Source organism: Solea solea, chromosome 18 (genome assembly GCF_958295425.1).
Source record: "Solea solea chromosome 18, fSolSol10.1, whole genome shotgun sequence".
NCBI classification, from domain to species: domain Eukaryota; kingdom Metazoa; phylum Chordata; class Actinopteri; order Pleuronectiformes; family Soleidae; genus Solea; species Solea solea.
The window spans coordinates 4,705,203-4,849,381 of record NC_081151.1 but is presented as its reverse complement, the minus strand read 5'-3'; the positions used below and the strand labels follow the sequence as shown (position 1 = coordinate 4,849,381).

Sequence of the window (144,179 nt, the reverse complement as noted above, 5' to 3'; positions counted from 1 at the left end):
GAGACAGAGAGCAAACATGGGAACAAAGGAGAGCACTTAGCCAATCATCAGTGGTCATTAACCTCCAGGTCTTTCTTCAGCCATTCGTACTGCTTGAAGAGGAGCTCCAAGCCAAACTCAAGATAGAAATAAACCTCAGTGGAGAAGGAGATTATGTGTGCTGCCCCCAGGTTCCAGCTGTGGACACACATTATTTAAAATTATACACAGCCTTGATGTAGTACATGAAGCATGAGAGCAAGAACAGGTGGCTTGTTAACCTACAGATTGTGTAACAAATACAGAATACAGGTGTTTTGTCACTGGCATACATACAGACAATGTACATTACTGAGATAACATACAGTACATTTGTGTCTCTCAAGCTTTTCCTCACACATTGAACTTGAGACCTAAGGGTTAGACTCATAGAGTGTCTGTGAGTGCTTGCAACGATGCTTCACTGAAAGGCGGGTGTTCTGTACATGTGTGATGTCTGTTTCCAGTACATTTGCTGTTCTTCTTTGCCTCCCCTTCTTCTTAACTGTGCACAGGCCTATTTGAATGTAGGGTCAAGGATTGAGGAAGGGACAGCAAGGCCCGTGCGTTCGTAGGGTATCATCATGCTGTCTGAGTAAAGGAGGTCTGAAGTGGTCTATGAGTCACACAGTGATTTGTGTAGCTGTTATGTCCCTGAGATAAGTTGTATATGTAAGGGCTGACCAAACTCTGCTTCCACCCTCACTATGCTGACTCTTACAGATACTTCATAAATGGACTCTATATGCAAATAACTTATTTCTCCTTTCTCTCTTTGTACACACAGCTGCGTAGATTGTCTTCTATTGATCACCACCAGGTTGTAGTAAGGTCACCTGCTTCAGCCTAAGTCAGTCTGAGCCAGATTGGCAACACGTTCTTATATCCTGTCCTGTTCCCTTACCTGTACCATAAGCCCTCAGTCTGGCCGGGCATACTGAAGCGATTCCTGTAGTTGGAGAAGTTGCTGAGAACAAAACAAGATCGTGAGAAATGCAATCAGATGGACAGATCATATAATCTGCATTCCTTGAATATATAAAAAAAACAGCAATTAACGCCACAAACTGCTGCTCTCTCTTACTCTGCGGTGCGTACACTAAAAAACGGCAACGCATTCAGAACACACCGTGGATAATACCAAGCTTCGCTATACAATGAGACGGCAATTCTTTCAATAACAGTGTTTAATGTTCGTTGGCAGCGATCGCAGAGTGGTATATCATCAGATAAAGATGACCCTTTAACTGCGGTGGTGACATCTGCTTCTCGCCGTTCTCGGATATTCTGAGAAACCATGCACTTTACTGGAGCCAAGCTATCAATGACTGTCCCACCAAATTAAAGGCTGCAGAAAAACATGGATGTACTGCAGCCTCCGTGACATCATCCTATAGGTTTTTAAGGGGATGTTTTAAAGCTTAGAATCATAGCCAGCCTCTGAAGGCAGATAATCAAAATTTGGACTACGCCGGACTAAGCCTGGGTGGAGCTGAGATGGGATGAGCAAGCAGGAGCCACCATGGCTGAGTGTACTACACCTGTGAATCAAGAAAAAGGGCCTCTAAATATACCCATTTAAAACCATGACAACTTGTTAAAAGAGGACTATAATTTGAGATGTAGATGTCCTTACAGAAATTGAATCTTTAGGCTCTTCCGCAGTGATTTTACCATCAAGTCATGGTGGTTCCCTCCTTGATCCCAATATAGTCGTGTGCTTGCGCTGATAAATCCACTTCGACATTTACTGTACGTACCACTGCTACCACGGTCACCAGCACTTACGTCTAAGCGTATTAGGACTGCACCAAAGAAACACACCTCAAAAACGTTGGAGCGTCAAGCGAGCAGCATCGTGCACATTAAACGTGTCGCATCCAAATAGTACAATGGAGGCATTACGCAAAAGGGAAAAAACTCTTCCACAGAAAGCTCTCCGTGATGCCAATCGGCCAAACCTCTTTTCATGTATTTTTTTCATTTCAGCATGAAAGCAGAAGCCAGTCTTTTCAACAGGCCATTAACTAAGTGAGGTGATTTGAATGACTGTTCATTGTTTTTCTTACGTAAGTAAGAGGGGGAGAAAGTCAACGGACGGGTTGAGACAGTTCAGATCTCTACACTGACTGGGTTAATGTAACTACATGATGGCTGCATCAGAGATCATCACACAAACCTGGATCAATTCAACACCTGACATTTCTATAGTCAGGTTTAAATAGCTAAGGCCACTATGTCTCATCACATTATATATTTACAATGAAATGTCTTAAACACAGCACACATGTCACTCCAGTTAAAATACAGCCAAAAGGCTGAGATGTGGGTCCTGTGAGAATCAACTAAGCTCTGGAGTTCTCAGTCATGGCACTGAACCAGGAACAGTCAGAAGTGGGTTTGTACTTCCATCTTGTGGCTACTATGGGAACCAGCAGACATCGTCAAGCATCTAGGAAGGCATTTGGAACAATAAACAATCAATTTGTTGATTTAGTGGAATAATACCGTCTGTCTGAACCAAACAATACGATAGAAGCAGACGTGCACAAGGGAAAAGATTAGGCAAGAGAAATCAACCTCACCACAGGCTTTACAGTATTTTTGCTTTGGGGCAAAGCTGTGGAAAATCTGATTCAGAGCAAATATGATAAGCTTATATTTGTGTCATTAATCTGGACTGTGACAGTGCAATGTAACACATGAGTCATCCACTGAAACCCAAAGTATGGTTCCACTAAAATACAAATCAAGATCGAAATCTAGTGAATGTCAAATTCAATGTGAAAAATCTGACTTTAAAGTGACCCAACAAGATTTTCCCTCCTCATCAGATCTTCCTTTCCATCATCTGAGGAGCTTAACCCAGGCAGTTATAGAAATAGAAGAGAGTGAGCGGTAGCCGTACGGGAAGCATATCACTGACTGGCATCACAGGACCCCGTTTCAAACACTGACCGTAGACCCAAATCCCCCCGAGGGCCTGATGAACCTTACATTGTGCTGGGTGAACAAAGACAGTCTTGATTGGGGCCTTAGCATCTTCTGTGGACCCGCTGTTCTCATCCTGTCGGAATGCTGACTGAAAACTTCTGTGGTCAGCACAATTTAAATTGCCTTTTACCCATTAGGTTTTTGAGGTTGGAAAGAGAGACGAACGGAGGAGTGTAGTGAAAAGGGAGCACAACAGAGTGAGGAAGAAATGCAAGCGGCCAGCAGCTGGAATATTTGGACGCTTAACAGCGCCGCGGAAACAAAGCGCGCATTTACGCATATAGGAGCGGGTGAGAAGAGCTGGATTTGAAGTTATGTAATGCAGGGAGCTGGTTTTTGATTATCAGTTTCTTATGTCAAGATGCGGCGCCAAGAAAAAGAGACTACTGTGAGCGGCTCTTTAATAAAGAGCAGGCAGTAGTAGTCACATGCCACAGGCAAGGCCAAGAGAAAGCAGCACTGGATAAATAGTACGGTACTGGATCAGACATCTAGAAGCACACGCGGCTAACTAACTCGAAGCACTTGTAATGCATTTTTATTTTGCAATATATAAAATTAAAGAAAAGAACATACTGTAACATTATACTGTACAGTATAGTTATTTAGTACATACAGTTTTTTTTATTTGCAAAACCTGCGACTACACTCTAGAGTTATAATGTCAAGCTTATAGGAGCAAGACACGATGATGATGTCATCATGTCTGTGCACATCTCCTGCATGTATATGGTTGGACTACATGCTACTATGTTTTTTTGGGATTAACTTAACTTTTTTTTGCAAACTATCATCGAACAAACAGAGAAAAACAGCAAAGTTCTTCTCTGCTCACTGCTTAGTTCATTTGTCAAACACTTCCCATCAGGTCAGACCTGGAATCAATTAATAGATAACAAACTAACAAACATACGACTCCTAGTCACATAAATGTTTCTTTGGGAGAGCAGCGTCTTGTTTAGATGTTGGCGGTTCCTGACGCTGCTCCAAGCCTCGCAGACCAAAATAGCTCCCATCTGTTCAAATGGTACAGGAGGAGTTTTTCGGCAGACCAAAGTGTTTCCTATAGCGGAAAAACTGTGGCTTTCTTGGGGTGGGGTGGAAGGTAGCGGCAGGAACATGTACGTGTAGTTTGAAAAACAAAGCAAGAAAACACTGACCGACTGAATGCAGAAGAGAGACTAAAGACAGTCTGGGAACATTTGGACTTCCTCATCTCTGAATGTGTCATGACACTTTCTTGTCACAAAGTAAGTTCCACTTACTATGAAGCTTCATGGTTGCCTGGGCAGGTCATGTAAGGCACGTAGGCGGCTATGGACTGGATCTGCCTCATGAACTCGTCCCCGATCCTGGCGTTATCCTGGAACAGTGTACATTCAAACATTACATATGACTCCACAGATTTAGCCGCAGAAAAAAAGGTTTCATTTTTCTCATTTGCTAATATCTAACCAAATTAGTTTTTTTCAAAAAGTGACTGAATCCATTTTCCAGATGAATGGAGGAATGTTTCCTCAAGTCTGACACACAAACCTCACTGAAACCATGATATTCTGATACTGGCTTGCACAACGTCTAAAACACACTGTGGTTCATGGCTGTTCTGACGGCATTCACCAGCCATTAATGACCTGTTTTTGTGTTTATAATATCAATGAAGCCACAGGATGTGCTTGTATATTCAAGCTGAAAACACACATTGGGATGAATCAAAGGTATTCATTTTTTGCATCTGGAGTCTGCTGATTACCATTCCCTCTGAAGTAAGACCAAAAAAAATGCATTAATAATGCAGGAACTCTGAAATCTTTGATTAAAACAAAATACTACCAATCGAGGCAAGGCTATATCTGCTAAATATCAAAGATTACAGCTGCTAGGTTTTCTGATGAGCAAATAATCATATGTGACTGGGACTAAAGATCAGCGGGTTTTGAATGGCATTATTTTATATTCATTAAATACGCGGGTGACATTACCCAAACTCTCATCTTTCACCACAGGCTTATGGCATTTCACATTAATGCTAATCATACGCTGCATGTCTCCACCACAGCCGGGTGCGTTTATATGCAATGATAATAAACAGTGGTGGGGGTTGGAGGGGGGCGGTCGGGGGAAAGGTGGAGTGGTGGTTATCTCAGCTTTCATTGTAGGAATTAGTGGAATATTAGAGCAGTTTTAAGAGAATAAGCTGCCGATGAAAGATTGCGGTCAGCGATTTAAACGGAGCTCAGGTGTCGTCACAGTGTATGATATTCGAAAAACAGAGTGAAACATACCTCATGCATATCATAGGCAAAGTCCCCTGTAAAACAAACAAAGAAAATATATTAGAATGCGACTTTTATCATCACAGTACAGTGAGACAACACTTTATCCTTATTAATTATACAGTGCTGTTCTATTTTATCTAAAAAAAGATAAAAATTCTGTTCTTTTAATCTCCGGCATGAAACCGAGACAGTGGACAAAAGCAAATAAATAGTGACACAGTGCAGAACTGGCACAAGCAAGTATCATCTGGTTCGATGCAGCATAATACTGATTATAGTAATTACAATCATGATATGTAGTATTCATGAGACTATTTCTGTTAGATCTCAGCTGGCTTACTAAATTCGCCTTGGGCTCCCACTAAAAATGACTCTACTACTATTACTACTGCTACTACAGAGTATGGATCGTACCTATGTGCAGGATGACATCATACATGCCAAGCTGCGTTTCCTTTTGAAGTCGAGCCAGAGACTGAGGGTTCTCGTTGCCCATGTCACCGTACAGAGCAAACCTGGGACTGAAACTAGTGCTGTCATTCAGGGCGATGAAGGAGAACACATCACTCCAGCCCTCGTCACCTCCACAGTGGTACACTGAAATTAAATTGAAAAATATCACTCTTCATGGTCTATAGTAGAGTTAGAGTCTGGAACAGTAAAAGTCTACCCACCATAGACAGCAGCAGGTTTGAGGCCTGTGAGAGTGACTCTGTGGATGTACATCTTTCTCTTCTCCTCTCCTGAGTCAACAAACAGAGTGCTGTTGCCTCCGACTGTCATCTCAAAGAGCCGACCCCCCAGAAGGCCGTACTCCACCTTGCTCTCCGTCTTATTGAAGGTGGTCCAGGTCACCACCATGGAACCTGGCGCTCCTGCGAATCAAGGTTTCGACTTGTTTGAAATCGGATACAGACGGATCTGACAGAACCACTGGATTCACTTACGGGTGCTTTGATAAAAGCCAAGCCAAGACGTGCTTATGAAAAAGGCTGACTTTGTACATGAGTGGCACTTTTGATCTAGCCGCTGGCAAGATACAGCTGAGTTGAGCCGAGGACTGGTCAGGTACTCAATTCATCAACTGATTAAATGACTACCATATGTTTCACCTTCACGAGGAATGAACAAAAACATCGCACTGACTGTATAAATTATAAGTTGGCCTATCCAGCTCTATATCTTTTTTGGGGGTGTCTTCAGTGTAGTCACTTTGTATGATTATATGATAATTATTAAAAATAAAAAAATAAAAGAGACCTAAAAAATCTTCTTTCTTCTGATTGGTCAAAATCCTGTCAAGGGGTCAAATGCCCTGTGCTTGTGACCAATGCTTTATAATATTATACTGTAGGCATGCAGGTTCTGAAATTGAATAAATAAACTGAACAACTTATTGAGAAAGTATCTGATGAGCCCTATACACAGTTTACAGCCAAAGTGTGGCTGGCTTGAGCAATGACTAGTGCATTACATGGGACACATAAGCTTTTTGATAAAAGGAGAAGAGAAAATTAATGTTTTACTTTCAGTGAACTTGTGGCAGTGCTCCAGAAAAGAATCAACAAGTTAGATTTTCTGTTTTTTGGTCATCATGTTGTTGAGATATATATACAAAACATCTGCAATCCATATGACCTGTGCTTGTGCCCATAAAAGGAAAATAGCATCCCTTGATGAAAACACATGACAGGGATAAAAATAGCTCAAGCACTTACCTGGATAAGAAAGGTGCACCTGCTCCGGCTGAGTCCCGATGGGCGGAACACCAAGCACCAACAAGGGTGCAAGGCTTAACACAGCATAGGCAGCATGGACCATTTTAACACTGAACCTGAGAAACAGAACGCTTGCTACTGAAGCGACACACAAAGTGAAAAAAAAACTGATTTGCTCTCTGCAGTCACATGATTTTAAGAGCTTTTTCACTTCTGGCTTACCTGACTTTGTTTACTCAGTGCTCTTTGGCAGCGACACACAAAGGCATGCCCACACACACAGTCTCCAATCTTTGATTGGAGGTCAACATCAGTCAACCTGAATGATGAAACTGCAAGAAAACAGCAAAACAGCGGCGTCAGCGAGGATGGTGTAGAAAGAGATGATGAGTCAATACAAGCAGCTGATGTTGTTTTTCACTGTGCATTCAGGGGAGGTGCTGCACTGAAAGTGAGCTCAAGTGCACAGACAAGCTAATGATACAACTCACTGATCAGGATAAAACACCATGAGTGGCTCATTAAGGCTGCAGCTGTGCAAACTCAAACGATTTATACTAAATAATCATTTCATTTCTGTGCAATGGTTTTTTTGTTAATGTAAAACACATTTTGAATTGATTACATTATATTTTATTTGATGCTCTATAAAAGGCTGTGTGTATTGTTTAGGTGGAGGGGACATGGGTGTGAGTGCTGCATTTAATTTTTGCATCAGATCTGTGGAACTGTGGTTTTGACAATGTAGTCGAGATTACTCTTTTCATTTTGTGTTTAGAGTGTTGAGAAAACGACACTTGTCTCGGTAAATATGATTGAATGTGTGAGTTCTGACGCTAGAGGGCGCAAATCACCTAAACGGCATTATGAATAGAATGCTTTATGCTCTAATAAAGGGCAGTAGTTCAAGTCAGAATGAGCCGGCGGAGTATGATAGCTGAGTCACTTTGCTCTGCAACAATCCAATAGTCCATCTATGAATAGTCTCTGCCTAGAATAAGAACAGCGAGGTGAGTACATTTGAGACACTCTTTCGCTTGCAGTTATATCACGTAAAGTGCTGTGACGTCGCTGAATAATCACAATGTTATCAACTATCCGGTTAAACCATAGCGTGTGACAATATTAGTCCGACTTGTTGACATCCGGTAAGCTAGCTGGCTCACTCAGTCACTAATTATTAACCGCTAAGTAACAGCACGTTACGCATTTCAAAACTTTTCGTTTTGTCTTTGAGCAACACTTACAGTTAAATGTCAGGGAATAAGTTAACCTAAAAGCACAAACTCTTTCCAAGTCAAGTTAGCCCGATAATGTTAAATTAATAAAACCGCAGAACACTCACAACACAACTCAGCTGTTAGCGATGACAGCAGTTCCGGACTACGACGTCATTGTGTAGGAACAATAATGCCGCAATGAATCATGGGAAATTGAGTTTTACTTCCAGGAAACCGTTGTAAATATCTATGCTACGGACATAGCTTACTTGCACTCATACTGTTGAGTTAAGGTAGAACAATTAATCGAGACAATTTTTCTTCCAGTTTACTTTTTAATAATTTAATGACGTGGCCAAGTATTACTTTACTAATTTTTGTTGTTATAAACTTGATAAATGCTGCTAAATGCACTCATTTTTTTACATCCACCTTTATTTGGCAAAACCTGTTCATGTCATGTTTATGTGAAATATACAAGGCAAATTATGTAGATTGTAGTCCACACAGTGTTGTTCAATTCATTTTTATTAAGTTAAGCAAGTTTGTGTATCATTCATATAAGAGCTAAAATTAAATATGCAGTTTGTGATCTGTTTTCAAATGGCCTCTCTCTCTGTAGATATGATGGACTCCAACAGTGAGGATGGAGACTATGAAAATCTCGAGCAGGTCTTCCATCAGGATTCAGCTCAGTATAAAGTGACCTATCATCATGAGATGATGAGAAACACAAACGAGGTGAGCTGAGTTCCTCAATACAAAAACACAAATCAAATTTTCCAAGATAACCAACCTCTTCAGCTGTATATCATCTCAGTGTAAATTGTATTCTTCTGTGCAGGTGGATTATGATAAGAAAGAGGAATTATTTAAGAAGAGGTGGGTTGTGCGTAGTTTGTGTTTTGCACCAGCACATTCAGTCACATACGTTCTGTATTTTTCCTTCACCCAGACTAGTATGTACGTTTTACTCCACCCAGGTATTCAGTGAGCCGCTCTGGTAACAACCCGGGCAGAGTGAAGCGAGTAGTGTCATGTAAAAGGAAGACTCATCACCTGACGATGGCTCGTAGGAAGCAGCTTGGGTCTGGACGGACGTGCAATGCCGTGAACAAGGAGAATGAGATGAGTCGCCGACAGGATGTGCAGCAGGAAATATTTGACACGGATCGACTGGATTTCCCACTGAATGTCTGCCATAATGACAGGGCTGGTCGAGCTGGTTCTGAAAAAGCTGAGTTCTCTACACTGACTGAGGTCAGAAACAGTAGTTGGTTATTATATTGTTGGTTCTTTTCTCGAAATGCATCATTTATTTTGTTTTTCAGCTCACAAAGGATCATAGTACAATGACTGACGTGCTCTTTGGAAGAAACCTAAAGCTGAAAGTAGCTCTAACACTGTGGCAGAGAAACGTTGGAGAGTTATTGACATACTTTCTCAGGTATGTTGTGTGCTGTTGGTTCTAAGCACAAATTGACATGCACTCTGTTTGAATGTCAAATATATCACTCTGAATCCTTTTGTGCAGAATCCAAGACACGGGTGTGTTTGTCGATTTTCTCCCCCTAATAAGCAAAAGGTAAACATCACATTTAACATCACAAGTCGCACAGTTTGCAAGTCAAATATGTATCATTTACTTTGGAATGAATGAATATAAATAAAAATCCCACAGCATTGACAAGGAGTCCTCGGGGATTACCATCGGCTGCTGTGTTGACCTCTTTCCTTTAGTTAGAAAAGTCCTCAACAACCCATATGAAGAGTGAGTGGATAATTACTGCAATTTTAACAGAACAATTACAAAATAAATAACAAAGTGCACATAGAATCCGTGTCCTTTTATACTCACAGGTACCTTGTAGTTGGCTTAAACTGGCTAAATGCAGTTTTGAAAAAATGGTGGAAGGAGCTAAGAGAAAGTGGTTGTACTGGATCATCGCCTCGGTTAGAGAAGTAAGTGCCCGTGCAGTGTCACAACAACGTGTGGATCCAAAACCATTGTAATCGTGTATTTGTACGTTGTCACAGGAATTTCCAAGTCTTTAATCAGCAGTTGTTGGAGTTCTGGCTGGAGGAACCTTTTTTGAAATGTGTTCCGGGAGCTGCGGGAGACATGGTGAAGGTCAGTGCTGAGTATACACAACACAACATTACCGTTGTTATTGTTGACTTTGAGAGTTCTAACGCCTGTACACACTGTACAAGAAATGTGTCACGCTTACGTAATCTTCTCTCCCGTAGGTCGTTGACTCTTTCCTGTCTCAACTTACCTGGCAGCAGTGAAGAGCCAGATCACAGAGGTTTCTTTGGAAATCTTAGACAGGAGCTGCTTTTTTTGTATTGTCTTATTACTGTGCCTTGTTTGTATAGAGTTGTGCCTTTTCTTGTATACTGTAGGCTTTGACGATTGTAAGAATTCAAATTTGTACTTAATGTATTGTATTAAGCTTATTTTTGATCAATAAAATAAAAAAATGTTTTAGTACAGTCAATTCCCAGCAGCAAATTGCAGTTGTTTCAGTCCGGCCTGGACTTCAGTCTCACTCAATCTTGAAGTGATTTAAACAGGGACAGAGATACGGGTTTACCCTGTTCACGACTCTCTGTGATTTGCATGCAGCTTTATCTCACTTGACACAGATAAGTGGAGGCTTGGTGTCTGTCATTGTGATGTGAACCCGAGGCTGAAGTCCAGCCGTGACTGGACAGGAGAGGCTGTGTGAGAAGACCTGCCATTCATTGAACTCTGAATCTGTCTGCAGCAGCAGACGGCCTTAGTTTGTTTGCATTCTGGACTAATACTCTAGTAGGAGAAGATTCACTTCACAACATATTTCTGCCACCTTTAGTAAGGGTTCCTAAGTGAAGGTAAGCACCCTCAATTTCTTTAAATTAGCACGTCTTGGACTGTTCATTGAACTGAATAAGACACTTGTAATATCAATCACCTAAACACAGGGAAAGTGAAGGATGAGGCGTTTGAGATGCCGGCTGCAGGCAGCCGCCCTGCTACTGCTGTGTGTCGCTGGAGTCACTGCGGAGCATCTGCAAGCTGAGAACCTGCATCTGCTTCCCCCGGATGAACATAACCTGGTGCGAAACCGTCAAATGAGAGGTATTCACTCCGTTTTAGGGTAGACCCGTATATGTCACTGATGTGAATGAACATGTGCTTGTATGAAACAGCCTCATGCATGCTTTTTTCCTTGTGGGTGTTGGTCAAATTCCAGAATGTAGATCTTAATTGCTCAGTGACTCACTACTGTACAGTATGTGCCGTGTGAGGTCATTTGTTTACCTCAGTAAGATAGACAGACAATAGGAAGAGTTTGGCAATTGATCAAGGTTCTTTTTTTACATTTCCCGTGGAAGTCATGGAGCAACATTGTCGCTGTTCTATTACTTTCTGGACCCACTAAATGGGACGTTAAAGCCCGGTGCAGCTACATGAAGCTGATTTCACTCAGTTGGACGACAGAAAACCTTTTTAAAGACTGTTAACATCACTATGCCATCATGGGGATTACAGAATGGCCATATATCAGTGGTATTATGGATCATATTCCAACAGGAAGGTCGTGATCACACACTCTGCTAGTCTACATGCTGATGTTTTCCTGGGCAATACACTTATGCCCCAAGTTGTGGCAAAACTGTAGGGTAAAGCGCTTTGAGTGGTGATCAGATCTAATCTGATCTAATCAGATCTAATCTGATCTAATCACCTCCCCGTCTTTCCATTTTTTAAACCTTTCCCTGTTATTGATTCAAAGTCGTGGCTGATTTGTTTCTTTGCTCACCAGTGCCGCCCAGGGACTGCCATGAAATGTTGATGATGTCTTCAGGCCAGGCCCATGACGGGCTGTACCTAATCCAGCCTGGCGACTCCCCCATCGTGGCTTACTGCGCCATGCGGGAGGGAGGATGGACCGTCGTGCAGCACATCACCGTTAACAGCAGCGTAGATTTCGATCGCACCTGGGCTGAGTACAAGCTTGGCTTTGGCCGTGTCTCTGGGGATCACTGGCTTGGGAATGGATATCTTCATCAGCTCACCCGAGGCCCTGCACGCTACAAACTGGGAGTAAAACTAGTGGACCCAGATGCCATCACCAAGATGGGTGAATATGACCCGTTTCTAGTGGAGGATGAGGCCTCGGCATACAGGCTAAGGCTGGGGCTGTTCCAGGGCAACTCTGTGGACGCTTTGACCCTGGACACGGAGAACTATCTACACGACAACCAGAAATTCACCACGAAAGACCGAGACAACGATAACTACTTTCAAAACTGTGCCAAGTTGGAGTTTCAGGGCGTGCCTGGCGGAGGGTGGTGGTACGACGCCTGTGCCGGTGCTAACCTAAACCGCAGGAACGTCATCTACTGGCAGAAGGACTGCAACAAGGAGCGACTGTGCAAGTACGCGTGGATGATGGTGAGACCTTCAGACACACTGAAACTGATTCAGAGCAAAGACTGCAAGAAGGATGAGCTGTGAGGTTCTTAAGGGACTAATTCTTAAGAAATTAGTTTTTTTATGTTGCTGTTTTTTAAGGACATCTCTCCACACACTGACTTCAGCACATTTTATTCAGAAATTCCATGAACATAATCGCGAAATACCAAAGAACGAAGAGTTGAACACAAACAAAGTTATAAAAAAAAAAAATGCATCAAGTCTTTTTCCAGCATATCAATACAAGCAGCAAAACAGTGCCTTTCATTCCTCAAGTAAGTGCAGAGTTCTGTTTTTTTTTTTTTTTACAGCAGCAAGAAAGTGTTTCGTTTATGACACATGTAAAATATCTTTTGGTTACTCTTCCTACCAAGAAAAAAAAAAAAGTTTTGTTTTGCCACAGGACATTACAAGTTTACCAGAAATACAACAAAGATATGATGAGAAATTGATTCGGTTACTGTACAAATACTGTATTTAAATACTCAAAAGGAAAAAAAATTCAATAAATAAAAAAACCTGAGGATAATAAAAAAATAAAATTAAATACTCGTTATATGTGCTCTTAATCCTCCGTGAACTGTTGTAAACAGTGATACTCTTCGGCGAGTTTGTAACGTATTTTAACGTCAACTTTATGAAAATGTTGTTTTTGTTGTTCGGGTAGGCTTTCATTTAATATTATTTATTATTTTTGTAAATTCAATTCATGGAATAATTACACTTTACGGGACAGAACGTGTCAAATGAGAACCACAGATATTCATTTATATTCACTCCTCTTACAAACGACAACAGCACATTGATTCGATTTGATTTTGACTTTGCAAGCAGATTCCAACATCAAGAAGACATGACACGTATTAGCCCTTAAAATATATAAACCAACTCCTCAGTACGAACACAGCCCCGACAATTTTGAACCTATATAGCAAGTCAGTTATTAGACAGTGCAACTTGAATACAAATACACTAAAATAGGAAATAATACATGTGTTATAATTGATGGCATTTTTTGTATGAAAGCACCAATCTTTCCTTTTTAAAACTATGTACACTGTCATTGATTAAAGCATATTCAGACCAGTTTAACATGTGCTTCCATTTTCATAGTCTGAGCAGAAATAACTGCTGACCAACACATATAAGTATATATATATATATATATATATATATATATATATATATATACATATACATATATATATATATATATATATATATATATATATATATATATATATATATATATATGAATTCCAGACAATTTACTGCTGTCACCGTTCATCTCAGAAAGCATTAATTCATGTGAGTTTGGAGCTGACCACGGGATTCTGTCCGTACCAGTACAGTTTCTCCTCAATCCTTTTCTTCTTCCACTGACAGAGCAAGAGCATGCGAAAGGTCTTCTGAAAGGTCTTGTTGCACAGGGCGTAGCACATGGGATTAACCGTGCTGTTGACGTAGCACAGCCAGTAGCCGAGATGCCACAGGGAGAGGGGGATGCAGTCCGAGCAGAAGGTCGAAATGAGCACCATGATGTTGTAGGGCGTCCACGTCAGGATGAACGCCAGCAAGATGGCGCTCAGAGTCTGAGCTGCCTTTCGCTCCTTGATCAGCACCATCCTCTTCCGCTTGGTGATCTGGCTTTTCAGGATGGCGTCTATGGGTTTAGACGCGGAGGACGTGGACGGAGCGCTCATGGACTCGGCCGAGGAGAACGTCGACGACGTCATTTTGGCGTCCCCGTTCTTGCCCTGGTGCTCGCCGTGAGCGTCTTTGGCCGTGGCTTTGAACTTGTACGACACGCACTTGCCGCTCCTCTGAGAGTTGCTTTTTGGCAGCATCTGGAAGAAGTTGTCTTCGTCGAAGCTGCCGAGCTGCTTGCTCTCACTGCCCACTCCGCTCTTGCTCGTGTCGCAGGCCTGGTCCCTGTCTGGGGCTTGGAAGCCTCCTGGTGAAACGGGCTTGTCCTCGTCATCCGAGGAGGCATAACTGTTGAAGGTGGTCAGCTGACCAGCTCTGGACCACTCGTCATTTGTGCTGGCCGCTGATTTGGTGGCATTGCTCCTGTTGGAAGATGACCAGGAGGCTTGGTTTCTGTCTTGGGAAGTTTTTTTATAGCTAAAACAGGATCGGATAATGGTCTTCTGAGGCTGACTGACCCCAGAGTCTTTGCTATGGTTAATCCCCTGAAGTTCAGCCAGGTCCTTGGTCCTCTTCTCCGTCTCCTTGTAGATTCGACAGTAGAGGATTGTCATGACTGACACAGGGATGTAAAAGGCTGCAATTGCTGTCCCAAAGGTTATTACGGGCTCTGAGAAAAACTGGATCTGGCACTGCTTCTCCGGGACTGTCCGTTTCCCCACAAAGTACTGCCAGCAGAGTATCGGCGGAGCCCACAGGATGAGAGACACCAGCCAGGCTAAGCCTATCATAATCCCCGCTCGTTTAGGAGTCCTTTTGGCCCTGTATGTCAGAGGCCTGGTGATGGAGAAATATCTGTCGAAACTGATCACCAACAAGTTCATGACGGACGCATTACTGGCTACGTAGTCTACAGCCAACCACAGGTCACAGGCGAGGTTTCCCAAGGCCCAGTAGCCCATCAGTATATAAGAGGTATATAGATTCATGGAGAAAACACCTATGATGAGGTCCGCAGCTGCCAGACTCAGCAGGTAGTAATTGTTCACCGTCTTCAGCTGGCTGTTGACTTTAAACGAGAGCATCACCAAGACATTGCCCACGATGGTGATGAGGCTGACTATCGCCGACACGGTCGCGATGGTGATCACCTCCCAGAGGTTGTGAGTCCCTGGGTGGATGTCCATCGCGGTGCTATTCACGGTGGAGTTCAGTAGATTCTCTCCCTCCATGGTTGTGCGATTTATTGGCGTCCAAGCATGACAAGTGTGTTGGGATTTCTCATCCCCCCGTGATGGTCTCTTCTGGATAGAAGAGAGAGAAAAGGTCAACATTTTATCCAAAAAAAACACTTATATTCATTTAAACATCAAGTTTAAGTTTAAAATACTTCCGCTCCCTGATTTTTATTAATTAATTTATCCTTTTTTTTTGTTTGCAACGTCACAGAGTGTTCAATTGACCCCTGGCGATTGGGGGGGGGGGGGGGGGCACATTCAGAGGTTTTGCATGTGTTGTATCTGATGGAATTCCTCCTGGAGTTTCACTGTGATCAACTTCAAATTTGTCCATATGTCTTGGTCTCGGGTGTATTATATACTGTCAGCAATTAAAATGAGATTATGTCGTGAAATTGTTTTTTCACTCAGCCAAATGTGACCACATCATTTCTAAAGTTGCAAATAGTGCACTAAAACTAGTACTGCTCATTCAGTTGTGTAATTCGTTTTTGCGTTATGACAAATCGCCCAAATGTCCAAATCTCTGCCTACTCACTTAACTAATTTGTCAGCCATGCATCAAATTAAGTTCTACTGTGTGTTCCTCATTTCTGAATGTAAAGGGGAAACGAGCTGATTGGTGAGTTTCGGGAAAATATCACAGCCTTGCAATAATAGAAACCTTTTTATCTTAGCAGAAGTTTGGTGTGACCGTCTTTATGACCGCTTTATTTCCAGATTACCTTCTGTCTCTACGACCACACACAAAACGACACGTATGAGGTTATGATTTGCAGTTTTCAAAGTGTTTTTCCATCATAAGTTAATAAGTATTATTGATATTTAGGCATGAAAATATATCACATCCCTGTTCAGTGCAATTGTACAAGCCACTGATGGAGTGGGGGACTCCCATAGTACCTTCCTCTACCAGTAGAGGGCAGTAAACACCATCCACCAACAAAAGTCTCGCACCTCATATGATCTCTTCACTGTGAAGCGCAGTGGTGCACACACACACACACACACATTTCATCTGCTCGGTGCTGGACACTACAATTAACAGTGGATGAGGGGATATTAATGCCAACGTGGACCTTTGTTTTCAAAATAAAGCCCACGCTTTGTTCTTTTATGACACTTGCACATGTTCACGCCATGTGGAATCCATTCAAGACTGAGTGGACACCCTTCTGTCTCAGGAAACACCTCCAACGATTGGTTCTGTGGCTTTCACATATTCAGCCGTGGCACTTAGCATTAGTGGATTTCAGTTACAGTTACCCCCAACAATCTGTGTGCTGTGTATGACCCTCCCTCTTGGAATCACAACCAGAGCACCAGCAGTTCAAATCCATGATTATAGGGAGGCACGGGCTGTCCACAGAAGCAACAATTAACTCAAGGGTTCATCAACTCTGCTGAGAAAATCCTCAATGTGCATGTGTGTGTGTGTGTGTGTGTGATATCAGTTGAGCTGTGCAGCCAAAGTTGCTGTGCTGTACTATGACAAAAGAGGGCAGTAAATCAGTCAAACGGCACAATTTGGTTCAGATTGCTGGCTGACCAACACTAACTGAAACTGTCCAGGAAGTATAGTGAAGTAGTATTCACTACACTGCAGTGGGACACTTTATGACTCAGACCACCACAGTGGTAGGAAATTAAATTCAATAAAATTGTTTAAATCTTCTCTGAGGTTGAGCTACAGAGCAGAGAACCATACGCTGCTTAATGTAGGTTATTTATTTCCCCAAAGTAATAAATACACGTCTCTTTCTTTTTTTTTTTTACCTTTAGATAGTTATTATATTCTGAGCTCGAGCAAAAAGAAATCCCTGTCATAATCTGGGCCAACAATAGAAGAATGCTGCACGTATTTTTAACTTGTGCTTTATTTCATTATTTGCTAGCGTTCCTTTGACAGAGCCAGGTTAGCAGGATTGTCGAAAACCACCCAAATAAAGTCCCAGTCACTGTGGGGACACTCCTGCAGGACTTGGCTTGTACTATGGGATGTCACATAACTCAAATCCTTACACTGTGTGTAAGGGGGTGGCCATGAATCTGCCCACAGAATTCTCCACTATGTTGTGGTATGCAAGCGACTGTACCTTAGAAGTGTTATTCCTATTTTGTTATACCTATTTTTTGTATTTGAATATATACAGTGGGATTTCACATCAGCTTATATATGAAAGTCAAATTACATTGTTTTATTTTCTTATGAACAAAAAATGGATGGCCCAAACCAGCATGATAATGTATGATACGTCAAATTATGAATTAGGCTTACATATGTATATATATATATTTATATATATATATATACACACACACACATATATATATATATATATATATATATATATATATATGTGTGTGTATATATATATATATACACACACACACACACACACCAATTGTGCAGCTATTCTTCTTAGATCACAACACTGTCTTCCATTCACCTGGACAGCTAAAAACATAAAGCATCCTCCCTTCACTTTAACTTTAATCAGGCCACAATTCTTCAAATCTTAGCCCTAAACTTAAACTAAACTCAGAAATGACGTTCTGCCTCATTGGACCAGGTGATGGTTTCCATGAGGACTACTGATCAAAGAAATACACACACACACACACACACACAAACTGAACAACAAGTCAGGATTGCTAATAGCTTCTAAATCGAAGCAGGAAATATTTTACTGGTACACTCAGAGCTCAGTGAGTTGGGTGAACTGTGAATCACCATTAATAGTTGAATTATGGTCTATTCTGCCTTGTTTTTTGTGACTTTTTAATCGCAGCAGATGGTTATTGAAATGATATTATAGCGTAGAAGAGCGCTGTAACACTGTCTGGTCAAGCTGTGAGATATTAAAGACGCTACGGCAAAAAATGTTACCTCCTGTCTTTGTGACTTTGTCCTGTGGGGTATGAGCTCAATACAATACCCAGAGGTCATTGCTGTGAACTAGTGCCAAAGAGCAGTGCGTGGAAATCTGTCTCTTGCCCAGAAAACAGAAGACTTTCCTTTGTTCATTCCACTGTCAGACTGCCGTCCGAATGCAGAAATAATGGCAATTGATCCAGCGATTAACAAACAACGGCCAGGATGGGAGTGAGTATACGAACTAGGTGGCACAAATCCGCCCCCATGCCGCCTCCATACTGATTTCAGAGGCAGGAACATTGAGCGGCGGATCCCTGCACGTCCTCCTGGCACCTGACCATGACTGTGCTGTTGCTCCAAACACTGGCCCCCACACCACGGCTCCCAGACGTCCCTATAACCCTTTTTTTTTCTCTGCTCTCAAGAAAGCGAGTAAAGTGTGTGTGTGTGTGTGTGTGTGTGTGTGTGTGTGTGAAGATAAGAGACAAAGAAGAAAGAGAATTGTTGCATGGTCACGATTCCCGCATAAGAAATCATAAATGTAGAATTACACATGTTTACATGAACAGCTGCTCCCAGGACACAGCCTAACTATTGAGTCGTGTAGATTCATGTGAGCGGGGGAAAGATGAACACATGCACACTGTCTTTGTCTCACCTTTGGAATTCTAATACGTCTAATCTCTGCACTAATGACAAATTATGAAGTGGGTTTTGGCAGCTGCTGACAGGAACAGAGTGACAACACTTAAAGCCATTAGAACGCCTATTTTATGAGTGAGTGCAACACTTCATTAATGCCCCATCATCCGGATTACCATCTGGCTATAAACTATTTAGAGTTTTTTTCATGAAGTATGAGTGTGTCTGTCACTGTCCTTAACACAGAAAACACAGCCTCTCTTCAACCTGAGGCTATGCTGTTAAAATAAAAAGGTCTTCTCCTGCTTTATCCTCCACGTGTGGGTCACGGGGGTCACAAGCGCTGGTGCCAATCCCAGCAGACGTAGGACAAAAGGCGACTCCAAATCCTTGGACAATGAAGCATAATCTGTGCTTCTCCCAGTCAGAACCAGCCACACCACCAGAACTGCTGTGCGTCAACCGTTTCCAGGATTTGTTGAAGTTTCACCACCGACACCTTTCTACCTTTACACCTCACAAGATCTGTGCGGACTGGAGGGACTCGTTAAAATCATGCTTCGCTGCCTAATCCTCCCCCGTTTTGTTATTTCCCCTTAATAATAAAAAAAAGGGGGCGGAGGTGTAGACACCTGCAGAGCTTTAGACTTTTAAATGAAGGATTGATTGTTGTTGGTTTTTTTTAATTGGGAAAGGAATATTTAAAAAGTGTTCTATCAACACGAGATATCGGGATACAGGATGTAGAAAACACAGGGTTGAGCTTTAAACGGCACCACAAATGAAATATAGCACACCTTCCCCTCTGTTGCTGACATTATGGTAAGAAGGCTACATTAAAAATACATGCTCAGACCTCTCAGACATGCACTTGTGCACACATGATGCTATTTCCTCCTAAATCCGGGTCATGCATTAATCAGAGGGTGAATTTTTAACGAGTCAAGACGCAGCATGCAGACTGTGGTCATTGGAAGTAAAGACAAAAACAAATAAAGTATAGACATTTATTGACTTTTATCAGCACTCACCTATTAGTCGTTAAAGGACAGATTATTTTCCCTCTGGTCGGAGCAGGAGTTCAGAGTAAATCCCTCTGTTTTGCCTGGGAAGCCGTCGGGTCAAGTGTGGCTCTGAGGCACAGGGTCACAGAACAGCTGGAGAGAGGACCGAGGTGGTCGAGGAAGCCTGAGAACTTGACCTCATATGCCAGGGACGATCGAGGGGGAGAAGTGTGAGCAGAGGCGGAGGAAGAGGGGTGGTGGACACCATGAGGCGTGAGGTGCAGAGATCAGCATCCAAAACGGCACATGAGAATCGAGATGAGAAAGGTATCCGTACATGGTAGAGCATCCTTCTTCTGTCATTTAGAAAAGGAGTAGAATTCTCAAGGAGTGGAAGGAACTTTTCCTCCCGAGTCAGAGCTGCGCTGAATCAGCTGTGTTGCCTCTTAGTCAAGAATGTCACAGAGATGCTGACACTTGAGAGGAGTCACTGCTGCTGCTGCTGCTGCTGCTGCTGCTGCTGCATCTACTCTGGCTGACAGACACAGATGGAGCTGACGCTAGCTCGCTGGGAGGAGAAATTCCCATAGGGCTGAATGGTTCATCGTGTTTCGGGGCAGTGAGCATGAGTCTCAGAACAGAGAGGGAGGGAGGGAGGGAGGGAGGGGGAGAAAATAAAGGAGGTGTTTTTTAAGAGGGGGTTCATTTTAGAAGGGAAAAGTGTGGGAGTGAAAAGCATGCAGGGGGTGGAAGGGGAGGTTGATATTTGAGGCAGCAAGAACTGTCTGTGACGTGTGTCACCGTCACTGTCACACTAACTGTTAATTACTGCCGTGAGCCGTGTCTTTTTGTCTGTCATTCACAGAAGAAGGAAAAGAAAAAGAAGAGAGAGAGTGAGAGAGAGAGGGAAGGAGAGAGTGACCCCTTTGCCATCGCCCCTCTCAGCTCTCTTGTTTGTTTGAACAATGCTGAGGTTTTAGCGGCTCAGTTATCGGCGAACTCATCTGCGGAGCATAAAACACCACCACTGATGCCTCTGTGCTCACATGACAGAGCACCGACATGCCTGCGTCAGATAAGCAGACGACTGCAGTGACAGATGTTTTACACCATGACCTTTGTGCGCGCTCGTGTGTGTGTGTGTGTGTGTGTGTGTGTGCAATTGTGCATGTGTTAATATGTCGTGATTGGGGAAGTATTTGTTTGGCATTAGGGTGGCTGCCCTGGATGTGTGTCAGGTCCTAATCCGGATGATGAGGGCTGATCTTTTTTTCATGGGAGCACCCGTCAGTTTCCCAGAGGGATGCACTAATAAATCCGGTTGCTGCCAATAGAATACTTTGTATTGTGAAGATATACGGCGCACTATAGGGCAGAGGTGTCAAACTCAAATGACCTCGGGGCCATTGAGCGTCTGTAGACTGGTCCATAGGAGACAAAAAAGTGTGGGGGGGGGGGGGGGGGGGGGGGGACAATAGGAGCTTAAAATTATAGCACGATATTGTGTCGTGATGTTTCAAAGTAAAAGTGTTTGTTTTGATGTGGAACGACACATAATTCACAATAATAGCATTTAATAATTCTAGTTAAAACTAAGTGGACAACTGTAATTAAGAACAACAACAACAACAAGCTTTAATTTGTATATATATGTAATTTAATGTTAAATATGTGATAATTACAACCAAATATCCTATTATAACTAGTGTATTTCAGAATTATATTCTGTCTATTTTCTTTCGCGGGCCATGTTTTCATTGTGACATGATACTAAGTGGTGGGCCGCATGTGGCCCACAAGCCGCCAGTTTGACACCTCTGCACTGTAGGGTATTATCTATTTCATTACATATATAGCGCTTGATCAAATTACCGCCAATGTTGTACGGTTGCACTGTACTAAATGAAAATGGTTGCCATATTTATACTTTATATAATAATTAATACTAAATCAATTGGTGGCACTCAAATGAATGAAGTTTATTCAAAACCAAAGTCGTGTGAAGACAATTTCATGCAACTTTAGCTGGTATCTCAAGTCATTTAAGTGTCATTAATTTCATTTTATTTATCTTTTTTCTTTTACATTTGCCATTTGTGTGTGTGTGTGTGTTTTTAGGTCTTAGGTGTGTGGGAACACTGCAAAGACAACTAAGTGGATAAATGTATAGACTTAACTGATCAAACTCATTTAAATGTGACGATACTGTGATAATAATTTAGTCAACTGAACACAGATAACACACACTCTTACACAGATATTCCATCATAATGCACCAATTCACTATTATACTGCTCCTGGGTCAGAGCGTTCCAAATGCTTAAGCCACGATTGATGCGTATCATGAAAATCCCTCCATGTCTGCTCCACACGTCGCCGTACATCACCCCCATAAGCAGCCGCTCACTTCCCATCCTGCCTGACAGAATCGCTGACCTGCACCGCGTTAACGTCGCAGTCATATTTTTTAAAACTATCCGTTACGACCACACATTAACACATTTAAAAGCACATGCACACAAAAGTGTGTCACATTTAAAAACCCATTCCTATTGATTCGGTTAGTGTGACGTGCCTGTGATTGATTAGACCGTAAAAAAAAATCATCCCTAACTGATTTATAATTAAACGTGTGACGGAAAATTGATAAAAAGATAAACTGAAATGAAGCCGTTGACCTTAAACATTAAAAAGCTACGAAATAACACATTTGAACGATATCTTGTTGATTTTGATCATCCCTGCCTCATCCTCTCAAAAAAAAAACTACTGAAATGTGATGCCATCATTTTGGGCTTTCTCCTCTCTGCTTCTCTGCTCCCTGAAGACATGGCTGTGTTTCCACAGGCCGGCGTGCCTGTGTGTGTGTGTGTGTGTGTGTGTGTGAGAGAGACAAGATGGGGGAGGACATTAACACAGTCGGAGATGCTTTGCATCTGTCCACAGTCCACAGAGGCTCGCTTATCTCCTGACCCAATTGTGCACCCATATGCTAGTTAAAAAAAATAAAACAACTGCACGGTGCAATTGCAGTGTCTTTCATGTTCAGTTTCAGAATCTCTTCCTGTTTGTTGGGTTTATTTTTCTTAGTCAAACGAAGGATTAGCCTCCATCACTGTGGACGATAAAGATCCGGCCGACACAATCAATTCCTCATTTAATGTACTGCACTTGATCCCTGGCATATGTCTCTCTCTGTCCATGCTGTTAGAATGAAGCGTCTCCTCAGCTGTCCTTCTCCCTTCAAGGCTTTGCTGTGCAAGACAATGTTGCTATTGTGCCATTTTCTGTCTCTCACTGGTCCCCCTTTTTTTTTTTTGGTCTTAATGATTTGTCAATACCTCGTTCTATGTCAGTGGATTTACGAGTCCCTCCTGCTGTGGAGTTCGCTTTTATCCCTGAGTTTAAAGGACAGGTTTGTCAGGAGCTCTACACAGTATTTCAGTCAAAGCTACAGAATGACAGCTGTCTCGTCTCCTAAACATGAGACTGAAATGTATCTAAATCTAAAAGGCAGAATATGTGTCTTGAGATTTAGGACAAAAGTACTTTTCAACTCTTCATTTTAACTGGATATATACTGTATATAATCTCAGGTGTAAGCCAACAAACCATGTAAGGGAACAGGCTTATCATTAAAACGCTTTTTAATCCAACTCCGTCTGACAAAACTAACAAAAAGTATGTTAATTTAATTTAACAGTTTTCCATACAAGAATTATGTTATAAAATGTGATTATATACACAAGTTTAATCATTTTACACTATTTTGGATCATCCCATTTCAAAATAAATCAAATGTTCCTACTTAATTTTTAATATTAGGTATATATATATATATATACTGTATATATACACATATACATATACATATACACATATATATATATAGATATAGATGTATTCTGTCTTCAAAATGGAAATAACTATTGCATGTAGTTCAACTGCTGTTCTGATGTATAAACCCCTCATACTGACAGGACCAAAAGAGCATGAAATTAACTTAATTAGAATCTGAATAAAAGCTAAAAAAAAAAAAAAAGGAAACGAAAGGACACTTAGATGTGATGGGGGAGAGAGCCCAGGTGTTGTTTCCTGTTTTCTGCAGCACTGGAGAACCAACAAACATGGCGCCATTGTCAAATTCGTTATCACACATTGGGAATTTATGTTCAAAAATGTTCAAAAAGGAGCAATGAACGATTGTGATCAGATTTGTTGGCTTTTTACTTTACGGTTTCCAAAATAGGGCAAAATAACATGTGAAATGAAAGTGATGATGTTAGACAGGCTATAAAATGTGTGGTTATGGGAAAACAGGGCAGAGAAAAAACTCTGTCCGAACTGATACTGGATGCAACAATAACTTTCTCTTTGTTCCTTGTGTCTGCAGAATCTTTCCTACACACCATGAACTCGTCGTCTGTTGTTTTAAGAAGAAGAAGAAGAAAAAGAAGAAGAAGGAGGAGGAGGAGACCTGATTAAACGACAAATGCAACTTTAATGTTGCCTTGACAGCGGAGATTAGCTCAGGTAGGCAGGCTCTGATTGAGCTGTTGTTGTGAGCCGATGCTTTGTAGCCTTTTTAAGGACATCCAACACCGACTCCTCAGACAGTCCTACGTCAAAAACAATGACCTTGTCTGGACAAAACAAGGCCACCACTGCCCACCGTCTGTGTGTGTGTGTGTGTGTTCATGTTGTCTAATAAGAGTGGAGGTTTTAAAGGGACTTATTTAAATACAACTTATTTAAAATTCCACCCCTTTTCAATAAAGTATAAACAGCCATGATTAACTCCCTCTTCCTCTTACATAACTGTTTCCTTGTTTGTTACTTTCTGAATTGTGCTGGCAAAAAGTATAATAATAGACAACAGTGAACACCTTCATCCCTATTATCTTGTGAAAATAGACAAATTCCTGCTTGTTTTTGAACTGTTTTATATTTAAGCATCCTTCATCAAACTGCTCCACAGTTTCACACAGTAGTGTCCGATGTTCTGAATGTTTCCTGCTAGTTTAACCTTTAGTAACTTTGACTGTTTAAGTAACTTTGCAGTGAAAGTAGTTATCAGGCTGATCAGACACTGGACGTGGACTCAAAAGCACAACAGTCTCGGTTTGTAGAGAAAAAAAAAAAACACCTTTTACTGGTCTTTGAAACAAAACAGGTTTCCCCTAAAAAAAAATTAAAATAAAAGCACAAGCAACAAAAGATACAAAAAGAGGTCAAAGGGCTAAAGGAAGTGATCTTAAATGCAGACAAGGACGAGACAAACTGGCAAAACCTGCTAAATACACAGGTGCAGGGCTAACGATACACAGGTGAAACACATCAGCTCATCACAGAGGAGGGAAACTCTACAGGAAGCAGACACTGAAACGAGAGGCAGCGGTGATTATTTCAAAATAAAACAGGAAACGGAACATAATATTAGAGTAGTGGGTGTATTGGTACTGTGTCGTTTCATTATTGCCCCAAACCTCTGCACAGTAACTCAGATATGGAACAGTAAAGTGATTTGTGATCCTGTTCATGCAGTTGTGTGGCGTGAACACGCTCGTGTGCGTCCTCGTGTGCGTCCTGAGACACGTTGTGTACAAAATGTTCCCCGTCTATCAGGTCGTCCAGTCGCCTTCCGTCTGAATTACTTAAGGGTGTCAAGGCTCAAATGAGCTGAGCCCATGTCACAGCCTTATCAGCGGCCACCAAATTTCCACGGTGAGGAGACAAAATCGAATACCTTTCACAGCACAGCTCGCCCCCGTCTGACCCCACAGAGAAAAAGTAGGAGACATTCATTGATAAAGAGGGTGCTCAATATCTGATCTCTGTCTGTGTGACCTCGCTTGTCTTGTCTGGACACAGCCACGCACTCGTGTTACACGGGACTCTCCGTGTCCTTTTAATGAGCGTAATAAGAATAATAAACCGACCCGTCTGTGAGGTGAGAGGTGGGAAAAGGCAGAGCTGCCATTTCAACTCAATAATGACATGTCTTCATTGTTCGGTTCATTCCAGGCGCCCTGCTCAGTGTTTCTAATGCATGTAATAATCCACTTATAGCTGTATATTTGTAACCATTAATTGCAAACCAGTAGATAACTGTCTCTATGGTAACTCGCTGTCAACCTTTACTCTGTAACTGTGTCGTGTCCATGGACGATGAAAAATGTGGCGTGGTCAGATTTGGAAGCATAATTCCTTTCAAAAGTATTTATTAAATCCATTAAATACAAAAAAAAAAGGGTGATCCAAAGGTCGATGTAAATTAGAACAAAAAAAAAATATATAATATATATCAGCACAGAAATAAAGAGTAAAAGCCCCATTACCAAAACCTAACCCGTCCTATGACCTTTGACCCCTCTCAGCCAAACAGCCGGGCTGATGACGAATGTGTACAAAACACATAACCAAAAAAAAAAAAATGTATAAATTATATATAAGAATTACAGATTCATTCGATACCTTTACCATTGTTAAACCATATTTTTGAGTCAAAAATATACAAATTTGGAATTACGTCACAGGTCAAAGTTCACTTGGCTTGTTTTTATGAACAAAAAGAAAAGAAAAAACAGTCAATTGTGTGATAATAAGATAATAAACAAGCATCATCAACATCAATAACATCTAAGACTATAAAAAAAATTGTTATAATATTATGTAGGAATATGCATAGTATGGACTTGATATTTACAGTATAAATAAATAAATAAATAAATAAATAAATAAATAAAGGTTGAACATGGGAATCATATCTTTGACTCAACAAGTCTGAATATGTGACCTATAAACACGCCCCCCCCCCCCCCCAGGATGTCCATATAAGGAGTTGTGTATTATTCCCATGGCAAATTAAGCATGGGTGCACCTGCGGCACAGATCACTAAGGGTTAAAAAGAACAAAGATCATCCACCAGAGTCCTTAAAAACATTATGTGAACATAAGAGGACGCTCTTCACATGAAAGCACTGTTTGCTAAATCAATGACTTCTGTCTAAGAAACCAGAGAGAACATGTCACACGACAAAGTCTTTGGTCTGAACATTGACCCTTAAAATTGTGCATGCGGTCCAAAAGACACTATTAGATCCTGCTACAAAAAAACAGCCTGACCCAGTTTGGGTATGTGGGTTTTGAGCAAGTGACACCAGTCGTCTGCCTCAACTGTGGTAATGAGAACACTTTCCAAACCTAGGCCTAGTTCTGTATCAGAACTAAAACAATTCAATCGCAGTCTAACTGTTCTGTTCCGTGAGCAGCGAGCGAGCGAAACCTGGCGGCGTTACGTTTGGGTCGAGTGTCAGACACAGAGAAAGGGAGATGATTCGGCTTCACAGATGAGCAGGCGCTGCTCCATTAACCTGTTATTATTCTCGTTTCGGAATAAAAGAGCAACGCTCGGAGGGTTTACCCCACACACACACACACACACACAAATTCACAGCAGACACCAAATGGCTGCACGAGAAAATGACAAATACACCCACAGAATTCTAGAAATGTCTAGATAATAATCCTTGGGTTCTTTTTTTCTCCAATGCACTTTGAGCGTATAACACACGGCATTTCAACCCCCAAAAGACACTTTTTATAGAGGTATAGATTACACCTCATGCACAAAATGAGTTATGGTGATAAGATGTGGGTCGAGGTGGTGGAGGGACTAATAAATGACACAGCGGAGTTTAGCAACGTGAAGCTGAAGCATTAACGACAACGAGAGCTTGTGAAAACCTAATGATCTTGAATTTGACGCGATGGGTGATGAAAGAATATACTGTAAGAGCCAAGAATCTGACATTTTTAAGAGAGTTTTGTTCCCTTTGGTTCGTTTGTGAGCGTGGACTCGTCACTGCAGCTCATGCATAAACATCCCAAAACAAGAATGCAAGGCGGATTTAAAATGGAGAACCTCTCCCGGTGAAATGCATCCGTACGAAGGGGAAATTTATTTCAAATCACTGCAAAGGATATGAGCCAGGATTGCTTTTGCAGAGAGCACGGCGGGCGAATAAGTTCCACCGGTTTGAAATAGACTGCCAAACGATAAGAGGTCACTCGGCAGTTAAGTATTTTTCCCGGCTAAACTAATGCATATCGATCACGGGAGACGAGTCGGTGTATTTACTTAGAACACTGAGCATTTTGGGCAGCTTTTTTTTCCATCACTATGTTTAAACGTACAGTATATACAAAGTCAGAAATGTCCTTAGAAACAAAAGAGTGCTGAGTTGATATAATGAGCTTCAGCAGTGGACTTTCTTGCTTATTTTAACCATAAAAAGAGTGAGTTAAGTGCTTTTGCCCATTTTTCCAGCATAACTTTCAATATCTGGCAGTTATTTTACAATTTACTGCACGCTAATATAGTATATTAACAATTTAAAATGAAGAAAGACATTCTGTTGTACATGAACACCAGATTTTGCATGTTAAAGTTGAAATTTGAACGACCAAAGGAGCATTTTAACGTCTCAAACAGTCAAAGCCTCGATTCGTCTTTTCAAGTCAACGGCTCCAAATGTGCTTTTAAAACAGATCGGACCCATAGAGCCTCAGAGATGATAGGGACATATGACCAAAAAAAGGAGGGGAAACAACATCAAAAACAGCATTGTGCATTATTCCTCTGTGACTCATCTGCACAAGAACAAAAGAAAATGCTTTGTGTACAGAACGGTGATTCATTCAGTTTTTCCGCTCCCCTGTTTCTGTCACTTTGGCTCTCCGTCGCTCTCCCCTTCATCGTATCGTTCTCTGAAAGGACGTTTTCCACGCCTGAACATCCGTTAAACTCATACCTGACTGCCTTCTGACAAGCTCTGAATCTGCCCGGTAACAGAGCCACTAAGGCTCACCTCAGGTCAGCTAATGCACCTGGGGACCATGTCGTGCCGGCGGCTTAAAGTAAAATAGAAAGAAGGTAACATCCAGCCTCTGCTTTGATGTTCCACAGAGCTCCAAACATACATCTGCCACTTAAAGCCACAGAGCGATGAAAGTCTAAACCCAGGAAACTCTGCTTCTCACTGTCTCGCTCTTATCTGTACATGGTGCAGTGTCTGGATCCTGACATTTGCAGTCCCGCGGTGGTGAAGCGAAGCTGTCACAGCACATCTCTTCTGATTCCTGTCACACACACACACACACCATCAATCCCCTGTGCCTCCATACACCTCATGGCCTGCAGAGGAGGCGACAATTATTTAATGGCTCACACACACACACACACACACTCAGTGTAATATTGATTTGATCAAACAAACGAAGAAGATAACACACAAGTTAAGTGGTGATGTTTTATCTCGGGATCATTCATGGTAACCTTGGCTGTTTCATAAAGTGTTTGAAAGGTTCTGTTACCGTCATCTTCTGTATTCATGCAGAAATATGACTGATGTTCTCGTACTATATCCACCTCCGTTGAACTAAAGTGATTATAAAGCTGCAATTCAACATTTAATACACGTTGGGATTAAAGGGGAAAAAAACCCCTGCAGCAGGATTGAGGGAAAGTTGCATCGATGGTCTCTAAACAAACAACAATTATGTGCACAGCTGTAGGCTGAAAGCGATGTTTTATCATTTTATAACTTGTGGGGACGATGCAGCTATAGCAATAATCCGTCTTGTCAAACTCAAAGCTATTCGCTGGTGGCTGAGCCGCGCCGCTCCACACTAATCACCGTCTTATAAAGGGAGATACTCCCGGCAGGTGCGACTGCAGTTCGGTGGGGAAAGTGACGACGACATAACAGGGCGTGGAGATCAGTAACACGAGCCATTGTTGCAAGGGCCGGATCGGGACTGAAACTATCCCCCAGTCTTTAGACGACATTTTGAAAATATGACAGTCATTTGGTATTTTCATTCCACATATTGCAGTTATTGGTCTCAAATGATTCCGCGTCATATCTGCTGCCATGTTTGGTCGTAAACTAAATGACTGGGTAACTATAGGCCTCTATAATGTTCACGATAACAGCCTAGATGAAGAGACTATGCATGTCTTTACCAAAGGACATGATAATCCAACCAATAATTCAATCTGCCCCTAGAGGCATGCAATGGAGGCGGTAGACTATACTAGACATATTTGCACCCCCCCAAATGTTATGATCTCACACAACCAATAATCAACCTTTGTTCTCTTCTTTGTGGAACATGACAGAATCATTATTTCTTGATGTAAAACAAGAAGGGAGCGTGCAGCAGCAGCAGCAGCAGCGGAGAAATCCTTTGTTTGACTTAAATATTGTGGCAGCATTCATTCATTCATTCATTCATTCATTCCGTGGTCAAAAGCCTCTGTGCAGAGTTATACTCAAGGCTGCGTGGAGGCGTCTGATGTCCTGGTGCTTTCGTGTGCAAGCCTCGTTTTGCTTTTAACGAAGCAAAAGTTGCCTCATTATTGGAGCTCCGCGAGGCCCCTGACATGAGCCGCATGGTGGGACTGTTCTGAAGCCAGAGATTACAGCAGCTGAGCGCCTCACTGGGTTCCAGAGGCTGAAGTAGCTGCCCTTTCTAATGGCACCCGAGGGGACACAGATTTGTACGTATGTTTGGTGGAATTTCAGGACACTGTTCTGACCTGGTGGAAATATCCAATAAGTCGTGACAGTCTCTACTCCGACGGTCTCTTTTTTTTCGTTTTGTTTGGCACATTTAACTAAAAATAAAGGTTTTCTCCAGGAATGTTGATGTCACCTGGGGACAGCCCGTTCGCGGGATGGAAATATCACCAGCAGTCAAACGGATGCGTCGCACTCCTCGCTGAAGGTAAATGAACAGCGTTTTCATTAGCCGTTCTTCTGCTCTCCTCGCGTCGCTTTACCTGACCTTTTCAAATTAGAATGAACTTTAATATGTAAATACCGGTTTGTTTTCCCCCCCCCGAGCTCGTTTCACTCAGATCCCCCACTGATATTCTGCTGCTGACCAGGAGTGCATTCTTTCTTTTCCTCTGTCCTTATTTCTTCCAAACCAGCTTGTGTCGCTTTCTGTCACCATGAAAACAAACAGTGTTATAATCTATATAGATTTCACTGTGGGAAATACTTACACACAGTATATGTATGCTATTACTTCAGAGATGGATAACACAAAGTTACAAGATTCAGCGCGTCCCAGAGTTCTCGTGTGGGTTTCATTTTTGTCGGTAAGCGGTAAACCAAAAATATTACACGCTGTCATCTCAGACGTGGTTGATGTTAAAATAAACACGAGAGCATTTCTTTCTTTTTAAAAACACCACAATGTCACTGTCAAACTGTACCAACAACACACATTTCACAGCGGCTTCACTTGCGCGTGCTTTATAATTACACAGCCTGTCTATATGCATTCTGTGTAATGCTGTCAGTACTGTCAGGCTGCTGGAAGTGAAGTGAGGGCACGACAGGTGTGTCTTTTCACACTGAACTGATACCAGGAACTCCTGATGAGATCTTCCCCCCCCCGACACTGTGCCTTGTGTGTGTCTTCAGCTTTCATGCCCCCTGTAAACCAAATGAGGATTTTGCAACTTTGAATTTCAATCCATCATAAATTCAACAATACTAGAAAATTGACAATTTAACCTTTAGTTGTTTGCAAAATTGATGGTTTGGGGGTTTAGGCCTGGTTTAAGGGTTAGGGTTACAAGTGGGAATAGGTTACGGTTAAGGTTAGGCACTTAGTTGGGATGGTTAAAGGCGACATAGACTGGAAGCTCCAATTAACGCTGCGTATGTGTGTGTATCTGCGTCATTACCTCGTTTATGAAACCCTAAAGTTTCAGAACAAACAGTTCAGCCACTGCTGAGAAAATAGGGTTGTATTGTTTTCCTGGGCTCTGCGAAGCGGATCGGCACTTCCCTATGCTGATGATGTCATCAGAAATCCTCAGCACTAGTCCGGGCACATCCGGTTGCGTACGTTCAACTACTCTCGTTGTAGCTGCTGAGATGCAGAGCATCCACCGTGCCAGAGGGGGAGCTGTGTATCTGAGAGCTGGCCTACCAATTACGTCACTTCCAGGTACCTGGCCAATCACAGGACAGTGGGAAAGCTCTCGTTGGCTGGCCAATCACAGCACAGTCCACGTTCTGGGGGTGTGGTTTTGGTCTGAAACAGCGCGGCTGACGAGAGCGTCAGTGAGGAGATATTTTGATCGGCTTGTTTGCAGCGACTAGGAGGTTTTTAACCGTGAAAACAAGTTAATATATGTAAGTAGACCTCCATAACTAACATATATGTGCGATACAAGCATTCGATGTCACCTTTAAGGTTAGGATAAGGGTTTTTTGGGGGGAAAGTGAGGTAATTTTGACTGGTCCTCAAGTTCTGACACCCCTTAAAAGGGCCTTTTGAGGGTGAAGACCTGGTTTTAGGGTTAGGGTAAGGGGCTAGGGTCAGCAACCTGATCTTTCCAACTCTTATTTTGTCTGGGAATGTTATTACTCACACTCTTTTCTCATAACACATCCATGATTTCGGTCGGGTCTGTGTGTGACGACCGATTCACAGCATGGATGTCCTGACTCTGTTTGCTTTCTAAAGTCTTATTTTTCCCTCTCTGAAACAATCCATCTGCCTCTTTTAAACTTCTGATCTAGTTGTTGAGCAGTGTCTCCGACTGTTCGGCGTATGCGCGCCTGGACTTGCCTGAACTTCCTTCTATACTTAGCACCAAACAACAGTCGCCCTGTTTACTCTTGATGAAAATGTGTGCTACATTAAAATAGAAAACGTTTGCCCGGAGCAGTCGGCAAGGTGCTGAATTCTAATTAGGTGAGATGACTGTCAGGAGTCCTCAGTGGGCTGATGACTGTGGGCCATTTACCCAGCACCACCCCTCTGATAAGGTGTTTATTTTGGGCATACAGCCAGTACCCATCATGTGGTCCCATCTCCTCCACACAAACAATCACGCCATAATTACTTATGCACTCACATGTACATGAAGTTGACATTAAATAGGAAAAGCTCAGCTGAAGTCCCTATTTGGATGAACCTCGCTGCGTTTTTGCCCTAAAGCAAGTATTTCCATGTTGTTTCAGCTTTATCGGTTTGTGGATATTTTAAAGATGTCAAAGTCAAAAACACTGCTGGTAAATATCTCTCGGGCCGGTGTGCTTGGAAAGATGAGTCAGTAAGTAAGGTTCCTTGTTGCTCATCAGTGCAATCATCCCGTTTCCATGTCTCTGAATTATTAATTAATACATATATAGCAGAGATTACCCATAATGAAGAAAGATGAGAGAGTCACATTTAATGAAAAATAAACACAGATGGTGTCCATGACTGCCGAGTACCACGGGTTCGGCCTCATGCAGCACAGATTATGAGTGACATCTCTCTGGAAGTTTGAGGGGGAAAAAAAAAGAGCTAAAGATAATTCATAAAGTGCACCTTTGACGGTTGGAAGTGGCGTACTTGTCTTTTTAAGATCCTCGAGCATGAATCTTTCATTTCCATTCTAAATAATGTGCCATGGATTATTGATGAGACGCACTTTCCTGCACTGCCGTGTGCTAATTGTTCGAAATTGCACTAAGCTTCACAGATGAGTGATGAAGGAATGAAGCGAAGACGTTTATACGGGCTGTGCCTCAAAAGTTTTTACCTGAACTCTTATTTAGGGTTAACCCTAAATGTTACCCTAACCCTAACCCTAAGCTAACCCTAAACCCATTCATTTGTACAGCCTAACCAAAGCGCTATCCCAAACCTTAACCATAACAGTCATATAATACCTAACCTTAACCGCAATTCAAATCCTAAGGAGACACACTAACCTCTCCAACTCCAGGCTCCTATTAGATTGATTAATGATAAGGTTGAACCCTGAACCAGGTAAGGTGTCAGTTCTGGTCTCAGTGCTGCATTTGATACTGTGGATCACACTGTACTGTTAAAGAGGATGGACACATGGGCACGACTCAACGGAACAGTGCTATAACTGTTCAGGTCCTACTTGGAGGAGCAGAGTTATTTTGTGAACATTGGAAGTTATGGATCGGATCAAATGGCTTTGACAGGTGGAGTACCTCAGGGGTCGATTCTTGGACCCCTTCTGTTTAGGTTATAGATGCTGCCTTTGAGTCAAATTCTGCAGAAATCCAACATTGGCTATCATACTTATGCAGATGACACGCATATATATATCTGACACTGTCCCCAGAGTCATTGTGTCATTGTTTAGAGCAAGTAAATAATTTTCTTCAATTAAATCAGGAGAAAACAGTAATGCTGCTCCATTTTAGTCTAACTTTTTGTTTTCCCTCATTCTTTTTATTACTCTGTACTCTGTTTTCTTTATGTGATGTATGTATTTCCACGTGCAGTGGCTGAGAGGAAACTCTCTCAGGTCAAAATCAAAAGCGGCGGACACACTATAGCGGTTATTACATTTGAAAATCACCGCAGGTACATTATCAGCGGCTGTGGAGTGATTGCAGCTTCACGCTTGCTTTTGTGTTACAGTCCCGAGGGTTTAAAGCAGAATTATAATATTCACAGAGGTGGCTCAGCCACAATTGGGCCTCTGATCAATAACATATTGTTCCATTCATCTCGGAGCGAGATAACAGTGGCAACTTAAGACCCGTAACAGATAACGCTGTAGCTTTGGACTCTGGTGACAACCATCTGCTTTGTTTTTATGTGCACAATAACCTAAAGCTGTCTAAGATAACGGCCAAGTCCTGGGACCCGAAATTTAATAAAGCTGAGTGAAAAACAACAGTAAATTGCCTTTATAAGCTCGTGTCACGTCGAGATTACCTGTGGAGCGCACTCAAGGATTCCACACAGGGTGAAAATGGCGTTATTATTTCTGTTTTCCCTTTTCAGTGCCATCTAGAGAAAAATTACATAATTGCATGCCTCTTTATTAACCTCAGGGCAACGCTGAGATATAGAGACCTGCCATGTGCAATGTGCTGGAGCGGCTCCTCTCGTCCTGGGTGCCCACATTTCGCTGGAACAGCTCCGTGAACATCCCTCACCAGTCGCGCCTCGGGAGATATCGTTTAGAAAATCATGTTTGCACAAAAACAGGTTTGAAACCTATTAAACTGTACAGAGCGATGCTACGCGGCGATGGTGAGCGAGAGCAGGTGCTACGACGGTTAAATGTCTCCCTAGAGGTTTTTATTTCTTTTTTTTATCAGCTCCTGGGATGAAAGAAAATGTCAATTATTGAAAAGATTGCCATGAAGTTTTATACAGACATTCATTTTCCCCCATTAGGATGATTACAGGTAAAATCTTCATTTAAATTTTTTAACAGCTACTGCAATCGACAAGCGATCATAAAGAAAAAGAGATATAATAAAAGTGTTTTAAAACATTAAAATATCACTGTAGACACTGGATAATTTGGCCAATAACGTTCACAAGTGCACTTACAGTTTAGTGCAAATTAGCAGTGTGAACGTGTGTGTGTGTGTCTGCTGAAAAACCTAAGGGAGTGAGGACCGTCTGGATGTTTTTGTTTATATTTTTTGCTTATTTTAACCATAAAAGTTAGTAGTAAGTGCTTTTGCCCATTTTTCAAGGATAACTTTCAATATCTGGCAGTTATTTACAATTTACTGCATGTTACAATAGCGTATTAACAATTTAACAGTGAGAAAAAACACTATAGTTGTACATGAACACCAGATTTTGTGTTCAATTTGAAATTTGATGTCCAAAAACAGGGCAAAAAATAAATGGAAACTTTGTGTACAGGTGTTTTTTCCAACTCTCTCCTCTCTGGTGACAAAGATGCTGATTCGCCAGCTTCCTGTGACCGTAATAACCATGACGTTAGCTTTGAAGTGCAATTTCTCAGCTTTTTTTGCACAAACCGTCGCGTACTTACGGTAATGCAAAGTGCGCCAATGTGTCGACTGTTATACGCCCGCTGTTAAAGGGCTTTTTCAAGGTTAAGACCTGGTTTTAGGGTCTATACTCCATTATATAAATAAACCTCTGTTATAGCAAGTTATTAAAAAGGACTTAATGTGTCTTTTTACACACTGCTGCTGTGGCCTTGTGACAGTCCACTGGACTCCTGAGCACCTCTGATGCCCCGGGTGACACGAGCACATCCTGGCAATCATCCAGGGAGGAACTAATGAGCCGTGAAGTGGAAATCCAAAACGGCTCAGAAAGAATGAGGGGAGGAGGGGGGGAGATCTTGAAAAGCTTCCACGTCCTTCCTTGACTTCACATGAGTCAGCCTCGGTCGGCCCATTCATGCGTGCGTGCCGTGTTCTTAATGACATGTATTATTCACACACGGGATTAAATCACACGACCGCCGACCTCACGGTTGTTGTCAGTCGTCCTGAATGATGTCGCAGCCTGTTTTTCTCTCTTTTCCTCCGAGTTCTCTTTACTATGAATGAGCGACATAAAGTGATCGAGAAAGGTGGCGTCGTGTTGTGAGGAAGCGTGCGGCTCAGTCAATGACTGAGTCGGTGACGGGGAACACAAGCGGCTAATTACCGCGTGTGTTTGACAACCTCGGTGACTACGACCTCGTCATCGCACTCGGTGTGCGACTGAAACACGTTTTTGCGTTGGCGTTAAAGACAAACAAAGCGTGGTTAATTGAGTGCACACAGTGCTGGTTAACCCTGCTAACCCTCGCTGGAGCTTTAGAAAGGATTTCTATTTCATTTTAATTAGCTTTTAAAGCGGGTTTGCTTGTTCTTATTTGATGTAGTTTTAGTTGAGTTTTTATTAGTTCTCGTGTTAAGATAAGATAAAATAAGATAAGATAAGCCTTTATTGTCTCCAGAGGGGAGAGATTTGGTAGCATGGGTACATTGAAATCTAGTCTCTAGTCTGTAATCTGGATTTAAGTGTAGTTTTAAAAAGTTCTTGTGCCGCTCAAGTGACGGATTTCCGGTTCCCTCAGGGCGCACAAATCTTTACCATAGACTCTCTCGCACACAGACACGCCCCTGCAATGCAAAAGGTAGGAAAACTCTTGGGCACACAACCGAGCGGGGGCCGGCCCAGATAACCGCATATAAGCATGTTACCCCGGTAACTACCGAGAGCTTCAGTGTGGACACACAGCTTCTCCACAGCAGGTGAGACACGCGTGACGACTGAGTCCGTCATGTCAGCAAGAGGCAACACTGTCTCCGTCTCTCAGCTCAGAACAGAGCGTCGTGTCATCGTCGAGTCAAAATACAAATACTCCATAATAAATACTCAAGTTGCACACAGACCACAAATCTGCTTCACTTTGAAAATGTACTCAAACACATGCACACTCCTGTGAAGGGATTATTCAGCTGCAACGTCACAGATACCACACACACTGAGCCTTTAATATCAAAAAGGAAGGGAAATTTCCCTTTTCAATTTAGAGCGACAGCACTCAAGTGGGTTAACAGACTCCTTCATAAAATGTTGGACCGTGTCTGCAAAGTCACCTCGTCCTCTCCAGCAGGTTCGTTTGGCTTCGTGTCAGAAGTGGATCAGTACTTGACTCGTCCCCCTGCTGCCTTATCAGCGCAATAGAACACCCGCCGAGCATCAAGCGGCCTGTTTAAAGCTCACTCACTTCAACCCTCGCCCAGCGCCGGTCATCTCAAATCACTGCATCTGCATCTGCACCTGCACCAATGACCCACATTCACCACGCAGCATTCATTCAGGTATATATGACCTGGTTCTGACACTGGACATGTTACGCACCTGAAATCCAAGTTCATTTGATGAAAGCAGAGATGATGTTTAAGTATTTAGTGCAAGGAATTTAAGGGGATTGTTGTTGCAACACAAACTAAACCATACTGATGACATTACTGCAGACAAATCGAATAATTAACTCACAAATTTTTTTACGGTACAGTATTAGGGCCACATGTAAAAAAAAAAACAAAAAAAAACCAGCATGAATTCTGAGATTAAAGTCAGAATTCTGAGAAAAAAATCAGATTAAAGTCAGAATTCTGAGAAAAAATTCAGATTAAAGTCAGAATTTTGGATTAAAGACAGATTAAAGTCAGAATTAAGGATTAAAGTCAGAATTCTGAGTACAATCAGGATTCAAGTCAGAATTCTGAGATTTAAATCAGATTAAAAGTCAGAAGTCTGAGCATTATAGTCAGAATTCTGAGCATTAAAGTCAGATTAAAGTCAGAATTCTGAGATTAAAGTCAGAATTCTGAGCATTAAAGTCAGAATTCTATGATTAAAGTCAGAATTCTGAGCATTAAAGTCAGAATTCTGAGATTAAAGTCAGATTAAACAATGAATCACATGTTGGTATCAAAGCTTCCCTGAGGCTGCAATTCAGTTTCATTAGAAGCACAAAGGCACAAACACGGCCGAAAGGTTAAAGGCCATGAATTTACTGCATCTTAAGACGTGGAGTTACATTTAGTAAAAGATACAGTTTTTAATCATTTACAAAAGAAGGGACACTTAAATAACTCTCCTTTACCTCTGGTAAATTTTATAAAATTCACCTTTGTTCTTAATCTCCATCCAATTTTCACACTTCACGCACATAAACTGAATTGACGTGGACCCTCAGGGAAGAGCACATCTGCCAGTACTGCGGCATATGCATGCAAACTGAGGACAGCACACATAAAAGTACTTAGTCTGTTTAATTTTTGGGAGTAAATCTCAACTTTGTGTTTCCATCTGTTCGACTCGTTCCACTTTAGCCTCCAGTGTGTACTTTTCCTCTCAAATAATGCTGAGTCAGTATCCATTTGACTGTGTGACGACATCAGGGGAGCTTTACTTTCTGAACACAAGCTCGTGGAACTCACTTTATCCAAGTAAAGCAAAGACCGAAGAGCAGAGACCGCAGAGACCACAGAGACCGCAGACAGCACAGGTGACACTTTTAAAAGTGATTTATTTGAAATTCAGAGTGTTGTCTTGACCACCTGATTAGTTAACTGGACTCAGCTGAGTTAATCAACTCACCTGGTGCTGCTCCTGCTCAGCTGGCTCCGCCCTCTCGAGAGTTTCCCTCTCTCGTCCTTTATTTTGTTAGACACAGTCCTGACAGCAGTTGGGGATAGCATTTGGTTATTATTTCTAGATTAAAGTCAGAATTATGAGAAAAAAAATCATATTAAAGTCATAATTCTGAGAATAAAGTCATAATTCTGAGAAAAAAGTCAGATTAAAGTCATAATTTTGAGGAAAAAAGGCAGTTTAAAGTCATAATTTTGAGAATCAGATTAAAGTCAGAATTCTCAGATTAAAGTCAGAAATCTCAGATTAAAGTCAGAATTCTGAGATTAATGTACTGAGAATAAAGTACTCAGATTTAAATCAGATTAAAGTCAGAATTCTGAGGTTTAAGTAAGAATTCTAAGATTAAAGTCAGATTAAAGTAAGAATTCTCAGATTAAAGTCAGAATTCTCAGATTAAAGTCAGAATTCTGAACGCAGAGAAGTTGCAAATCATAAACCAATATGTGGGTATTACGGTAATTTCACTCACGCTTTTGCAGGAAGCCGACAAATCAGCATCTTTGTCACCACCAGAGAAGAGAGAGTTGGAAAAACGTGGCTTCATTTTAAATGCACTGTTACACTATTTTAAGAGATTGGGCAAATGCATTAAACTCTAAAGGACATTTTCTGGCCCTTTTATGATTAAAATAAGCAAAAAAAAAGAGCCATTGTGAGGCTTAGGTGTTAAAGTGTTAATAGATGATACTGAAACTGATGAACCTAACCCTAACCCTCGCTCCACACAAGTGTTCAGGTGTTGTTTGTTGTTTGTCGCTGCATAAAAACAGTCAGACACTGACAGGATGCGTCGCCGCGACCATATGCAGCAGTCTCGACTCAGGTCGGAGGTTTCACTGCAGGTCGTCAGCCACAGGTGACAGCACTGATCCGCGACTCAAGCTGCTCAATGTTTTCTCCCTGTCACTTCATGGCACTGTGCGCCGCGGGGGGGGCGCGGATGCCTGTTGTCGTTTAAATCAGACTTCCTTCTCTGTAAGAACAACAGGTGATGAGTCAATGGTGTATTTTGGGTAATCCATCTCCGATACCGAAGCCACTCGAGAACCCAAAGTTATTCTCTCATTGAGATATAATTAAAAGATCCATACTAGATAAATTATGGGAATGTTGTGGGTTAAATACAGAAAAAAATAAAAAAAATGAAAGACCTCACCTCATTTGCTGACACAGTGCCACCAAATATTCCTCTCTCCTTTCATAACGGCTCCCCACAGCTTCCAATATGTCAGACGACGGCGTCCTCCTGTTGCCGTAATGGCCACATAATAACGTAATATCTCATTTACTTGTTGGAATATAAAATATAAGATCTTGAAACTTTAGATTGACTTCCTACATTTACTAGTTAAAGTTACTGCTTTTCACGTGGAACATTTATTTTTTATTTATTTATTTATTTACTTAAAAACAAAACCCTCCTGCTTGGACCACAGAAACCAGTCAGCGCACTAACGGGCATAAGTTGAGGAGCGGAGGAGGAAGAGTTGCTCTCAGCGGCAGGCCGCAGCGCCGTGTGGCGCCACCGGTGCCTGAGGTGTGCTGACGTGATGCGAGCTGACAGGTGGCACCATGGGTAATCGGGCTAAAAACTCCCATCATACAGCCTGCTGCTGAGGTCCTGTCCCCACCGTTCTGTGTCCAACTAGAATTGCAAATCTGCTCAGCCACTGCTAATTAAACACTAATTAAAACCCGCAGGAAGGTCACAGTTATGACATGGCGCCTTTTTTTTGTCGACGTCAAATTAACGATGTGACTTTTAAATGCTATTTGCACACAGTAGGTGTCAGATTATTTTATTTTTTTGATCTGGATCTGGCTGCAGAGACAAGATTGCATCTTCCTGATTTAGGATTGAAAAGATGGACATTTTGACCTTGTGAGGACATGATGGTTCAGAGGGGACGTCCGACACAAGAATCAAGCCGAACAAAGCCGAACTGTAGATCAGTAAAAAAGACTTAACAATCCCGAAAAGCGTGGCTTCATCTCCAACAATTACCAGGGAAATGTCTAAAATCTCAATATTTAACATAGGAGTCTGGTGTATTTAGTGAGTACTGAACAAATAGTTTTAATAAACTGATTCTAATGATTCAGTTACACTGAAAACAACTGCTTTACAAGTTTACAAGTGTGTGTGGCAGTTTCATGCAGCTGTGCAGCGATGACTCCGCCCACCTTGAGTAGGTTCTATTTTGGAAAAACTAAACCGTGCAGAGAAGTCATAGAGAGTCATTTAGCTCTGAATATGTGTTTAAAGATCACCGAGCAGACCATTTCACATTTGTTGCATCGATTTCTTTATTTTTCCCATCAAAAGAAATGCACAGGTCAGCAAAGCTACTACATACAAATGGCCATACAATAGCAATTTAATGTTTGTTCTTGTTCGAAGGCGCTTCCTCAAATTCTGATGTGTCGTCTTTTACACGTCATACTTTGAACACTTGCACTTATTCTGCATTCGGCAAAATAAATCAAATAAATAAATAAATAAATAAATAAATAAATAAATAGAAAATCAAATAAATCAAATCTTCTTCCATGTTCGAATGAAAACTCTCAGCCACAAAATCTGTGTCTGGACAGCGACGTGTTACTGCTCCAGTAAAACGACTGCACTTACATACAATAAAGAAAAAACTAAAAGTCTTGCATAGCTTCATTGTAATGTAGACACAGTACAGTAAGGCACTTCATGAGGACAATTTAGGCATTTTTATAATCCTACATAAACCTTTTTTTTTTCCTCTTTCTAAAACTTCATCTTCTCAATATGCATGGTTTACGACATCTGAAATAAAAACTTTTTCCACAAGACATTTGTTTTTTGTTTTTTTTTGCACACTATACAACTCTACTGCACGCCACTGCATTTCTCTTTTGGCATTAAGTCTCAAGTTCAACATTCTCAAAGTACTGGAGTAAGGTTCTTTGTGCATAATGTGACCCAACAATTATTATTATTGTCCCATTGACTCAATAAAGACAACAAAAAAATAAACAAATCAAGAATAAGAATTGTGCAATGAGTTGGGGTTATGTGGAGTAAAAAAGGCAACACACTTTCCCAAATAAAACAAAAACAATCAAAATCTAACATCTGAGCAAGTTACAGGTCATTTCTTCACAGACTGCATCTGTCCCGACGTGACGTGGGTAGAAGACTTTTCTCTTACTGTAGATAAAAAGTACGTTTGCCTTGCCTCTCTCTTCTCAGCCCGGTCCAATGCATTGGGGTGTGATGACTTGTGTACTGTTGTAGTCCAGAAGCTGCATGTAGGACTACACATCCCAGCAGCCCACTCCATGTGGACAGAGGTAAAGAGGATCGCGTCAGCTCTATCCCAGCTGATCTTCGTATTGTTTGCGGAAGCAGTCGCCGGCTGGGAAGAAGTCCCAGCAGCGCTCCTGGTACATCTTCCACACATATGACTCCTGCAAACACACACACACACACACACACGTTTATATATGTATATCATGATGATTGACAGCTGTCAAGTTAGCCTGCAGTATGTCTTTATTACCACAGCTATGCCACATGAATGTTTATTAAAACTGATAAAGAGAGAAAGAGAACGATAGAACGAACGAACAAACGATAGAACGAACAATAGATAGAACGAACGATAGATAGAACAAACAAACTATAGAATGAACGAGCGACAATAGAACGAACAAACAAATGAACGATAGAACAAACAATAGATAGAACGAACGATAGATAGAATGAACGAGCGAACAATAGAACGAACAAACGACTGAACGATAGAACAAACAATAGATAGAACGAGCCATAGATAGAACAAACGATAGAGCGGACAATAGATAGAACGAACAAACTTTAGAATGAACGAGCGAACAATAGAACGAATGAACGATAGAACGAACAGTAGATAGAATGAACGATAAACGATAGATAGAACGAACGATAGAATAAACGATGGAACGATAGAACGAGCAATAGATAGAACGAACGACCGATGGAACGATCGATAGGACGATGGAACGATAGATAGAATGAACTATAGACAGAACAAACAAACGATAGATAGAATGAATGATAGAACGATCGATAGAAAGAACGATATAACGAGATAGAACAAACGATGTAACGATAGAATGATATAATGATAGATAGAACGAACAAACGATAGAGCGAACGAACGAACGATACAACAAACGATAGAACGAGCGAACGATAGACAGAATGAACGATAGAACGAGATAGAACAATAGACCGAAAGATAGATGGATAGATGTGGCGGTTGTACTTCATTTAGGTGTTTTTGTGTATTACTGTGTGTATTTATGTGTTAATCATGAAACATAAAATAGAAATTAGCCAATGGCTGCAGTTCGGCTGTTCCTATTCACGTAAAATAAATAAAATACTATGAATAAATCCAATCCTATCGTATGTAACGCTATGCAATTACCACCCAATTTAAATTCTACAGTACCACAATATAACTCACTATAATTACATATTCATCTGCAACCATCCCTACAGTATATTGTCTTCTCCAGCATTGGCAGGACGTTAACTGAGTCACTGTTTGTGTCACTGGTTGAAGATCAGATCAGCGATGGCTCATGAGTGTCGCCGTTATACTGTACCTGGCCTGTGTGCTCTGTCTCGTCTTTGTTGATAAGGTACATCAGGAAAAACCTGACGAGACAAAACAAAAATGTCACATTAAGAGTCATAGAATCACCTGTTGTAATTGGCAGCGGCCGCTGTGTATCTGTGGGCGTCACAGCGCGCCGTAATCGTGATGAATACTGCATGAGAGCGCGCCATCCCCAAACCTATTTTCCAATAAAGATCACGGCATTAAATAGTAATGAAGCGACATAATGAGGCCGGTCTCGTATCCCTCTGGTCAGCTGACAGCGAGTGCAAACGACTCCGTTGTTCTATTGTCACAGGCATTTGAGAGAGGACACTGGATAAGAGGAAACGTGGCGACAGGTGGAAAAGAACCCTGAGGGGATGAAGCGTTCTGGATCACTGCGGCTATTAGTGGCCTCGGCTTTAACGCTGTGGAAAAGTGCTGAGGCCACTGTGGTTCAATTACAGAAGGATTTGATCGATATATTATATTATATATATATATATATATATATATATATATATATATATATAAAAAAGTGAGATACTTACAGGTAGTTGGCCAAATTGTGCTCTTGTAAGGTGTGAGTCTCGAAGCCGTGTGGCGTCGTGTCGAAATAATCATTACCGATGCCACAGATGAAACACTTGGTCTGCGGGACAGAAGATGAAAAGGATGATTATGGCACAGGAGACATTGATACAGTATTAACCCTGCAACGCATCGCATTGCTGTGATCACGCGACGGTTTGTGCTATCGGAAAAAAGTCAGACGATTTCTGTGCAGTGGAGAAGTTGCACGCCAAAGCCGACGTGCGGTTATTACGGTAATTTCACTCACGCCGTTGCAGGAAGCCGACGAATCGGCGTCTTTGTCGCCAGAAAGGGGGACTGTTTTAGGACATTGAGACAACAACATTGTCCCTATTGTTTTTCTCCATTTTAAATGGTTAATACACCATTTTAACATGCAGTAAATTGTAAATACCTGCCAGATATTAAACGTTATTCTGGAAAAATGGGCAAAATCACTTACTCACAGGACATTTTCTGACTCTTTTATGGTTAGGTTTCAGTGTTAAAGAGTTAAACATAGTATATGAATTAAAAGGGGTCAAAGTCTGACCATTTAATGATGTCATTTATTATATAATAGAGAGAAGAATCAAACACTTCTCTCCAACTGATTCTCTGCACTAGAAAGTCAGTAAAAGACGTTCTCTCTCCTCTTCCCCTGAACCTGCTGCGTCTGCGCTCAGGGACATAATGGGTGAAAATGAAATATCCTTTCACCTCCATGTCCTCTTTGACTTGCTCCTGCTGGTCTCTCAGCTCTCCGAAGGCATCGATGATCAAACCTACGATCACAGAAAGAAGCGCCGTGAGCATATATATCATATACTGCGCTGTGTAGAGCAGCCACAATCTCACACCTACTCTCCTCTCAGACATCGGGAAATTGAGTGTGATACAGACGACCTTCATTTGACCTGCAGGGAAAAAGAGCGCTCAATCAGTCTGCGCTCACCCTGAATAATGGCCAGGAGGATGACAATGACAAAGAAGAAGAAGGTGATGTCAAAAAGGATCCGGTAGAGCTCGTACGGGTCGCCGGCTGGATCCTCGATCTCATCGCCGATGCCGCCTCCCGCTCTCACGCCAACATACATGTGGAACAGGTAGCACTGGTGGGCAAACAGAGAGGGACAGTCAGGTCCATGACGTGTCGCGTTGAATTTGAATCTAGCGGGAATTTTTCTGTACAATATCTTACCGTCATCATGTCGTCACACTTCATGTCCGGCTCGTCGTCGTCCTCGCTCTTGTTGTAGAACTTCCGGAAGAAGTTGAAGGCCACCACAGTGTAGAGGTAGACCACCACCGCCAGCAGGCCCACCGTCAACACCAGCTACGGAGAAGAACACAGGAAGATGTCAAGAGGAGATCTTGAGTCGAGAGAAGAGCACGTGAAAAGAATGGAGAAGCAAAGCGAGGCGAATCCTACAGATGAGATGGATGACTAAAGGGAAAAAAAAAAAATGATGAATTGACCTCTATTGATTGGATCATTTTGGGACTTTTGGGAAGTTGAACATGCCAGGCAACAAGTCGAGACTGTCACTCACGACAGAATATTATGGACACATGTACAGACACACATGGAGTCTGATTTGACTGTCTAGAGCTAGACTACATCTCTGAGTGCTACCTGATGCTGAAACATGTTTTTGTCAAATGTCATAAGAAAAGAATAATTATGTATTGTATGATGATAATTGGGGCGGGACTAGATAAGCTTTTGCTTCTCCCGCTTTCCCTTTCGGTTATGTGTATTGTGTGAACTACACTGATGTGTGATGAGTGATCTAAATGTCATGACCGAAATAAACATATAAATAAATAAATAAATAAAAGAGGTTGTGACAAGGAAAATTCCAATTACATACAGTAAATTAATGAATTGAGACTGCAGCCTTTACATCTCACATCTGACGTAAATTCACAAACATCTCTCACATTGATTTACTCGTGATCCTAAACAGCAACAATGGCGGGAGCAGCAGCAGCAGCAGCACACTGAATTTGGATTGACAGCTTGATTGATCTGCCCACAGGCGGCTGAATGTGGCAATTTCTTGCAGCCTAAAGCACTCAGGTGTGCATCCACCCTTTAGAGATTGAGGTGACATAAACACACCACAGATGCTTTGTTTCGTGCCTCGGGTCGGACGACTTAACGGCCGCCGCAAAGGAGCAAAGACTTTCGGGGCATTGCAACTCAAATTGAATCCATCGCACGGCAAAGTCTTTGATTCCTTCACTGACATCTATTTAGTTTTCCATTCCTGTCCAGGCATATTTAATAAAGATGACCCTCAGTCTGGTCGGATAGTATTACTTGACTACTCGTTTTCAGATGAGGCCGACAATTTACAACAACAATCACCACATTATGTCCTTTACAAGGGGTTGTACATGTGTCACAAACTAGTATGGTGATACCTGCAGAGTGGAAACACACCTGGACAGTTTTAGTTCATATAAGTGTTAAAAACTGTAGTAAAATTACACTGGTTACTAGACATTCATGTCACACTATCACAGTGTAGCTACAACCGCCAGAGTGAACCAAGGTCAAATGGACTTGCAGTTGTGCGTCAGGGGAATACAGAGGCAGTTTACAGCCCAGAAGCCCGGTGCTCTCCTCGCGCCTCACCTGTTTGCCGTTGTGTGTGACAGAGGAGAGGATGGTGCGGAGCGTCTTGAAGCCCATGGCGATGTCCAGAAGATGGGCAGCGAAGAAGAAGTTGTTGTAGTGGCCCAGGATGGACATGGTGGTGTACCACACAAGATACAGGAAAGACTGGCAAGACGGAACGAGCATCAGTTAAACTCACTGCATGAAACACTATTCACTCGGTCAGTGACAAAAAAAGCACAACTCACATTGTCCGTAAACACCACTCCCAGTTTCCAGACATGGTACTTTGTGTCAATTGAGCTTAACCTGGGCAACAGACAGAGATATTGATGTGAGAGGTTCCACATTTTTTCTGGGACTTCCTATTTTTGGTCCAGACACGTCTTCAATCTAATCTCTCACCACAGCACCAGCGAAGCTTCCTTGGTGACGGTTTCTTCTGTGGGGTTGAAGTCCAGGGCGCTTTTATCCAGGCCCAGCAGCTCTGCTATCCTCTCTGCTCCATACAGGTCTCCGTACTTTTTGATGACCTGCAAACGGCAGGAGGCGACAGAGGAGAGGACAACGCTGTAATATTGTCACTTTAATGAAAAGAATCACCAGATTTGATTTATAGCTATTACACAAGAATGACACTTACTTTCCGTTTGACAAATTTATCCCAGTAGTTGTTTGGGAAGGAACTGATTAAAAAAAAGAAAGAAACACAATAAACTATAAACAACAAGAACTCATATTAAAACATATTATAAACAACCTGAAATTCATCCTGCGGGCCGGATTGGACCCTCTGGTGTGCCGGTCCCATATGTTTGACACCCGTGCATTAGAGTCAAGGAGGCAGCCGCTTATTCAGCCTACTGTTTTCATCATTAGTCTTTGCCGATATCCGATAATACATTTTAAATCCAATATCTGCCCATGCTGATATGGCGCCGATAGCATCCCTAGTGTTTTTTTAAAACAATATACAATAAGTGAGCGTTTGATAACTCACGGTGTATTGATGACCAGTCTGTCCCACTGTCCTTTGATGTCGTCGTCCGACGGCTGCTCGGTGATGTAGAGGCCGGCAAACTCCAACTTTCTCGCTATCTCCTTCTCGCGCTTGAAAACCACCAGTGGCACCTGCGACACACAGAAGTCAGAATTCAGCTGCGTCATTTTGTGTCACAACAAGCTTACTTAGAATTAGAGGACATTGTGTGTGTGTGTGTGTGCAAATGTCTGCTCACAAAACTTCAATCCAATTTGAGGTAAAACTATTTTAAGAAACGTGTTTACATTCATATGCGTTCAAATTCTGTCTGTTTTTGGGTGTTTTTGGCTGCACCTTCAGGTAGTAGTATCCCACCACACACAAGAAAGATATGATCGTGTGCAGTATTGCAAGACAGCGAAGCGTTGGAGCCATGTAGCCTGTGCTCTCCTGCAGGACAAAGTACTCAAGCGCCCCTTCTTCCTCCTCTTCGCCAGCTTTGCCTCTACCGTTCCAGGGGTCTTCATCATCCGAGTTATCACCAGTTACCTGAAAGAATGGGGTGACATTTTTAATAGTGATGAAAGCACTTAATCTATGTGTTTAAATAGTAGCTAAACTCACTTTGTAAAAGAGCAAAATGAAGTTGATGGCAAAGGCAACAAAAAGGGCCAGAAAACGGAGGTTGTAGAAGTTTCTGGCAAGGTAGTTCTGAGAAGACAACATTATGGATTTCAGCTGTATATACTTAATATGGATTCATTCAGACAAATGGGAGGTAAAAAATATCTCACCAGCATCTTAGTCTGGTAAACTTCCAAGCCAGCGAGGAAGCTGGCCATGAAGGCCTCGGGTGGTTCTTTCCTCTGGCCGAGCCTCTTCTTCGGGGCTTTCTTCTCCACTGAGCGCTCCGGAGGGGCTTCATCTTTGGCCTTGTCGGGATCCTTCTTCTCACCATCATCTGAGCTGTAGCAGTAAACCTTCTGTTAGTGACACGTAACAAATGCCACAACAGGATGAACAAAGTACAGTTTCAGAACACTCACTCTCCTTTCTCTGAGTCTGATTTGTATTCTCCATTCGAAGCCCTCTTCTTTGCAGCCAACTGTAAAAAGAATAATTTTTTTTTTTTTATCTATATTGACCAGAGAAGGTTTATGGATGCTATGAAGGAGGAGGACACGAGGACAGGGTTAGGACTGCAGGAACAGCGGCGTGGAGGCAAGAAACTTTAGTTCTGTCAAACTAGTGAACAACTGGGTTTTATGAGCAGTAGAGTTCAAGATTTTTGTGGCCAATTTCTTTGTGTTTTCAAACATACGTGACCTGTTTACAGGCACATCAATTTACTGATGGAATACTGTTGTTGCCGCCAAAAAAGGATTATTTAGCCTCGTTAATATTGTACACACTCCAGCTCTAAAGTACACGATGAAGACCAATAGAGCCATCGTGTTTCCTTCTGATTTCACATGATTACTGACCTGTGCCTTCTTCTGCTTGACAGCACTGGCAATAGATGGAGCATCTCCCACCACCACCTCAGACACGTCCCCCAGCCCTGGCTCAGCCCCATGCTTTCCCTCCTTCTTGGGCTGCATGATCAGCAGCTCGGCCATCAGGTCGGCCTCTGCCGCTTCCCCCTGAGCCATCTGACCCAACTCTGCCAACGCAGCCGCCTCACTCGCCTCCAGCTTCTCTGCCTCCAACACGTCCCCATGAATGCCAAACTGAGTGGGGTCGGGCATGTTCCCCAAAATATCGGTCACCTTCATGTTCTTAGCCCCTTCAACGAAGCCGCCGCCGAACATGGTGGTCCACAAGATATGGAAGAAGCCCCAAATTAGGCTGTAGATGAAATAGAAGAGTCCTGTGATGAGCATCCAGAAGAAGGAGAAGAAGCTTCGCACCATCTCCTTCACACTCATCTTCTTGAATTTCCTGTACTGTCGCCTCATGCTCTTGAGAGTAAGCATTTGGCGGAACTGGCACAGGTTTTTCCTCATGGAAATGCAGGCGAATGTGAAGGCAGAGGAGGACTCCATCATCATGTTTTCCTCGTCTTCCTCCTCCTCCTGGTTCTCTACGACACTCTGCTTGTCGTCTTCGTCTTCCTCGGAGCGCTCCACTGGGTCCGGCTCTGAAATCTGAGAGGCCAGCTGCATCTCAAAGATGGTGTCCTCACAGAAGTTGACAAAGAGCTCCATTTTCTCACTCTCTCCACCCTCGTTGACAACGTCAAAGATGAACTGCCTCTTCGATTCCTTCACCTGAGGCTTCTCCCACTGGGTACGACTGGACTCGCTGATCTCAAAGTAGACTCTCTCAATGCGCTTGGCTCCGCCCATTATCTCAATACGCCCCAAATAAGGCTCAAAATAGCTGAGGACACTTTCAGCCAGGTCGAGGAAGGTCGAGAGGCGAGCGTCGTGGGGCATGTGCTCAGAGAGATTCATCAGCAACACAGCAACGTTAAATCCGATGTCCTTGGCAGGCTCGTGAAACCGCTCCACGAACTGCGTGTAGTTGAACATGTCGTTCTCATCAGCTTCGGCACAAGAGAGGAGGAACTCAATCTCGGACTGGGAGTATTGCTTCTGGTTCTCCATGGACTTCTGAAAATCCTTCTTGGAGATGATCCCCTTGCTCTCGCGGTCGTACTCCCTGAAGCTGTCGGACGTGGTTAAATCCTTCAACTTGAGGAACATGTCAAAGAATTTCAGGATCATCTCCACGTTGCTGGAAGATTCCACCAACGTGTCGACCATTTGCTTGCCAATGGTGCCGTTGACAACGTTACCTGTGAGGGTGGGGAAAAACCAAATGTGTGTCAGCAAACACAGGCAACACAACGCTCTCTCTACAAATTACGCAAAGCTGCTGCTGCTGCTGTAAATATTTGATCACAACCCGTGAATCTGTTTGATGAAAGTCATAAATGGGGAGATTATCCTTGTAACTAATGCTGATGAAACGACACACAGTGGTGTCACTGATGAGATATCAAAAAAAAGCCAACCTTCGAGAAGAGAGAGCATCATAACGATCATGTCCTTGTGTAGGTCCAGCAGCTCCTTCAGTACTTCAATCTGACTGGAGTCCTGTTAGAGGAAGACAGAAAAGAGAAAACCCTGGCAATCAGACGACACTACATCACACAGATTACCCTCCAAAGACACCGTGGCCCCGTCTCATAAGCACCAAGTTGAATTTGGAGAGATCATCGCTGTGTTTGATTGTGAGGAGCCTCGGTGGCCCTGCTGGGGCCCGGAAGGCACTGCTACGAAACATCCATCCATCAGCACCAGGGTTAATGTTATTTTACCACCTAGAAGCAGATGGCTGGGTCAGTCTGACTCATTTATTGTATCGGTGGAGACCGTATTTAGCAAATGCCATAAATCTGAGGCACAAGTCCATGATTTCAATTTTAAAACTCCACCTGTGCTCTACTCCATCCTGGCTCCGACTGTCAAATTAAGATAAGGTTAGATGGTTGGATTTCAACCACTCTTGCCTTATGGGGCATGGGGGGGGGGGGGGGGGGGGGGGGGATATCACACATGAAGTCATGTATCATACAGCTGATTTGGAGACACTGCAGTGAGTGTGCAGGTGTCATTCTTTAGTCTGGAGAGCCCTCTAGTGGTAAGATAATATTTTAAGGACAAATACAGATGCACTATAGATGGATAGATAGATGTATAGATGTATACATGATAGATATTTGTATAGATAGATAGATAGATACCTGGGATAATTTCATCTGCATGTTGGCAAAAACATGGAGGAACCCCACCACAGCATCCCACAGCCTGCTATGAGCCAGACTCTGCTGGTTCCCAATACACGGACCCTGGAGCAAGTGCAGAGCAGAGTGCAGGATCAGAGATTATTCCTACACTGTAATTAAAAGTAATATTTCTTTGGACATGTATTGCGATGTCATACCTGTATATACTCTGTTAAAGAGTTGAAGACCTGCTTGGCCACTGACAGAGCTTTGGAGAAGTTCCTTTGACCGGCCTCGTCGATTACATCCTTACCAGAGTAGTACCAGTAGAAATCACTGATGGATTCCTAACAGACAAAAAATATTAAAATAAAAATATATCTGGCATGCCAAGGACAATGAGGTTTATATATGAAATGCAAATACATAATTATACATATTATTCACACCTGGAGTCTTAGCAAGTAGTCGACGGTACTTATGATGATGTTGACTGTTGTTGTGTTCCCTGTCTGAGTCCTCAGAAAATTCTGAAAATCTAAAAACAAAATCATAGGTCGCAGAGGAGTGCGTTCACACGTGTTGGGTTGTTTTGCTGTTGCCGGATAAAGAGTCCACCTACCATTGTTGTGGCCCTCGCAGAGAAGCTGCAGGAACCTAAAGAGGTCCTTGGTGAACTCATCGTTCTGCAGCACCTTGGAACCTGAGGACAGGAAATGAGTTGAACTCTTCTCTTTAACTTGAACTCTTAACTCTATCTCTTTTGTGAGAAGAAAGCCAGAGGCGCGTCGCTGTGATGTCAGTACGGGCATCAGAGCTTGCATGGCTTTCACTTCCTTATAAAGCTGCAGTCTACTTACATGAGACAGCACTACGTTACAGTGTCACGACAAACAAATAAGGTATAGTGCATCACTGTACAAAGGAAAATAAGGTTTGTAGCAGGAATAAAACTTAGCTAACATTTTTTTTGTGTCTTTGGTAGATTATTAAATATAAAGAAATGTAAAAAAAAAAATCCTGTACAAATTTAAAGCACCAACATCTTACAAAAGAAGATTTGAGTCAGTTTAAGGCACCAGACCATGGACTGAACAATTCAAATGTAAAAGAAGCATGCATGTGTTCTTTCAGTCCATGGTACACAGAAGGTGGCTTTGCATTCAGGACAAAGGAGGAGGAGGAGGAGGAGGAGGAGGAGGAAGGAGGAGGGAGCAGGAGGAAGGAGGGAATTTGAACGGGGAGCAATCACGATGTCAGCATTGCACTGAATGAGTAAAATCTAAACCATGTATTTACCCCGCTCACTCACGTTGACTGCGACCGATGACATAAAAAATATGACCAGAGGAAAACAAAACAAACAAAAACAAAAGCAGACATAAGCAAAGGAGAAGACATTGAGAGTCATTTAGAAGGAGTTGGAACAGGAGAGAATGACAAACACTATAGATATATCTTTACATACTCACACTGATTTGCAACACTAGACATATGATACGACTACAGATAAACCAAGTGTTACATCAAAGTCTGCTCACTCGGCAGGTGTTTGGACTACAGGTTAGGCAGTTTAGCAGTTACCATCACTTATGCCTGAGCTTATGTGGTGACAATGAGTTGGAAAAAGGCATGAGAGCAAATTTATTCATGTACTGTATGTGACCCATCGGATTAAACAGAGGCATCTGATTATGAGTGGGATTTTGTGTGCATTTTGTGTGTGACTGTGATCGTTTTTAACGTGTTGGACACCCGTGGCCCCAGACAGGACTTAAACATACAGTAGCACAGGTTTACATGCAATGATGACACACAACGTGACATGGCGATGGGGGTTATTATGTCAAATGAAATTATAGATCAAATATTAATGCCGAGGCCAATTACAGGCCCAAACGGACGCACAGTAACACCACGAGCCCAAATGAGACACATCATGTCAAGACAATGATATATATCATTATATAATTAATGTGGGATTCACATTAAGCGAGTCTGAGTTGCCATTGTGGTCTGGACCACATTCTGTAAAACTGAAAGGCTGAAAACTCAAGACTGCTGCAGAGGAGAAAGATCAATTTGCTGCACAGATAAAGGCGTATAAACAGTAAACGGTTTCAGTTTACATGCGGTGTAGGCTCTGTTTATATTTTCTTCAATGGTACATGCTGTGTCGCACAATGTATCCGTATGAGCAAAGTCTCTATACATCTAGTTGTTTTTTTTTACCACGTTTATCAACCTCACTTACTTGATCCTTCTTCAGTAACCATTCCCAGACCTTCCGCTTTGTTTTGCCTTTCAAAAGCGTTCAAGTCCAGAACGCTGAAAGGGATCGGGGACAAAAGCTGAGCTGTGATTTACTGCATTTATGTTTTACTGTGTACAATTAAGACATTTGTGAGTAATGGAATTTCCCCCCTAATCCTTAATATAGGTCAAACTGCAAAACCACAGGACATACACTCACCAAAGTGCATTCAATATTTAATTAAATTGCAGCTGAGACATGGAAAAATAGTGAGTACGTTAATAGTTTAATGTTCCGTTACCTGCACGACATCATCAATCTAGATAAGCTTTTGAAAAAGCCGACATCTCTTTTCTCCTTCAGATAGTCGAGCATTTTCTGCATCAAAATACAAGATTCAGTTCATAAAGAGTTTGAGTTTTTTGAATTGTAAAATGTCTAGGTGACGCGGTTTGCGTACCTGCTGGACCACCGTGTTGCCCCCGTTCAGAATGGAGATGCCCAGTTTGAGGGTGAACGTCACGGGAGCGCCGAGTCGACCTGACGATCGCAAATCAAACACCACAGTCACAGCAAAGAAGGCAGTGACGGGCAGACACAGAGAGAGGCAAGAGTGTGTGTGTGTGTTGTATTTGCCTTTGCTGGCACTGATCATCTGGAGCACCATCTCTGCAGCCCCTCGGTCGTGAAGCCTGGCCTGCTGATAAAGCATCTTTTGCTTCTCCATTTCCTTTTCCTGTAGTAGAGAACAGCAGTGTGAATGTGTTTAACCCTTAGAACAAAATACACAGATGAAAAGCAGAAAAAGACTCTCTCGAGAAATCAGTAGCACCTCAAATGTTTTCTCTTTTCCTTCCTCCTCCTCCTCTTCTTCACCTTCAGCACAACTCTGACAGCGAAAAGAAGAGTGTCAAGCCTGAAATACAGGGTCGCTGAGCCTTGTACGTCAATGCAGTGAAGAGAACGGAATACCTTTGCCATCATATCTGCATATGCAATATACAAAGGATCCTCTTCCAAAGAACTAAAAAGAAATACAAGTATTAGGTTGATTAAATCTTACAAACTGTGATGTGACAGAAGTAAAAATCTACTGGCACCAGGTTCCCATGTCAGCGTGTGCTCACCTGCACTCAGTCAGAGCGTTGTGGCTGAAATGCAGAATGAGCTGGTGGAGCGGGTCCGGTTGTTTTCTGACCTCCTCCTCTTCCTCCTCTTCCATTTTGAGCTGCGTTTTCTGGGCAAGGCCATGAAACACTTAAACTCATCGTCTCAACATCGACAGTAAGAAGCTACTGAACAGAGACATCTGCAGTACAGTATGACATCTTGTATGAACACTAGGTAAGTAATAGTTGACAATGATACCCTGCTTAACGTAGGACAATGAAGTAGTATGAGGAAAAAAGACATGCCAACTGCATGCACAATCAGAGGCGCGTGCACATACATGCATAAAGAGGATGACACTGTGTTTTCTATCACAAATGTCCTGTTGTTTAGTCCTAAAGCAGAGATTATATCAGACACATTGGAACTAGTTTTGCTGCAAAACTGGGTCATGCAGTTCTTCATCTCTTAACTTTAAGCTTTAATTCGAAGTACTGTGGGGAGATTAGAATCAAAAAAAGGTGTATTTCGTTATGGAAACACAAATTCCAATGTGCCCTCGCGATTATCTCCTGTTTCAGATGAGATAGGTGTTGGTAGTTCATGAACCTTGAACGTGTAAGCAGCTAGTGTTCCGGTAAATGCTGTGTTTCTTTCTGCTTACAACAAATTCAATCCATGACTGTGACAGGTCATGTCATTCAAAGCATTGTGCCTCGACTGCTCGCTTACCTCGGCCCGAATGACACAGGCTACACACCATTTCACGAGAGCTGGCTCTGACATCAGCGGTGATGTCATGCTTGCCAACTATGAAGAGTGACACGTGAAAAAAAAAAAACACTCGATGGATGACTGAGCATGACTCAGCGGGTACACAGTGGAACTGGCACTTTTGAAAATGGCACAAGTGGAGGAGAGTGGTTGTGGGGGGGGGGGGGACGAGGCTCGGCTCTCAAGCCAACAAGACGGCGCCGGGGACGACACAAAGTACTTACTGCAAGGTCCTGCACTATCTTCTCCTCAAAGGAGTACTCCTCTGTTTCTATCCATATTCTCTGATAGGCCAGGAGGAAGAGGTTAATAGAACGATGCCTGAGGAAGGGTGAGAGGAGATTAGCTTGAGTTAGATTGCAAAAGGATGGGAGAAGATGCTTGTAGGAAGGGGTTAATAGAGGTTAATTTAGGGTATGGGCACATCCAACTGGTCACCTCAGAGTGGACCATCACTTTGATATCAAAGGTCAGTGCTGTTCATGCTCGCTGCCACACGGTTGCTCGAGAAACACGCAAATCCAACACTCTCATGTGCAAGCAGAGAGTGGAGAAATGTCCACCAAAAATGATATTTTAAATTTGAATCAACCTCTGCTTATCGTTATTATAAAATGTGAAAAATTAATTTTAATAAGTCCAAATCCTTTTTTTCACAAACGTATATCTTAATGAAAAACAAATGAAAATCATAATGCTTTTTTATGACCTCTCCCAGCCCAACTGCAGTACCTGCATCTCCCACAGGGGGGCCGTGGCCCCAAACCAAGGGAATCTCTGTGCTACAAGATTAGGTTTCTGCACAGTGAGTACAAAAAGCAGCCAAGTAGTAGTTCCTGCTCTTTCTGAACTCATGAGAGTGGTGTTACTTTCATATGTAGAGTAAATAAATAAAAGTGGGATTGATCTTCTCATCTGATTCTGAGCAAAAAAAAAAGAAGCAAACTGTTATACTTTTGTTTTAAAGCATTCGTTTGAGATGCATTACTCTACAGATGTGGACCAGTGGAAATATCAGATGCGAGTTAAATTCTATGGCATAAACCGTGCCAGGAGGAAAGCGAAGGGTGGTAGAGAAAGGTGTGCCGGGTCAAACAGTAGCAACTTCGGACGAGGACTACGTTACCGTCAGCATGGAGAGCAGACTGTCATAGTCTGTGTTCTCATGCATTTTCCCCAGCCAAATATGTCGATAGGCTTTCAGGAAGTAAATATTGTTTTTATGCCTGAGGGGATGAGGTACAATAGAGAGTGACACACAAGAGAAACAAAAGGCTGAGCAGAGACACACAAAAGGAGAAAAAAGATGCATCGATATCATCCAGAGGCTTCACATCCGTTCCTTAAACACAAATATTTACTACGCCTAATAAAAAGCCGCTGTGTCTGCATTGTAAATACTGACTGATAATTATATAGCTTTGTTATGTCCTGTTTCACTGTCATCAAGCCTGAATAAATGAGTCATGCTGTCAGGCAGCGTTGTCTGAGCACATATTGAAGATGACCACCCTCAGGTTGGGCCTCATAATTGTTTTCCTCCCAACTGTAGCTCTCCGTCTGACTCCTGGTGATTGAGTTACAGAGCAGCAGGGCATGAAATTGCTAGTGTCCCCTTTTTTTTTTCTTTCTAGTCCTTGATAACAGCTGTGGGCCAGACATTTGTCCAACAAATGGAAGTAGGGGGGGAGCTGTGCATTAATACAGGGTCAAAAACCATGAAGGAGAGAAATTAGATTCACGATTCAAGAAAAAGAAAGTGTGGCAGTATTTGGCCAGCAAACATGAAAGATAATGCTACGGCACCTGCGTGGTAAATTAAAAATCTGCTAGAATAACCACAAGGCGTGTCCTGGATCTGTGATGATGTGTTTATCGACATTTGAAACCATAAACAGAAGAGGTGTCAACGTACCTTGGTAGATTATAAAGTGGAGCCATGCGGAAGCACGCTACGACCGCTCTCTTCCTCTGCTTGGACAACAACTTCTGCCAAACACATTTTTTGGATCTCAGAGGCTGCTCCACCTAATAGGAGCAGAAGAAGATCAGTGTTATCCGCCAAACCAGAGGAAACAAGTTCAGCGCTGAAAACTGAGAACTGGCATTTTCACCGTGATCTGCTGCACAAAACGATGTTGCACCAAATTGGATCGGACACTTTACAGTTTTTAAGTTGGTAGAGAACAAGCCTGATGTCTGTAACAGAGTAGGATATCTTGGACATATTGTCAATGATAAAATCACTGCTGATGAAGATATATATACAGTATTCAGACAGTGTTGCAAGTTGTATGTCCAAGCTAACATCATTGCATATAGGTTTAATAAACTATTCTTATGAGAAGCTTTTAAGCATATTAAACACCAAATCTAGTACGCCAAGAGTACAGGGTGGCATATAATGATGCTTTAAGTGGTTTTAAATGACAACATGCATCAGATAATGACTTCATTTTGGTCCTGTCCAGTATCAGATTCAGCACTGTTTATCATCAGGCCCAGCTGTGCTGACAACGGTACAAATCCCTCCTTTTAAGAGTATAGATATTTATATTAATATACCTTTTTTAGACACTGTATTATTATGAATTATTTTGTGCTTTAGGGTTAGGGCATATACTGTTTTTTCCTCCCCAGTTCTGTTCCATTTTATGGTTGCTCATCTTCAGTCTGCATGCTTAGAGATCTTTTAAATGTATGCATCTTGTAACGTTTTTCAACTGTTTCTATATTTCAACCTTATATTACCATGAATAGGTAAACCTACCATTTCTAAGAGATATATAAACCACAAATGAATCTCCCCTGACCCGTCTGTGGGTCCCAGACATCTGTAATGTATTTCGCTTGATGAAGAATATCTCCTTCACACACACACACAGGATTCTATAACTTTTGAAGAAGACTGACCTGCTCCAGGTTGAAGACGGCTGCAGAGATCCTCTGAATGCGGTCCACCACCCGCTCTGGGTCCGGAGGCCCCTCGCTCCTCATCACTATGTCCTTGTAGAGGTTCAGCTGCCACCTGACTGCAGGATCCTCTGACTGGGGAGTGTGTGACAGAGGAGGACGTCAAATACAGCAGCCGTTACCCAATTTCTGCAATACTAACTCAACCTGTTCACCTTTTCTCGGAGATGCAGATTCTGATAAATGTGGTCTTTAACCTCGTCGTCTGTGTCTTTCTGTGGGACAGCAGGAGCCAAAATAGAATGAACGCCAAGCACGAAACAAATCTCAAGCACTCTCATTTAGAGATGCGGCGAGTTACTTATTATGTTGTATATTTGACATCAGTTAACATAATTTCTTTCTCTCACCAGGAGGTAGCGACTCTTGGCTAGAGATATCAGCTCCTGATCCCCTGGTGTGCACATGTTGAGGCCAATTGGCAGCATCTTCTTCAAAGCAGCAACGATCAGCGAGGTCTGGATGGAGTAGAACTCACCACGCCGTTTCTTGTGCTTCCGTTCCTGGTCTTGTCCTCCAGACTACAAATAAATAAGAAACTAATTATATGTGCTCAAACAATGTCCCTGATAGACTATAGTAACCGAGTAAAACATTCAACCAGAGAAATTGAAAAAAAAAAATCATTAGGAAAAACTGAAACCCGGCAGGTAGATAAAATCAGATAAAATCAGAAAAGGCTTTTGAGTAAATTTGTGTTTTTTTAGATATAACTTTAATGAAGACACTGACTCAGATAGCCTTATTCCCTAGGGCTGGTGATTACAGAGCCTCGGGGGTGTGATAGCAAACGATTTGTTAGTTTTCCACCTGTACTCTGCAATAGAAAGACGGCCAGTGCCAGAGGATCTGAAGATCTAAATACGATCTCAAAATCAATTCTAAAACAAACTTGAAATCAGCAAGGAAAGGCTAAAACAGGACAGACGTGATCAAGCCGATAACTCACAATGGTGACTAAACCCCTCTTTCAGGTGTCATGAGGTAATACATAATACATTTTTTAATTTTTGCAGTGATTAATGTTCCCCTAAAGCATGTTATACCCCTTTAACATTTAAACAGATTATCTTATTTTACATGAGCACTTGAACAAAAGCCAGAGGCAACTGCAGCATTTCTGTTACGGCAAGGCACAAACTGAGACCACACTAAATCGGTGCCACTGAAGCAATCCGGAGTCTCACAGCTCAGCTGAGAAGCAGAACGGGCGCGTTGCATCTGTTTGAACAGCATGGTGTTTGCAGTTAAGGACAAAACTCCCCTTGTGAGCATGAGTGAAGCAGCTAGCTCACAGAAAACACGAACATAATATGTATGTTACACGTCAATTATAATATAAAATACACAGCGTGCGGCAACTACTGGCCAAACACCATGCCAGGTTACCATGCCTCACATTATCAGGGTGGTATGATATATAACTACGCAGTAGATTACATTATACAGCATAGCTATATGGCAACTATTGGATTTTCTGCATGGCAACAAGCGCATTTAAGCCAATAAGCTGATAGGTAAACATGTCATGCACCGCATCACCTTAAAGGACTATTAAGAGAGAGAGAGGGAGATCAGGAAGAGAAGGCATTTAATGGAGGTTCACAGTCCTCACAGCATGGATGTGCACTGCAGTGAAAACCACTTGCCTTCTAAACACTTGGATAGATATCAGTAAAAACGGAACTCTCTAGCATTCACCCAATAGAATAGTCACATGTGTGCATAATTCTCAACTGTTGGAATTTTATATGTTCATCATACAGTACAGAGAAAATGCTACCATGTACAAAGCTGTGTATATTCAGATTTTGATACACTCACACATAAATACATGGCGAGACAATCTGCCACCTGAGACAGCTCATTAAAGCTCCATAATAAGGAAATTAGGCTGACGGTGATGAGACCTGATGTGAAGGCATAAAACCTACCTTTGACATCTTGGTTTTATTATCTCCAGTCAAGAAGGACAGGTTGTTAATTTCGTTCTGAACCACAAAGTTCTGCTCCTCGCGTTTGAAATTCTGAAGAGAGATAAAGTGTCAAAAGAAAATCCACGGCACATATATCGAGGTCTAATTAACACAATCCTGCTTTCCTTACGTGTCGCACAACACGTACTATATCACATTTAAAATATCGGACAGGGAGTGAGAGAACTCACATGTGACTTGCACCAGAGGATGAAAATCTCTGCGACCATTCTGAAGAGGTCGTTCGAATCAGCATCCGGTTCTTTGAGCCACCTGGACCTGCAGCAGCAGAAACGATTAAAACAGAGGGATTTGTATGTTTTTTTTTCTGTAAACACTAGAAATGAAGAGAATTCCATCATCTGCTGTTTGAAGTGCTGACCTGTTATTGTCCACATAGCGGATTAGCATGGGGTAAAAGGCATAGAGGTCCCTGCAGAGGACAGCAAACTCGTCCAGGATGAGCAGCTCAGCCTCCTGGGTGTCTCCCTTACTGTCTGCCTTCAGCAGCTCCTCCTCAGCCACCACCTTTACCGTCTTCTTCTTGAGCTTTTCCAATGTGGGCAGGAAGTGGCTCTTCAGTAGGTCGGCAAGCGCCTTGCTGATGATGGGTTGCACATACACTGAGCGATGAAAGAGAGACAAAAGTTTGTTCAAGTCTGCTTAAAATGTTCAGAATCAAGAATGTATCAAGGATTTGCTTGTATTTCATTAATATTTTCACTCTAACGCTGCTTAAAGCTCCAGTGCATAACTTTTATTCTGCCTATGTTTGATCTTCTTGCAATATTAGTTGTATGCTGCATCCTTCATCTGAAAGCAGGCTCTGTCAAGCATTACGAAACGTGTTTATCCCATTAAGCTGCTGAACAACAAGGTAATTAGTATGTGTGATTGTCTTTCTCATTATGAAGAAAATATTAACAGTTGTCCTCACAATGCTAAATTGCCAACACAGGCTGAAATTGGATCTGTAATTGTACAGGACCTGTGAGGACTGACTGCTAAGGTGTTGTGTCAATGTATAACTAAAAAACAAAGTGGTAAAATAGAGAAACTGATGAGCTGTTATAACAAGTGATGCCCACCTGCGATCCTCTTCATCCACGAAGCCTCGTCGATGCCCAGATTGTTGTTGAGGATCTTGAGGATGTTGCCCAGAATGAGGCTGAGGTTCTCCGAGGTGACGGTGGTGCAGCAGACACTTCCCCCGCTGGCCGGCTGGTTCTCCGGCCCCCTCTCCCACCAGTAGGACAGATAGTTGCACAGCATGGGCAGCACCACCTCGATAACGTGAGGCATCTCTGTGTACCGTGCCCCAGACTCAGCCATGTCATTGATGTCCTTCATCAATCCATCTAGCCGCGGCATCCCGGGACATATCTCCTCAACTGAGTCGGGTATGCCTAAGACTAAAAAAAAAACACCACAGAGGATTAGAGTTTAGTCAGCATGCTGAGTGCTCATCCTCCATGAAAACAAAACTCACTGGCTCGTTCTCGGGCACTCTTGGTGTTAAAAACCGAGCAGGGGTTGTATGTGTTGAGCAACGGCTCCAAGAAGGCCACAGGCAAGGCACCAGCCAGGGTGGCCAGACACTGTCCGAGAGCTGGCAGCTGTCTGAGGGACACACAGAAGGGTGAGAGTTGATAAGAACTGCACTGCATATCAGCGAGCTTCTCCACTATCAAGGACAACATACACAGGAAACTTTGGGTGAGGATACCTTTCCACGTAGATGTTTTTCCCAGTGCCCAGTGCATAGAGGCTGGTCAGGATTCGATAGCAGGACACTTGGACATCATCCACTGGAAAACAATAAAAAAGATCTAAACTCAACAAACTGAGCTTTGTGTTGTACCATAAAGTACCTTCAAGTTAAAAAAATGTCAACCTTTTTTAAGGAAAAATCATATTTGGTAGAGGTGAGCGATATTATGATATGACAATATGAAAATAAAGAAATGTGTTAGAATATTTCACAGGATTTCAAAATAAAAGTGCTCATTTTGAAATGGAACTGTATATAGTTCACAGTAAACAAGGTATTTATGATGCAAAATTAATCTGTAAATAAAAAACAGACAGGATACTTCATGATATAATATATTTAAAGCTGCAGTATGCAACCTCTGATGATTGTTAATGGTGACGTTATTATTCTGCCTCGGTCTGATGTATGCTACATCCAAACTATCAGACCTGACTGAGGGACAAGAAGCATTTAAGCAGTTAAAAACTTTGTCAGCACTTTGTTTTCATTCATACTCCAAACTTAACAATTGTTTGAATCACATTGACATTTGGATATATTTAAAAGATACTCCCACCGATTTAAAATGCACCGTTACGTAATATAGTGAGGATGCAACATGAGATTCCAATTGACTCATCCCTTGACACAACAAAGAGGCGGTCTGGACTCACGCAGCAGGTCCACCCCGAAGTGGTGCTGAGTGATGTGCTCGAACAGAGCAGTTAGGATGGGGAGCAGAGCCACGGTGGTGTAGTTGATATTCTGTGACACCCCTTTCATCTGCGAGCGGGAGTGTGTGAACTTCCCCAGCTTCAGGTTCTCAAACGTCTTCTCCAGGTCCTCTGCTGCGTTCTCAAAGAACGTCCTCAGTCCCACGCGCACCATCTCCGAGCCGGACTTCATCACCGTCCTATTGGTGTAAAGGAGAGCGTAATAAATGACGGAGACCAAATGAAGAGACATGAAGGACAATCCTTGGTATGCGAAAGACAATACAGTCTACCAACGGCACGACATGTGCAATTACTTTACTCTCGCAGTCTCTTAAGGTTTTTGTCATGAAATATGAGACACAAGTGTCACCCTGACTCCTCTGTCATTGATTCAGTACTGTATGACTCTACACCAGCACAATGCATTAATATGATTAGTCTGAGAACAGAGTCTGTGAGAATCAGCTGGAACATCTCAGCACAAATAAGAGACAGAAGCAAGTTACTGATTTTGCCTCATCAGGTGGTTTGCCTCAACAGTACATTGTCCCTTAAGACCACTAGAAACTTTGGACAAAGTATGCCACATAAAATGTATTTTTGGCTTATCTAAATGCCACCGGAGACATTGGAGCATTAAGTGTTGAAAGGAAAATGTTTGGGACACATTTGCACACACAAGGGTTTAATTCAGTGCTTTGCACAAACAGAACACACGGAATTACCATTATCAAACCAAGGGTTTATGTTAACATTAATTATTTTCCATTCGACATTTTATTTCAAGAAGGATAAAATAAACAGGACGTCTGGTAGCCGTGCAGGTTTCGAGCTCAGACCAAAATTTGCACCCACCTTGTGTCCAGGGTGTGAGCCAGGATGTGCAGACAGCTCACCATGGTGGTGGAGTCACTCCCTACAAAACGCCATCAAACACAAACGTTTTTTTTATCTGAATTGAGTGATAACGCAATGATGACTCATGGTTATGTGCAATCTGGAGTCAAAAATATTCAATGGTCCTTTCAGTGAAGTTGAAATAGACAGAATATGTGTTGTGGACTTACCACATACAAGCAAACTTCACACATATATCTACATTTACACACACACACACATTTCTGTAGTGATCAGCTTACCAAAAAGTGAAATCCTATGTCTGACAAGAGCTGCCAGTTTACAAAACAGGCTGCAAGTGTGAAGGTTAGAAAAGGGGAGGAAATCAGAAAATCAGTCAATTCTTGGAGAGAAGATTACAAACGAAGACAGTTAGGGATTAAGATGTTTAGTCGAGAGTGGTATAGATTTACGGTCACATGTTTGTTTTTTTTAGTGAATAGCTACCTGGTGACCATCTCCTTCTCCTTGTTGGAGGCATAACCACTGCTGCTCAGGTTCTTACTGGGAGAGGAGAGGAAGTAGAGAGAGTGGTTCTTGAAGTACTGGTCAATGAGAGGGAGAAGAACCTAAAAGAAGACACATATATTGGTATGACAGAATCGGGGGTTGATGGTTTTACTGTCATGCATACATGTTGAGGAGTTGATGTTTTGTTCTTACTTTGGCAAAAAACTTAATTTCTTGCTCATGAGGGGACCTGTCAGTTTTTCCGCTGGCAGCCATGGCCTCTGGATTGAAAACAATTTATAATTTCGAGAAATAAGACGATCACATCATGTGCGTTGTAGTGACGAGTCATGTGGTCATACCTAGATGGGCGATGAACTCCTGAGCTGAGTCAACATACTTGAGGAGTTTCTTGAGGAACCTATACGCAAACCTCTTCTCCATGGAAGAAGAATCCTGCTCCAAGTCCTTCAAACCCCTGCAGCACAAGAACATATTTTAATTAAAGACTCCCTTCAACCCTTGATAGTTACTGAAAAGGTTGTGAAAAAGGTTTCTTCAACACTTGAAAATGATTGTATATTCAGTGGCATCCTGATTGTGTTGACCTTGTGATGCTATAGCCATTGATTTGCAGGAAGCGGAAAAGGTCCTGGGCCTTTTCTCGATCCCGGGCCTTCTCCTTGGCTGTCAGCGTTTCATAGGGCACTAACAGAGGGTGTGTTCCCCCGCCTGAAAGCACACACACAACCGAGTGTTCAGCAAAAACAGACTCAAAAATACCATCTGCCTAGGCTAGTTAGGGTGAAAGAAAAAATAGGGGACAGAGGAGTGGCAGGGGACAGATCACCTCTACTTCCAAGGTCACTTTTCTTCTTCTTGGCCCAGATGTTGTGGTAATTTTCAGACACTACCTCCACCATTCCCTGTGACAGAAGATAAAAAGACAGTAGATCTCACGTGGGGCCAGATTCCACCAACATTACTCATCCAATCCACACTTCAGAAATATTGCTATTTGGACTGAAATCAGCAATAAAGCAATCTAGGAAGACTCACCTGTAGTTCCCTGGACAGAACCACACTGCTGGTGTCTATTGGGCTCGGGTTAAATCCATTTGCCTGGATTGTGGATTGAGAGATACGCTGCGGTTATTAGCATTCGTTATCACACAACACGTTTTTAGATTAGCGACCAAGTCAACTTTATGCCCATGATTAATACTCGCATGATGACAACTGCAAAAGTGTTTGATGTTGGCATTTGTCTGAGCTCTTTTTATTACTACCTGTGAGACTTGAGATATCTTCCTCATTTTCTCGTTCTCTCGCTGCAGAGACATGCTCTCTCCATCTTTAGTCCTGTCGATGCTCCAGCCCATTGCCAGCATACTCTTTAGGGACTCTCTAATTGGCCATTTGTAAATCTCCTTCTCCTGAAGCGCAGACAAAGAAATGGGAGAATAAGGACTAAGCCAAGAAGCTTTACGTTCACCTCCATCACAGACGTCTCATCGGACATACTGCACCTTCTCTGTTAGAGCTTTATAAGTCCTGAGCTGAGGGTGAATCTTGGCCTTCTCATCAACACAATCTCCATATTTCCATCCAAGCAGCACCTGAGGCACATGGGATGCACACAAGGGTGAACACAAACCTCATTGCCTTCTGAGATGCCTGAGGGCATGATTTATTATTTGAAAAACTGGGTAAAAGACTCAGGAAGCTTAACACATTTATGAGCCAAAGTGCATTCAATTCTTGCTGTTGTCAGCTGTTATGATGTGTTTTGTTTTGTTTTGTTTTTTTATATACAAATACAACAAAAAAAAAAAAACGTTGCAAGGGGCTTTTACATCGAGGCTAGCACAGTTATTGGCGGCATGCCCAGAATATGCTTTTCTTTCGAAAGGAGAGATAGCTATGATACTAGGGGGAAAGAACAGTGTCAAGATGTTTTTTTAACGTAATTTAAGAATCTAAAAAAGAAAAAAAGGTCAGTTATATTCCAATTTTTTCCAGCAGCATTTGGATCTTGTTTCGCCTGGAGACATCGCCCACAGGAAGTTATTTGCTTTATGTCAAGACAGACAAAGGCAACAGCAACGTTTTACTCGTAAAGCAAGACAAGCAGTTTGGAGTATGACTGAAAACACAGAGAAATGCTCACAAATACTTTCAAGAGAATCCTACTGCTCAAAAAAACATATTCATTCAGCAGTTTGATGAGATAAATGCTTCATGTCCAGACCACAACTTTATACACAGATAGTATAAAGTATATTGCTTAAATACTAATATTATTACCAATACTACTACTGCCCCATTTCTCCAGGTGGACACTAATGTTTGGCCTTACCTTCTCTGCAGACCACTTCTCATGGGAATGCTCAGCATATTTGTTGGCAAAGTGCTCAAGCTTTTCTGGCAGAGCAATGCTGGAGAGAGGGAGAGAGGGAGAGAGAGCGAGAGAGAGTGTGCGACAGTTGGTTAGCATATGCAAATGGAAGTTACTCAAGTCATCTACAGTCATGTAGTCCGTGCAAAGCTCTGCATGTTGCATCTCACTGACATACGGTCACAACAGAAGCTTACTTCGCAGTATTGATTGGTTTGGGGTCAAAGTTGCCCTGAGCATCGACAGAAACAGGCTTCTCCACAGTCGTACTAATAGAGGCGTCCACGTAGTCCGGTGGCAAAGCTCCAGCTATGGCACTGAGGCAAGGCATGGCCATCTTGAATAGCTCTGCGTCATATTTCTGCTTAGGATAAAAAAAAAAAGGCAAGTTATAAAGTTAAATCCAAACTCTTTTTCTACATAAGGTGGGAGTTAAGAAAAAGAAGCAACACAGCCACACTAGTATGACAGTGTGGCTGGATCGATTATTGGCTGGCTTCTTGGCCTCAACTCATGAGTGTTCATTTAGAGTCCACCCATCCGTATGACTAACAGACATTTGGGCAAATGAGTTCCTTACTCGGTAAGAAATTAATGAAAAAAAACGCGCTATATGACTGATTTCTCACCCTCTGGGACAGAGAATCAAACACTCCCCAGAAGATCTTCTTGGTGAGCAGTAGTTCATCCTCAGACGCCGTCCCATAGCTGCCCCATCCCGACGGGAGGCAGTAGTACTTCCAGTTCTGCTCATAGTGGTTGGTTAGCAGCTGGAGGACACACAGAGGACAAAGTTTAGTACATGTACAGAACTGAATGGACGGGACAATTAACAGTGTTTTCAGTGACAGGCAGCCAGCTGCACCTTGGGTATGTTCTCGCAGCACGGTGGCACTGAGCCATGAATACATACATGAATGTAAAGAGCAACCGTTTCACAGGCCAATCGCAATCTATTACACTTCCATTATTTCTCTGCTGAGGCCAGATGGATGGAGAGCAGCAGTGGAGCCAACAAGCATGAAATCACACAGTCCAATACTTCATCTCCTTGTTTTCCTTCATCTCTCTACAGTACTTATTCTACCCCAGATGATTAAGCCCACACTGGTACAAATGTGTCCCTGTGTTTGTGTGTGTGTGTGTGCGTCTGAAAGAAAAAAAAAAAAATACTAGTAATGCATGACTACACAGTAACCACATAGACATAGCTCAGGGTAGGTTATGTAAAAAAGAAGAACAAAAAGAAAAGATTAAAAGTAAACAGCGGATAATGAGGCACGCTGGCCACAATGACTGTGAGATAAAGGTGTGATAAGAGAGAGCTTTAAAAAAAAAAAAAAAAAAAGATAAAGAAATTGTTGCCCACCCTGAGAGGCATCTTGCAGTATTCGGTCAACAAGGGCACATCAAAGACAAGGCGGTGCAGGAGCTGCTGCAGCATGGAGGGACGGAGGTGTCTGCAAAATAAGGTGTGAAAGAGATAAGAGTGTCGCCCTTAACTGGAACATCTTGAGGCTCTGACCTGTTTAGTTGGCATTTTGCCTCTGAAGGATGTTTAGAAAAGTTAAGGTGAGTAAAGTTTGCAAGAAAGCTGGTGACTGTACATTAAAATGGACTAAATATGTAAGTGAATAGTGAAGCCGAGGAAGTACAATGAAAGTAGTCGTTAGTGATAAATCGACTACAAGTTAATGGTCTCAATTGTTCATTTCAGGTCTTCTTCAATCGCTGTCCATTTTGTAAATTATGTTCCCATTCAGAGAAAAATAAGACACTAATGTACAGTACATATGAGTGGACAACAGTGTGACTGACAGCTGGATATTAAGCTGGAGTTAAAGCATTCATTTTCTTTTAGCCCCTCACTTGCAGACAGCCAGGAGACACTCCTCTATGGCGTCTCGCTGGGCCTTGGTGAGTGACCGGCCCTTGGAAAGGCGGTAGATGGTGTGGAGAGTGGAGTCGATGAGGCTGGCGTAGTGTTCGGTGCCAGCAAACAGAGGAGCGCAGCGGGTGAGGAGGGGGAGCATGGCGGAGCCGATGTAGCGGTTCATCGCCAGCGCTGTCTCTGTGGTACAGAGACACTCCTGGAAACAAAATGGAGACACGGGTCAACAGGTGTCCTTCATCAGTGTCGGCTGCGCTGTCTTTTATCTCGTCTCACCTTTAATAGTGTTTCTCCATTGTAAAGAACATAAACACACCTAAATACACACATTTAAAGATATAATGTAACCTTATGTAATGGCTTAGCACCATTGGATTTAAAAGTTTTGTTTCATTGACAAATGAAAAAAGAAAATAAACCTAAACACGCCTGTACCTGGAAACTCCTCATTAGCATCAAGAGCTTGCTCAGTGTAATTGATTTTGTAATGACCCGATGAAGTTCATGTTACAGAGAACAGGCCATTCATCACTTCTCCGCTGTGTTTGTTAAAAGCTTCACCCACCGTATCCAGAGAGGTAGCAGCCTTCAGGTCAGGCAGGAAGCCAACTTCGAGCAGGTGCAGCAGAAAGCTCTGGTCCTCAACGCCATATACTCTGTCCAGAAATAGGACCATGGGGGCTTTGTGGTCTGGACAAAAGCAGGCTGACATGTCCGGTTCTGTCATTGACCCATCTGGATGAGATTAAGGCAGAGAGAGGAAGGCGTGACATTCTGAAGTGGGTAATCCATGTAGTGAAATACACAGAGAACAGGCCACAGCACCTAATGGCAAAGGTTTTTTATTTTTAATTAGAGGAGTTGTGTGTGTGTTCATTAGGCAGATTGCAGCAGCAGCAGCATGTGAATGAGAGGCTGGTGCGGTCTTCACTCTGGGCCTGCTGACAGAGCTTGTGTGGTGGTGCGCCCAGCAGCAAACCTAAGAGGCGAGTCTTTCCTAGCTTATGCAGATCAATCAATAGAGCAAGACAGCTTGCTATTGAAATGATCTGGCTTACTCAGAGCTATGGGAGTGTGCAGTAAAATGTTGCTGATTAAAAGGGCATGAGCGGTGAAATGTAATGAATATCCTTCTGCTTTGGACCCAACGTGCAAAGCAGGAGGATAGATAGTATAGTCTGCCTTTTATATGTGATGTACCTGCATTTAAAGGTTAGACCTTCTGTTATGACACGACCACTGATGGTTGAAAGCTGTTGGGAGCAAATATCAACACCAGTACCTTTGTTGATGATGGGCATTTTGAGTGGTATACTGATAATGCCCACAAGGTCTTCAGTTGGTACCAAAGAACGCAGGATGGCACGGATGCGTAGAGCTTCACCTTTTCCCTTGTTGATGAGCTGGAGGAGGAAAAAAAGAAGTGAAAACAGGGAAAACTAATATAAAAATGTACAATATAAAATCACAGAAAAAAAACCAAACAAAATACATACATGCATTTCTGGTGCGCAACGTCCTAAAAGGTCTATGAGCGCAGAGTAGAAGGACATAATGGCATTGCCCATGTGAACCACCTCCTCTTCATCATCGCCATCAGCAGACCTAACAGTGGGAAATTAGCATAGAGAAAGTTGAGGAACATCTATGAAGGACAACACAGGGAATGAAGGAAGCTAATCTTCCAGCTAATTCCTCAGCATTGATTTGATCTTTGCCTTTGTGGCTTACACGTCAGAGCTGAATCCTTGGACAGAGCCCGGCAGGTCCAGAGCGGGCGTCTCAGAGATCTTGATAGCTTCTTTCATGGCAGCTAACAGGCCGTTCCCACCCTCTCCCCTCAACGCAGGTCCAAAACACTCTGGACGACGGATTAGCAGCTTGACCACAACGCTTGAGTTCTCCTCTACACTTTCACCTTGTACACAAACAATATGAACGGACACAAGTAAATACAGACCAGCATGGGAATAGATAATTATGCACATAGCTCAAAGTCACAGGCAAAATGCCAAGTGGACTTTGCCTTGAGCAACCTGAAAGAAGTTGTAACTCTGTTACAAGAAGTCAAAGACAAGAGTGGGAGATAGTAACAGCAGTCCTACCATTGACGAAGACAGCAAACCGCAAGAAGGAAAGGTATCGTTCTCCTTCAATGGGGTTCCAACCAATGTCTGGATAACCTTTAGCCAGAAGCATTGGACAACTCTGGAGACCACATCCTGCTAGGTAGGTGACCACCTATTGATACAACACATACATAGCATCTATTCATTCTTTCTAATGTGTTTATCCATCACAGTTTTATTTTTAGTATGTCCTCATTTATACAGTTGGTATGCAGCTCCCTGAGTTTCTAATAGACTTTTTGTCTATGAAGATCGAAATCTCATGACAAGAAAGACAACACACCTTGTCCAGATCTGGCTCCTCCAGCGCTAGAGCCAGGCCGTTGTTGTCCATCACTGAGGAAGCGGCCACATCTAATGGAGTGGATCCCCTCATAGAGGGTGAGGCTGCACAATAAAGAACACACAAGCTGCTTATTGTCCACTCTGCCTTATGTAATATATCTGGACAACTAGCCTGTATATGTCTTCTTGTATGGACAAAAATGCTTTGCAAACAGCGGAGAGTGGTGTTTCAAATCGTTGTATTAGCATTTGACTGTGAGCGGAAAGAATGGAGTTGATTAGATTTTGGTTGTGATCGTATGATGCATATTACATGTAGTGACACTACTTATACTGTCACAAAGCGTGTCACCAGTTTAATGAACAATCTGTGAAGTGTGTTCATGTGTGTGTATGAGCGAGTGCATTGCGTGGCCTATGTGCCTTCCTGAGTGGGTGCATGTGTGTGTGTGTGTGTGCATCCAGGGGAATCGCTCTCTCTTGGCACAGCAGGGTGCTCACTAAGACTGTGGCATTGCCATCTTCTAACAGAATGTGAGATGAGTCGCTCCCCTTGCTAAGAAGCTCTCAGTGCACTGACTTACAATTACACACACATCTTCTGAGGTGTGAGTCTGATGTATGTTAGCTCAGAGACGCAGAGCAAGCCCTATGATGGTAAAAGTGTCAACCATTTTAATGAGGATGCTGGGGTTTGTTTTCCGTTCATACTGAAGGTGATTTTACAGACACGTTTGTCCTTTCCTTCACAGTTTCACATACAACATCCTACTAACCTTTATTTGTGTCTCGTGTCTTCAATCCGTAAATTGATGAAGAACATTAGGATCACTGCTTCAATCACACAGCTAATAATCTTTATGATAACATGGTTTATACCCACCTAGTCCCACACTGCTGTTCTCCAGCAGGTAACTGAGGTGGTCAAACATGGCTTTCTGGTTCTGACGGCTGATCCTGCAGAAGTAGCAAAGGAAGCGACAACAGCTGGCCACCATCTTGGGGAAGGCAATTTCCTGTAGGGTAGCACATACAGACTAAGAAGGGTCAAACATCTGGCCTGGTTATGTTTTAATTAAGAAATTGCAGTAAGTTTTTAAGTCTCAGCAAATGCAAATTGTGCAAAAAATATTGTAATATGCCCAACAGCAGGTTTTGGGGGGTACTGAGTTCAATGTAGAGGCTTCCTCCAGCCTTGATACTATAAATTCTGCTGCATATCTTTGTATCTAATTAAACTCTAAAAGGTCTGACACCTTCACACGCTGCCTGCCACAGTCTACCCTTTGTGGCCTCAGCCTGAGGAAAAAAGTCCACCTACTGGGACCAAGTCTTCATTAACCACACATTCACCATGTGAAAAATAACACACATGACAACTGGTCTTTCTTTTAGCAAGGTGCATCATTTCCAGCGATGGTGGTGCAGTGTGGAGGCGAGTGGAAGGGGAGCTAAATATAGAGGTAGATGTTGTTAAACCTGGGATTTGTCTCCTCCGAGCACATTGACCATGACCTCCATGACAGTCTCATGCATGCCCAGTATTCTCATTAGGTTCGGGTGCTGGTAGAACACTTTGTTGTTCATGATGTCGCTAAAGGGAAAAAAAAGAGACAGAGATATTGAATATTAAACAGTATTAACCTGACAAAAATAGATGGGCAATTTCAGGTGGACTCAAGAAAAGTTGGCCAACTGACCCAAGTCCATCAATCATGAGCTTCTCCTCTTCTTTTCCCATGCGGACAGACAGCAGCGACCTGATCTGACCCAGCGAGGCCAAGAGGTTGATGGTGTCTTGCACAGAGGCAGCGCTTATGGTGTACGCCTTCCTCATGGCGCGAAGCAGTTCGCCAATGCTGTCGTACTGTCTCCTCAGCAGGCTGAACATCTTGCGTACGAGCTCTGGGTCCTGTATGTGACATTCCTGGGCCCAGCTGACCATGGTCTGAGAGATCAGCTCCTTCAGATTGGCTGGGGATAAAAGAGTTGGATTAACAGGATATTTGTTATTCTGTTATAATGGATGGCAAACGGTTTAAAATTAAGCACACGTGGAACACAAGCCTTTATTAATTTAGAGTCCTATTTACGGTCACCTGACAATGGTGCTTACTCTTCTTCAACTCAAGTTATTTTCCAGTCTGTTACATTCAAACCATTTAAACAAAGCTGATTAACCCTTAGAACAAAGAGCATTTTGGCTGCTTTTTTCTATAGGCAAAAAAATTTATTTTCACCAACTATAAAAACACACATGAAGAAAAAAGAAAAGAAAAACGGTCTAATTTTGTGACTTCTGCACAATTATTGCCACTTTACATCACTACTAAAAATGCGATATAAAATGAGTAATAACTTTGACTGAATATGTGACCTATAAACCCCCCCCCAACCCCCCCGGATGTCCATATTATAAGGAGTTGTGTAATATTCCCACTGCAATTTACCGTGGGTGCACCTGCGGCACAGTGCACTTAGGGTTAAACCTATAACCTCTCTGTATTTCACAGTACAGCAGTGTTTCGATCACGTGTCACTCAGCGACATTCCTAAGCTGCACACAGGAAGTGATTTGTTTTATGTCAAGACAGACAGAGAGGCAACAGCAGCATTGTGATAGTAAACCCAATTGGCTCTAAACAGGTTGAAGTATGAATCAAAACATAAAGCGGCACCCATGGGAGTGAATTCTACTGCTCAAAAAAAACCTGGTGGCTCAGCAAACAAAGGCTCCTTCAGTCAGGTCTGATATTATTGCACAACAGAGCCCGTTTTCAGATGAAATTATGTTGTTTCTGTTCACCAAGACCAAACACAGGCAGAATGAAGTGTGGTGACAGATATTTATCAACACAAATGAGTCTCCCATAATATCTCCAAATCCTCTTAAGATCTACCCATCAGTGCAACAGCTGTTGACAAAGATTTGGTTCAGACTTATGGTTAAGTGTTAGGTTCTACTTTATATTTTCCCACTTTTTATTCAATAAAAAGTGAGGACAACATAAAATTGCTTTACCTTTGGGTCAGTATTTGTTTGCATAATCAGGGATGTTTTTCCCTCTTAAAATTAAACAAGGACGCTTTCAAATGAGCCCGGGGATTTGGTTGTAATCACAGGGGCTGAAGAACAGAGGCATTCAAAATGAAATAAAATTATATTATTGCCCTAAACCTATAGTGTAGATGTGACTGGACGATTCAGGCTTCTCTCATTTTAAACAATACAATAAAAGTGATTATTTATTGAAGAAATTACAGCAAAGTCTCCTAATCCTTACTGCATAGTATTGGCTTTGGAGGAAAACATACTCAGAACAAGACACAACAATTGTCCTCAAGACACTTCCTCCTTGAGTAGATCCATACAACGATAGACACACTGAGTCATCCTTTATATCCAAACACATATCTATCTATATAATCTATAAGGCTGATGTTAAAAGAGCCTTCACTTGACTACATGCTTAAATTTTTACTCAGAAGACCACTTCTGCGACACAATTACGACCATGAGCACAAACAGCAAAAAAAACAAGAGGCCTGTGGTATGTGCATGTGCGCAAAAGCCTACGCCTTTAAAGCAGAGGTAATCAGTTCAACAATGTCATAATTATTTTCTTCTATTCTACGGAAAAGAGAACAGATTGTGATCTCAGTGGAGCGGAAAAAGACCGATGTGTTACGTAAAGAGCAGCGGAGGGGAGGTGGAGGATGTATTAATAGTGTTGCACGTTGTGACGTTCCACTCCTGTGGTTAAACTGAGACATTTGTTTGGACAGCTCAAATGTGGGCTACCCTTAAGGCTTCATTAAAACTGGATCAATAGGTTTTGTGTGGGTGTACGTATGTGTGTGTGTGTGTGAGTGAGGGCGTACGAGTGAATGTGCCTGTTCATGAAATATGAATACACAAAGGACAGAAAGGCATCAATTTAACAACTCGGAAACCATAAAAGATGGCGCAATTTACACACAATTGATTTCTTTAAAAGTATTGCAATTAGGTGATTGTATTTTTAAGGCCCCTGCGTCAATTTGGTTGATTGGTTTACCAAAACTACCTGACACCAGGCTGTCAATCAATGTACACGTGTGTGCATGTTTGTGTGTGATGGGGGGGAGGGGGGGCAGAATGTAACACAGTCAGCAGTAACCGATCCTTTCGCCGTCGAGAGGTGCGTGGGTGTCGGAGACAGGGCAGACGCACCATACTGCACCGAAATAAGAAGCAACAGTTCTTCCCCCGAGCCAACATGCACCACTACACCTGCCTCTCGTTCTGTCACATGATCAAACACGTTTGCTCGTGCCCCTCCTGTCTGTTCCCCTCACTACACACCTGCATACAAATCTGACCGGTCTAGAGTTGCACTAATAAAAGCCAGTGGGCTTGAGAGCTCTCTCTCTCACAGACACACACACACACACACACACATAGTGGAGCGAGAGATTTCTTCAAGGCACATGATAAAATTGGTGTAAAAACCAATTTGTTAAATTAGGGAAATTATTAATTTTGTCCTATTACTGCACTCTAGTGAAACAATGGCAAAGATGATGATAGTGCCTCTTTTTTCACCACAGACTCATCGAGCAACATGAAAGTGACAGAAGGAGGTTAACATACAGTAACCGTTCAGAATGCATCATGTCTTCTTCACTCGCATTCTGAAAATGATATAAAACGAGCAAAACAAAAAGTGCATTATGCGACTACATAATGTTTGAGCTCATGCATTGTTTACGTGTTCGCTTTTGTGCCGCGTTCCTCTTCGCTGACTTTCTGTTTGTTGGTGGCGCCGCAACCAAGAGTCTATGATCTTAACACTAATTTACCGAAGTGACGTGATGGTCCTGAACTACAGCTGCAACCATAAACAAATCTACACCAAAATCCCAGTGCACAGACAGTATATCTAATTGGACTTGCAAGCATCTTAAATTTTTACTTCAAAAGTAGACAGGGATTTGTCAAAGGGTTTTCAGCAGTAAGAGAAACATCTCTAGTCTCTTTGTAAGCAATAAAAGGAAGCTATGTTTCTTGCTTTACTGCCGTAACAATGTAAATCTTGGGAAAGGTCACATATAAGAGAAAAAGATTGTGCCACAAATGGAGACATGGGCTGGTAAAAACTTATATAGTGTCAAAAAACACAGAAAAATTTACCATGTGATTTTTGCTTACCATTTAGGTAGTCATTTGCAGTTAGAGATTGATTGATTGGTCGACTTCTGCATACAATTTCTTCTGCATTCATATTGTCTGCAGTCGCGATTGTGTCGTTTTTTTTCCCCCTCACGTGTACATTGACATAATCAGGTGAAGGATTCAGTTTTATCACTTGTTTTTTTCCCTCATCTCTTATCTCTTTTAGAGAGGCTGACAATAAAATTGAAGCCGCTTCTCCACCCGGCTCCCCCATTACCATAATGAAAATGAAAAAGAAATTGAAAAGGAAATGACTGCCACCCAGCGAGTCGGTCCACGTGAAATTGGCAGACAGATTGAGGCGAGATTTAAAGGGTGCCCGTGTCGCTTTGCAATTCGCCACGTGCTTTGAGTGAGGAACAGAGAGAGAGCCCGAGCAGAAAGACATGAAAAGGAAATGTAAACAAGTAGAGTGCCGTTGGTTTGGAAAGGATAACCTGAGTTCATACATCTTTGTAGTAGAGAGACATGTGTTGTAGAAGCAGTTTAAAAAAAAAAAAAAAAACAGGGCACAACAACATCAATGCCTTGCTCAAAGGACTGTTGAAGAGTTTCCTAGATATTCATCATTTGTTTCATAATGTTGCTATGGTTACAAGATTTGCACTTCTCTCTCTGACTAGAATATGAATATACAAATTGAATGAAAGTCGTTGTATTCCCTCAGGTTCAAGGACAATTATCCAACAGCTTTAGTAATAATTTTAATAACATAAGGGAAATAAAAGGGAAATCTGAGATTTGCTTACATGGTGCAGCTTGTTCCTTCTCCGTGGGCTTCTCTGCTTTGAGAGACTGGCCTTTAATCTTGTTCACCAACATTAGGAGGCGAGCTTTAATGGACGTAACTTGGTCATGTTCGTCTTCCTCCATAGGGATTCCTATACGACACAGACAGACAGACAGACGCACCATATACGAGGAGCATATATGAAGCAATGTCTCATCTCAGCTTGTATTTCTGTGGGTTAAGTAATGCCATGTGTGTGATGAGTTGTATGGGATGCACAGCAGTTCCTATGCCATGACAATCTGTGTGCAGTTTAATTATTTATCAAGGCACTGAATTGAGAGGGATGCAGAGGAGGGACTGGTACTGGTGGAGATGAACACAATGGAGCAATATAAAAACAGTGTGACATGTTGGATATAATAATACATGCTTCATGATCAAACCAATGAAAGGTGCTTCCTCACCACAGTGGAGCTGCAGCTGATTGTGAAAGTCGTAGAGTTCCTCCTGGATGTCAAATGGACACGGACAGTCCTCGCCCGTGCTGAAGTTAAGCAGCATGTTGATCTTAAAATATGAAACACATATGACGTGATAGTTTACCTTTTCTTTATTTCTTTCAAGCAATCTGGAAATGGTTTTGTCTTACAGTCGGATTCACAGAACAAAAAAACCCAGCTCTCACTCACAGCCGCAGTCACAGACCGAGGGACACCACGAGTCATTAAAGTGGCTGTGAAGCACAGAGTTCTATCCCTGGCTGTGACCCTAATGGGTCACTGTTATGTGTGTGTGTGTGTGTGTGTGTGTGTGCACTCTCACTGGAGCATTGACACATCACAAAATGATGAATTTGCCTTGAGGCTTTGTTCAATAGACCATACACACTAAGCGAGAGCTTTCAGTCACATTTGGAGGACCAGCTCTCGGTCTTGAGGCAAAACGAAGGGAAGTCGGGACATAAAAGCCATAATGGGATGTAAAGACGGGGAAATAAATTATCCATATATCTGGAAAATTAGAGACGTTATGTAATGAATCATCTCGTTACATGCATCATTTGAAGCAGGGAGCCCGTGGGCTTCATCCTTGTCATTCCCCTGTTCCTGTTCACCATGATTGTTTGACATCTCCTCCTGTCATGCATAAGTTTTGCCACTTTTTCCACTTTAATGTGATATATGACTTAATTACTTAAATAAATGTATAAAGAATTTAAATGAGCTAGTCTTGGAACCACGCGTGTAATTTGCCATCTTCCCCAAAATCTCACCTGCTCTTGAGGTGGCGATCGGAACTCTTTGGTCTTCTTCGCCGTTACAGCAGCAGACATGTTGAGCGCCAGCATCAGCTCGTTGTAGCGGAACTTCTGATTGTACTGCAGCTTCGAGACAAAGCTGTCAGAGAAAGACACGATGGCCTCGATGCGGTGTTTCAGCTCGCAGTCGCAGAAATAATGAAGCAGCTCACACATCTGGGGGGGAACAGACACGAGGGAGGGGGGCGAACAACAGATAGCGTTGGATCACTGTCGCAGACGCACAGATGCTGCAAGCAAGTCTACATTATCTCATTTATTTAAAGAGTCATTTTACCCAAGAGATCATTTGTTAAATATGAAGACAGACAAAGCTGTTTCATGTGCGACTGACTTCTGAATGTGTCTATTACAGTGGAGCAACAGAGCATTTGACTGAGAGCACAGCTGTGTTATTATTATGTATTTATCCATTGAAATAGCACTTGTGTTTATTCATTTTACATGTTTATCAGATTTAGGTCCAATCCCAGTGCTGTAGTGGTTAAAATCTAGAACTTGAGAACTTGATATGTCATCACATGAGCATGTTTTTTTCTCAGAGAATTAACATTATCAGCCATTTAATCATGACTCTGGACTATAGGCATTATTAAGCCATGTCAGAAAATGTCTCTAGCGCATGGGAATAGTGTGGGACCTGTTTATGATATGCACAAGAGACTACAAACTAGTTTTGGTGTGGTAAGTGTAGTTACATAACATTCTAACAAATGCTAAAACCTCATAGTCAACTTTTTGCTTTGGAAAAATCCCTGTTTGAAGAGCCACTTAGGCCTCTTACTTCACCCTAAGCCTCTGTTTCAAGAATCGGGACACATGTACGGCATAAAATGGGACTGAGCCTTAATGTCAGTGGTTTGGATTAAAGTTTAACACATTCAAAATCATTATTACCTGTCGCTTGACAGGCTCAGGCAGCCTCTTTTCCAGCAGCCCTTTCATTGGCTGTTTAGCCTCTTTGGCTGCTTCCTCTTCTCCAGCTTCCACCGCCTTCTCCTCAGCTCCGGTAAGTCCCTCTTTGTCTGTGGCCCCAGCGACTCCCTCCTCGTGTGTCTCTCTGAAGACGTTCGGGTCAATGAGCAGTAGGATCTTATGAACGTCCTCGCTCCCTAATATGCCCATAGTCAGCAAGGTGCTAATGAGCTTCAGGATTGGCACAAACTGGTACTCCACGCCTCCTCCGACAGGATCCCGGATGTGGTGCCCTCCACCTTGTACAGCCTCTGTCAACATTAAGATGGATTTCTCCTTCAGTGAATCCAGTGGGATTTGTGGGCTGTACAGATGCTCCCGTTTGGTGCAGATAAAACAGGGTGGGGCAAAGTTGAGGCGCGGTTTGAGTGAGGTGCTAAGCCCCACCCCCGGCGGGAGGTGCTTCTTGGAAGCGTCGTTAAAGAGGCGGATGGAGCGCGTCTCGGCCGTGACGGGGATGATGAATTCGTCCTTCATCATGAGCCGCGACTCTTTAGCCGTCTCCAGGTGGATGCTGATCAGAGCGTTGTAGAAGCCCTCGCGTAACATGCCTGACAAGTACTGATTGTCAATGGTGTACAACAGCTGGGACTGGTCCAGGTGGCTGCAGAGCGCGTGGGCCACACGGGTGTTGCCCAGAGCACAGAGGGCACAGTAGAGCTTCAGAGTGTGATAGTGGAACTTCCTCAGGTCCTCCTGCTCAGACAGCTCCATGATGTCAACGCACCTTTAAAAAAGAAAATGGCAAACGTTTTAAAATGAACTAACCCTTAGAACACCAAGCTAGACATTCTGATAAAAAAAAAATTTCACCAATTATATAAACACACCTGAGCAAAAAGTACTGAAAATGTTTAAAATTTGATTACATTTGTGAAATTTGGAAATACGTCACAGTTCAAAGTTCACTTTGAACTGAAGAAAAAAAGGTTCTATTTTGTGACTTCTGCACAATTATTGCTACTATATATCACTATATCACCAAAAATATGATATAAAACGAATCATAACTTTGACTCAACAACACATAAGAAGATGAAAAATTTTTTTTAAAGCCTGAATATGTGACCTATAAACCTGTTTTCATAACCTTTCTGTTGATCAGCTAATTGACAAAGATTTTTTTTTGGGATGGACAGTAGGTAGGTTTGTTTGTACCTGTTCTCCTCCGGTATGTGCACAGCCAACATCTGCAGGGGCTCCACACACTGCACCACCCAGCCGTGTCGCTCGTTGACCCGGGCCGTTTCCACCTTCAGGAATATGTTGGGCATGCGGCTCCACAGCACGGCACTGATGGTCTGCACATCTAGACGAGGCGGACACTGCGGCACTGGGTTCTTGTGTTCACTCTTAAAGATCGCCGATGACAGAGGCATGGCATTCTGAGGAGGGCGAACCCACAAATGATGGAAAGTGTGATGAAAAGAAGATGATAATAATAATAATAATAAAGAACATCAGTGTTGTGAAATGTCAAACAAGCCCTTAAAGAGCTATCGCTTTCATGACCTCCACAGTCCACACCATGATTTGCTAGAGTGTAACAGCTGTATTAAGTATGTTTCTCAGGGAGACTCTATCTGTTATTTGTCATGTTAATTGTGTCAGTGCAAACTCTCCCGCTAGTCACATAATCTCTGCTTTTTCACAGACATGCTGACATAATATTAGCCTTGTGGTCCTCAGTGGACCAGCCAATGTAGTGGTGCATAATCCTTTGTAGGGGACTGCATTGAGAAAACATGTGAGAAAAGATATTAAATGCTGTGAGGAGACATTTCGGGGGGGACTCTACCTTTATTTTCGCCAGCTCAAACTGGAAGAGGTTTGGACTTGTGGGTCTCACAAACACAGCGGGGAAGAGCTTGGTGTTTGGTTCCACCTGCGGCACAACAGAGAAAGAGCAGATTAAAATAAAAGGTCCAAACAGGAAGCATATACAATAAAAGCTAGAGAGCATGACTTGAGGAAAGCAGCTTAATGATGCATCATGAAAACTCTTCTGCTTAGTGTCTGCGTGATCCTCTGAGTGTCAGGTGGCGGTATGACTCAGCACTGGGTGAAGTCTCGCACCATTTCAGCGAGGGGCAAAATAAGAAGATTATACGCCCTGAAAGATTTTCTACATAGGGAACATTTTAACAAGCTAATTCTACATTTGAAATTCAGCAGTGCTAATGTCAACGGGATAAACTAAATATAGATTCATAGACAATGGAGTGGATGGTGATTGTAAACCGATGTATAGATGGAGGGAAGTATAAAAGAACAGCGGGGAAGCAAAATCGCAGGCACTCTTTGAAGTAAAGTGTTTTTTAATTCCACACAAAGTGCCAAAAACTCCACACATTTAATTCTAGACGTATTAAAACTTTAGAACATGGTTATTCACATAAATACACACAAAACTGTGTCAAAGTAAAATTGAGCTTCGGGACTATTTTCCATTACCGTTCCTTCTCGTATTAGAATCTAAATTTGGGCTTTATTTCTTTGTAAAACATGCATTCAGTACCTGGTAAGATGTGGATATTTCTTTGCCATTGACAGTGAACGACACCAGGCCAGTGGCCAGGTCGATCAGACAGCCAATCTCCAGGTCCACGTTGCTGCGACTGGAGGCGTGAGCAGCACTGGTCACATCGCCTCCCCACACCATGTAGCAGTTACTTCTCTTCACACTGTCAGAGAGCAAATAACTCAATAATCTCATTTATTAAAGCCAGGCACAGTATACGCTGAAAAGTCTTCCATTTGAAATGTCAGGCGTTTACCCACTCGTCTTCTCACCTCTCATGGACTCGGCCTCGCTCGTCACCCAGGGTCACGGTCACCGTTCTGTTTTTGCTGAGGTTAAAGTTGTTGCTGTAGTAATGGTAGTCGGGGGTAACCCATCCGACCCACACACTGGCGGGGTCCTGACCGGCGAAGACCCTGACTGAATGGTAGTGCTGCAATGGCACAGATCAGAGTCAGCGATGACTGAAAAAAGTTTTAAACCAACTGTACCATAAAGACAAACTAAAAGTGAGTCAGTACCATCGTGATGCTGCTGTAGTCAACTCGTCGACTTTCATCACTGTGCCTCACAGACCTCAACGGATACCTTATGCAAGCATAAATGGCATCAGTGACTACAATGAACAAGTGGTTATTTTGAGAGATATTCATAGATGCAGTCTAAATTTTTTAAGGGTCATTTTAAGGGGTATTTACTGTATCTTGACTGGTTGGAAAGTGTCTTAGATGTTTTACCCTGCTTGCATTGTCATGCCAGCAAAGGCCTGATGTGTTTTACTCACTAAAAAATCTTCTGTTTGTTCCCCTAACATCAGGTAGGAAGTACCGCTCTTTAAGAAGCCGGACCACCAGGTTGAGGAACAGCTTTTTCCCCAGCACTTTTTGACAATCAACGGCACTGACTGAATGTGCTGTCGTGTACAATATCCGCAACATTTTAACTCCAAAAATGCACTTTATACAGCTGCTGCTCTTATCTATTTATTTTATTTGTCTATTTTTATATCATTTACCTATTTTTTTATCATTTATTGCTGCCATTTTATACAGTTTGTGGAAGTTAGTTAGTTTCATTGTGGAAGTACTTTGACAATAAAACTTCCTTATGTCCTTATATTGAGGATATGGCTAATTTCCGATCTGTTGACTTAAGTGAGGTTTAAAGTCTCCGAATGTCACTGAGCTGAAGAAGCCTCTCAAACGTCTTCAAGAAATGAACGCCCAGTTTCTACTGATTCAATGACATGTGGAGAACTATGACCTGGATGAATGATCATCTCCACAGACGATGTCAGAATAAAATCACATCTTTGACCCCAAAAGGTTAATTCAAACTAAAACACATGTGGTTCATTACCTATGTTTCACTTTCAGGGTTTCTTCCTCATGCACTCCGTTCATGTCTACAACCGGACTGCACTTGAAGAAGGAGTGGAACTCAACAGGCATGCTGAGACGACAAAACACCATGTCGGCGTTACTGTTCTGTGTGCCGAACGTGTTGTGGGTCACTTTAAGACAAGGGGGGCTTTCGATGGTGCCGTCAATCCTGATCACCTGAACAGAGTAGAGAAGGTCTTTGCATTCATTCGATCGCTGATTCTGACATGGTTAAAATGTGTGTTTTTCCTTCTTTCTGTTGTACTCACCGCGATGTGGTTGTGGTCCTTCGGCACGTTGATAAAGGTAGGCAGACGCTTGCTGAACCACATGGTGACCTCTCTGTTCATGTTGACCGAAAACGGTTCGAATCCTTCCTGAAGGCCGCACATGGTGTAATACTTGAAGGTGCTCGCGTCTTTCCCCAGATTCATACGACCCACCTGACACAGCCCCAGGCTACACACAGGAATGAACCCTGAAGGGCAGTGAGAGGAAGTGACAGCAGAAAAAAGGGGCAGAGAATATAAGAGCCTTTAAGAACAATGACAAGAGGGACAGGGAAAAAAATCAATCCAGCTTTTTGCAATTAACAGCGACTTTTTTTGGCTTATATCCACAGGAAGGTCAATCCAGCTCGTTTCCTGCTTTACATTTAAAGGCTTCATTGAAAGATAAGTGGAGGAGGCCGAGGTTCTGCAAACTGGATCTGTAACCGCACACAACCTATGCACATTTGCCTCCACACGCTTTCTCACCATCCTCAGTTTCAAAGTCAGTGAAGCAGAGTTCCGAGCCCTTGGTGGTGATGAGGATTTCACCGTTCAGGGTGAAGATCATAGACTTGTCCTCCATGTTGATCATACACCCCACCACATCCCCCGCATGCCAGCACCGCCCAAACAAATGGCTGCCCATGTTGAGACATTGGCCCTGTTTTAAAAAAACACACAGACAAAGAGAAATAAATTTTAACATAAGCACGACAAAAACATGACATTTAAATTTTTTGTTACAATACTAGTTAGTACAAGTAGGGCTGCAACTAACGATTATTTTCATAATCGATTAATAATTGTTCGGTCAGTATTTGTCAAACCTGGAAATGACGATGTTCTTAAGTGTCTTTTTTTTGTACACAAACCAAAATGATTCAGTTTTCATGATTTCTTTGTTAAATGGAGCAAAGAAACCCGAAAATATTCATATTTAAGAAGCTGAAAAATCACAGAAACTGGTCTTAATTCTCACTCAAACCGACAATTAATTTAGTAATTGATTAATAATCAATTAATCGAGTAAACATTTCAGCCCTAAGTATTTAAATCAAGTAGGACAAGTCAGTTCATTCAACATAATAAACAATACCTTAGGGTCCAAAATACTGAGATATTCTTATTGTTTGTGCACATGTCTGACTTGCAATACAATATGTGTACACTACTTAGGCTAGGGGTTGGATGCAGCTTACCCTGTATCCGTCAAAGACAAAAGCAAGCTCATCTGTGCCCAGTTCCACATCTGGCTTACATCCTGGTCTGGCCCAGCCCACTCTCATGTCTCCTCCTGTCACAGCCTCGAACTCAAAATACCATTTCCCCGTCTTCACCGCGTATGTTCGCTCCACTCGGAAGAAGCGGATCTTGTCGATGCTGAGCCGCTCGGCCACTTGTCCTGCGGGGCGGAAAGAGAGCGAGTGCAGCGTCAGACTGCGGATTCCCCCTCCAGCGAATAAGGAAACCAATAATGGAAACACTGACTGCAATTTAAGGCTTTAGTTAAATGCAGTCGCCTCAAAGGGAGTGGGAGGCAGGATCCGTTATGTGGGTTTGGAAAATGAACACACACTTGTCAGGATGTGTCATTTTCCTCCCATTCTTTGTAACAAGGATTTTATCGACTTTTACGCCGTGTAATGTCTGTGTACTTTAATCGTCCATTAGTCAAACTGACCGCTTTCCTGGTCCGAGGGGTCGATGTTGTACCCGTAGCCAATCAGAGTGCGGATAGCCTCCCGCAGGCTGTCCCTGTTTGACTTTTTGGTGCGCTCATCCAGCAGAATGTAGGGAACCAGACGAGGGTTACGCTTACTCTTCAGATCCTGCATGTGAGGAAGGACGAAGGTTAGGAGAAATTTTTTTTGCTGCTTGCCAATCCCCCACCCAAACGATCTCTGCTTATTTCATGTATTGTAGACTGGCTCAAGGGAGCCTGGCTAAGTCGTGCAATTGTTGTGTTTGCTGTGACTTTGCTGTCAATCCTAGTAATTGAGAAGTTAATGGAGCATTTATTGCCAGTGGGCTACTGCTGCTCATCACACTCCTTTCTTACTGGGCGGGCAAAGGGAAACTATGGAGATAAACAACATATTATTCATTATATGTTTTATTTATGTTGCACTTTATATTATAAAATGTGCTACAGGTTAAGTATCAATCAAAAAAGGGGATACAACTAAGATAAGATCAGAGAGATAAGAAACAGAAAGGATTAAAAACAGTAGGTAAGAAAACAGTTTAAAAATCTGCCATTCTGCTAAACAGTCTTTTAAAGCTTCATTGAAAATCCTAGCAGTGTTTGTTTAGTCAGATTTAACAGTGTTCCCATTAGTAAAGATATTAAAACAGTGTGGGTGAGTCGCTATGAACCTTGATCTACAAACCACAAGGCCACAAAATAAATATCAGCCTTCCAGTATTTCACCAAGGTCATTCAATGTCAAGTAGGTTTTATTAGTTAAAAAAAAAAAAAAAAAAGGCTGAAGGGTCAAACTGATGTCTCCACTGATAAACTGCAGACTGACCAAAGCCAAAGCAGACACAAAAGGAAAGATTTCCTGTTTGTGTAAAGAATATTGAAGTGTTTTCTACATGGTATATATACAGTATATAATTTCACTTTACACTGCACTTTATGTGCTTTCAGGCTTCAAATAGAAAGCCTCTATTTTCCACTATGTTATTTCTAACAAGGCAAATAGGCAAAAAAAACAAACAACCATCTGCTCACCTGGGAACATGAGTGATTAAGGTGATATGTGTCATCTCTTTGTCAGTGTAATAAATTAAAGCTTAATACCAACCACGCTGTCTTTTATACTGAACTGAAATATTTCATTTAAATGGAGTATGAGCAGCAGAACATGTATTTCAGGAGAATGCGTCACATCCATTTTCATGGTAAGAGCAGCAGCAGCAGCAAAAAAAGAAAAAACACACATCAAAAATAAGAGTTACTTGCCTCGAGTCTGTACAGTTTCAGTGTTTTTTTTGTTTGAAGCAGATGAGAAGGTACAGAAGGTACTGTACTCAATATGTTCGACACAATATGTTCTATGGCCAGTCGCCCTTTATTGCAGAATGTCTTGCTGTGTATTGAATCATGATTTAGAGCTGGGAAATTAAACAAGCTATCTGACTTATGCGTGGTGTGTGTGTATGTGTGTGAGTACTTGTATATATTTTTTTTTATATTTTGTGAGGTCCAAAAATCTATCTTTGTGGGGACCATAACTTTAAAGGGCTTTTTCAGGGTTAACATCTGGTTTTAGGTTTAGGGGTTACAAATTGGTTTAGGTTAGGGTGAGGGTAAGGGTTAATTTTAGGCACTTAGTTGTGATGGTAAAGTTTAGGGTAAAGGGCCAGGGATGCATTATGTCAATGATGTTACCTCACCAAGAGGTGTGTGTGTGACAGTGTGGGAGGTAAATGAACGAACCATGAGAGAGAAACGGAATATACTGAAAGACAGTAGTAAAGCAAGGGATAGAAGGAAAGATAAGAGAGAAAAATGGGCTTGAATGTTAAAACCTTAATAGTATTTGAGGAGATTTTGAATTTTTTTTGGTTCCAATGCCCCAGTGTACCTGCTGAATGCCGTAGGTCCATCCCTGTTTGATGCGGTCCTTGGCCCAAACATTGTGCGCGTTCTCCGCCAGTTTGTCCACCAACATTTCCTGACCTGGAGTCAGTTTAATGTCGGACAGGTCCAGAGGGGATGGCTTATAACCATTGGACATCATGTAGCTATAAGTGGAAAAAATAATGAAGGTGAAAAAAATGAGCAGAACATACTTAATGTACGTATATGTATGTATGAATGTTTCCATTTTAACTTTTGGGCAGTTACAGCTAATTGTAGACCACTTAGCTGTAAAACAAGGTAATAGGGTACTAATAAGGAGGTAATAATATTACAGTAATATCATATTATTTCCAAAGTAATCCAGGTAATAGGTTAGAAATGTGAATCCATCAATCGATTAACCTTCACATCACCTCAAAGTTCAAATAATCACATTTTGGAATTGAAATTCATCCCTCATGTGCTCCAAACACATTTTATATTGTTCTTACTAAGTTATTACCTGGGTTATGATGGAAATAAGATTGTCTTAGTATAATATTACTTCCCTATTATAAACTACTATTACCATATTGTTACCGATGTGTTGAATTGAAATGTGAATATACACTTACTTCTTAGGGAGTTTGATCTTTTTGAGTGAGTCCTCTGCATTTGGATTCACCTGGACTACACGACAACCCAGTGCCAGCAGGGTCCTGTAAGAGAGAAACGACATGACTTTTAAATGGACGGTACATGTAGATCTATAGAGGGCTTGGGAGTATTCATTAGAAACAGTGATGGATTAAAGTGTCCTAATTTGCCTAAAGGTAAAAACAAAAAAAAGGGGGTCAATTATTACCCAAAGGAATGTCATTTTGAGAAATTTCCACACACCTTGTGAGAGGACACAGTGAGTTTGATGTCACTCAGAAACCCATCACTCTCATTTACATAAGTCCTGCACTGCAGCAAATCAAGATTAATCACGGCAAAACCTAAGCTTTTATCATCTGAAGAGCAGTAACAGAATGTAAAGCACATGTAATAGGTCTCACTGGGACCTGATGTTATGTAGGGCACAGACATATGAAGAAGGATCACAGACTGTAAGACTCTGGTCAAACAATAGAATTAGAAAATCCATTGCAAATGCTAATTTCTCACAAAAACAACTAGTATATAATTGGGCTATGCTGTCACAATGAATTAAGATAAGCTATTTATTTAGTATGTAAACAAGCAGCAACGTGAGTAACTGGGGTTTATAGCTACCTCTTCTCATGTAATGCTTCTAATTAGTCCCCAGTAAACACTCATTTAAAATCAAACAGAACAACTAATATCTAATTTCTCTATCTGCTCTCTGTATTTTTCCTCCCTCCCATGCCCTCTCTCCTTCATCAAATCACAAAAATGTGTGGACCGCGGAGGAATAAATTGATCCATAAACACTCAACATACTTCAAAGTTTCCGTTGACATCTGCAAATTGTAGTTTTTTTCCGTCTCTGGCAGCTTGGAGAAATCCACCAGGCATGGATGCTGCCGCTTATTATCGTCTCTTATCTGTGGGGGGAGTAAAAAAGAAGAAGAAAAAAAAAAAAAAGAACAGTGACAGAAATAATATTTCAATTTTCTCTTCACAAGCTCCATATACTGAACATACGTGTGGGGAAAGCTTATACTCAATTTATGCATATGGAATTCACAGACGTAAGTCACTGTCATTGTGAACTAACATGGGGATGGGGATGTGTGTGTGTGTGTTGGGGGGGCTAATGAGGAGAAGTCTTCTTTAGTGAACATGTTTATGAAAGAAGAACAAGGGAGCATGTTTTCTTGGACGATAGCGAGGTGGAACAACTGGAATACCAAGTAAGAGAAGAGTCTCCCTCTCTCTCGAGGCTGCACTTTATGCCAAATATTCCCTTGGCATTGCTGCTCAGAGGAGGCGGAATGGCAATGGGGATGATTCCCAAGAAAACATGCAGGACTGTGAAGAGAAACACAGCTAGTGTGTGTGTGTGTGTTCTCTGAACACCAGCCAGCTCTTTTCAGAATAGTACAAGAACTCTACAGGAAATCACTTATCTGCCACGTCTTCTTCTTCCTCTAATAGATTTATATTTGTGGAACGAACAACATTAGATGAATGTACTTATATATTTATACGCAACCAGTGACTAATTCGGAGACGATGCTTTGTTTATTCTCCGTGCTGTGGGACGTCAACTATAAAAAAACAGCTGCAATTACACACAATGAATGACAGCGGGAGCACAACATACGCCGCGGTGGAACCACATTCCGATATGAATCGACTACTCCCTGTAAGCTTTACCACTGATTGACAGATTGTTATTGCTCTGACCCCCTCAGATTAACTAAGGAACCTTCATGACGAGAAAAATGCGGATTCCACTTTATTCCACAGGGCTCACTCTTCAGATCTCTTCAATCTGACGCTTAATTACAAAGTGAAGACCTGCATAATGTTGCTTGGTATTTAGGGCTGAAACAATGACTCGATTCATCGATTATTTATCGATTACTAAATGAATCGTCAACTATTCTGATAATCGATTATTTGGTTTGAGTGTTTTTCTAAAGAAATAAAACCAGTTTCTGTGATTTTCTTCTTAAATGTGAATATTGTCTGGTTTCTTTGCTCCACATGACTAAGAAATCATTCAAACTGTGGACAAAATCATGACATTTGAGAACATCGTCACCATATTTTTCAACATTTTATGGACCAAATGATTACTCGATTAATTACAGATAATGAGAGATTAATCGATTATGAAAATAATCATTATGGATCATTATGTTTGTATTACAGACATAAGAGGTGAACACCATATTGTTGTTTGAGTTTTTCTCGTTCCCTTCATGAGCAAAACAGGTCACGTTGGTGCTTTCAAACACAATAAACCAAGGTAATTTTCAGGTATGCACATGTTTACCAAAGTGGCAACATGGGGAAATGCATACTTGTTGCTGAGAGTCAGATAAAAACATCTATACCACACCCAGGTTTCGATGCAGGTGACTTTTGGGTTTATATTCAAATGATGTATTGTGTCTTTAGACGTCGCCATTGACTAAAGAGGCAGATTTCAACTTGGTTTATTACTTGTAGAATTTGCCAAAAACGCCCTGTTTTGCTCTTGGGTGATCCACTACTTTGTAAATCATGACTTAATCTATACAAAAACACAAACACGATGACTCTTCTACCTACAAGCAAACTATGATGAGGCATTTAAATGAGTGGACATGAAAAGCACCGAAGATGAAAAATGACTATTTTTCCACTTACCCTCTTTTTGGTGTGAACCGCAAATTATAAAAGAGAAAGCAAGATGACGAACAGTCTTTTGCGATGGTTAAATTCTAACACGACTAAAGAGTACTTGCATTTTTGAGCTGGTTTTTAAAACTTGAATTTGTTTAGAAAAATGTGTAATTGTGATGTTTATCTATGCACAAATGTGGCAACAAGGGTGATTTTGTTATCAGTGAATCAAATGAACAATCTGCATATTTCTCACCTTGCCGTACGACCAGCCCAGCTCAATCTTATTCATGCCCCACAGTTCATGAATGTTCTCGGCCAGTTTGTCTCGAACCTTCTCCAAATGAGGTGGCATCACAATCTGGGAAAACATAAAAGCATGACTCCAGAGGTAAAAACCTGAACAGTCAGTCAGTGTCAGTGTTGCCACTGTTCTGCTCCTGTTCGCTTACCTGGCTGGTTTCCACCGGAGTGGGGATGAAGGAGGCCTGTGACAGAAACTGAGTGGTGCCCAGCAGATCTCTGACTCCGTCCACATCCCTCTTGTACTCTTTCACAGGCTCCACCTTCATCTTCTCTTTCGGCAGCAGCGCCTCATAGCACGGAGCGTAACCTGACGGAGGCAGGAACTTAAAGTCACCATGTCGACCACCCAACAGGAAGCGCACCCTGAGAGGACAAGATATTGGTCATCTGTTGCCTTCTTCTATTATTCTACACACAAAAACTGGAGGAAAAAAAATGTTAATTCATTGGGGAATGATTAATGAAATAAGCAGCCAGTGAAAATAAAACCAACCTTGCAGCTAAACATAAGAACTTATACTCCTATAAATTCAGTTCAGTCGGTTCCAGTCTCTGCTCTAACAGGAAATACTTTAGCTTTGACTGAAAAAAAAAACCTGTCTTAGGATGTCACCATGAAGAGACTCTCCTGAGACCACCCAAAATAGCTACTCAAGTAGTAGTGGTGACGCAACCGGGTCCCATTCCGACTGTAGCCCTCAATATTGAGCAGTGAAGATGTGTCATTGTTCCTGGATGTTCACCCTGTTCACTGGGTCAGTTCTGAGTCGGAGTTCAGTGGTTACAGGAAGGCACTGTTAACTCTTTTGAAACCCACATTTCTAGACGTGAGTGAAACACAGGCACAGGGGAGAAGGACACTGAATTCACTCTGTTTGGAGAAGTAAACAAAGTGCAACATACTGTATAATATGTAAAGGATCATGTTTCATGTGCTGTAAAACAAAGAGAGACACAACTCTAACCACTTTGTTGCAAGATGTTTTTCATATTTCTAGGATTCACTTAATGTGATGTGGTACTTTTCAGCTTTTCAGCCTATTGCTTTGTTATTGTTTTTTATTAAATTGATGCAGAATTAGTTTTAGTATTGTTACTTTGTATTTTTTTATTTGAATCTTGAATAAAAAAGGACATTTAAGAGGAAAGAGTAGAGTCAAGATAGTGACATGAAACATAACAGTCAACTTGGATGAGTTACTGTCACATAGGTACTGAATGAATATGATTAAAACAGTAGTTGTTGGAGTTGGATATAACAACTGGAAATAAGAACTGTCGGACATACCTAACAACCTGATACACCCTGCTTAAAAAAGATCTAATGTGTAAGTCATATCTCCTACAAGAAAATAATGAAGGTATCAAACGAAGAGGAGAAGATGTGAAAGGGAGAGAAAATGAATGCACACCTGTAATTCCTTTTTTTTTTCTTTCCCAAAATAAACACAAACAAAGCACAAACAGACAAAGGAGATACAAGAAACTTTCTATAACATTTTTAGGGAGAAAAAGCAATATTGCTTTGGCACCTCTATGGGAACTTGTCTCTCTATATACACACTGTATAGATTCACTCATTTTTTGAGCATTAATTTCCATCAAGCAGTAAGAAATATCTAGTCTCTGTGTGTCAAGCATCTCAGGATTTTTGAACAGTGAAAGTTGCTGTTGCTCTACAAAGTCAGAGCTGATCACGGAATCATGGGAAAACTGCTAGAGCCTGAAATTCCATTTTAAAATCTGTCTGTCAATCACCCAGTCTGTGACTGCTATGGTAACAGAGAGAGAATGAATGCATGTGGACCAAAATGTATAGGTGGTTTAGATGGATTTCAAAACAGCATCTGTGAGGATGTAGGTTTTATAAACTTCTTTTTTGGCTTCTGTTTGTCTGTCTAATTTTTCTGTGCTTAGAAGTGCAACTCAGGCTTTATCATGGACATTCAGGGAAACCGCTTGTTTCAAATATCCAATTCCACTGGTCAAGAACCTGCTTAATTCTGGTTTAATTGTATATGCAATGTAATTTTTTTCACTCACCAATGAGTTTAAATGAAGGACTACAGTAAGATTCAATCAGATTCACACATGCAGGGGTAAAAAAAAAAAAAGGCATATAGCCATGGAAATGGTTCAAAAACAAAGGTATCTCATTCATTTTAGTGTGAAAGAGGCTCAACTAACACTCACTTGACCCCTGCAGAGAAGCTGACGACAGGGAAGAACAGACCGTCTGTGCTGAAGTTTTCAAACATGCCCTGGACTGGCTGCCCGTTAATTCTGAAAGAGATGCTGGGAGCGCCCAGGTCCAGGCAACAGCTCACCACATCCTCTGAGGTCAGGACGTGCTGGTTCATGGATGCAACCACCCGGGGGATACGACCTGTTTAAATACACACACACACACACACAAACAAACATGGTTAGGTGAAATATAACCCGTGAGTGACGGCACAGATCGCATCTCTCTCGCACTGAACCTCCACTAACAGCACACACACAGAGACAGAGTTTGGTTTCCATTGACTTACATTCATTTTCTGGAGACTCTTACCCATAACTAGTACTGGCTTAACCCTAACCTTAAGCTAACCTTAACCTTAACCCCAAATATTTGTAAAAACACGCTCTGGGAAAATTTCTGTCGAGACACAGCCTGGCTTCACCCAAGATTTAACGCTAATCTTTATTGCATTAGCTCATCATGATCTCAGCCCCACACATACATATGACGTGTTTTCCTCCTCATACTGACCAGACCAGAGGTGGAGTCCATCAAAACCATACGAGTAGAGGTCATCTCCCACTCCGTTGCCCCCCCAGCCCTCGCCTCCTCCTGGGTAGGGAGCATATCCTTTCGTGTTGGCCCAGCCGACTCTCAAGTGGGAGGGCTCGCTGGTGACAAAGTGGTCCACCTGGTCGATAATCAGCTCATAGTACCACTTCTTATACTGCGCCGAGCCGTCACTGACCCCAAGGAAGATGTTTGGTCTCATGCTGGCAATGAAATGAAGCACAAATGCATTTAGATGTCCCTCAGAGCAACAGACAATTGTTACATTCATTCAGTCAATGTTATTTTTTTCCTAAAAGCTAATTAAATAACCTGCCCTGCCATGGATCACTTCATTCAATTTATTTCAAATACATTGTGTTTAGGAAGTGTTTAGAGAGAGTTGAGGCAAAGAAAAGACAGCAGATCACTACTTCAGTGGCAACACAACAATGTGATTAAACCTCAACAAAAATGCTTCTTCAAGGACATTTAGCCTTTCTAAAGTGCATAAAGTCTACGCATTGAACGCGGATGGGGCATCTCTTATCATAGCTTTCTCTGCTATTATCCCACTGTAAACTCCCTCGCCAGGTAACTTCTGCCAAAGTTTCCCTTCGATTATCGTATTGCTCGATAAGCCCAGCTGTACAGTGAGAGATTAAATCCAAAAAAAATGTGGCCTTACGCTACATAGAAATAACGAACAACTACATATTTTACCAAATGAAAATGCTAAGCTTGCTTAGCTAGTAGCATAATTGTTTTTTAAAATTCCGCTGATGCATTTTGCTGCTAGCTAATATATTTAAACACTTACCATTCATTTAAAAACAGAATCTGGCACAGGGACATCTCAAAGCATAAAGTAAAACAATTTTTAATTTAAAGCAATTATACACAAACATCATGCGTTGTGTATTCAGTTTCAGTGCTACACTAAATGTTACACACTAGACCTTTAATCTAGACCTCAACTAGCCACAACTTTAAAACTGGCTTTAATTTTGAGGCTCAACGTCTGTCACTGTGAACCATAATTAATGATTTTATACTTATTTTGAAGGTTCAGTTGTCAGTCATTCAAAAACACACACATCTGCCACAACAGTAAAATCAGTTACTGGTGTAGCTCCTGCTAAACTTTAAATATTTGTTGTGTTTATATGTTATATGCAGTAAGACCGCATATAAAGTTGTTAAAAGCAACTCAATTTAGCACACTATTATTTGGAAACTAACTAGTATTTTTAACCCAGTAGTCACAGGTCCTTCAAGGTGTAACTAAACCCCTAACCACCTGTTTTCAGGCAAAAGCTGGTGTATATGGGTATCTAAGTAAGGAATTAGCGTCAGCACACAGGGTTTAGTTACATTTTAATGACTTGGCATTTCACCAAATGAGACCCTAATTGTTTACAGTGTGTATAAACTCTAAACATCAGAAGAGCACATTGTTCCTGGTGTATGCACGACTCTCTTACCTCTGGACGTCATTGACCAGCTGGGTCTGCAACAGCAGGTCTCTTTTGGGAAGCAAGTAATCACAGATAAGGTTCTGATTGGTTCGCACTGCTACGCCGTTACACACACAGAGTGAGCAGAGCACATCCAAAATCTGAAAAAGACAAGAGGAGACACCAGAGTGGAAAACAGGCAATGATATCATGAGGAAGAGCACAAACCTCCATAACTAATCACACTTGAACCCTGAAAATGACCCTGTAGCACTTCAGAAAATGCTGGGCATAATTATCTCACTGTCCTATAGATGTTGTCTGTTCAGGCAACGACTGCTTAATTACTCTGAGAAAACATCCAGCGTCCAATTATATCCCTTTGATGTTCAGTTGGGGAGCTCAGTCGAGGGTGACAAGCCTTGACGAGCATCTTTTCTCTAGCGTTGGTCCTTTTTGCCCGTTCCTGTGGCAAAGTGATACGACATTTAAGTTGATTTATGACGCAGGACAGCTGACTGCTCGTTCCTGATCTAATTTCACTGGAAAGCATATTGATTCGTGTGATGCGGACGCGCTGCAACTAAAACCCTCGGGGTTGCTTGCTTCTGTCAGGGATAGAAGTTTGTCTGCCGGTATAAGGTAAGCGAAAAGAATTAGTAGTTAAAGAGGAGAAGCGGTGACAAACAGGCCCATAGGGAACTGTTATGGAAATTAATGTACAGCCCATGAACCACTTTGGGGAGCCTAATGAGGAAAAAAAACTGGAGACAGGCAGAATCTGTGTCAACCTCATTAAGTAAAGTATAATTTCTGACAACAACCAAGTGATTTGTGATATTCCACTTAATGGAACTGACATTTAAGAAAAATGCACTAAATTATGCACAAGATGAATCACATGTGTGTCATTGTGTAATATCACGGCAATGCTGGTCATTATTAACGCTTTCACTGTAGCCGCACAACCTGCTGCTCACCTTGTGGTTGCGTCCGTGCTTATAGAGCAGAGATATAATGGACTTGATGTGTCCTCGCTGGATGATGTTGAGGGCCTCCGGGCTCTCAATTAGAATGCAGTGCAGGACTTCCAGGATGCCTGCACAGCCACAATTGTGTCAATTAAAGAACGTCCACAGTGAGAAAAGACAACACAGAAAACACTCGCCAAAGACACGTGTTAGGAAACAATCTATTTTTACATAACCATGTTGACATCACCTGGAGTTGACATTTATGTCTTTTCTCAGTCAGAGAAAATGCACCGTCTCGCATTAGGCTGTCTTACTGGGCTCTTAAGAGTGTGTGAGAGAATGACAATAAGATTACCCGAGGACGACTCCAGTCTCTCCAGCTTGCTCACCAGCCAGTCCAAGTTGTTGGAGAACTGGGTGCAGTTGTTTCTGTTCCCTCGGATTAGCGCCGCTGCAGGACAGGAGGACAGTGCAAAGATGGGTGCGCTGTTATTCACAAAGCAACCAACCGTCACCCAAAAAATCTACACTGTGAACGCACATCAAAGGCCTATAAGCGGGAGCTGTGTTACTTTCACTCCCTTAGAAATGCAAATTTCAAAGATGCCCGAGAAACTGACGCAACAGGGAACGACACAAGGGGAAAAAACAGGATGGATGATTTTCCATAAACATAGCTATTAATAAGACATTTTGTACTGACTTATTTACCAGCCAATTTTGATCAATAAAAAATAAATAAAATAAAAGCATAAACACGTGCAAAAGAACACATCCGCATGTGTACTAGCACAAAAGACGTGGTCACTGTTCACAGACGGACAGACGGACAGAAAAAAAAGGCATCCTAAATCCACTTAGCACTGCGCAGGAGCAGGTGTGCGGAGGAGGGAATGGAGGAAGGGAGAGACGTGGATGGACCTCTAATGGGAGCTGGAAGGTGAAATCGGTGTAAATAAGAATCTGAAGGACACACTTGGAGGGCAGGGCAGAGGGGCTGCAGCATGACAACAAGACAACAAGACAGACGCACATCACATGCAGGCTATCAAAATGATTGCCTCCAAAATGTGACACATCCAAAACATGACCGCAAGAAATTCTCATCTACACACTTGTTCTTGGCTCAGCAAAGCATTTTTTATGCCATAAGCGAGGGGGGCATATTCAAGGGGGGTTTGGGGGAACTGCGTTTGTCAGATGCATAACAGCAGGATTTCCATATTAAGCTGGAGAGCAAAACAAATATACATTTATATTGTTCCCTGCCAGGTCATTTTTAGTGATACTTCAATATCTGACAGAGCATAATCTGCCAGGAAAGAAGGAGGTTAAAGCGAGTTTGAAAAGGCTGACTGATGACATTGTGTGTGTGTGGGAAAATAAAACGCACGGCAAGGAGCGAGTAAACACGAGAGAAAACGGCAAAGACAGTGATGAACATTGACACACAGTGGTCAAGAGGCCATCTGGTCAGTTGGGGACACCCACGTTTTTGTGTGCGTGTTGACTGATTTTGCTGTGCCCCCCCCTGGAAGCTTTTGCCCAACAATGAGAGAATGTTTGTGAGTATTACAGATGTGGAGGGGAGCGTTTACGATGTGTGCACATGTGTGTTATTTGTTAGGCTGTTTGAATTCTGTTAGCCTCAAAATGAAATCCTTCGGGGTGAGACATCTGTAAATACCAGGTCACCAGTGAGTTGCCCCACACTTGCAGCTCCTTCATCCTGAAATTATCCTGAGGAATCTTGTCTAAGTGATTGATTACAGTGAGGAATTTTGTGTGTGTGTGAGATTGTACTTGTTATCTCTTTAGGACCTTCTGGAATAAACATTGACCTTGTCAGGACCTGTAGTCCTCATTGGGTCCAAATAAAGCAGAATCTGATTTCTGAAACTGCTGATGTTTGAGTGTGTTCTAGTATGGGCATCTTTGTGAGAATAAACATAAACTATAAAGGGAGTGAGGATATTTTGGCTGGTCCTCAGGTTCTGTCAGGGTTTTTTGAGGGTTAGAGTTAGAATTGGGTTTAGGTTAAGGGGCTAGGGAAGTCGTCCTCCCTAAGATATAAAAACAAGTTTGAGTTTGTGTGTATATATGTGTGTGTGATAAGATTCTCACCGAGCAGCTCATACAGCAGGTTCAGTATATCTTTCCAGGCTGCTCCGGCCTCGGACCCGGCACACTCCCCAAAGTGGGCAGCACTGTTGTACACGTTCAGACGGTCGATACAGTTGGACACCAGCGTCAGCATGCCCTTGGAAATACACAAAGGCGCAACTTCAGATTAAAATGTATTCATTCAAGCACAAACGTAACGTGAAAAGTAATGTGGGACATCATTAACGCAGCCCCGTGGCACACCTAGTGTCCCCCATTTGGTGGCTGTGATGTGATCTATACTACAGAGAAATATCCATAGTGATCAGATACTCTGTGTGTTAAATGGAGGGTGTGAAATGTGAAAAATATACATTTTCAGATGATTTACAATACCAAGGCAGGAAAACTCACTGGTCAGCAGAGCGCAGTGACAAATTGACCTTCTAAATGTAAATTAGTATTAGGGCTGGGATAGCAATGTGCTATTTTGGTGTATTAACTTGGTGAGACAGATAAATGGTGTAAGATGAACGGCTGGATCATGCATGATTTTGAAATAGTGATGATTATTTTATGATTCCACTTAATTCAATCACGTTTATGTATGTTGGCCTGAGGATATGGTGACACGGTGTTGTAGCCTGTGAGGATTAGGAAGAGTTTGGATAGTGGCTATCGCAGGGCCCCCCCTTCAGTGAGGCAGCTGACATTTTTGTAATTGATGAAAGCAATTTGGGTCCGAGACGCTTAGCAGAAAGCTTCAGTGCACTCGTGCCAGCCTCGGGAAAACTTATAGCACCAAAACTGCTGATACCTTCCAACGCAGTGCTTCCCTACAAAGTAGCATTGAAATGCACCGAAAAAAGAACCAAGTGATTTTTTGTACTTTGTCTTTTGCAGTGTTGTCATTGCTCTTGGCTCACTCCTCACTCATATTCAGTCCTTTCAATCACAGCCCTTCACTCTGGGTTTAACATTTTTGCTGCAGTGCAGAACCACTCGCACTCTTATGAACTGAACTATCATGGACTATGAGTGACTGCGTCGTTCTAGACGGTGGTACTCACTTCCTGCTTGAATAGGTTCTGTCGGTTCTTGAGTGAGCGCAGCTTGATCTGCCTCTCTTCGTGCTCCAGCTCAGCGTCGGGGAGCTGGAAATAGGTGATGAGGTCGTTGAGAGTTTGGAGCACCTCCTCGACCGGCAAGGCAACCAGTGTCCGGTTCTTGACACCCAGACAGTCCAGGTCTCTGGGAGGGCAAGACAGAACCAGCACAGGGACACATCAGTATTCACAAGAACACCCCTCATTTAGATGCATCATCAGTCCCCACTGACGTCTGTGATCTTGTGCTGCATTCAACATTTAATTTCTGGTGCGAATGCTGTAATTGGGAGGCTGAGATGACTAACGTGATGTTTAGCCCACAGGTTCATCCATGCTGAAATAGTGATTTCTGCTTGCGTGCTAAAAATAGCTCTTGTTGTACGCTTGGGAGGGGTGTGGGTAGAAGTATGTGTCACGGCCGCAGGGGAGCCTGATAGACTCTCACGTGTTTTCCCGACATGAGTGCCACTGAGCTCAACCCAGGGGAACAACGGGCCATTTGATGACAAATAAGAACAGAGGAAGCCTCCGCTCATTTTTTTTTTTCCCAGCCGGCTGTGTGACATGCATGATAGCCCCCCCCCCCCACCCGACCCTACTCAGTCGAAACACACGTGCCAAGAACTCTCCAATGTGTGTGTGCACAGTCTGCGGGGACGCTATATCATTATACGTCTGAGAGTCTATAGAGGTTTTCAGATTTAGGCTCCAGCTATAATTTAATGATGAGGTGACTTCCGAGGGACTCTTGTTAAATCATCTGTATTAACTCCGCCATCTCTAATGTGGCTCGTCTGTGACTTCACCAAAGACTGGATAATAAAGTGGCTAATTGGACAATATATGTCGTGGCGTTCACCAAGCGAGGGAACGCGCAGCATTTATTCCATTCCACGAACCTGATGAATCGGTTAAAGAGTAAAGTTGTGTTGCGGATGATGCGTGCGGCACGGGACTCCTCATGCTGACAGCGCTGCAGGGTCAAGCCGTCATCCATGTGACCTTCAGAGTGTAGGCACGCCTTGAGACCAAACGACAAAAATGAGAATGAGAAACAGTGTGAGACGAGTGCTAGGAGGTGATGACGAGTGGGGGGGGGGGGGTGTTTTAATGAGGACTAAAACTAAGCCATAATGTCTGGAACACAGGTGCTGACACTACAGGCTATCTGGCCGCATTTACATGGAGGACACATTGTCAAACACATTACCACAGACACACCTCTATCACATTATCACTCCTGTCACAGTAGCCAAGGGACAAGGTTTATATTTAGTCTAGGGAGACATAAAAAACTAACAGACAGTCATTTTAACTCAATCAGCTCATTACCCTGAAAGTAATTATGTGCTCTAAGGAATCTCATTCATTTGTTAATCTTATTTGTTTTTCTGTCCGCTTTGCATTTTAAGTGGAAGATGATAAAAAACGGTGTGTGCTATGGGTTCTGCCGCCGCTCACTCGTCTCTTGAGGGGACCCAGACGGGCCGATTTGACATCAGGTGCCTGATAGGAGAGCCAGAGTCCCGTGGCCATGTGCGTGATGAAGCAGAGCGAGTCCCCGTATTTGATCTCCGCCACCCCCATGCCCTCGATGTCTCTCTTGGGGCTCTGCTCCAGCTTCTCCTGCACAAGGGGGTGAAGAGACAATGAACATGTCCAAGCTGTCGCTGTGAAAGGAGCACACACACACACACACACACACACACAGTACAGAATGTGCGCACAAAGAAAGACGCTGCACGCAGATCTGTTCAAAATCAAACCACCAACCAAAACGTCATCTGCTGTTTAAGGCTGCAGCCAACACAGCGACTGTATTTGTTCTGCTATTAGGATGAATGCAAACCATGATAAATGACTTCACTTTAATTCTACAATACACGCTTTACATCAACAATGAAAGGGTCACTAATTTGCTCACAATCAGAGGCTATATCTTGAACTCCATTACACAGAGTACAGCTAAATGGTTGCTTCACTGAGAGGCAGCAGGATCAGCAAAATTAACCTAAATGGCGAAGCTTTCATTGAATAACTCTTGCAATTCTCGTTGTCCTTGACTAAAGAAAATTCTGATTTTTTTTTCAGTCCCAAGATAGTGGGTAATACATTTGTACACGATGAGAAAAGATAGTGTGTAACGCCTTCACAGCGGCATATAATGGCGGTTGATTTGGTGTGAAACCAGTCACCTTGAGAAAAAGCAGGCAGTCAAGTGCATACATCCATGTGTGATTGTGCCTTTGTATCTGTGTGTGTGTGTGTGTGTGTCCTTGCCTTAGACGCTCTGAAGCAGAAGGCTGTGGCGACAGTGTCGGACTTCTCCCGATCCTGCAGCACCAGCCCTCTGTCGTCAGTCAGAGCCAGATAGTGACCAGTGGTCAGATGCCGCAGGCGAATAGCCTGGCCCCAGCGAATGTGGCTCCCACTCCAGCTGCTCAAGGTCAAAATGAGGGCACATGTGCAAAAGGATACACTGAGAAATGCATTTCATAAAGACTAATTAGCTGATATAAACACAACACACTACAAGTGAGCTGAAATCATTTCGTTAATCTAATCAGCTCGCTTTTATTTCACTCGGATTAAATACCTGACAGAGATAGAGAGAGGGTCAGAGGGAAGAAGGAAGAGCAGAGGAGGAAAAAACAAGGGAGATGCCAGAGTGCTGCGTTAAATCAAAGGAGGGGTAGAGAGGAAAAGAACAATGGGTGTAGAGAAAGAGAAAAATGGCAAGACTGCAGACAGTGTGAAATAGGGAAAAAAAAAAAGGAGAATGATGGGAAATGAAAAATAGTGAAAGGAACGGAACAGATACCAGGTCATGTGAAAAATAACCCACCTGATTCTGAGTGGCTCCAGCCTCCACAAGGACCTGGCCTTGGCGCCGGCTTTACCCGTCTCATAGTTGACTATCCTGGGGATGCCAGAGGAGCGTGAGTGGGTGATCTGTCTGTGGATGCTTTCGATATCTAATCACCACTGATACTCTTTAAGGTCATCCATTCCTCGCTTAGAAGGGCAACACTTGTTTACCCTCATTTGTCATCGTGATATTCACGATGAGGATGTTCAACTCAGACACGCACACGATCACAGACAGACACACACAGACAGGATCTGTATTTACTCTACAGATTTCATCCTTCAAACAGAGACACGTGTGCCCCGATAACTCAGAGCTACTATGTTTATCGGTGATAAGGGTGACTGGGTCCAAAGATAAAGGGGGGCCGCTCATCTCCCCCCCCCTCCCCACGCTGACAGCCTGGAGTGTGTTTGATCTGCGCCATAAAAATATAAGACCCCTGAAGAACCACGCTGCTTCTGCTGGATCTCAAGGACAAGTCTGGGAGAAAAGTCAAAGCTGGAAATTAATATCTAGTCCTGCCCCCATATTTGCCATTCACTGTTCTAAAAATAGACTCTGTCGCTCTCTTTCTCCCTCTCTCACAGTGTATGTGTGTGTGTGTGAGGGCCTTGTCCGCTGTTTTGACCCACTTCCAGCCCATTGTGTTACAACTCTGTGACCTACCTTACCTGTGTTGGCACTAACTTTTGATACTGTTGATAAAAATAATTCAGCCACTACTCTGGCGTCCTGGAGAGCTGCGTGTTACACCACTCACGGGAACCGTTGTGAAATCACACGGCCGCTAAAGTGCCACACGTAACTCACCGGTCACTGAGCTCGTCATGTGCTACATGCCGACACATCAATGCTGCAGTGTAATCGAGTTTGTTTGTGTTTCAAAACCTTTGCTGCTCTTCACTCTGGTCCGACCCCGGGATGGTGAGTACTTCGTCGTGTCCGTGGAACATCCGCAACACATGACCGCCAAGCAAGTAGCCTATTGGGAAAGGAAAAAACAGAGGATTTTTGATATGCTGAATCATGACATGGCTTTTTGTTGTGGGATATTTGTCATCTCAACCTGCAAACTGCAACTATCTAGATCACAAAAGTGGGTCATGGATATATGGAGCAGTTTTGCATTTTAGGTTTTCTGAGAGAAGAAGAAAGAGCTTTGGATACAATCCTCCAGTTATGTGAATTATACACATGCACAAGTGTAATTCTTTGAATTTGATCACTTAAATAAAAGGTACAATAAATCTCTGGGGGCTTTTAAAACAATGAAAAGATTTGTGGGTTCATTTATGAGTCTCTACCTTCCTCTATGTTGCTGCCGGAGCAGATAGGATGGACGTTCCACAGGGTTTGCATGAAGGAAGCATCCACCTGGATATTGCCATTGGAGATGGATAAGTGCTGCCAGACACAAGGAAAGATTGAATATTTATATAACATCCATTTAAGTTACAGTACATGGACTTAAGTGTCAAAGGTTGTCTGTTTAAAATTGATTTTAGCTGCATTTTTGTGTTACATAAAAGAAAAGAATCTATCACCACAAACATGTCCCATAATGACTAATTTAAGAAGTCTGTGTTGTCGAATCTCTCGACACGGGCATGACAACAAATACACATTGTCTCTTGGGACGGATCAAATGATTCAAGATGAAAATTTAGCAAACGGTTTGAAACACTCGGTGGAAAACTCTCGGTTATCACTGAGTGATGAGGGAAAGATAAAGCTGACTAGCAGATGGATGTCTAGGGATTTATACCATCTGGGAGGCTGCACTGATGTGCATGTGTGTGCCGTGTGTGTGTGTGTGTGTTGTCCACAGTGTTTATGTGACAGAAATAATTTGGCAGCTGTTCATCGTCTTTTGCTTCAGGTGCTGCCTGTCCCCCACACACCACTTTGTGGGTGACGTACGAACGTGCTGACATTGGCGACTGTAAGGTCATCTGGTCGTGACCCTCGAGGTGGTGACTGTAACCATTATTCATAGTTTTATTATTATTATATTCACTCTCACACTGACACCTACAGTCAATTTCGAGTGACCAGTTCACCTCTGCATGCTTTTTCGACTGTGGGAGGAAGCCAGAGAATCCGGAGAAAACTCCCACACAAAAGGTGGAGAACATGCAAACACTCCATGCAGAAAGGCCCTTGTTTGGACCTGGTTCTTTTTACTGCAAAGGCAACAGCACTAAGCCCCCGTGTGGCCCCTTAGAGGATAATAATAAACTTATTTTATATATTTTTTCACATCGGTGGAAGCAGAGTTGATACTCTCGTACTAAGACCTCTACACTATGCAAACACACACACATCTGAGCTGCAGTGTCAATATGAAACAACACAAAATAAACTTACAAGATATCGCTCTGAGGACACACTGACAAGGATGAGGTCATCACCAATGCGCACTTTCTCTCCTTCCGATCTCTGTTTGGAGGCAGGGTGGATTGTCCACCAACAGGCCTCCCCTAATCGCACAGAAAATCATATACATGAACGACACATATGCACTGTCTCTGTATTCTGTAATTACTAATAATGTAATAAAAGAGCCAGAGTGGGCTGAAATGACAACCTGGGCTAATTTGAAAGCACCATGGCAACAATGCATTTAAGTAATCTTGAGTTGACTGTTCATCGAGAGCAAAAACGTGATGAATTAAATTATAATAGAGATGAGAAGTAATGTCCAGGTATCGTGACAGGGAACAAATGAGCAGCAAAGATGTAATCATCACTGGAAAAAAAAAAAAAATCAAAACACAACACTACATGTGCTACATGCGCTACACAGGGAACATTAACTGACACAGTGAAATTCTAACATGAACAAACGTGGTACAGGGAGGACGATAGTGACAAAGGGCCAGATGCAGAGACAGTGAGAAGAAAAGAAGAGGAAGATAAAAGCAAACTGGATCAGAGCTTTTTTCTTTTTTACCTGTTGAGTCTTCCTGTAGGCCGACATCAAAAGACAGCTTATCAGTCTGTGACCTTGATGTCTTCAAACAGGCCAGGTACTGTGGTCAACGCACAACAAAAACCATATGAGACAGAGCTGCAACACACTTATCAAGCCCCACACATGCTCCTCTGCAGGTGACCCTTGCTAGCGCTGGTAATGATGCTTAAGTCCAATGCTTAAGTGTTCAATCTCTTACCATGGAGCTAAAAGAATGTCGCAGGAGGATGGCATGTCCGTACAGTAGCGTCTTGTGTCCGCCACTCTGTGCTGCCTAGAAAAATCAATACACACACACAAAAAAAATGCACACAAACACACGGTTACGTTACGGCTCAGGCTCCAGACACAAGAGCTCCTTCCAACTGCCTCAATCTACACCCCGACCTCTGGGACTGAATGTTGACCTTGGCAAGGAGCAACGCGCTGACAACGATGACCTCAAGCTTCAGACACATAATCTCCTGAGCAGGGTTTGAGGTTCCATCTCACCAATGAAGACATGCAATTTGAACTGTCACAGGAGATGGTGTTTCTGGCACCTGTATCCCTGAGTGAAAACAGGATACCGGGTCATCTTTCCACCACTCCGACGGCAGGAATGTGGGAAGGATGCGCTACTACGGTCCGTTGCAATGTCAACATTAGCAAGGGGAGACTCCATCATTGATGGGGTTCAGTTAAGATGCAGGAAGGGGATTGAATGATATCTCTACCCGTCGAGATGCAGAAGGGATTTGTTGTCTTTTACTACTACTCACCTTCCTTATCAGCCTCTAGGAAGCATTCAAGTGAAAAAGAGTGTCGTTATTTAAAACTACTGTTGTTCGAGCCTTTTCCTGTCCTTTATTTTATCCATGAAACTCCTCGGGGCCAAATGTGATTAACAAAAAGTCTTGTTTTTGACAGGGATTTGGGAAAGTGTTTGGCATTTACAAGACAATGTAAATGCCAAGATGGCACAAGATTAAGATATTATGTCTGAAATGATGCCAAACAACTTTGTTTAACCATAAATATGTTAAATAGAAACTACAAGCACTACAAGATACTAATGATATTCTGTTTACAAAATATCGTGGCAACCCTTCCATACACATCCTCTCTTTCTTTCTCTTTTATTGCATTTCCTTTCTCTTACTCTATCCCCTGCCTCGTTATTGGCTGCTGGGACAATAGCCAAATTGTGTTTTGATGCAGTTGTGTCGCGCAAACTGCTGCACCAGCTTCCAAACTTCTTTTGTGCTTCTGGGTACTGCTGCACGCTGGCTGGGGTACTGAGATTAATGCAGCGAGGCACATCCAGCTGCAGTCACCACAACCAATAAAACCCACATCCCCTGCTCACTTCGTTATCCCGTGACTGAGAAGAGCAGTGCACAGATCGGGCACAGCGAGGGTCTTTTTGTGTCTCATATCAGTGATTCAGCACACCTTCACAAACCGTATTACACTTGGCTCAATTAACCATAGAGGGGAAGATTATCGGATCAAGGACATGAGAGGAAAAAAACAAAAACGGGCTATGAACTGGGGTCCTGCTGTTGACCACAAGTGACATCCTTTTAACCGTATAAAGACTTGACATTTAGCAGGACACAGGCTCCTGATCTGTGAGCCCTGCGTTGTATGCGTGCATGGCTGCGGTGTTGCGGCTTCTCTCAATAAAAGGCTGTGAGAAGAAGAGCCACAAGCTAATAACACCGAGCTGAAAGACAAAGAGGTGGCAGCAACCACAGGAGAAACACGAGCACATCAGACGTCGGCAGAGCAGCTCTGTCTTTTTGACAGACTGAGTTCATCATGCCAAATCAAATGGGTCAGTACTTTTTGGATGAGATGAGAGGTGTTCTCTTTCGGAAGCTGAGCTAAATGGAGTTTGGCATTTACACTAGCAATGAGTGTGGTGTCTCTACAGGTCCTCCCTGTGTGTGTGTGTGTGTTTCTGTGCCTTCTAGCTAAAACAGCATGGGTTTCCAGCTTCAGCCACTGTCGATTGATAAGCCCATCTGTTCAATGATGTATTGATTTCAGAGACTCGCAAGACATTTTCAACCTCCATTTCCCCTTTAACGGCGCTTCCGCTGGTGACTTTCAGCACAGATTGAATGGTGAGTAGATACACAAGATCGAAAACTGATAAATACGAATAGTATGAATGCACTGTGGGTCCGATCCGAGCCACCATCTAAGGGTGTCTGAGATATTTGCCTAAATCCTTGTCCACAGTACAACTGGAAAAACAATTTAGTTATATAGTAACACACTTTGTACACTTGTTACTTGTTAATGACCTTAAAAGGTGCTGGTGCAAGGGTGATGAGGTTGATCCATTTGAGCTTTAATTTAGCATTTCATTTTTGAAACCCCCTTTTTCTCTGCTGCAGCTCATAATTCCCTGCCGTGTAGCTCTTATGCTTCCCACAACAGCGATGGAACCAATGGTTTTGACTTTCCTCATTATGCAGCTCCAGCTCTGACACATCCATTTACCTCAGAAGTCACATATGAGCACTAACAACAGACGATTTATGGAAATCCTCACTGTGATCAACGTGTCTTCAAAAGGTTCAAAGATTCCATGTAATGCTGAGACTGTATTTGCTTTCATTTAACTAAATCACTCATGATCACGTCCTGTCTCAGTCAAGAAATCTTGCTCTCAGCCGTTTGCATCATCTCATAGTGTCCAGCTAAAGATGAGTAGAAGAGGCTACTGCGACAAATGAAAGCTAATCCTGTGAGGCGGGTGAAACAATTGATACTGTGATGAATATCCATCTAAAACCCCCGAGGATGAGACTAATAGTTAATCTGACGCTAATCCAGCATCAGTGCCGCTCTAGTTCTCCAGCAGTGGAAGTTGAGATGTGCGAGAGCTGATATTTGTGAGAAACCTTATTGGCGAAGTCTATACCAAACTCAATTTGTCTCTGTCAGCTATGCCGGAGCTCAAACACAATCTACTCACCCAGTGTTCACAAAAAAATCTATATGTTTATTTGCATTTGCATAAACCAGGATTCCTACAGTTCCGATGCAAAGACTATCGGATGATAACATGCTATAGTAGACAAACAGAACTAGCTCAGAGGAGGTATTGTGTCTGATCTACTGTGTCATGCATTATGGCTGAATTGAGAATGTTATGAGTGATGAACATACCCATCGATCCGGGCCGCAAGTCTATCATGCAGAGGATGGAGATTATACACAGAAAGTAGAAGATAAAGAAAAGACGGGAGAGTTAAACATCTTGTCACAACAATGAGGAAGAGAGGGAAACACACTTGCAAGAAGATGACTGAAACAGGAGCAGAGAATACAATGATGAATGAGTGTTGATTACAAATTCAGCTACATTGTATTGATTATATGCAGATTCCCTCCACCGAACTCTCCTTTTTACTTTTATTATAACGTTAACTGGAAAAAAAATGTGTGTTGTCAGCTTTTCTCCTTTAGGTTTTTGGATGTAGATAAATGATGCTGCTTTCCTTAGAGGCTTGGGCTAAAGTGCCTGGTGCACTTCTGATACAGCAACATTAATGTCAAAGTATTCCCTTCACTATCTCTGCCAAGAAGGATATTTTGTGCCCCATATGTGTGTCTGTGCAGCATAACTCAGGACGTATTTTGATGACATTTTCTGCACGTTATGGTCCAAGGAAAAGGATATTAGATTTTTGTAGTGATCCACATATGGAAACTAAGCTTTCTTGGCAAGGGCTTCAGTGTTCTGTGTGCGTTCATGATATCACAATATTATGATAAGGTCACTATTATAGGCATATTATGCTTATTGACCTCTATATAGTAACAAAATAGTGACTTAATTGAAATGTTAAATACTTAATGTTTTAAATAGGAATACAGACCATTGACATACAGTACATGTACGTGACACAGGGATGATTTATGTAGAGCTGAAGTGTGGAAGTGCGCGTGTGCGTGCGTGCGTGTGTGCGTGCGTGGTAGTGTGTAGCATCACTCACCCCTTCACTGTTCTGTCCACTCTTAGCCAGCATCTCCTGAAGGGCCCGCACCGACAGAGACTGCTCCAGCACAAACGTGCAGATGCACAGGTCTGGAGGAACATACTGCAACAACACAAAAGTGGGTCTCAGATTAAAAACAACATATATATCAATCAATCAGTCAAACTGTCAAGTGCTTGACATAATAAGGCAAGGACCTCAGGCTGGACAAAGAGCCAAACACCACCGCTATAAGGTGCCTGGACCACGCCATGCAGCCACCTTTTTAGATTTTTTGAAAATAGAAAATCTAAAACAAGATAAAAAAAAAAAAAGGGGACATTAGTTAAAAGCCAAATTATTAAAGAAGAAAATCAATCGTAATGACTGCAGCTTTAAATGGGTGCTTTGCAATAGTGGACAGCTGGAACCTAAAGGTACAGTCTTTCACCTAAATTTATTGTTAAGACTGGAAGCAGGGTGAAACAACTGGACAACTTATTGCTTTTTACTTTGTTTAGCCTGCATAAAAAGTGCAAACACTACATTGTTAACGTTTCAAAAGGTTCTATGAGCCTTGGTTGTTTGTTTCAACCCTTTTCCAGCTGCTAAACTAAGCTAGCTGAAGGCTAGCGCTAAACTAAGCTAGCTGAAGGCTAGCGCTAAGCTAAGCTAGCTTCATGTTTTGTTCTTGGAAAGAGGGATAGTTCGACTTTTTACTATCACATTTTCCAAGACAAGAAGGACAAATTGGACACTTACCATTATTATTTGGCATATTGTCTTTTCTTATCAAGTGTAGGACAAGTAAAGCATCTGTATGCTGTGGCACGTGTGCTGTGCAACATTCAAGTGAGCATTTGACAGCAGCTGCTTCAGAAAAGTGTCACCTACCAATGATGACCCTTTGTTATTGGTACAATTGGTACTTGTCCATCAAAACTCATTTTGATTTAATGGGTTTAACATAAGGTTAAAACCTTTACATTAAATGAAAAAAATAAAATAAAACTCTCTCCCTGAATCCATTGGGATATAATGAATAGATGCCCACTTGCACTTGAACTAAGTTTGCTTTAATGGAGTGAGCAAGTACATTCATTAAAAGGTACTTCATGAGCAGATCAAGAGCTCTATGGTCAGTGTGTGCTCAAGCCTTGGACAGAGAATGATTAGAAAAATAATTGCCTCCTAAAACCGGGGCAGCACCAGGACAACACTTGAGAGGATAGGGAAACATCACTGGCAGAATGGGGGAAGCGAGGATGCAGATAGTGTTGGATACGGCTACAAGATTAATGACAGTGACCAAAACAACTTCCCTGGCCTCCTTACTCAACACCTCAACTCCTCCATAACTGGACCAACTCACACAGGTGAATATAACCTCATTTGCAAACTTTACACAACACAGTTAGAACATATCCCGGTGTAACAGTCACAACATTTAGACACCAACTTTAATGGTTTGTTTATTATGAAAGACAGTAAATCAAGCTTTTCTTGTCCAAACATATACAGTTGCTGGTTAAAGTCAGTTTAAAGCAGCTTGGCCATGCCCTGGTTTACTACCATTCCTGTGTTGCGGGAATGAGTGTGTAGCTAAAGGATGGGCCGGGATAGATTGCATCTCTATTTCTGTCTCCCGAGACAGGGTTGGGACAATACAGCTCCTCTGCAGCTTAATTGGAAGAGCGGCTAAAATCATTAAGTGAAGCCATACAGAAATGATGAAACAAACACTTTGCATACAATATATCAATGGGTCACTCAGTTTCTTAATTCACAAAAAAAGAATCATTCCAAACAGGGGACACAATATTGAGTCACTGACAGGCGAGATTTGCCTGTCGTAGATCAACCATTGGCATTTAACCTGTTATACTTTAAATCAACCTCATCCTCTCGTCCTGGTTCTGTGCCCCATCGCTAGTATTTCACCAAATCATTCAGTCGTCCAGGCCTATTCCTAAATTGCCATGTTGGGCTTTTTCTACCTCTATGTCGTCGGTTGATGCCTTTTCATAAAAACAGCAGGCAATGAAGACAAAGTGCTCGACAGGGAGAGCATCCACCATGCCTGTCAGGTATAATTACCATCCAATATAGGGTGAAAACCTCCCCTCCCTCTGCGCCCAATACCCCACCCAGCCTTCCCCACCACAGACAGAACTCCATTGTAAGAAGGGGGGGTTGTTGAAAGGAGAGAATGCATTGAGCAGGGGAATCTATGGCGTCATGTAAAAATAATCTCATTCCTTTTTACTCTGTGAGCCATCTCTCCCGTGTTTTCCCTGCATCCCTGAAAAGAGCATCTGTGTCTCATTAAACACACTGCATTTGCCTGGTGTCATAGTGTGAGGGAAATTAATCTCAGGTTAATATTAAGGGATTATGGTTCCTTATTGTTGATTAAAAAGTCAAAATTGCAGATGAGCAGCAGAGCAGCAGGAGCCGGTGACAGATGACTCAGATCCTCTCCAACAGCCAACAGGGTTGAGGATGTTGCTGAATCTGGATTAGTTTCTCTGGTCTGGCTGTGGCAGCCCACATTGATTACACTGGCCAACAATTAAAATGAAGTCATTAAAACTTTGCACTTAGTAGCAAAAACACAACCGCTCAGCTGCAATAAAGCTGCGTTGTTCATAAAACGATCCATCAAACGTGCTCGTAATTTCAGGGGAAGGATCATCTGAGGGTGTCAGAATTGTCCCTGAACCGAGAAAAACACAACAAGGTGACTTAGGTGGATGTGACCTGTTGTGTGTGCAGATTATGTAATTGCAGCAAGATTATTTTTGATCAAAGAGCTGAGCAGATTCATCCAACAGCAGTGACGTGCGTCTCCATTCTGCAGTGAATGTTTTCCAGATCGGTGAACATCAAAGTCAGTCAGTCAGTCAGTCTATATGCACCTACCTTTGCCTCAGATGTGGGCTCCAAGTAACACAGCCTGTTGCCCAGACCCTCAGCGGCCAGGCAGAACTTGCGATTCTCCTTCTGGATGCAGGCCACGCACTGGAGCACCACTTCGTCATCCTGTCAAAACAAAATTGATTTCAGTCTTTATGTCTGTGAGTGTGTGTGCGTCACACGCTGAGAGAGAGCGAACCCATCCAAACGCTGCTTCAAAACATCACCATTATAACCACCGTTACTGAAATTGTGATCGTGATTATCAGCATCTTCGTATTAAACAAACACGGCTGTTGAGGAGGTGGGTGGGGGGGGTTGGGCTTCCTCTGCGATCAAACGCACAACCATGGCTGATCCCTTTGAGTCAAACCAATCTCCTCCGGGGCTGTTTACTCTGTTTATGTGGCATAAATGAGGATAAGGTAATTGACTTCAATGTTTATATGTACATTAAAAGTAAATAATGGCCTCTGGAAATGAATGCATTTATGCATGTGAAAGAGAAAATGACTTGACTGATGCTGCATTAGTAAATATGTGTGAAATTGTATTTAAGTAATTATTATCTGCAGTCATACTAGCATTCTAAACACCGCTTATGTAACATCACAACAAGAAGATAAATGCTGTAAATATTTTACACCAGCTGTAGAAAATATGAATAAAATGTATTTTTTAATCAAAGGCAGGTGTCATAACTGCAACTGTGTGTCTGCAGTTTGCATTTAGCAGCTAAAAACAAACATCTGATGCTGCTGCTGCTGCTACCGTTGTGCATTTGGGTGTATTGTGTTTATAGTGTTGGCTTTGTAAACGCTGAATTGGGCATAGTTAGCCTCGGCGATGGCAGCAGCGCAAGCGGAAATCTGCTGATACGGGCTGCCGTGGGACGCGGGGTTGGTGGGGGAGCTCTGCTGCACAATGGCCAGCTGCATTATTAAATGTGAGAAGAATTGTGCTGAGAGCAGAGTGCAGCAGCAGCAGCAGCAGTAGCAGCAGTAGCGGCAGTAGTTACGGAGAGGCACTCAATTATGGTGCAGCATGATGCAAGTGAGAAACAGAGGACAAGTTGAGGGATAATAATCATTTGTTGTTTGTTTATTTTTTTTTCTAATATGACAATTCATCAAAATGCATGCACGTCATCACCACAATCATGTGTGTCTCTAATCTGATGCTAATTTAATCTAGTCTGACTTTTGGAGCACATTGTCAGCCTCGGGCTAAGGCTTTTACTTGTGTGCTGTCTGCTATGATGTTACAGGCACATCCCCAACTGAGATGAGACTTTACCATGCTATGGACAAGTCTGTCGACTGCACGACTGTGAAAGTGTCAAAATAACTCCGCGTCAAAATAGCAGTTTGACGTACAGGTCTGGAGCGTTCAGCCACACTACAGCTGTTTCAGTTGTCATTATGTAACCATGGCAACAGAGCAAAAAAAAAATGTGCGTCCCGAGCCAGAAAAATATGCACGAAAGTGTGAGGATTCTTCTTCTTACAATAATCATACAAGAATATGACGTTTTACATTGACAAACACATAAATTATGATATTTTACCAGGAGTAAAACACGTACAGTATATTGGGAAGCAGATGGACTTGAGACAATACTGACCGCGGGAACTAATTCATTCCCTTTGTATAATGCTAATGGCTTTGGATCAATACGAGAAACTGGGATGCAGACTGAAATGAATAGCCCTCTATGGCAAATCGTCACTGGACTGCGTCGTAACATGTAATCACTCGGTCTTGATGCTGAGAGAGCAGGTGACAGCATCGATCCACACGCAACATTCTCACCTGTCTCGGTGCCAGGATGTACATGTTGCACACAGGCGTACACACACACACACACACACACGCACACACACATGCAACTCTTTAATTAGAGCGGCCAACTCATGTCTCTGACTTTATCCAGCCCACAACTGGCCTCATTACCCCCCATCTAACCCCCACACTTAAGTTCAATTAAGCATCTGACATTCTCTCTCTGTCTCTTCCTGCATCTGTCGCCAGATTCTCCTTCTCTGACTGCTGCAGGAGTGGAGGGGCTGCCACACACCACTATCAATCATTCATAGACCGAAAGACGATGTGATGCCAGGAAGAAAAGGAAGAAAATGTACTCTCCCCAGTTCAGGATGGGTACGTTTACAAAATCTGAAGACGGCGTCAGACCTGAGGGGATTTCGGCATCTGCATGGTACGTGCACTGTCCACACAGAAACAACACGTTAATTATATAACAGCATTGTTTCAAACTGTAAACAATATCCCCCAGTTGTTGTTAATACTTCATAAGAAGGGAAGTTGAGCAATTATGATTTACTCTGAATATCCAGTGAGATATTTGATGTTAGAGAATAAGTTGTCTGACAACTGGCCAACTTATTGATTTTGCCACACTGCTGCCGAGGCTGAGAACCCCCTCAGAATAGAAGCTAAGAATGCAGCTCTTTTTTGATGTCAATAAAGAAAGCATCATTCTTTCAACTGCCTGTGAATTGAGTCTCCAAGGGCACCGTGGAATTGAATTGTACTGTACTGATTATACTCCCCGTCTCACATGCTCTCACTCTCATCGCTCAGTTCTGTGTAAATCCGTGCATTTTTCATCTCCACTGTGTATATGTGTGTGCGTGTGTGTGTGCACTACAACAATAGCGTAAAACTCTACCATGCTCCTCTGAGGCTCGTGTGAGCGACGCTATAGCATATCAATGAGCGAACAGCTCTGCTCTCTTCCTTGCTCTCAGCCAATCATGATCTGCTGAGGCACGAGTGGGAATAATGGCATTGGAGGAGACTTTTCCATAGTGACAGTTAGGAAAGCCAGCGCTCTCCTTCACTGAGCGAAGCTGTAAGGATGGTTTGAGCTGTACATGAATTCAGGCAGAGGTCACACGAGCTCCTTCTCCTGTAGAACAAACTGGAGTTGGAGATGGTAAAGCACCATTTCAGACTTTAGAGACATGTAATGGCTCATCAAAGCTCATGAGAGGAATTCCTCGCATGAAAGGGGTTATTTTTAAAATGGGTGCTGCTGCACAGCTCTGAATCAGAGAGCAAAGGAAGCTCTGTTTCCTCTTATTCCTCTAACATTTACATTTCATGACTAAATGTCCGCTAGAACTCTATAAACTATTGCTCTCTATGGGGAAACAGAATAGCTTTCGCTCACTGTGGTGAGCAAGACGATGACTGGATAAATGCATCGAAAAAAAAGTCACCAGGGAAGCTTTATGTATAAATAACCGGGATGCCTGAAATGAGCTTCCCCCTCATTCAGGAATCCAGCCCTCCAACAAAGAGAAAACTTGGAAGTGACTTTCTTCCTCTTAAGCAGTAAAGCATCTCAGGAAACTGGAGCATCTCTGCCTTTTGTTTGAAGACACATCTACAGCACGGGAAACAGACTCTTACCACCCTATTATACCCCGAGCAGGACAGTGCACATTTGGCAATGCCTTCTTAAGCACATCCTGGAGGTGCTGCACTAACCACTGCAAAGCTGGAACCAAAAATAACAACAACAACAACGATGACGACGACGACAACGAACCAACGAGCCAGAGCAGGAGATGAAAAGCGCAAATCACCAAATCTGCAATAAAACAGAATGGTTTCTGTTTTCCACCTCCCTGCCTGGGTGTGATGCCTGTGTCGCTCCAATATCTCCCACGAGGCTCGTATTGCCACTGGTTGCACTGTTACACCAAACTCACACTCATCATGACATTAGCATTTTTTTTTCTTTCATGTAACACGCTCCACCTCAGCGTTTGAGCTTCGGTGCTGCAGAGAAAACAACACACACACACACACACACACACACACCACATGATACACTCTCCCAGAGGACAGGAACAACACGACGAGTGTTTCCTGTCTAAACCCATGAAGGATTGGTTTTCCGTGATGCTGTGGTGGCACCCGATAGAGCAACAGGCCCTGCGTTCATAAATAAAGGTGTGCGCATGAGGCTAAATTGCACCCAAAACCTGGTGTGTGTGTGTGTGTATAAATATCTAGTTCATAAAAAAAAAAGACAATCACACCTTCCATTAAGAAGGTGTGAAGGTGTAAGTATATCCCATCAAAGTGAAGACTTGTGGTGATAAAAATTAAGATTCCACTGCCGTAGCTGCAGCAGCTTTGTGCTCGGATTTGCTCTCTCTTGAACCGATGCCAAGGAATCTGGTGATTCAACAGCAAATTGATTTGAGGGTGGCACCGAGTGGCCCTTAGGGAGAGGGTTGAAAGGTATAGAACACCGCAAAGGAAAGGAAAAGGAAAGGAAAGGGGTAGATGGAATATCAATGGGAAAAGGCCCTACACAGAAGCAAACTGCAGCAGAACACAACACCTGTCTCCGTATGACACGATCGTACGGTGGAGCCGGGTAATAAGTCTCCATCATCCCTATAGGGCCCTGCTGCCAGTCAACGAAATGTACAGAGGCTGGCTCACACACTGTGACTTTGTTCTGGACAGAGTGAAACAGATGGTCAGTCACCGCAGAACAAAGTGCAGCTGGGCAGCAGTTTTACCCCCCGCGAGTTACACTCTTCCACCTTGTCTTTGTCCTCTTACATCCAAAGACCCGGTTTTTCCCAGGAGAGGAGACGAGAGAGGAAACAAGGGAGGAGAGGAGAGGAGAGAAGAGGAGAGGAGAGGAGAGGAGAGGAGAGGAGAGGAGAGGAGGTTGTTCAAGTCATCAATGAATCCTCTTGCTTATGTTAATATTATGCATACACCTTATTTAAGAGGAGCACAAGTGTATAGGGACATACCACCTTCCTTTCTAACCATTATTTAACTGAAAAGGAAGTTTAATCTCTCTGTGAAGGATCACAATCCAGGTAGATTAAATCATTTGACGTACACCCACCGTGAGATCTGAGATGAACATGACGTGAACAAATGTTTTTTGTAAGTGCAGATTTAACTCGATTAAAGCTTCAGATAAAACACCAAGGTTGGATACAGTAGTGCGACAGGCATTTGGGACACTGAGAGGGTACGAAAAGGCACCGGTTGCTTTCAATAGCGATGGATTATTTATTCTGGTGGAGATACTATCCTCACTGGTTTTAGTGTTCCTGTGATTCACAGACTTGCAGCTGAATACGCACACTCACTTGTGCTGCTGTGACATCAGCGGAGATGGAAAGAGAAATACAGAGAAGAAGTTTGGCTATAGAAGAGCAAGTGTTTTTCTCTTCTCTCATGACTCAGTGTTGCTGTGTAAAAGCCGGGACGTGCTAATGCTCATGTGACAGAGTGCTGAACCTGCTGCTCCCACAGCCCAGATAAGGACGACAGAGAGAGAGAGAGAGAGGCATACAGAGCCGCAGAGATCCCGGCAAAGATCCACCACGCCAGGTGACATCTGTTAAAATCTCAACCTCCTGTAAAGGCTCTTCTGAGGCTGCAGCACATGACAGCTTTACATCAAATGTGTGCAGCTGAATCCTGAAAATAACACCAACGCTCTGGAGTATAGATCTAATCTGTAGTGCTTTAACAGTCCCATCCATGTTTGTTCCACATTTGGACCCTAACTGGACCATGGACGCATTACCAAAAACAACTATCAATCTCCATCCTTGATCTAACGCTTCAATCGGTGGTCTCGCCGCTCATATTTTCATTTATTTCCAGCCACTGCCCCACTATCAACAGCAATTGCCACGTCTCTTTCCCGCTCCCTGTCTGTCACTTGCACAGAGGCACACAGAAGCACACAGACAGGGGACAATCCTGTACGGTCAGAAAATGACACCAAAGCACTGGAAAATAATCTAATCTTCAGTGGCTCAATGGTTCCATCCATATTCGTAGCTCCCTGTCCCAGGTTGTTTGTAAACCTAACCTCTATAACAGTCACGTGGCACATATTGGCACGTCAGACCCCGACAGTCTAATCACGGTATGCAATCCAATTACCCGATCACCATACCCTCAAACGACACACAGCCATGAGCCATGTGCACCGGGCGGGTACATCCATCTTGAAGATTGGACAAGTACGGCAATCACTGTGAGCCCAAATAGCTCGGGGTGAAAAATGGCTGCAACCTAAATGACACAGAGCATACGTAGCTGCTGTTCGCTTCACAATATAGGAGCACATTAAAGTGTAGATTTACGAAAAAAGTCAGAGTCCATGAAGAATGAGGGCTGCTGTACAGGTCAGCCTGAAGAGGCCGTACCATGTGGTCTATGTGCTGATTTATCTTAAAACGCAGAAACTGCAATACGCTAATTAAACTCATGACAGAATTGCATCATGTTTATGTATTTTGGCAAGTGTCAGACAACATTAGCCATGTATCTGTTTTGCACAACGAGTCATTCTGACATTACACAGACTTTGTTCTAGGGCTCTGACAGAGAGTAGTCCATTAACTGTCTGCTTCGACTGATGCAGACACACACAGCTCCTCCGGCTAATGTAAGTTCAGGGTTGAAGTTCATGTGGACAACAATGTGCTGCTCTGCCTCAATGATGTGGGAAAGATTTGCCTCATGCTTGTAGAGTAGCAGTTGAGTTGCTTAACCCTTTAACACCTAAGCCTCAAAATATCCAAATTTTAACCATAAAAGTGTCAGAAAATGTCCTGTGAGTAAGCGTTTTTGCCCCTTTTTCCAGAATAACTTTCAATATCTGGCAGTTATTTACAAATGATTGCATTTTAAAATAGTGTATTAACAATTTGAAATGGAGACAAATATTTTGTTGTACATAAACACCAGATTGTGCGTGTTAAATTTGAATAGTATAAAACATATTTAAAATACCATTTTTTAATCACAAAATAACAGGCGTTTTTTCCAACTCTCCTCTCTGGTGACAAAGATGGCGATTCGCTGGCTTCCTGGGCTTCCACGGGTGACATTACCGTAATAACCACACGTTGGCTTTGACGTGCAACTTCTTGGCTTTCTTGGCACAAACGTTTGCATAATTAAGGTAATGTAAAGTGCGCTCGCGTCGACGTGTCATCTGCGACACGCTCTGAGGGTTAAATGGTCCAATATCTATCTGTCAATCTGTAATCTTGAAAGACCAACTGTCACTAGGGGAAAAAACCTGGGTGATCAATGCAAAACTCACTAAACCAATGGTGATCTTGACCATCACTTAATCCCTTGTGGACATTATGGGTGCAGTACTGGGCCCTAATTGGACTATAGACATCCACCCAAGTAAAAATCCATCCATCCATCCATAATCTACTGCAGTGTTTCTCAGTCCTGGTCCTCGGGATCCACTGGCCTGCATGTTTCTGATGATCCCGTGGTCCAACACACCTGATTCAAATACTCAGTTCATTAACAAGCCTGGTGACGACCCATTCATTTGAATCAGGTGTGTTGGAGCAAGGAAACATCTAAAACATGCAGGCCCGTGGGTCCCGAGGACCAGGATTGAGAAACACGGATCTACTGCTTGGGCCACACGGTTGGTGTACTGGTTAGCACTCTTGCCTTTGCAGCAAGAAGACCCGGGTTCGCGCCCCAGTTGGAATAAGGGTTTTTCTGCATGGAGTTTGAATGTTCTCCCCGTGTGTGCGTGGGTTTTCTCCGGGTTTTCCGTCTTCCTCCCACAGTCCAAAAAACATGCAATACGGGGATTTGGTAAATTGGTCACTCTAAATTGACCGTAGGTGTGACTGTGAAGAAGAAGTACAAGATACAGCAGTAGAAGATCTACTGCTCATCTTTTGGGAGTCCCAGCTAACATCGGGCACACATAGACTCTAAATAAAAATGTATGTAAACTTCTGGTGGCAAACAAACTCACATTTGAGTCTCCAATTACCCTAACCACAATCTGCATGACTTTAGGCTGTGAGTAGAGGAAGGAGTACCTGGAGAAAACCCCCGCACAAACAAGGAAAAACAAAGCAAACCCTACACAGAAAGGTCTCAACCAAAAAAAAGAGTATACTAATTAAGCACTGCAGGCAGATCAAACCCATCCCGGGGCTCAGTATTAAAGAAGCACAGAAGGCAGCCTGTATAGCATTTTACTGCACCTTGCAGTGCTGCTGTGCCTCCCTGGTGGTCTCTTTAATGTGAAAAACTAAGTAAGCATTTTCATTCCTTGCTTACGCTTCCACTGGAAAACACAGAGATGGGTACATTACTGTAATGTGTCTGAGATGAGACAATACAATGATGAAGGGAATTAGACGAGGAAGGTACTGCAGCTTTTCCCCCCTAACTACACGATTGCAGTGAGGAGGCTCAGGGCTAATGTGCATCGGCACTGTCGCCGCACCGGGAGACTGAAAGAACAAACCTTCCCCCCTCCTCCCTCTGCTTCTTCTCGGCAAAGTCGCCTCATTTCAAGGGAATTGAGGCTTCTCGTTGCAGAACACAGAGAAGTGAGAAGCCTAGTCTCTCTGTGTTATCTGTATTTTCTGGGAAACATTATTCTTGGAGGTCCAAAGGGACAGTATTGCTAACAGGTGTGTTTGGACACAATCTGCATCCAGGGAGTTAAGCATTCACTTAAGTTTTCAAGAAGGCCTATATGTGAAGAAGCGGTTCAAGGATGGAGATTACACTTTGCTGTGAGGTCAATAAAGTGTGTGACCTAGAATACCACTTTACACTACAGTTTTCACCCATTCACACGCTGCAACATGGGTTTAAGTGTCTTGCTCAGGGACACATATAGACTGGCAGAACCAGGAATTGAGCCTACAACCTTCTAGTTGAAAGACAACATGCTCTACCACTGAGCCACCATGGCTCAATCCTAACTAGTCACCTTTTTTTTAATACTTTTACTTTTACTGTCATATACTTTAAGACTTTTACTTTAAAAACTACTTTAAAAAAAAAGTGACTTCAATTTCTACCAAAGTCATTATCTGGTAAGTTATTTGTACTTTTATGCAATTATCCTTTTAAGGTACTTTATACAAGACTAAGAGTTGGCTTCAGACTGAAGTAGCTGGAACATCGCCTTGTCAAACGTCATGTGTTCACAAACCAGTGAGAACGCCCAGTGGAAACATTACTAGATCACAAAACAGAGAAAAGAGATGATAGATGCAAAGAGAGGATGCTGAGATGACTAATTTGACAGCTTTTTTTTTTTTTTTTTGTAATGTAGGGACATAACACCCAGAAATACATGACACAGAAAAAGCAAGGTTGTGATGCTGAAGAACAGACATCTCACCTCATCCAAATGCAGTCAGTGGGCTCTTGTAGGGCAATTTTTACTGCATCAAATATCAACCTGCAGCACTTTGATTTGTCATACATTTCAGGAAGAGGCCATTAAGAGCTCGACAAGGTATATTTTTGAGGTGTCAGCTCCTCCGCTAAACTGCCACAATAACACTTCTTTGAGTTAGGAGGGTGCATCGGGAGCCGAGAGGAGCTAAAGCGTTGCAGCACAGATATTCAGCCCAGTGGAGAGGTAAAAATGCTCCACTTTCCCTGCGAGTTCCCCTCACTTGCAGGCCTCGCTATAAAAGCTTCCACTCCACTGAAGCAATGCAGATTGCAACAGGAAATTAGAGAGCTTACAAAAAGTGTTAAACTCAACAAAAACACTCTTTAAAACTGTAAATAAGACATGCACCACTGAAGGTGCATGTAGTTACCCGTATCTCAGCAATCCCCATGAATTCCCTGCTGTCATAATGCATCTCTTTTAACACACATCGTTGACTGGGCTACAACAAGGTCCAATAAAGAGGGCGATATCTCCTGATCTGTGCTGGTATGGCGCGACGCAGAGGTTGTTAAAGAGGTATGAATCTTTTATGAGGTGAGAAATGCAATCGTCGTCAATATCAAAAAAAAGGGGCCCGAGACTTTGACACCTGCCCGGAGTGTGTGGCAGTGGCATATCACTGGATTTTCTTGACACAATAACTGTTGAGTAGAATGAGATCTTGGAAATGAGAGCCTGGAAATGACTCAATGAATCACTCTCACTGGAGTCCTCACATGCACTGGCGGCACTGGTGGAGTCTCTTGTCTACGGCATAATGACCAGGCATTACTTTTTTTCCAGAGGAAATGTCAACGTTTGCTTAAAAATTCAGAGAAACACTATAAAGTGAGCCTGAACAGCGGCAGATTGCAGCAGTAAACAGCCCTCTAAATTACTTATAAGGGACAGAACATTGGACATTATTTGGAGAGATACCAGAGCTGTTTTTAAGTGGCTCAGCCAAAAGTAGCTTTAAGATGTTTGATGATTCTTATCCATGGTAAATTATTGGAAATCACTGACATTGTTTCTGTCAGTTACACAAGTAGGGAAATCCTAATAAAGTTGGTCGCACAGAAGGCACTGTGTGAAAAGAGCCAACCGTTTTCCTCGGTGTGCCTTTGTTTGTATGTGGTGAACTGGACGGAAACAGAGATGCCTTGGAGGAGGATATAACTGATGCTGTGCACCCCGTCCCGATTGTGCAGACACGTCATCAGATCATTGAGAAAACAAAGACAGATCCCCCTACAAGACCAAGAAGATGACTCCATGACGCTTCAATATTTAGCCAGAGACAACACCAACTCCTAGCTTTAGTGTAATGGACCTGGAAGAGAGTAGTATCTACAATGGTAAAGGCCAACGCTATTAGTCAACCAGGCACATTGCTAGGAAAGCTGCGGTTCAGACAAGGTAAACAGGACTCGGAGATAGACCTTGTGTGATATGATTTCTGTGTCAACCTGGAGCAACCATAACTCAACAGACGAGGTGGCTTAAGAGGCCAAGAATCAGCCAACCTTCAACATTTCCTCCACAGACAGCTCAGCACACGTCCACACTTCAACACATTTGAACCCCATGACTCACACAACAACTTGAGATTAACAACTCACATTCACACCTTGACTCAGGTGATTCCAACAACCCAAAACAGGGTCTAAGGAAACCAAGATTAAATATTAATAAGAGATCCGTCAGAAAATGGATGGTATCTTGGATGAAAGGGTACATTTCTCCAAGAAAACCCACACAAACCCAGGTGCTTGGTTTTCTACAACCAAGGTCAAAGGTGGATTCTGACAAATGTCAGTTTGCTTCCCTCACATACGGTATATAGTACAGTGTAGAATCCACCTGACAATGGCCGTCTCTATTCACACAAAGTCAGGCTTCTGGACTTAGGGAAGCTGACAAGTCAAGTTTGTTTAGTTTGATTGACTCTGCATTCACACATACAGCTCCTCCCGGTAATATCTTGGAAAGTTTAGTTTTGCAGCTAACACAGGCATTGTCTGTTGGATGTTTCTCTTCACACTTTCTGCGAGAAGTCTGAGTAGATTCTCATTTATCCAAGTCATACTGTAACTCTCTATAAATGTCATTGAATCAGGAGCAACTGCACTTGCAGATTTCTTCAAGACTCCAGTCCAGATCTTACAACTGAAGAACAGGACAGTACTGGCAAATGTCCATTTTGAAAAGTAGATACGGTTTGTTCAGAGAGTAGCAAGATTTGTTGACGAGTGCTTTAAAAAAAAAGGAATATGGCGCAAAAAGTTGGTAAATGAAGCAACAAATGTGTCCGTAAAGCCTCTAATATCTGATCAAGCAAACAGAAGTGTTTACGCCAGCTTGTTTAGCAACAGTATTTGAAGGCACGTGGTGGATCAGTGGTGTACCTCCATTGGGAAATGAACTCTATCGCTCATTCACTGAATAATGGACATTTAGAGATGTAGGAACACGCAGTCCAGCCAGATAAGGGAGCAACTTGCAGAGGTATAATGGAACATGACCCAGCAAAACCATGCAGCGTTAAAAATACTATGCTAGTTTTTATTCATCTACATGCACTCAGACACAAGATTATTAGAAGGAAAAAATAACACTGGAACGGGCCTGTAAAAATATGTGGATGGCACATATTTTCTAGAACCGGTGACAAATGGAGGACACAAAAGCAGATTCAGAAATGCAACCTCAAATGTTTGAGCCAGCGTTAACTGCCAAGAAGCAAAGCAAATCAGAGACAGAGATGGGAGATGAGAAATGGCCCTGCTAGTTTAAGGAGAAGGGAGCTGCTGGTTCAGGAGACTGCTGCTCCAGTATCTTTAGGTTACCAGTGAACAATAGAACAAGATGACGGAGGGCAGGATACATGATGCTGGAACTGGCTCATGTTGGATAATACAGTCATGTTAAAGTCACGTTAACTGCGGCAACCCTCATGTGGAGGATAAAGTGGTAGAAGATGAGGTTACAATAGATGTTGTGTTCCTGTCGTGTGAATAACATGCTAAACAAAATCAACAATCATCAGGCAATCACGTCATTCATTTGAATGCAATAACAAACTATACATACATTTTCAGTTAGATAAGCACGGCCAACTTGAGTTAATCTAGTTGTGTTTTCATTAACACATTGTATACTGGATACATTTGTCTTCCCTAATGACACTTTCTTAATACAATATTAGATGTATAACACACTATACCAGTATAATGTCTACTATAACAGCATGGATCATGAGAATAGAGATGCCTTCCTGTGCTTTCAGTCTGTATGTCTATGAGTGTCCAAACAAAGTGTAAACACTTATATTTGTTACCCCCTTTAGAAACTTTTGTGACATAAACACCGACCTCGTCAGGCCCAGTTGTCCTCATTATCTTGTTGGGTAAAGGAACAAATACATCTACACTGTCCGTCATTTACTGATTAGCATTTAAAAAGATTTGACATTTAATTAAAAAAAAAGAAAGAAAGAAAAAAAACTGTGGCCATTGATAAAAAAAAATATTTGGCTTGTTTATGAATAATTTAAATCAGTGGTTGCAGCACTTCTGCAACAGGACATCCAACACCTTACCCAAGTGGGCAGCACAGAGCAGCAAGCGGTGCACTAGATGAGATAAATGTGAGAGCGACTACAGCTGAGAACACAAGTGGCGGACGAGGCGGTGGTCTTCAGACAAGGAGAAAATAACAACGGGGTCTTCTTTAAGAAGACGCTTCCTCACCGCTGCCTGGTTAAATATTCATGCTCTGAAACACCAGATCAATCAGGCCCACTTACTGCATGCCACTGACATTACTGAGGAAATTTCTTCATTTGGCGGCACAATCAATATCTCATTACAGCAGCTTTACACTGGGTTGTCTCTGTGCAGGCCTGCTGGCTTTCCTCCCTCTATCTATATCAAGAGCCTTATCTTATCTGTCCATATTCATCACGCAACACAGAGAAACCTTCTGCTGATCAAAACTTCCACTTCAAACCTGACACCGACTTATGCTTGTCTGCAACGTGAGGACGGGAAAATGTGTTACTGAATTGTGAATGAGTCTCAGGTGATGCTCATGGGACATATGAGGTAAATCAATGCTGCAGTATATATACATATACATATATATATATATAAATATATATGTGTATATATATACATATATATATACACTGGATAGATATAGGTTGTGTGCAGCATAGAAATAAGAGTATTGCTTTGTGTACTCAAGTTAAAGTAAAAAAGTAGCCTGTTTAAGATGTACTTAGTACTTAAAAGTTACTTAGTTACTTTTTTAACAAGATTCTTTCTTGTGTCGTGTAAAAAGGACAAGGGAAACACAACGTTAGCATCTGCATTATGACAAGAAAACTCTGTTTCGCTTACATGAAATCACTTCATTAAGAAGCTTCTGCACAGTAGGTCCCCTCAAAATCTGCCCCATAACGCTCACAATGCCTTGCAGTCGCTAATGAAAGTGAGCTATTACTTTTTTTTAATCCAACCATGAAATGACAACAGACCTCAGCCAAATAGCATTAAAACTCTCCTCCTTACTGTCAAGGAAAACGCAGGGATGTGCCGAACTAAATTCCCATCAGTGGGAATCATTTCACGGTAATCTCTTATAATTATACGGCGGGCAAGTGGCGGAGGAGCAAACTATAAAGTCAGTCTGGCATCAACACGTGTGACAGTTTGTGGAGTTTATTTCTTGGCAGAAATTGAGTCTACTTTCTGATATGATGGCGTAGTTACCTGAGTTACTAGAGGAGTTCTCTGTTTAGTACAATCTGCCATTTCACCATTCGATGTCACCATTTGCATGTTTCCACCGCCTCGCCTTGTCACGGCACGGTTATTTTTGTGTTTCCACTAGCGATACTACCTGGTACTTTTTTTTAATACCTGCTCTGGCGAGGTTCCAAGCGAGCTGAGGCGATACTATGCGTGACATCGCCGTCAAGGGAAGAGGCGTGAGCAAGACGTCCGACACAAGAATCAAGCCGAACAATGCCGAATTGTAGCTCAGTTAAAAAGACTTAAAAATCCTAAAAATGTGGCTTAATCTCCAACAATTAACAGGGAAATGTCTAAAATCTCATTATTTAACAGAGGAGTCTGGTGTATTTAGCGACTGCACTGCTGAGCCGCATCACAAACCCTGACGCTGTATTTGTTGGAGTCTGTGCTGCGGTCATGGAGGAAGTACTGAACAAATCTGTTTAATGAACTGATTCTAATGATTCAGTTACACTGAAAACAACTGCTCTACAAGCCACTCGTTTGTGAGTTTCATGCAGCCGTACGGTGATGGCTCCGCCCATCTTTGGGAGATACTATTCTCTAATGGAAACACAACCTAAACCGTGTGGAGCTGGGACCAAAGGTGGAAAAGTGTCTAAATATTTCTTGCACCTGAACCTTTAAGATGCCTAAATAAAAGATACTTGTGTGCAGTTTTCACAGTAGTATCACTGCTCACTGTGGATCACAGGCACCTTGGATTGTCTCCGGGTCTGCACGGACCTGTAAGATACAACCTCTACTTCACCGTTTCACGCTCCGAAACATAATTCAGCTCCACGTAACTTGCAAGAGTCACCGTAGATCTCTGTGGACATGACGAGGCAAGAGGGGAGAGAGAAGAAAATGACAGTTAACGCAGGGAAGAGCTAAACGGAGCAGACAAGGTACAGCAAGGAATGTGAAGAGAGAGTCATCCAGAAGGTGTTTACGAGCGGCTGAGGTACAAACACACGACATGGTTTTAAATGAACACTTTACACTGTCTTACGTTTTGGTTTTTTTTGGTTCCTAATGTCGTACTGTACCTTTTCCGCTCGCCGCTTCGCCCCATTGCACCGCTTCCTCCTGTGTGCGTCGCACCGACAGTCATCGCCCCGGATGCAAAGTGAGAGCGATGCCTTCACATAAACAAGCTGAGCGCTGCCACAGTGCATTAGTCACAGCCAGAGTCTGGCCTTTTCAAGGTCGCTACTCCCACTCAAGCCGCTAATAGATCACCAGAATTTGATATTCGCCTAGCGGGGATCCTCGCATCAGAGGAACCTGTGCTTGTGTCCTTGTGCGTGGATGATTGCGGCGCGCATGCTGTGAAGTGCTTTCACTAATAGGCGGCCTTCCGTCAGGTATTTACATGAATTAAAACAAAAAAGAAGCGAGACAGAAAGAAAGCCTCTGCTCTGTCAAGTTATTACTTTTGGTATTTTTTACACTGCTTTTAATGAAGCTGCTGCTAGAGCTGGTACATGTGAGGAAATTTCAAACAGGAACCAATAAAGTTCCTGGAGAATATGCAGCTTTAATAAACTCAGTGCAGCATTTTGTTTGGAGAGAGGAGGAGGGGGAGGAGAAACCTGCTTCACAATCAGTACCGTTCCTCTTCCTGAAACATCAAATTACCCATGGCTGAAATATCCTCCTCACTCTTCCCGACTCCTCCTTTTCTCCTCTCCTCCCACTGAGTCGGGTTTATAGGCGGCAGCAGTCCGACAGGAATAATTTCTGCCACCACTCCAGGGAAATTACTTTGTGTTGTTAGAGAAAAGGCAGTTTGTGAACTGCTTTATCAAGCGTCTTGACTGCAATAACACTTGGATGCCAGCAAGAGAAGCTACAGCCTCTGCACTGTTCTCCTACAGTGATCAAGTGTAAAGGCATGCATGGTGTGAGATGTGTGTATCCACTTTGTTTCTGCAGGACTGACTGAGTTAGTCATGTTCTCTGGATAGACACGTGTCTCTGTAGTATGTGTGTGGGCATGTAGTGTACATACTCGTGTGTGCTTTATATCGCTCCTGCTCTTCCACACTGCTGACTAGTTCTGCTCTGCTCGTGCTCTGCTCGGACTGATGAATAATTTCTGCACCGCGCTCTGCTGTGGTACGTCTGGTGCAGCCCGACTGCACCACACGGCTACAGCACTGCATTTGCATTCAACAGGGACACACACACACACACAGATGAACGCCAAGCTCCCTCACATACCAATACCATTCAGCTTTTCAGCTGTGTCTCGGTGTGGATGGATGCAACAAGCTGCTAAGCTCCTCTTTTTCTTTTAAAACAGCGGCAGTTTCATATTAGTCGATGTCATGTCACTTTTCCTCCCACTCTTACATCTATGGAGGAAAAATCCATCCCCCCAGGAATTCAACACGTGTGGCCAAAAGGGTTAAGCAAGCAAAAAATGAGAATAAATTCACTTCTCATGGTGCTCGTCTTCAAAAAATTGTGATATTTTAAAGGTGATTCATGTAAGAAATGTCTAAAAATGACCAAGATGTGTCATCAGAGATGACGCGTTCAATTGCAAAGTGTCACTGATAAATGGTCTGTATTTATACAGCGCTTTTCTAGTCTTGATGGCCACTCAAAGCTGCTTCCCGCTACAAATTTGCCATGCACTCCTTCACACACATCCACTCACACTTCCATACAGCACATCTTTCATACCCATTCACACACTGCCGGCACAGCAGTCAGGGGCAACACGGGGTTAACCTTAGGGGTGGGAATCACAAGGTACCTCATGATACCAATAATATCGCGCTACAACGATTCTGTGATGATCAATAGGTTGCCAGACAATCATATAGCGATACATCACGATATCTGTCTAAATTAAGAAAACAACACTTCCAGGAAAAGGTACATTTATTTATTCACAACATAGAGAACAAAGTGCATAAAGTCCATTTCTCTGCCTGTTATACTGCTGTAAACTCCCTCTTCTTTGGCCAGGTCACCCCTTGCCCACACAAACACATCTGCATGTAGACATGCTGAGCTTGGAATCCAACTTTCTCACTCTACAGTCAGCATATTCACAATTTGTGGGCCATGAACTCTGTTTATGTTTTGCCACCCACTGCCATACACCCAATAATGCAGCTGGTAGCACTTAAACACGCAGGTTGCCTGCCTCTACACAGCAGCTGCAGCTAAAGCCCCTTTTCTATCAATGGTGCCAGGTTTGGAAATCAACATTTCCAAACCTTAAAAAGCCTCCATACCCCTCTCAAAAACATCTCAACCAGAGAAGAATAGAATGAGTCTGCAGTGGAGATAACCTTTGATAACCAACCAAGGTTAACTCACATTTTCTCTCTCTCTCTCTCTCGCTCCCTCACACACACACACTGTCACTAGATATTTACCATTTATATTTTTACAGTCACTGTCGCCTCCTCATTTCCTCTCATCATGCGAAAATTATCGTCTGCAGACACATTTTCACTTTCAATCTCCGCCTGTTGCCGACACGGGAAAATTACTCAAATTGGTTCAATGTTTTTAAAGATATGGATGAACACGGTGACAGGTTTGTCCTTGGCGACCACAGTTTCCAGTGTTTACAATGGGGATTGCAGTAAATGTAAATACTGCTGCTGCTGCTGTTGTATATATTTTACATGTATCACCGTTAAGCCCAGAATAGGGCTGAAGTGGAGATGAAATGTCAGCTCCCTTTGGATTGGCGGGCATGCTGATGTGGTGACCTCTACGTGCTGTGGATAAAGGAGTTGGGGGATTGTGCCCCCACCAGGAGGTATCAGCTTAGTCTGAGTGAAAGGAAAGGATCACTGTTAAAGACTCCACACCTGGGGACAAGAAACCTGTTTTTTTTCTGAAAACTAAGACCAGTGTTAGGAACAACAGAGTATCTTCATTTGACATTTTTACACTAATTCAATGAAGCCTCGAAAAAAAATCAACATTTAATGACAGGAATACACTCATAAATGACTGGTTTACTATCATTTACATAGGGATAAGCACATCGCTGATCAGTCAGTGTCAAAGTACAGCCGGTTGTGCATTAATACACAGAAACCACAAGCAGCAGTTTCACAGAGATATATGCAGAACCTCGCCTCCTACTGTCTTGGTGGTCTTTCTGGAAGACCTCCAGTATTTGGCTCCTTCATCTATCCGCGACCAGTGTGTGTATTTTTGTACATGATATGCCTCTCGATGTGTTTTGCCATAGATGAGCAGATGGTGTCATCATCTATCTTTGTCAGCAGTGGAAACTGTTCAGCCTCTGCCAGAGTGTCAACGCTCATCTTTGAGCTCAAGAAATTCATTTTGAGACTTAAGTTTTCATTGTAGAAGAAGCAGAAGAGGTGTCTTTTATAAGCACAAAAAAGTTTGTCTGTACTAGTTGTGTCCAACAAGCAGTCGTAATCTGTTGCAAAATTATTATGTGTATAGGCTTTCAAGTTTAAATATGTATGACACCGCAAGAACATTGGTTCAAATTATCTTCAAAGAGATATTTTTGTTTTAATTGAATGTAATCTGTGATTCAGATTCAGATTATTTGTCCCTAAGGACAATTCAATTACAACAATCCCCTGAGCCACATAAGTTGTAAATAAATAAAGTTAAATCACAGGTTGCCGTGTAAGTTTTACATGACAGGGGGGAAACAGTGCTGTCAACTTCTTGAGACAGAGACTGCAGAAAAGACAATAGCAGTCAGTAAGCAATGCGCAAATCAATGGGGCTCTGTCACCGCCTATTAGATCTGCAAGAAGACCCGGGGTTATCATAGGGTTTCAGATGAAATAACATCAGAGAGGCAAAAGACAAAGTCGCAGGGTTATAATCGAGAGGAATAATCACACACGCACCAGGTGCCATTGAAGGAAAAAAAAAAGAGAGCTACACATTTCTCCACAGCAGCGCTGCTTCAAGTAAAAAGGTACTCACAGTTCTGAGGAACTGGATTTCATCCTCTCCTTCTCCTCCTTCAGCCATGGCCGCACAGGAGCCTGCTCACGCTCGGGAAGCCTCCACTGGCTCCTCTCACCTATCGATATTAGCATATAGCTAATCCACGGACCATACAGCGGACAGACTGCCGCAGCATGTGTTACTCAGGCCGCTGTGCTCACCGCCCGGAGGAGTGTGTGTGAGCATCGGCGGGCTGGAGCGACTGGGGCACGATGTGGCGGGGGAAACAGCGAGAAGCCGAGTGGTGACGCGGAGACACAGCAGCAGCGGCAGCGGCAGCAGCGGCGGCGGGGTCTTTATCTTCGACGTCACTGACAGACCGTATCAGTATAACGCGCGAATATTTAAAAAAATGTTTTTTAAAATAGCGTGTTTTTTCATTTCCTGGTTACAGTCAGATTCCCAGAAAAGATGCTATTCAGTATTCACCGCGTTGGTTCCTGATCAGCACCATGGTCAGCGCCTCTCTGCTCACACAAGCTTTATGAGTGAGAGACGAGGAGCACAGGGATGAGACGCTGTCAGCCACTTTATTAGATACACCTGTTCAAACGCTTGCTCACGCGCATGCATACATAATCAGCCAATCACATGGCCAAGAGGAAAGGAAATGGGCTTTTAACCGGATGGTCACTGATTCAATCCCGGGATGGGACAGAGTGGCCCTAAGCAAGGCAAAGGCACCCTATTCCCCACTGCTGCTTCCCAGCTAACAATATTTGGGATATTCTGGGAATGTTACCTTCTGGTTGCAGGAACGTTCGCTGAAGGTTCTCCTCCTGTGGTTGCCACGGAGTGTTTCCCTAACGTTAGTTTTTGGTTGCACATTTGGTTCCCAGAACATTAATATCACAGGGCAACCACAGGAGAACGTTTCAGTTTTGTTGTAACTAACCTTAGGGGAACGTTATTTGAACGTTGTGTGTTAGTAGGGTTCGCCCGGCTTGTGTGCGACTCAACCTTCAACAACAAATGAACATATTTAAGGTATTTAATAATAAGTACAATAATGTACTGTATGTCACACTTTTCAAAAACAGTTAAGGTTCCAAAGTAACAAAATAACACTTCAATTCCATTAAAATAACTTTATTTATCCGTTGAGCATCAGTGTGTGTCATACACATTATTTGAACATTTCTTCACCCCAGCATTATGGCACACAGAAATCCACCAATCAACATCTGCTCAACATAAACAACAGTGAGTACACTCACTCAAAGTCTAGTATATTACATAAAATTATACTCTGATTGGATGTTGTTATGAAGTTTGACATGGCTGTTTCAGTCCTGAAGTGATCTGTATATACATTGACTGTATTGATTGTGTTGTGTTGTGTAGTGTAATGTCTACTTGCATCATTGTATAGAATACAATGATGCAAGTACAAAATAAAACGGTTTTAAAAAGTTCACCCACATGATAACAGGTGATATGGAATGAATAAAACAGTTCCATCATTAACAAAGCAAGTTGCAAAATGCAAACAATTCATTCATTCATTCAATCAATCAATCAATCAATCAATCAAAATGGGCCTCATAGCTGAGTTTATGCTGGTCTATGTTTCAACTCATGACTGTAACACATTGCACTCTTCAGACAGACAACATTGTACCTATTTATTTCTAATGGATGACTCGCCAATAAATTACTTATTAAATGTGATTAAACGCAATCAACCTTAATGACTTAAAATAATGGGCCCGCATAATGGATTCCATTCATCTCCACACAGCTACAGCCGCACATGCGTTATAATACGAACCATGGGGTGATGCGATGCTGCCCTCTAGCGTAAGTGATGTGCACTGCACTTCATATCTTGATCAATTGTTTGTTCCTATATGGGTGCATGTATTATTTTCTTTAATTTAATTTAATTTAATTTAATATGGACATAGAGTGCAGGATATACTGAGTATTCATATAAAACAAAATACTTTACTGTAAAGACGTAAAAAAGTAAAAGGGGGGTTAGGCCCAGAAAAGTTCTTATTTCTGCCTGCTCCTTTTTCTGACCACAAGTATTAAAAGGAAATGTTTTTTGGAAATTTTGAGTGCAATTTATTTATTACAATTTTTCTATTTTTCTTTCCTTCTTTTTTAGCTTGTCGTCCGTTTTATTATCATGTTCGAAATTCACATAATAATCTGTACTTTACTTGTTACTCGTTACTACCAATTAAAAATGAGCTGCTTTACTCTATAGTAAAAACGACCCCTATTCTAGTAATACAAAGCTAAGCAAAGCTGCAAATCGCTTAAGTATTCTCTTAAGTACAGTAAATGGCATATACTGATAAGACCTTTATATATATGTATATATAAAAAAGTGACTTCAACTTCTATTAAGGTCATTTTCTTGTGCTTTTACTCAAGTATCCCTTTTAGGTCATTCATTTAAGACTGGTTTTAAGCAGGAACATCGTATTATGAATGGAAACATGTCAGTGCAGCTGTGTTACTCGCTTTGGCCACTAGGTGCCTCTCATTGGCAAGAAATGGATTCACCTGCGCTTTCATGCACTTTGACGTCACTGCCACTTTGCTCTGCGTGTAAAAACAAAACGCCGACAACACACGGCAGTGCAATCGTCACAGTAACACGGACTACCTCACAATTCAGTCCTCCTCCTCCTCCTCCCCAGCTGCTGCCCTATACATAGCTCTTCCTCACATGTCCCACACCTGCACGGAGCACACACTGCAGCAGCTCCACTCATATTAAATGTGGGTGAATCGTTCACAGCCAACCACGGAGCACGGAGCCGACGCTGCGTGCTCCTATTGGCCAGAGCTGCTGTCAATCACAGCAGCAGAGAAGCCCAGAGGAGCAGCAGCAGCAGCAGCGTTGAGCTGTGGCTGCAGCACGCAGAGATGTGAAGTGAAGGGAGAGGAGAAATCATCTGCAGAGCCTCTAAAATCGGGTGAGTAAGTGTTTATATTTGATTTTGTCGAGCTGTGAACTGTGACAAGCGCAGTGATGTGTGCGTGTGTGTGTGTGTGCGTGCACCCACTCTTCTGACCTTCTTACTGGATACAAACTGTAGCTGATCCGAGGCCAAGTGTGGACTTTATGTTATGTTCTTTGAACTGAATGAATAATAAATGCAGCTGGATTATAAGTGGAATTCAGTGTAGCTGTGCTCGCATGCACTCGTGGTTGTTGCAAGGTGACAGTGGCCCGCGGGATCATCATCATCATCATCGTCACCATCATCATCACATGGGCCTCTGTTATCATGTAAACACCTGAGAAATGTGGCAGGAGTCGCCAATAAATGAGCTGCTTCTTCTGTGTTTGTAAACATCTCCAACAACCTGATATCAGCTCTATACACTGGGCCCCAGCTGCGTAATTGTGTCCTCACCACATGCAGGTTTTTATGCTGCGGCTTTTGACAAAATGAACGTTTCATCTGCTTCTAGGTTTTATTTAGTTTGTAATGAACACGTGCGTTTTTGTTTCTGTTTCATATAAAACATGTGTCTGTTTTTGTGCTGCAGCATGATCTCTGCATTGGTGTCCAGGTAGTAGACAGACATGTTCCAAGTCAGTGTTTAAACTCCATGCAGTTCATTCCTCCTGCTAGTTGTTTGTTTGTTTGTTTATCTTTGTGTGATGGGAAGAGACATGAGAAGAGAATTAGTGAGACAACTGCAACATCTTCACTATTTTGTTTCCATTTATTTGAAATGTAACTCCGATGTTTGGTTGTCTTTTTGAGAGTAGTAGAAAATGTTTATGGGACACTTGGATGATCACTTTTTTCCTGTAAATTCCCGTTGTTCCAATGGAAATAATGCGTTTTATTTTACTCTTAATCGATTATGAATCTGTCCAAAAAGGTTCACACTGCCTGCCTTCTTGGTTATATCGTTGAACTTAAGTTTAGTTCAGTCTTACAGATATAAATGTCCGACAGAACCAAACATAAACTCCAACAAGTATTTATCTATTACTAAATTAAGTCGATTCAACTGTTCAACTTGTTTGTTTTTATTATTAAAACATTGTCTCTGATTTTCTCAGCTTCTTAAATGTAAATATTTTCTGGTTTCTCCAAATTATTCAAACTGATTCATTCCTGTTTGACATTTTGTGGGTGAAGCAAGTACTTGATGATTAATTGAGGCAAAATAATGAATCAATTTTGTTATTTGCAGTCTGGATCCATGCGAGCAGCAAACCCAAAGCAGAAAGACATGAACACCATATACTAGTTGTTTAATCATTGTCATTGTCAACGTAGCGTTCAACAGTGTTTCACATTATTGTTTGTGCTGCCCCACATTCTGTGTCTGCAAAGTCTGATTGATCGCCGCATGCTGCTTTCTCTCTCTGACAGCATATGCACAGGCCAGGTGATGAACAGCCAGAAATCCTCCTCTGCAGTCCGAGAGCCCCGTCACTCAGTCTGGGGACTGACAACTTACTCCGTGGACTACAGTAATTAACGTAGCACCCTATCATGGAGGGCACGCACGCCATCTTGGTTCTGTATGCACCCATCCATGAGCTCTGCAACATCAGCCTGTATTACCCAAAGAGGCCGGCCCGGAGCTTCAAGTACAAGAGCCGTGCCCCTCATTCAGTAAGGTTTGGTAACAGCCATGACAGGGGAAAGGAGGATCTTGCTGTGTTCGAACAAAGAGTCCAGTCTTCTGACTCCACGGGCAAACTCCTCAACTCCCGGGAGGCAACAAAGGAAGCTGTTGCAGAGCTCTGCTGGCTGGCGGTGGAGCACCACCAGTTACTGGTGGACCTCTTATCACTGTGTAGGGACTGTGCCAGCAAAGTCAGGATGGGTAACCAGGATGGGAAACTCCAGGATTACATGGAGGGTCAGGAAGTTCACCTCGGTGGTCACATCGTCAACAACAGCAACTACACTCCAGATCAGAAGAAAACTGCATCCAAGAGCAGCAAGAAGCTGAGAAAGCTGGGAAGTAAAACATTCGACAGTGCTGAGGATTTCCTGCACGGTAAGATGAAGAAGAAAATACCAAGTGGGGGTTTTTCTGCTGAATGTCCTCCTCAGACTAGTGTGTCCACATCTGCAGTCTCGGCAGTGGAACGGATAACAGGGACACCAGCTTCGATCCATGTTTCTGACAGTCCAGCTACTGGCTCTTATGTCAGCGCAGTCAGTAATCCCATCCTGCCAATGGAGGAGCCCTTCCAGATCGGTCAAGAGGGCTGGGACTTCATGGACGACAACCGGACATTTGACCCCGACATGTACTTCTCTAACGATTTTTCAGACTGTGAGCTGAGTTACGAGTCGTCGACTTGCAGACTGATTGAAGGACTGACGCGAAGGGAAAGTGGAAGCAACCTTCGTCCAATTAAGAGGTTTGATTCTCCGGCGGAGACGTTGTCTGAAAATGCATCGACGGCCACGTCCACCCAGCCATTCTGTGACATCAATTCGAGCAACGCGGGTGTCAGGGTGGTAGCTAAAGTGCAGGATTTGGCAGGGAAAGTGCAACATGTCAACCTTTCAAGCCCAGATAGTGGAGGTCCAGCTGTGTGGGGAAGGTCAAATGGCAACCAGGGAGTCGGTAGAGAAAAGACGGGTAAAAAGCACAGTGGAGAAATGTGGCTGCCCCTGTCTGCTACTACCAATCACTCACTCCCAGCTGAATCCTACATCAAGAGCCCCTCTTCTTCCTCTCTGGCCGGCGTCTTTAACACCTCTTACCCTGCTTCAAACAGCCTCCAGAGCATGTCCCCAGTGCTGTCCCCTCTGCCCTCCAAGCAGCCGAGCCCACAACTCAACCACCGCATCCTGCTGCTGTCGGACACGGACGTGGAACCCGATAATCCCGACGACCCCGGTAACGCGGACGAGCCCAGAGTCTACACCGAGGTCATCGACAGGAACGGCAACAAGCGGACGATCACGCGTCTGGATCTGAACCTCAGCAGGCGGCCGAGCACCTCCAAGTGGAATTCCTCCAGCAACTCCACAACAACAGGTGAGTTTTTTAAGAAATCCCTGCTCTCTTTGAACACTTTCAACAGGCAGCTCAAACACCCTGCTCTGATGATAATGTTGTCATCCACTCTTTCATCACCTCAGAAGCATGAAAGCCCTTGCTCGGCTGCTGCTGCTGCTGCTGTATTTCAAAGAATAGAACTTGACTGAAATATGTGAGAAACCCACTGCTTCAGCTATTATTCTGCAGCATCTAAAAATGTCTTCACCTTGGCTTTGACACATGATGACCACGAATTAAAGACTACCCAGCAGAGTTTAACAAGGGGCAAGCAGAGCCTGAGAACAGTTTCACTGATGATCCCCTTTAACTCTGCCAGTGCTGCAGTGAAGGCAGAGATTAGTGGGTGAGTGTTCCAGATTAAAGGCTCAAAGTGGACACCGAGTTGAGTTTACACTGACCCGGAGTTCTTGTGGACACAGCGTTAACCGAAGCGTTGAACTCTTGGGGGATCTGCCGTCCCTCCCCTGATGTTCCATAATCTGGTTGATGACAGAATAAACAATCGCAATATACATCATTTTTGCAAAGACAAAGATCATTGGAGTCAGTTTGACTTGAGGTTTCTGTGGTGTTTTAAAGTTTCTACAGAATCGCTCCATAACGCTCAATCCAAGCTAATTCTCCTGCTGTTGCTCTGATTAGTGAGGGATGAGGCCTTATTATGATTATTACATTTGCTACCTCTGCAACATGCGTAATCAGCCCTTTGAGTCGGTGTCTCTTTAATCTGCAGCAGCAAACAGATGGCCTTCCATGCATGAGGTCATTTAACAATGGACCAGGGTTAATGCAGTTGTTTTTTTTTTTTTAAATCCGAAAGTTCTCTTCTTTTCACCGAGTGTAGCTCCAGAGTGTTTGAGTTGTTACATAATAGACTAGTTGTGTATCTCCAGCAATGATCGGCTCTGCCACAGCCTCAGGGGAGGGGACAGCCAAGCTCCACTGGTGGATAGGCGAATGAATAACCCAGGTTTACTCATGTGGTAATAAGTTGGATCAATTCCCACTGCGATGTCTGTCCCTGTGTGCCCTCAGACATCTTGGCACACACATATAAGACACACTCAGGTGTCGGCTAGCGGCACGCAGTAATATCCACACTCCAAACGAAGCAATAAGTGAATTGCAAAGGCTGTAATTTAATTCTTATAACTTTTATTGTTGTATCTTTGAAGCAGATTAAAAAACTGCAAAGCATACATGTAGGAAAGAACTCTACATTCTCTAAAGAAAGACTGTAAATTGGACACTAAATTCTTGAGTGTGCAATTTACCTAATCCCCATATTGAATGTTTTTGGTCTATGGGAGGAAATCAACAAACCCGGAGAAAACCCATGCACACACAGAGAGAACATGCAAACTCCACACTCATTACTGTATATTTTCCCTAAATCATTCTGCCCTCATTTTTATTAGAATTGAATCTACTGATGTTGGCATTTGACTTAAAATCTCCTTTTTCTACTGTATTTCCAATGCCGTTAAGCGCTGGCCTAAATCCTCCTCAGATGTTTTACATGATAAACGTAGACGGAAGCAAAGTGAACGACTCTTGTTGTTGCCTAACATTGTGTTTTCCTCATGCGTCATGATGCTGCACAGTCGTTCAGAACGACGGCATTATCCTTTTTAATCTTGAACCGAATCCCTCTCGGGTTGTGCTGCTGCGTCCTCCTCGCTGTTTACTGGATTGCCCCTTGTGTCGCTTCATAATTGAATACATTTCAGATGCTAACACAGATAAATGAACATCACAGGGTCCAGCCAAAGAGAGCTAAGTGGGTCAGTGTGAAGCTCGGGCCTTCGCGGGTTTGCAAATGTCAAACTAATTATGATCCGGGCACTTTAATCCCCCGCTCAGTGCTTGTTAATGAACATGCTATCGCAGACGGGAACTGTGATTTTAAAGTAACACATTCATCCTCATTTGAATGTTGTGATAAAAAGCCTCTCTAGAAAATGTACTCCTATCTGGACACGCTCGCCGTTGCCTTCCGTTCATCCCACCCATCCCTAATTCCTTCCTTATTTTATTGTCTGACATATGGCGGATTATTCAATACCATAATCAGATTACTCGATACATTCCAGCAGTGTCATGTGAAACTGATCAGCAGCAGGAGTTGCATCGCTGTCTTCCCCCTGCCGCCTCGCTGTCAGTCGACAGAAAGCTCACTGCCAAGTAAAGCTGTCTCGCCCCTGTGAGTACAAGGGCCTGTTCTATTCATAATGAAGTATTCTTTCAAAAATATGCACTCTCCCTCCGCCTCTGCACATTACACACAGAAACAAGCCACAAAGGTTTTATTCCCATAACATACAACTGTTTTAAGAATCTCCTGCAGTAGCACCTTGGACAAACGCTAGCTGTGTCCCATTTTGCTGCTTCCGGGTGTTCTTAAAGTAGATTTCCCCCTCTGTATTTAAATATAAACAAGGGCCTTTCTGCATGGAGTTTGCATGTTCTCCCCGTGTGTGCGTGGGTTTTCTCCGGGTTCACCGCCTTCCTCCCACTGTCCAAAAACATGCAGTATTGGGATTAGGTCAATTGGACACTCTAAATTGACCGTAGGTGTGAGTGAGTGTGAGAGTGGAGGGTTGTTTGTCTCTATACGTGGCCCTGCGATGCACTGGTGAACTGTCCAGGGTGTGTCTGCCTATCGCCCTACGTCGGCTGAGATTGGCACTATGTTACATATTCTTATACCCTCTGTATATACTGTACGTTTAAGCATGGTAATGGAAAAAAAAGCAGCTGAAATGCTGTGTTTTAAGGGTTAAAAAAACACAACTTGTCTTGTGTGAAATAGAGGACACATGTCTGGTGCACAGTGTGTTGTAAAACATCCAATATGAGCACTTTCAGAGGCTAAACCCATAGTTTTTCTATATATCAAAGGCCAAAATGAACAGAAAAGGCTGCATTTTCAGAATCATCCACCTACAGTATGTGTGGACTGAGCCAGAGTCTCAAGTCTTAACTATACTTCCTGTCTCCCAGTCAGTGGCCTGCCATGTCAATGAAAGCACACGTCCTTCTCCCCTTACTTCTATTATCCCGTCAGCCTCCAGAGCCGCATTTGAAATGAGTAAACGCTGAGATTCATGTCATGCTACTTCCCTGCTCGAGCCCTCGAGCTGTGGTGCACTAGGCAGCACAGCAGCATCCCTTTATGGGCTTTCCACTTTATTATTTACATGGACCTCAGGACTAACAGCCAAACCGGTCAATCAGGCCAGTCTGACAGCGATGCACAGCCAACAAGGCTGCTTGTTTGTGACGGTCACAACCAAGCGGGGTGATTTATAAATCCTGTGTTTTTTTTATGATTTATATCAAAATCTATAATCCTCCTCCTTGACTAAAAGCGGTGGAGGGGAAATGGAGGCTACCAGATGCTGTGACCAGGCCAGATGGCCCAGTTGTTTTTCTTTGAATTGTTTAATAATATCATAGATTTCATGTGGGTAAAGTGGGACAGTGCACATGCAGGATGAAGCAGTTTGAGTGTCTTTTAATAAGAGTGAGGAAACCGGAAAGGAAGTTGTTTTAATTTGTACAATTTCTCTACTTATAATGCCCCATCCACGTTCAATACATAGACTTTATGCACTTGGTTCTTTATGTTGTGAATAAATAGAGGAATCCTGCACTTTTTACGTTGTGTTTTCTTCAGTTAGACAGATATATTATTGTCTTGCGATATATATATATAGTATCGCGGTATTATTGGTATCGTGGGCCATTTTTGCGTGATATTTTGATCAGGCATTCTCGTTGCTGCTTGTAATCAAAATGATGCGGTCACGCGACCAATTCGGTTCTGAGAAACAGGTCAACAGGAATCATCAAACGGTAAAAACGTCCAATAATAATTAGAATAAATAATTCTTGGTTTCTAATGTTCCCCGTGGTTTGCGTCCACTGCAGCTTAGGCAAGCACGCCGTCAGGCAACACCTGTGTTATGTGTACTATGTTCCAATAAAGCCAGAGAGACTCGGACAACATGTGGTGAACTGATGTTACCTTTGGCTTGCGAAGATCCAGTTATCAGGGCATTACTTTCTGTGCAACCAATCTCAGACAAACACAATACCATCTGCACTCTGTCCACTCAGTTATAGACGATTTGATTTAGTCTTGGCTTTTTGGAGCAGCTGAGAGGGAAGGAGATTAAAAGGCAGAATAAGCACACAATGCTCCGGAGTGGCATTTAAACTTCAGCTCAACATGTGCAGGTGTGTAAATAAAAGCGGTGTCTTTTTACCTGATGAATCGGAGAGTTACTCTTCCATAGCTGTTTGCATTGATTACATTGATTGCATTAAGTCTTAGTGCACGTCTCCAGCATTGCTGCACAGTCTGGGCTTCTTCCACTGCAGTGTGTTAGACTACAGGGACGTTTTCTCTGCCTGTCCAGATGGTGGCAGTGTGGGCCACCTCCTATATATTAAACCTGGTGACTGAGGTGGTTGTAAATGTGTCAAAGGTGTAGAGCCCGCTTGAGTGTTAATGTTTCTGTAGGCTTTAAGGAATGAGGCAAAGACAAAGACAGCGCTCACTGTTTCCCCTATCAAACAGTTTGTCACGGGAGAGAAAGAGAGACCTGTTCCTCATCGATTAATGCTTTTCTTGGCTCACACTGACCTTAATTCTACATTTGGAAGAGTCCCAGTCCACAGTCAGCAGTTCCCACTGCCGGAAACATGCAGTGCGGCATTATCATAATGAAAAGTTATTCATCTAATCCCGCATTCTTTCCCCGATGTCCAAGTCTCAGATAACTACAGGGACTGCAGGCGCTGTGGCTGCCTCTGAATGACAGATTGCATTGTCCTGAGAAGAAAAAAAGCTGCATAAACCTGTTTGTGTGGGTGCGTGGCTGCACGTGTGTTCAACCGAGTTTAAAGCATGGGGAGAGTCTCATGGTGTATTCATTAAGCTGCTGCAGTGCAGTCTTTAAGGATAATCATTAATACTGAGAGGGTTTTTTTTAGCTTTGGCGTCTCATCGAACTGAAAGTGATACGCGTTTCTTAGTTTCCAGCTCATAATTCTGCCCCAACAGGTTGAGGTGTTGTCTTACAGCTGGAGGAAAATTGAGGTCACCGTGCATCAAGATCTGCCCCCTCCCTCCCCTCCTCAGTCTCTTCTCTCCATCGTATTCTTTCTGCTCTCTGTCCCTGCCCCGTACTGCATTTAGCCTTTTTGTTTTCTTACATGTGAATAAGTGAGTGAATAATATCGTGTTGCGTGTGAGAAGTAACCATGTACTCTCTACCGCTGTGTTGGCTTTTGCAGCAGTTGCCTGGTTCCTGACGTTAGTACCGTGTTATTTGTGTGATGGCCATGACACACGAGGAAGAGGAGGAGGAGGAGGAGGAGGAACGCTGTGCAGGCCTCTGAAATGCACATAATGAGTCCAAACTCCTTCAGAATACTGTGTCAAAAGAATTCATTTGTTTTTTTAGGGTAAAGTTTTACCTGTGGCCTTAAATTGTGCAGCGTATGCACTTGCTCGGCCAGTAGAGGGCAGCGTCTCTCAAGCCATATGAAGATGAAGTCATATTTCCACTCTAACAAATCATCCATTTCTTATTGCAGTTAACTGTGCTACAGTAGTAGTCGTCTATCGTGTTATTCGACAGGTCTTTTCTCTTGCTACCTGTCTGATACCTGTGTTCTGCCTTGTTCCTCGTCAGTAACCAATGCAGGTTACACAAGCGTAGAACTTGCCTCACACTGTGTTACTGATGTGGTTTTTATCACACCTTTTCTGTTGTTGTGTGTTTCTCCTTGCACAACACGGAGCGTTTAATTACCCTGTGATTGTGTTTGTGTTGTGTGTAGATGAATCCCTCTTGCGCCAGGATGACATTTGGATGTTGGATGGCGATGAAACTCAGGAGCCTCCGTCTCGCGCGCCACGCCCCGATCACCTGGACTTCCTGCGCATCACGCCGCCTGAGGACGACATCATCGGGGACACGCCCTATTATCCCAAACTTGAGTGCACGGTGAGGAAACGTGAGCAGCGCAAACACTATTTATCGAAGTTTATTCAGCTCAGAACACTGTATTTGTTCCCGTTCAAGGCAAGCTGGTCTGCAAACGTGACAGAAAACACATCCACACGCTTATACAAAGCAGAAAAATACAGACTGATTTTGAAAAAACAAAAGCGAGGATAAACTAACCATCTCTTCAATTCTTACTTTTCCTGTTCACCAGTCTGCACAGACCAAAACTGACAAATACGCGATGCATGTCAGAGTCATGCTCATTGTTACCCTTTTTGTGTCCCCCCCTCCTTTTGTTGGACTCTCTTGAAATCTCAGAAATGGATTAAAAGGTCACGACTGCTAATCTTAAGATTTAGGTCCTGAGCCATAACTGAGAACATTCCACTCAAACCACAGAAAAGAAAAGCCTGACTTACTCCTCCAGCTATTTTTGAACACTCCCTAACCTTATTTCAGATGGCGAAGGCCACTGATAATAATAATTACTATGTTTTCCCCTATTGCTATTTGACTGAAGTTGTTATGTGTTGCCACAGAGCGTGTGGTTTATGTGGTCCTGACGTGTGGGTCTTCTAAAACAGCCTGAAGCAAACAGTGTGTTGCTTAAGGACATAAATACGCTAAGAAAGACGAGCAGCACAGTTTTTCATTACACTTTGAAGGATGTCATTCCTTTGGCAGATGAGTCAGATTACCCGGGTGTGGTTCCAATTTTTTTTTAGGCAGGTTATATTTTGCTGCAGTGTCGTGTATTGTTTTCCCCAGCCGAGACACAATGGAGCATAATCTGTCAGCATACCATCACAACAGGCCATCGTGTCCACAATCACAGTGTTATGAAACGGATAGCCATCTCACGTACAACAACAAAAACGCACACATCAGCTGCACGGCGTACGTGTTGAACTCACAAGGGAGGGTGTCAAATCTGTAGTTTTAAAGCTTTGAATTAAAACCATTTTAGATTAGTTTCAGCAATGTACCAACATCTGAAATATAATAACAATAATAATAATACATCAAATTTCTATGGCTTTTCCGGATACTCAGAGACGCTTAACAAAGTATCAAAAGCAAAGAAAACTTAATAAATTC

At 42.6% G+C, this 144,179-nt stretch overlaps 5 protein-coding genes across 24 annotated transcripts in view; 2 read left to right on the top strand and 3 right to left on the bottom strand.

Moving 5' to 3' along the window:
• acp7 (acid phosphatase 7, tartrate resistant (putative)) overlaps positions 1-8,406 on the bottom strand; it is an 11,069-nt gene extending 2,663 nt beyond the window's left edge. Inside the window, exons 1-9 of one of the 4 annotated variants that reach the window (XM_058615263.1) lie at positions 8,355-8,406; positions 7,232-7,341; positions 7,010-7,147; positions 5,966-6,166; positions 5,706-5,888; positions 5,298-5,323; positions 4,278-4,375; positions 923-985; positions 63-177 (exon numbers count right to left, since the gene is read on the bottom strand). In XM_058615263.1, the coding sequence (XP_058471246.1) occupies positions 63-177; positions 923-985; positions 4,278-4,375; positions 5,298-5,323; positions 5,706-5,888; positions 5,966-6,166; positions 7,010-7,112 (789 nt within the window). In that variant the 5' untranslated portion in view covers positions 7,113-7,147; positions 7,232-7,341; positions 8,355-8,406. The other 3 variants (XM_058615262.1, XM_058615264.1, XM_058615265.1) reach the window with 3 other exon arrangements.
• On the top strand, positions 7,893-10,715 carry LOC131444690 (KATNB1-like protein 1). Its single transcript, XM_058615266.1, has 10 exons — positions 7,893-8,019; positions 8,852-8,970; positions 9,074-9,111; positions 9,213-9,489; positions 9,561-9,676; positions 9,764-9,814; positions 9,911-10,000; positions 10,090-10,191; positions 10,267-10,360; positions 10,480-10,715. The coding sequence occupies exons 2-10, from the start codon at positions 8,854-8,856 to the stop codon at positions 10,519-10,521; spliced, it is 927 nt and encodes a 308-aa protein (XP_058471249.1). The 5' UTR covers positions 7,893-8,019; positions 8,852-8,853; the 3' UTR covers positions 10,522-10,715.
• A 208-nt stretch (positions 10,716-10,923) lies between these two features.
• On the top strand, positions 10,924-13,786 carry zgc:194887 (uncharacterized protein LOC571819 homolog). Its single transcript, XM_058615267.1, has 3 exons — positions 10,924-11,106; positions 11,197-11,353; positions 12,042-13,786. The coding sequence occupies exons 2-3, from the start codon at positions 11,209-11,211 to the stop codon at positions 12,734-12,736; spliced, it is 840 nt and encodes a 279-aa protein (XP_058471250.1). The 5' UTR covers positions 10,924-11,106; positions 11,197-11,208; the 3' UTR covers positions 12,737-13,786.
• A 140-nt stretch (positions 13,787-13,926) lies between these two features.
• chrm5a (cholinergic receptor, muscarinic 5a) lies at positions 13,927-15,573 on the bottom strand. The gene has a single exon (XM_058615261.1). The coding sequence runs from the start codon at positions 15,571-15,573 to the stop codon at positions 13,999-14,001; it is 1,575 nt and encodes a 524-aa protein (XP_058471244.1). The 3' UTR covers positions 13,927-13,998.
• A 25,815-nt stretch (positions 15,574-41,388) lies between these two features.
• LOC131445330 (ryanodine receptor 3-like) lies at positions 41,389-131,239 on the bottom strand. 17 transcript variants are annotated; one of them, XM_058616327.1, is made up of 105 exons: positions 131,023-131,239; positions 112,012-112,131; positions 109,108-109,212; positions 108,278-108,298; positions 105,874-105,888; positions 105,312-105,386; positions 105,092-105,170; positions 104,506-104,618; positions 103,443-103,542; positions 103,027-103,120; positions 102,112-102,186; positions 101,547-101,703; positions 100,728-100,892; positions 100,166-100,287; positions 99,228-99,408; positions 98,179-98,314; positions 96,410-96,505; positions 96,061-96,179; positions 95,108-95,241; positions 93,606-93,847; positions 93,041-93,233; positions 90,994-91,210; positions 90,798-90,902; positions 88,706-88,809; positions 87,874-87,957; positions 87,261-87,420; positions 85,349-85,496; positions 84,867-85,069; positions 84,154-84,328; positions 83,665-83,873; positions 83,373-83,572; positions 82,535-82,601; positions 82,286-82,446; positions 82,011-82,176; positions 81,291-81,377; positions 80,651-80,877; positions 79,415-80,219; positions 78,473-78,673; positions 77,664-77,766; positions 77,216-77,347; positions 72,952-73,225; positions 72,731-72,845; positions 72,135-72,288; positions 71,250-71,353; positions 70,943-71,078; positions 70,569-70,755; positions 70,334-70,442; positions 70,120-70,240; positions 69,403-69,572; positions 68,816-69,036; positions 68,316-68,406; positions 67,576-67,716; positions 67,144-67,307; positions 66,908-66,986; positions 66,078-66,167; positions 65,838-65,984; positions 65,608-65,670; positions 65,399-65,474; positions 65,157-65,280; positions 64,911-65,026; positions 64,762-64,829; positions 64,546-64,667; positions 64,341-64,390; positions 64,057-64,117; positions 63,160-63,398; positions 62,459-62,540; positions 62,222-62,352; positions 61,821-62,144; positions 61,115-61,355; positions 60,924-61,011; positions 60,691-60,783; positions 59,107-59,277; positions 58,912-58,971; positions 58,697-58,831; positions 57,699-57,811; positions 56,910-57,009; positions 55,027-55,136; positions 54,872-54,923; positions 54,732-54,788; positions 54,536-54,635; positions 54,360-54,439; positions 54,201-54,277; positions 53,900-53,973; positions 52,945-52,962; positions 52,268-52,348; positions 52,095-52,183; positions 51,864-51,992; positions 51,664-51,768; positions 50,932-51,013; positions 49,397-50,712; positions 48,959-49,017; positions 48,707-48,878; positions 48,537-48,623; positions 48,267-48,461; positions 47,931-48,061; positions 47,574-47,616; positions 47,336-47,463; positions 47,179-47,239; positions 46,949-47,095; positions 45,506-45,640; positions 45,260-45,416; positions 45,025-45,089; positions 44,283-44,383; positions 43,736-43,787; positions 41,389-42,550 (listed from the first exon to the last, which is right to left on the bottom strand). In XM_058616327.1, exons 1-105 carry the CDS (start codon positions 131,068-131,070, stop codon positions 42,455-42,457), a joined length of 14,703 nt encoding a protein of 4,900 aa, XP_058472310.1. In that variant the 5' UTR covers positions 131,071-131,239; the 3' UTR covers positions 41,389-42,454. The 17 variants fall into 17 exon arrangements, with proteins under 17 accessions (XP_058472310.1, XP_058472311.1, XP_058472314.1 ...); XM_058616328.1 differs by lacking the exon at positions 56,910-57,009 and adding an exon at positions 56,008-56,104; XM_058616331.1 differs by lacking the exon at positions 56,910-57,009 and adding an exon at positions 56,008-56,104 and having other exon boundaries at positions 72,135-72,267.
• Between the last annotated feature and the right edge of the window lie 12,940 nt (positions 131,240-144,179).

Bases quoted from the DNA above. Each gene is read 5' to 3' on its own strand.
- LOC131444690 (XM_058615266.1), top strand. From the start codon at position 8,854: ATGATGGACTCCAACAGTGAGGATGGAGACTATGAAAATCTCGAGCAG. The intron at 9,815-9,910 runs GTAAACATCACA...AAAATCCCACAG, and splicing joins CTCCCCCTAATAAGCAAAAG to CATTGACAAGGAGTCCTCGG. The intron at 10,001-10,089 runs GTGAGTGGATAA...TTATACTCACAG, and splicing joins CTCAACAACCCATATGAAGA to GTACCTTGTAGTTGGCTTAA.
- zgc:194887 (XM_058615267.1), top strand. From the start codon at position 11,209: ATGAGGCGTTTGAGATGCCGGCTGCAGGCAGCCGCCCTGCTACTGCTG. The intron at 11,354-12,041 runs GTATTCACTCCG...TTTGCTCACCAG, and splicing joins GCGAAACCGTCAAATGAGAG to TGCCGCCCAGGGACTGCCAT.
- chrm5a (XM_058615261.1), bottom strand. From the start codon at position 15,573: ATGGAGGGAGAGAATCTACTGAACTCCACCGTGAATAGCACCGCGATG.
- LOC131445330 (XM_058616319.1), bottom strand. From the start codon at position 131,070: ATGGCTGAAGGAGGAGAAGGAGAGGATGAAATCCAGTTCCTCAGAACT. The intron at 82,177-82,285 runs GTGAGAAGACGA...GCTCTCTGACAG, and splicing joins CGAGGCCGAGTCCATGAGAG to TGTGAAGAGAAGTAACTGCT. The intron at 70,241-70,333 runs GTATGTATTTTG...TTCCTCCTCCAG, and splicing joins GTTGCGCACCAGAAATGCAT to CTCATCAACAAGGGAAAAGG.